Here is a 104257-nt window from a genome sequence, read left to right on the forward strand (position 1 = left end):
GGGACTGATCCTTAAATGTATATTCCCATCCTACCTAGCACGAGGCCTTTTGGGAGCTCACTGGCTTCGGGTTCCGTAGGAACTCCGAAGTTAAGCGAGAAGAGGGCTAGAGCACTCCCAGGATGGGTGACCTTCTGGGAAGTCTATACTCTTCTTAAAGATCGAGATTTGATCTACAATTGCTGATACATATTTTGTCAGAATTTCTCTGTCCCACATCAGTCAGAAGGTTTGAGAACAAGCCCCTTTAAATAGAATTATCCTACTTTAACTAACATCGAGGCCTTTTGTATTAAAACACCACACCTGACAGATTGAGCAAGTGGCCAAGTGGGGACAGTATCGGTGTTGTTGGAGTGAGCCCATGGCCCGTCTACCTGAAATTTAAGATATTTCTCGTATTTAAGAAGAAAGCATATTAAAAGTTAACGTTGATATGCATATTTGTCGGAAAAAAACATCTAGATCGTTGCTAGATTAGGATTCTCCATGTATCAAGATAACCATTAAAATCGAGACATTGAGAAAAGAATTTTAGGAAAGGATAAATATGAGTGAGCGTGACATGGGTGTGACTGTCCGAATGGAACTTTTTATGTTACAACAATGGTGCATGAGTTTGATATATGAGAGAGAAGAAGAAAACCCTATTTCACTGCTAATTGAATCCAGCTCTGCACCAAATGAAAAAGAAAAAAAAAGACGATAATAAAAAAGGAAAAAATCCATTGAACGACAACATGCAAGGTCACCCACTAAAACGTGGTACAGAGTTTGAAGACGTGCCTCAATGACAAGGTGATGAGCTTTGGAACCCCTAAACAAAAGTAAACCCACTTATTACGAACTACTTTTTAGTTTTAAGGCTCAACCAATGAATACGAAGACATCTCACATCACAGTTCGAAAGAGAGACTCACATAAAACAAGAATGTTGAAGACCTTGAAATAGTGGTGTCTGAAAGTATCACGTGTCGTCGTGAGTTTCATGAGACAGGCGATTGCTAGGACTCGAAGAGAAGAGAGTGAAGTTTGGTTGGGCAGATCAATTACTTTGTTAGGAAACAATCCCACATGAAAGAGTCCATCATGTGGAGCACTATAAGTTTTAGATTAGGACTTCCTCTCAACTCTCAACTGATAAGGTTCTTCATGCACGCTTGTTCTAAATTGGACCCCCCCTCACATGCAGCTCACCTTAATTGTTACTTTCGGGTTATGGACTCCTATGTTTTTGTGTCAAACTTCATTACAAAAATACTTAAGGGAGCAAAACCCTAATCTTTTGTTATTAAATTTAAACAGTCTGGAACTCGTATAATTACCTTATCAGATAACTAGTTAAAGAACATGCAGGCATGCAGCTTAGGCACCGGCTCGATCGGCCAAATATATCGGGGTGGGCTGAGCCTTCTAGGTGATAGGTTTAGTTATCAGATTAAGCTACGTGCTTAGCTATTAATGGATGATATTTCATAATTTCACGTGCGTTTTTGCATGCTCGAGCTAGATCGAGGAGAGATTTTTTTATGTAGAATACTACATATCATTATATATTAGAAAGACACTTAAAAAAAAAAAAATTTTCCTCCGATTACATAATGACATGTATAGGGTTCTGACTGGTGTTTCGGACTTATTTTCGTCCTTACCCCTTGTCAAGTTAAACCAACATGCATGCAACCTAATACCTAATTAAAGTTTTTACTTTTGTCATAGAAAAATATCTTCTTCTTAACCTTATTCCATTCAGTTTGAGCGCCAACTGAATTTGACTTGCAAGAAAACAAGCACTTGTAATTTATAAAGTCGCTCAAAAGAAAGAAAAAAAAAAGTGACACATCTGTCATGATGAAGCTTTGTTATATTTTCACGAATTAAGCTAATCAAATAAGTTGAATAGAGACTTCGCATTACTATTGCCGGCTGCGAAAAGATAAGTTTATGGATAACTAGAACACTAGATTCAGACATGACAAGATGCTCCCACAAATTGAGAGAGATGGTGGAAACTAACCAAATTGTATATTCTTTGACAAGTTCAAAATCTTAGCCATACTTTATCACTCCCATTTGGAAAACGAAATTCAAAAGCATACGAGTTACGTCTGCTAGTCAAGGCAAGGGCAAAGCTAGAAATAACGTTCATGTGGGCACAACTAAACAATGACGTAGCACTAAATATATTTTTCAATTTTAAGTGAGATATTTTGCTGAACATTTGGTCAACTCATCCCCATTGTGTTCTTTGCTTAGCATACATCCTCACATTTTGTGCCATTTTAACTGTATCTTTAGGTTTAGTATTGTTATGGTGAACAAGTGGATAAATTATATATCTACAGGATTGGAAGGTCAAATTTATTAGATGTAAAGGAGGAGATAATTCTTCTTCGTGAGTTGCCAGAATCAACTCTACAACTAAATATTTTTATGTTATATTTGCCTCCTAGTGGTTTTGGACGAGAAGTGAGTGATAGAGTTGGTAGTGATGGTTAGTTGATTATTATTCACTATACTTTGATTCGATGTCGTATTGAGCGACGGAAGGTGGTTACGATTTAAGAGGGGCCATGATTATTCCTCAGACCACCTTTTTTAGGCCCAAACTTGAGGGGGGCACGTGCGCCCCTTCAGCCCTTAATAAGATTCACACCTAGGTCAAGGTAGTATTTTATCCCCTTCACTAAAATTTAAATCACTGACATTGTAAATTAGAGTAACTTAAAATATCGTATTGTAAAATAAAAATATTAAGTGGTTAGGTCAGCTTGTTAATGCGCTCAAGTTCGAATTATCCATCTTATAAATTAGAGTAATTTAGAACAACATATTATAAACCTAAATACTTAGCCTATGGGCCTATAATCTAGTCACAATCGCAATACTATCTAAAATCTTTGTAGGAGTAAATAGGGCTTGTTATCTGATTGAGGTAAATTGATAAACAAGTTAAAGATAAACAACTGACCAAAAAAGATGAACAAGGAAAAGGACCATAACATGGCTACAATAGGCTGGTGGGTGAAAGTTCCATTTGTGATGATCCAAACATGGCCCAGTTGCGGAAATAGTGACAGCTGATATGGTTCCAAGAGAAGGAAGAAGGAAAAAGAACAAAACATCTGGGCATGGTGGCATATTCTGCATGCATTTGTCTGGGGCAAACCCGACTCAGCACATGATTGTGGGGAAGAAGAAGAAGAAGAAGATCATGGTCCCCCCATCGTGGTCCTCCAATAATGAAAACCCTCGGGCCGCGCAGAAAATATTCCACTACCCCAATGGTAAAAAAATCAATGGCTAGGGAAAATTGTTCCCGCTTGGGTAAAATTATAATTTACTATCTTTACAAAATAATTTATGTGGTGGAGGTGGCCAAGAAATCTGACCCCTGAACAGAAGCCTGGTCCAGAAAATGGTTATTTTCAATAAGGATATGATAAAGTTTTTGCAGCAGCATGTTAGATCCTTTCGATATATGCATGCAAATTTCAAGATATGTAGAGGACCATATTTGACAGTGAAACTGTATGTTTTAATATGTGCATGTTAATATGTTACGTTGCAGACTTGCAGTCCCCGCACAACTTAAATCCAATTTCTTTTTCTTTTTCCCATTATCTTTGTTCTTGTTTCTACTCTGCTAAAAAAAGGCAAACTCAAGTCAAAAAGGCTCTTTGTTTTGTGAGAGTTGGAAGAGAAACGTTTATGGAACGAAGCTTTACTTACTTTGCCAAAAAGTTGTTTCTGCAACTCGAATTCGAGATTTTTCGGTCAGAAAGAAACAACATTTCCGTTTGTACTCTATTAAATTACATAATTCGAATATTACCAAGAAAATAAAAAAAAGATGGATTTGTATATAGGATAGCACCATGTGATGTGAGTGAGTGACAGCAGCTAATATGTCTACTCCATGCCAAGTGAATAAAAATCTTGTCAAATATGAACCAAGTACTTTCAACTTTTTTGTGTAGAAGATGTTGTGCATAATAAGAGAATATTGGTTCATGTTGCTTGACCATGTAGTTTGTTTATTTAAAATCGACACATCGTCTATATATTGATGTTATCGACACTTTCAGAAATGAATGTCAAAATTGTGTCCATATGAGTGTCAGTGGAAGTATAGACAATGTAACAATGCTTGTTTACATGATCGACAAGACTCTTAATCAGGCCGACTAACAATATTTTCTACAATTAAAGTAAAAGTCTTTGAAAACCAGTACTCGTAAAAGGATGCTTGTGATTTCAATTTTCAAATTTCAACCAGTACATGAAGATATTTTCTTCAAATTTATTTTTTCCTTGTGTGGTTACTGCTTACTGCCCATTATTTATCAGATGGACCTCTTGAGAAGAATGAGAAATCAAGTGTAAAGCAAAGCAGGTCCATGTACTACGATCAAGTGATATTTCTCTTCACTTGTAAGAGAGAGATCTTAGGTTCGATTCTGATCAAAGACGAATTTGAATCACATTACTGTTAGCCCATTATAAGACTTAACCCATCCCCTCCCCCTTAGTGAGATAATATCGTTTGTTCAAAGAAAAAAAAAAGAAAAAGAGGTCCATGTAGATTTCGTTGAGTGAGCTACCTGGGCAATATTATTGTGAAGGACATGTCGAAAGAGAATGTGCGACACAGGACTCAAGTCTTTAGACAAAACAAGATATTCATTTCCATAAGGGGAAGAAGAATCATTCACAACCAAAATACAGAGGAACGATAACAATGTTAAACATTGCAGTTGTCTACTAAAATGGGTTTCAACCCACAATCTGCGCAAGATCGAACCTATACAATGAAGGTGATAAGTTTTCCAATCATGGCTGATAAATAATGATCTACTGAGACTTCCAACCAATTAGCAGACTTCAGCGATCGCCAATTGGGAAAAAATTCGGATTCCAGTTAGCTATGTGATGTATTTTCTTCAGGTTTTAAAACTCGGGCCTGCTGTCATCTTCGATTTTGAGCTTCCAACCATTCCCTGATCAACTGACATTCCACTCAAATGCTGTAAAGAGTGAGATCCACTTTTTCTTAGCTTACCTGGAAACTCTTTGCCCAAATTACCTTTCAAAGAAAGATTTTTTTTTATGCGACTCCTGTTAAGCATCAGCATACTATTGCGCGGGGGAGCATGCAAAGCCCCTTCAACGCAATCTCCCACCTGTGCACATCCCCAAGGCCTGGATGGTCCATCATCACTAATTGGTCTATGCCTTGGAAAACCAGCCCACAATCTTGAGAAGCCTTGCTGCTCTTGGAGATTTTCTTCGTCAAGTCTAGCACATAGGGGACAGGGAGGGTCGCTTTTTCGTGTCTTGGGTGTTGTTTGCTCCAAGCACTCTGCATGGAAAACATGAGAGCAAGAAAGAACCCCGGTAACTGGCATATCTCCACTTCTCACTATCCGACGAGAACTCCAAGGCGATCTCTGTGAAAGAAACCTTTCACACAAGCCACATCTAAAACCATCAGACGCATTGACATTATTACAAGGTCGACCAGATATCTCTGCCTCAAATGACTCAGAAACATCTGCAAAATCAATGCTGCTACTGGCACTACTCCAGCGGTGGCCATCTCTTTGAGGAGTGGCAGAATCATACTCCAGAAACCCAGTAACTGTGAGATCAGAAGCCTCTCTGGGGGCTGTTTGGGCAGGAAAGGACAAGGGATGAATAGGTTTGGACATGAACGAACGCCGACTTGGATATGTATGATGGGAAGATAGGTACGGCTTCACCGTGGGTTCAGACTCGCTACTGTCTGAACGGGACGAGATGGAACCCCCCATTTCTTGAATTTCTGAGGTTCCCTGCAAAGATACCATGAAAGGAAACGCTAAAACAAATTTCCTTAATTCAATGAACTAGCAAAGTTAAAATTTTATACAATACCTCCATGGTAGGTCTAATGGATGTATGCCCCAAAGCTGGACCTAGCAAGTAAACAGGAGTGAGGTGAAGTTAACACAAATGAATCACAACATGAATGGTGGCCAATGATGACAATCTTGAGAATGAATGTCCTTAATAAGTACAAATTTTGAGTTCTCTATTTTTACAAAGCTGAAAGGATCTGATTAATGATCAATCATGGTAACTGTTTAAGCATGGTTTGTTAGAATCAACGGAAACGGTAAGAACTCAATCAGGGAAACACTTCAAATGATGCAACCAAACCAAATCCTTCAAAATGGAAACTTTGAGAATCCCCGACAATATTCTATCGAGAATCTCAAAAGTATGAAATGTCAATTGAACTTGTGATCATCTGCAATGTGGAACTTGGGAATCTAAAGGGCACAACAAAGGTCCACATCCAAGTTTACTAATGATCTTGAAACCAATGGATTCCAGATCAGATACAGTAAGCTCCAAAAATTCTATGACAGAGAAGAAAGAGATCCATCTTAAGTTGTTAAGTATAGGTAGTCAAGCATGACACTAGTTATCATTATTGAAGTGTTCAGCGCATGCTCTATAATAACCAAATGGGACATGTACATAGGATAGTTAGTAAGAACCATATATCAGATCACCTAATTCAGATGGCTTAGCTTTTTGTGACACCATCACAGTACACACAAACACGAGTGCACACACGCACACAGATGTTAACGGGAACTATATGTGTAATAATCTTTTTCCGAGACTGTTACATACACTCAAATTGTGCAGTAGCATATGCAGATGTGTGTGTGTGTGTATGTAGCTCAATAACATAAACAACAATCATGCAAGATCGTTTGCAAAAATTCATTGGTACACTGTAAGATCATTAAAAGACATAAAATGGTACTATGGCTCAGTCAATCCAACTAAATGAACCAGAAAAATATATGGAATCCGAAAAATATCTTAATCATTGAGGTTACCAGACATAATTTCATCTGCACTTTCTGTCACCTGATTTAAAGCCAAGAAGTAGTAATTCATCGCAGACATCATCATGTGGGTGTTTGCACTTTGCACAGATAAAACAGAATAAAGATTCATTGTCAATTGTTACCTCTCTTTTTTGCAGTTTCATAATCATCTACACTGATTTCCTGTATTGCTGGAGGTGTCCGTTGAGGACCTTGAGAAAGGTCTGATGGACTACTTAAAAACAGCCCAGCACCATCAGACACCGAGTAGTGATGATTATAGAGATTGTTGCCTCTCACCCAGCCCCTACTTCCTTTACTGTTTGATGAAGTAGAAGACCCATATTGCTGATTACCATCATGAAAACCGTACTGTAATTCTTCAGGTTGGAAACGGAAATCCCATCTTGATGGGGGTGGTGAGAAGCTCGTATTAGTTCTCCAGCATGGCTCTTCTGGACCCATTGACCAGTCCCTACTGGGCGTATGTGATTCATGTGGCCTTGCGGCCACACAACACAGCGACCCCGTTTTAGCTATTTTTTAGAAGACACAGGGAGATTGATTCTGTCTGCTATTAACCTTCCTGAAGTTCATCTCACTAATTTACATTAATTACATGAATTCACCATCGCAGAAACAAGTTATGCTCATCTATGCAAAGTGTCACTTATCAAAGGCTCATGGTACAACACATCATACTACGATGTACTAGCAACATCTGACATTAATAATGCTGTACTCAAGGGTTTTGTATACCCTTACGAACTTGGGTAAAACGGGCAAACTCACATATAAATAGGATCAGAGTTTCTTCCACATTAACCAGACATAACATAAGTACACTGCTTACACCCCTAAACTTCTTCAACAAAGTAGAAAATTTTCAAATTTCTTCAACAGTCACGGTGGCAAACCTACGAACAAAGTTAAGATAACAAATTCAGACAAGGCTGTGTTCATACACCAAGTACGCAATTTGCTTAAAGCGTTCAACAAAGTACAACACCAGAATAGAAATACTCAACAACAAACTAATCCATCACCACTAGCAATTCTCAGCTTATATACAAAACAAAACAAAACAAAACAAAACAAAAAATGAAATGCATACCTAACTACCAACAACTACGAAGAATCAAAAAATTATATACATTCAACAAATCCAGTGACTTTCACCACCAATATCAAAAGGGTTTTTTTTATAAAGACCCAACTTAACCCAAATTTCAAGTCTTGCAGTAAGTAAATTTCTAATATTTTCATCAATAGAAGACGAGGCATCTGGTTAAACCTCATAGAACGCATTACTCAACAACCTCAGTAAGATAATTAAAAAGACCAAAAATTTACAGTGCAGACAAAAAAACACACACACAGAAATCAAATTTGGGAGCTGAAATTAGTGAAAACCCCTAGAAATTGGAAGCATAAATTGGACACAAACAATTGGGTATTTTTAAAACCCTGAAATGTAAATCGAGAAATAGAGAGAGAAAGGAGCTTACAGTCAGACGACAGTGACGAAGCGCGAGAAGAAACTCTCTGACTCAGTCTGAGCTGCGACCTAGACGACACTGGTTGTGGACTGAGAAAGAAATGGAAACCCTAAATATCAGGGAGAAAAAGAAAGAGCATGTTCAGGGGACCTTTTTGCATTAAGATCCTCCCTTTTTTGTATAATTTTCTATAACCCCCATTCAATTCCTTGTTTATTGTAACTTAATTGATTATTACCTTTGTATAATTTTTGGTAAAAAAACAGTGTTTTTAGAGTGAACCGAAATCGTTTTTTGTAAAACTGTTTTTTAAGTTATGTTTAATGAAAAATAAAGTGAGTTTTAAAAAAGTACTTTAAGTGTTTTTGATAAGAAACACGTATTTGATGTTTATTTCAAAAAAAAAAATTTAACTAATTTTACTAAAAATATTTCTAATCATTTTAAAAACATATTTAATCAAAACGAACGAAATTGATTGTTTAAAAGCAATTTCCATAATACACATATATTATGGGGCCAACCAAATATAAGTGTTGTCACATATTCTTTTTTATGGGGCCAACCTAATACACATAAAAGCGCATTAAGATATTCAAGATAATATTATTTAGAATTTGTTTTATTGGAGTAGGTTTAAAAATGATTTATCTATTTATTTATTTTGCAATCATTTCCGTATTCTCCAGTTTTTCGGTGCACTGTAAGAGTTTATTCCTATTAATTAGAATCAAACTCAATTTTCGACCGCTATAAAACGTCTTATCTAGCTAACATTTCAATCCGACTTCACACTTCCTTTTCGAATTCACACCAACTTTCTCCTTCAACATTTTTTGGATATCAAATGGATCTGTCCGCCATAAGATAATTATATGCCTTGTTTAGAAGTGATTTTAAAATGATTGAAAATGCTTTTAGAAGAAATATTTTTGAGTTCCAAAACCACTTGAAGTGCTTCCTGCAAGAAGTATGTGTTCATTGTAAGAAGCACGTCAAGTGTTTTCAAAATTCACTTACATTTTTACTAAGCATTGGTTTCAAAAACATTTTCCCCCAAAACTCTTTTAATCATTTTAAAAGCGCTTCCAAACTAGCTCATAATCGGCACCTGCAACTCTGAGCTTGGAATAATTGACCATTATTTATGGGACCCCTTTTTATGTAAGTTGATAATCACACATAATTATTGCTTATAGGTGTAACAAACAGATAACACTAATTGCTAATTCATAAGGAATTATACAATTATTAGTTCAACATCCCTTCAGCCAGAAGCAAACACCCAGAGGCCCACAAGCCGAATGATAATCGGAGGTTCATGCACGCGCCCTCTTTTTTCATCTCTCCCGTCACGTGTTGAGACCAATAATATTGCGCAACGGAGTAATGCCTTGCGTTGTCACTTACGAGCTATTCCATACACTTGAGGGTTTACGAATGAGGCAGTGGACAAGGTGGTCGTGTGTAGATTAACGGCCGCGAACCCGGAGTCGGATATATTCCTTCCTGTTTCCCGGGTGAGATGACACCCGTCGGCTAGGATTTGTTGCAGAGGATCAAGAACGCTCTGTATGAATCTGAGGATTGTACCATCTGCAGCAGCACCATAACAGTTGCAAACAAAATGATAAGCCACAATACTCTTGCATTAAATGTCATCAATTAACTGAGATTTGCAGCTCGCACTACCTTTTGCAGCCACATGCTCCACGAACAGGTAAAGTCCGCCCGGTCTTAGAACTCTCTTTATCTCTGAAGGACACAGGACAAATGAACTCGTTTAAAGTTTGGATTTTAGATTAACACGGTCTGCAGAAGTTTCTTTGGGTGAAAAATGAATGCGCATTTCACATCATCATTTGACAGCTAGAAGGAGCAGTTTTTCCGAAAACTAAAGAAATAAAACGGATGCTTCCCAAACGATCAACTTAGAATGTAAAGGCATCCACAATCACAAGTAGTAACCACTAGATAGCAATTACTTAGTGCTACAAGTTTACGAAAAGGAAATTCTGCCCCTCGTAAGCTAAATTACCTTTCAGAGTGTTGTCGACATCTTTAACAGAACACAACACAAGAGTTCCAACAACTGCATCAACAGAAGCATCCTCTAATGGAATAGCCTCCCCAACCTGGTTAAGATTAGCATTTCCCGAGTATGAATCACAAACAAAAAGCAAACATAATTGCAAACGAAAACAAAAACTTGAAAAATAAAATTCAGCCACGGGTGAACAAAGTAGCTCAAAGGAAAACTTGCATCTTACTAGGTTCGTTCAGTCGGTGATCATCTTAATAAGAAATTATGCATTGGAAAATATAAGTTTTACTGATAACCAGTTTCAGTTTTTTTCTGCACTGCCATAAGAGAAGTTTAAAGTTATCTACATACAGCATGTATGAACTCGAAATTCGAAAGGGGCAGACCGGCAGCCACAGCAGCAGCCCGAGCATATTTTTCCATCTTCATAATCGGATCCACGCCAAAAACCCGAACACCGCTATCAGCAGCATAGTATCTCAGATTAGGACCAGTCCCAATACCAATTTCCAACACTTGCTCAGCTTTTCCTTTCAATTCAGCAAAGAGCTCTGTCTTGTAACCTGCAATCTACCCACAAAACCATATCGCAGTTAAAACACCATACACTAATCTCAAACTTAGACTAGTTTGGAAGTGCTTTTGTAGAAAGCATTTTTGCTCAAAATTGCTTCCGCTAGAGGTGTTAATAAAAGCACATTGATTTTTTACTAAAAATCCAGGTGCTAACTGAAAAGTTGAAGTATTTCTCCAAGAGCATATGCTTCTCCAGAAAGCGCTTATGTGACTCAAGAACATTTTTAGTTAACCCAGGATAGAAATGCTCCCCGTCAAGAAGCAAAATCCCAAACAGGTCATTAGTCCAAATTGAAATCAAAACTAATCTACTAATTTAAATTATAATTAAGGAAATTTTAACGAAAAGCTCCGGTACTGTTTACTTTAACGAAAAACCATATTTTTACACTAAAAATTAATCCTTGTACTATTTAATTTAGCATTTATTTTGTCCTTATAGTTAAAACTCAAAGCTTCAAAGTGTTTTCATTAGTTTACGTTATAATTAAATTATAATCACTAACCTCGGCTTCATAAGATTTCATGGCGGTATTCAAAATGGATGCATAAAGCTCCTCGTACCAGCCCGGTCTTGGAGGGTGAACTTCTTCTAACATGGCCTATGCACTCATCAACGTACTCATCAGACGAAAATACCCTTCAAAATTGCAGAGCAAGAATCAGAAGACGGGGTCGTACGCACGTACCGTATAATCTTCAGAAGTCAATTTGGAAGCCGCGGAGGCGGTGGAAGGGCGAATTGGGAATAACGATGGCGTCGCCACTGCTGCTTCGATGAAGCGCCGTCTTCCGCACGAACATAATCCGCTGCTCAGGCAGAGCGAAGCCGGCGCCAGTGACCCGTCAGCTGAAGAATCCGAGTTGACTCGGATCGGAGAAGGATTGGAACGCGACGTGATTAGGCCACGTGGCGCAATGGTCGACATGGAGGAAATGGCGCAATGGATCATTTTCTTCAGCCGTCAGCTCAGTGCGATAAGAACGAAAAAAGAGACACTATTTCTCGAAATATGCACAAATGGAAGTTTGACTGACGATTTCTTGGCCAACGGCATTATAACCAGGAAAAGAATCCTCTCCGATCCTCCGGTAATTATTTTAAATTTAAAATTTAAAATTAAATATAAATAGTATTTAACGAAAATTAATTCAGAGATGATCTTTTTCCGTATAACCAATGTTGTTTGATCTTATTATTACATGTCTTGAAGATAAGTGTTTGCCCTTGTAGTTCAAATCTCGCCGATTCCCTAATTTAACATCTAACCTATAGTTTGACCAAACAAAAAAATTGCAATTTTAAACAAATGAACGTCATGTGTTCAAGAGTGTGTACATGATTCATGTTATACATGTTACAAAACCAGTACGAAAATTCGGATCGTATATCTTATTCGCTCTGGTATTTTACTAACGACCAAATCCTCGGCTTCTAATTTGCGAAGATGTGGGAGGCAGCAGCTACTCGTGGTGGCGGGTCTGATCCTCATCGCCAGTGTTGTCACCGCTGCCACCATCTAGTTGGTCCTCCGATGAAATGTTCATATTTCCGCCATCTGCGATATCGAAAAGAAAAAGGAGTTCAGGTGCTGAGCAGCTGAAGAGGTTTATAACATGACAAGTTTATTGGCGATTGATTACACATACCATCACCTTCGCCTCCAGAAGAATAAGCTGAGCGCCTTGAACGCCCTTGCTGGTGCGGTGTGGGCTGATAACAACAAGAAAGATCAAATACGAGAATCAGCATATGAGAAAACAAGTGTAGTTTTTTTAAAGTGACGGCGGATCTTTCAACCCCTAACAACTTCTAGGCCAGCTTGAGGCAAGAAAAACGTAAAGATATCATCAAGCATACCTGTAGCTTTGGGCGGAGTGCTTCAAGCGGCCCTTTCGGCTTTGCACCTTGCTGTTAAAAAACCATAGATAGTCAAAGATATCAGGCATTCAAACTTCATAGTTATAGCAACAACAAGTCTAAGAAAATCCACACAAATACCTTTCCAAGTGCCCAATCAGCAGAATCAAAATAAGCACGCTCATGGTCCTGACAGAAAATTTCCAACTTGTGACTTATCATGATAAAGAGAAAACTAGAATCGCAACAGCGGAAAGCGGTGTGATAGGGGAAAAGAGAGATGCGAGACAAACAACTACCTTGGATATTAGGGGAGTCTTCCTTGGCAGTATGCCTCCATACTTTTTCTTAATTGCTGCTTCCTGCAGAAGACACAATCACAGACAATGATCCTATTGCATAACTCCATATGACAACCGAATGTTTAAGGCTAAGGGAAAGTTTGAAGCAAAAAGAGAATTCAATGTTGGAAAAAATCTGTACTAATAGACAACAGGTCAACATGTAGGACATGTCAAAATTTTTGGAACTAAATTGTAGTGCAGAGTTGCACCTCCTGCTGGGCTGAAGGCATGGGATTTCCATGATTTTCATTTGAAGCTTTTGGGTCTACCCCGGCATTGTCACCATCACCTAGATCCATAGGAGTGCTATCAGCAACCTCTTGGTCCTTAACCTCCTCCATGTTTGTACCAGACATATTTTGCTCAGGGTGCTGGCGACAACTGCAAGAACAAAAGACTCGTTTACTCAATCAAAACCAGATGTATACAAATGTAGTCATTTCGTTGGGCGTTCCAAATAAGCAAACCGGTTCCTTCCGTTTTTTTAAATCTCGTACAACAATTGCTTATAATAAGATCAGGCTATTCGTTAGTTCAACTCTATCCATCATCAAATCATTGACATGCATATAAATGTCTGTAAAACCATCCAGCGATACACCCCTACAAAGAAATATCACTATGACTATGTTGATAAATGTTTGATGCCATGAAAGCACATTGAAGTAAATGCACTAATTCCATTAAACTACACTCCCAGAGCCCGGCGCATCACGGAAGATGCAGCCTTTCATCATGCCCTCCCAACTCCTAGTCCACAATCCAACATCGAAGATCAAACTCCAGCTACTAGGGGATTGAAGTTCAACTTCCCGATTCAACCTTAACCCGAAATAGCTCGGATAAGCAGCATCTTGAAGATGACATAGAACTATGGTAACGAAGAAAGTCAAATCTTTGCAGCAAAACAATTTAAAGCAAATCTTTCCGCACGAACAGAGGCACCAACAAAAACAGCTAAAAAAATGAAAATATTTCATTTAGGAACAACTAGAAAAACTTGTAAATACGGTTCCTTCTGGGGGTAATCATAAACAATCAGAGTAAAAACCAATTGGATCATGGACTTTTGGAAGAACCCAGATTCGAGATATCAGTGAGTTTGCTACTGGGCAGCTAAGTTGCTTGATTTGCAGAAGAAAGTTAACAGCTTTGATTGGTAAATATCGAGATTTCTGAACTGGGAAATAGCAGAAGTGAAGGGGTTGGAAGCTTACCTGATCAAAGATCGGATCCGATTGCAGAAGCAGAGGATATCTGAAGAAGAAGAAGAAGAAGAAGAAGAAGCAAGCCTAGAGATTACGCTACGCGCAGAGCGCGTAAGAGTGAGAACTTTTGGGCTGTGAGAATTGAGGCCTTTGTTTTTAATTGGACCGGGTTCAGTTTTACATCTCTTGGGCCTTTATTTTCATACAGCTCGGCCTCAAACCCATATATAATATTTTAATATTATTTTAAGGCCACAAGCAATGCAATTATGTTTAGCAAAAATTTAACTTTCTCTCTCCTCTTAGGTAAATTTAGCTAATTACTGTTTACAAAATTAAGATAATCAGTCAAATTTAGGTTGAAGTTTGGAGCTCGATTTTTTTTTGCATTTTTTTACTAATGTAGCAAAAAAATCTCATTTCGCTAGGTTGTTGAAAATGTTCTCGCACATTTATGTGGACATGTGTGACAATGTACTAGGCGATTAGCATGAGAAGATCTTAATTAATCGTGATCTCGGTATTATTTGCACGAACACCCCCAAAAGAGATGGTAAAACACAGTATATGAAAACATCTCATAGTTGTATATTCTTCCTCAATGACATGGATCATTTATAGTGCAACATATATTCTCTTATTGTAACGTCTTTCAAAATAAGAGAAAACATGTTGTGTTGTAGTCCACGTCGAAAAAAGGGGTTGAAATTGGATGATGATGTACCTGGTGGTATTAATTTCTGCTCCATCAAAGAAGTAAAGTTGAAAAAGAAAAAGGGATTATAATTGTCATGTCACGCCCATAACTATTTTCATCATTCTAGAGATACCCATCATGTGCAAAAAGATTTTTATTCCATTGCAATGATCAATTCCGGCAACAACAACAGGAATTGCTTTAACAAAAAAAGCTCGTGGCCTTAATCTATCCCTAGTTGTGGATATATTCCAAATTTACAATGCAATATCAATTAGAGCAGTTTAGAGTATTATATTGTTTAATGAGAATCGTAATTATTTCTTTGTATTATTTGACTTGACATCAACATGCATATATAGGGGTCAGATTCGCGATACTATTTGTTTTACACAACTTTTGATATGCATTTTTGTAGAGCTCATTTTGTAATGTATTTTAACGATTTGAACCGTCTATCTTTTAGAACATCATTCATATATCATATTTGCAAAAAAATTAGACAAAATCAAAACTATTAAGACATTCATTTGCAGTGAAAAAAATAGATGAATACGGTTCTACAAAAACACTCTAAACCCTTAATCTAACGATCATGTGGTTTTAGATTTGGATGAGTTTAGGTAGACATAATCTTCAAGGGAAGGATCAAATAGTTCGGATCATTAAAATGCATTATGAAGTAGGATCCACAAAAATATGTGTTAAAAGTTGTGTGAAAAAAATGATACCACAAATCTGTCCCATATAAATACGCACACGTGTATAATTAAGTGAACAAATTTCTAGTTCATGATGTGAGCTAGCAAGCACAACAGACGTTGTCATTTGCTCCTTCCCCCCCTTCTTCCAACCATCCCCACATAAGAGTGCAAGTATTGAATATTCATCTAAGTTCTTGCATGCAAAAATGAGATAATAATACGTGCTGCAGCCAAGGATGACTTGCCGGCATCAACCAACTTCTCCGGTATAACTTCTCTTCTTCTTTTTTTCTTTTTTTTTTTTTTTAAATTTTTTTACTAGGGAGGATAGGATTTGAAACTATTACAAAAATTTAAGGAATATGAGAGTTTCAAATTCAAAACGCATAGGTGGTATCCGAACACTCTAAATCATTATAACTTATTACGATGCAAGAAAATTAGTCCAAAGCATAGGTTAGGATTTGTTTTGCTACGATCGTTAGCTCTAAAAGCGTGGATTGGTGGCAATTAGGAAGAGGTAGGTGTGTTTCGAGCAGAGATAACCGGCAAGTTGTCTGTGGCTACATGTCTATTTCATGTTTGCATGTTAGATCTCTACGATGACAAACGAAACGGCGAGGGAAGAGGCCAAGATTGATCCAACATGCCATGGCTTAAGTAAGTTTTCTCGATCTGTTTCGCTAATCCTCGTGCGATCAGGGTTGTAATTATTTAATTAGTACCATACTTTGATTAAATAAGCTAACTAGCTGACGTGCTTTGTATTTGTTAGAGCATTTTCGGTTTGGTGGATTTGGACCTAGGACTAGACTTGTTTCTCACACGATAGATCCAAGTTAGGCCAGTTAATTAAGGCAATGTGACCGTTCCCTTACATCTAAGTTGGAATCACCCTCCTGACAAGTTAGAATAGTTTAAAATACCGCTTTGTCACCAAAAAGAAAAAGAAAAATACATGTTTGCATGGAACCTAAGTCTAGAAACCTAAGCACCAAACCCACTAGAACAGTGACAACATTCTCCACAGCATTTCCAGATGACTTATGATCTTAGCTCATTGGCCATTTTCCTAGTACCTGGACATGTCACCAGAATCTCTAGAAACCTATGTCCCAAGATTTCATAGTATTATCTGTTCATTGTTGGAGTTGGAGAAATGATCCTCATGGTTCAGAATAATATATACACAGCAAGTGCAGCAGGTAAAAATAAAATAACATACATTGTAGCCTATCAGAGGTTTACACATGGCATGCTTAGACAAACATAGGTTGCACTCCGACATGCACATTAGCATATATAAGCATGCCTTCCCCCGTTTCTCCAGAGCAGAACCACCCACTGTAGAGCTCAGCTTCAAAGAATATAGCTGAGAAAAAAATATGAAGGCAGGAGGAGGACCAGTTGTTAAGGTTACTGAAGCCTCGAAACCGATCCCGAAAATCAAGTCGAGCAGAGTACTCGCTGTTCTAGACTTCACTCTGCGCGTCGTTGCAGTGATCGGAACATTGGCTAGTGCCATAGCTATGGGAACCAGCAGGGAAACACTTCCCTTCGCCACACGGTTTGTTCGCTTCAGGGCTCGGTACAAGGATCTTCCCACGTTAACGTAAGGATATTTTGTTATTGCGAAAATAATTGAAGGTACTATTTTCTTTTTTTCCAAAGAGAATTGCTCAAACTTTGTGATTCATGTCACATACAGGTTCTTTGTGATGACCAATTCGATCGTATGCGTCTACCTTGTGCTTTCCCTTCCTGTATCTATTGTCCATATCATCTGGACTGCAGCAGTAAACAGTAGGATCATCTTGATCATCTCAGACACGGTAAAAGACGTCGAATTCATTGATAACTAACAGAAAGTTATTTCCGCACTCACCTTTTCTCTTTTTTTCACTGAAAATAGATGTGCGGAAATCACTTTCTCTAACTAATATTTAAGCTTACCTTGGCTTTTTATTCACTCAAACGTATAGCCTTTGTCAAATGGTAAATGCTACTTTGGTTAATAAGTAAATACAAATGTTGTGAAGGTGATGATGGGGCTTGTAACTGCCGGAGCTTCAGCAGCTACAGCCATAGTGTACCTGGCGCACTACGGGAACCCCGGCACCAACTGGTTCGCATTCTGTCAGCAGTTCAACAGCTTCTGTGGGCGCATTTCCGGGTCTCTCATTGGCTCCTTCATCGCCATAACTGTACTTCTACTGCTAATCATCATGTCATCTGTGGCAATTTCTCGACGCTGATGTGCTGCAAGCAACTGTTGGCGATGAATGCCATCTATTTGTGGGAATACAAATATGAATTTGCAAGTGTGTTACGTACCTTGTGTAAATTTAATTAAACTGTAAACCATATTTGCAATATCTAATTACAATTTTCTTTTGCACTAAATAAAACCAACACTCACTGCAATGAATCTAAGCACAAACAGATCTCCTAAAATTGCAGATTAATCAATCATACACAACCAAACATATTTGGTTAATTATGTCACCCCACGTACTACTAGGCCAATAGTGCGACCAGATCATCCTTTGATCCGAAGCAAACATAGTCCATCAAAATGTGGCACAACCAAGGCTGTTTGAGAGCTTGTGTTCAGAGAGTAATGTTGTGTGATGGTTCCGTCCTCTAAATTGTAAATAGCCATATCACATGGTTCATCTCCCACGCTTTTTACCTAAATCCGGTTCACAAGAGATCCGTCTTCACCATCAAACACGCACTTGTAAACCTCGAATCCCATAGTTTGCACTGCAACCTCATCGACATAGAGGCATCTTTTACCCACGCATAAAATCTTAGGACGTGCAATAGGTCAGTCACCCTTAACTGATTCCATAAGATATGCATAATGACAACTTTCTGGGAAGTCGTTTTCAGGTGTGAGTAGCTTCAGTTCAGGCGGCAGTGAATGGTCAATTTACTGCTATCAACATCCAGTGACCAAACACTTCTAAACCAGTTAGTAGCTTAGAGTTGGCTTTTACAAAATATAACGTCAACAAATATGTTATGTGATAGATTGAAGTAAGTCCAAAACCTCTGACCTGCTTTGAAGAAAGCCAACCTGCGAAAAGTGCTACAACCGCATAATTATCCGGATTCATTCAGGGATCAGCTGATAAGATAATCTTATGGGTGTGATGGTCATGGTAGGGTGTGTTATGTCCAGGGATACTTCTATTATGGGAGGGAGAAGAACGAGCGGCGATGTTTGTTGAAAGGGTTCCCGAGTGCTATAAGCAGACCTTTCCGTTTGATCTTCAATTGTAGCTAGCTGCCAACCGTGGCTAGAGCCACTGCCACAACACCACTTTGTCAAGGGCACTTGTAACTTAATATTGTTGTGGATTCTTCCTTCATAAGTGCTGTATAATATTAGTCTAAGTCCACAGTGGTCGTCGTGGTGGGGGTTGGGGATCAAGAGCATGGGAAGTACCTTGCGCCACCTGCTGCGTTGCAAGATTATAGAATTTGGAAACAGAACGGGATCGGCGGACAAGAAAACCTTACCGACGTTATGATCATTGCAGCCTTTCAAATCCCAATCGTCTATCCAGGCCTTCAAGAGAGGGAGATGAATGGAATCACTTGGTCTTCTGAAAGGTCCCTGTGTGCTATTAACGGACCTTCCTTTGTATGATCTACTTTGGCCAACTAAACATATCCACAGCCATAACACCTCGTAGTCCTAAAAGGCACATGGAACTGAATATCGTCGTTGATTCTTCCTTCGGAAATGCTGTATAGCGCTCTTTGGTGCTTGCTTGGGAGGTCAGTTTTCAGGATCAGGAGCATGGGAATAACTTATTCAGAATCGGAAAGAATAGGGCTTCCGGAAGACTAGCCAATGCCCAGTACTAATACTAGTACTAGTAGTCTAGTACTGATCAAGCTAACTGCAGCTCTGCGCTTCTTATTCGATTTAAAACTCGGCATGATCGTAGTGAAATTCTTAAAGTTCAATAACATGATGAAGAGAAGAATGCTTTGATGAGAATATGTATATATACAATTAAAACAGAAGACCAGTGAAATTACTTGTGGTACTCTTAGGCTCACCATTCTTAGTGAGGTTGGAGCCAGAAGAGATAGATCATGTACCAAGCCACCATTGAGTCATAACTCCGCAACTCGCCTTGAGCCGAATTAATCTCCAACGCAACACAGTGCATCAAGGTCTCATTGGTTCCTCGACGATCATCTGAAAGATACGTTTGACTAAGTTCTTTTGAGAGATTGATAGTTGGGTTAAGTCATGATGGTGGATGATGAGGAATGATGGTCGAAGTGGTGTCATGTTCTTTCCCGTTACTATGCTTCGCGCCCATATTAAAGTTGAAGTGTGTATACGAATGATTTGCAATATGTTGCATTTGCCTCATGGCAAAGTGCAACGTTTTACAAATCTAATAACAAATCTACAAAAATTGCAATAATTCTTAGTTCACAATACACTTCTAGTTCTGTATATACCCAAACATATTTGGTTGAATCCAATTTCAAACAAAAACAGTCCAACCATCTTAAAACTAGGCCAACAGCGCAACCAAATCATCCAACGATTTCAATGTCTTCTCATAGTATAAGTACGATTCATACACTTTTGGCGTTCGAACATAATAGTCAAGCTGCAAGTGCGACAAAAACATAAGTAAATTGTAATACACATCAAATTGAACGCCAATTAATGCATGATAATTTGTACTATATATGCGTAACATTACTTGAGGAGAAACATACCTCTGCCATGTTATCCACCAATTCATTGGCCGTCTTAGCATACTCGTTCCGGCGACCTTCTGGCACCAAAGTCACGGCATTTTTCAAATCTTGGGATAGATAGGCCGACTTCAGACGGATGTAAAATATGACGTACCTCCATGCCATGGCCTCCAACATGTCCCTCATGCTATGTAGCCCTTCAGCTGTTTGCCTTATCCTAGCGACGGCATCTTCGGGCGAAAGTCCGGGCTCGAAAAAACGTTCCCTTATAAACGAACGAACACCCCAATTTTCAGCTAGCCCGAGCGGGGTGGCAACCCCGTGTTGATGTCCCCCAAGTGCCAATGTAGTGGCCAAGAATGTTGTCACGATTTTTCTTCGACTCGCGGCGTTATTTTCTTGATCGTCTTCTCCTGGAAATGAGGCTCTGATTACCGGGAGTGAGATTTTGTGACGGAAGTTTTGGGGTTTGGCGACGATGTGGGATTGGAGGAAGGTTGTGGTGGTGTTAGTGAAGCTGGTCATGGCTTTGGGGAAAATATGAACAAGTTCGAATTTTTCATGAATGTGTATGGTGGTGATGGGCTGATGAGGATTGTTGTCATTGTGGATTCCTTGGGCAGATTTTTGTGGCTGACCGTGTTGCCCGTCAATCCGACATGGACCTTACCTGCTTGCCGCCACGTGGCCTTTATTATCTTGCCAAATTTATTTAATAAAAAAAGGTTTGGAGAAATCTTTGTATGGTGATTTTCACTCTCTCATTCTCTACGACCACACTCATCTCTTCTCTGTTTTATTAGTGAAAGAGGAGAAATTCTTTGGTCCGGTGGTCGGACCACGTGGTTGTTTGGTTAAAACACGCGACCAAAAATTTGGAAGGGGTCGGGCCGTAATGCAAAGGATGGTGAGATGTATTTGTGTGTTGGTTGAAGTATTGAGGTGACACGATCAGTCATATTTTAGAACTTTATAGTAATCGGCCAAAATTAGAAGAAAAGTTTAGGTAGTGACTTTTACACTCTTGTTTTTTAATTATGCATTCTCTTCTTTTTTTTATTTCTTGATTCTCTTTTGATCCATTCAATCTCTAAACTCACCGGGAGGTGTATTGATAGAAAATGAGAGCTAAAATCAAATTTCAAAACATCCAAGTGTAATAGTCACACTACTATGTTGAGTTATTTATTCACATTACTATTATACTACGAGTAGACGGCATAATCCGTAACACAAAGCAGCATCGATGTAACTGTTGGGTCAATTTAAGCTGACAATATCAAAGCCCGAACATGTTGCAAAAAGCCCAATTCTCTGTATACTTTTGGGGTACGTTTGTTGCACCGGACTATTTCGGACTAGACTAGCTTCAAGGACTAAGCTGGACTGGCTTAGACTAAACTAAGCTGTACTAACTCAGTAAAGTGTTTGATGCAGTATCGGACTAAGAAACATAATAATTACAAAAAAAACAAAAGGAAAAACAACCAGTGATATATAAAAAAATATCCATGTTATTTGCTTCAACTTCAATTTCAACAACATCAAAATTTCAACCAAAATTTCCAATTCCCAAATTCTACCAACTTCAATTTCAACTAAAATTTCCAGTTCCCACATTCTACCAAAATTTCAATCAATTTCAACCAACGTCAATTTCAACTAACCTACAATCAAATTCTAAATTGCATATTACCCAGAGGAAGAATTGGCAAATTAACTCATAATCTACCCCAAAAATTCATGTTCTCTATTAAAAACCAAAGATTTACAGCCTCAATTTCTCAAAAGCCATGCATTGGCAATATATTTCCCATGAAGGGTAAGCAAATTAGGCCTCTATCTGCATCATTGAGGCTCCATCTGCGAATTAAACCTCCAGCCGCGAGCCTCCATTTTCAATTGCGGATCTCAGTCAACCAAATTCGTCCCTGTTCCTTCGACCCCACCATCGTCTCCTCCTCCAAACCTCTCTTATTCGATGACCCACCCCCATCCCCTCCTCTAGTCGACGTGAATGGCCATGCCGTCGGCGGTGGAGAGCTCAGACTCAGCCTGGTGCCTATTGTCATTGTTCTCATCTTTTATGTAGCTCAAACTAAACCCAAAGAAGCGCAGACCCAAGAATTTGTACATCTCGTTGACGATTGTCGCCGTCGATAGGGTGGTCCGGCGAGGTTAGTCGAGCAAATCAGGACAAAGACGCAAGGAGGACAGCTGGACGAGGACGTGAGGAGGAAGGGACGCGAACGGTCTTAGCAGTCCCTTGCTGATTGGTGGGTCTCGCTAAGCCCTTCTAACGAAGGACTTAGTCGAAGCATGTCCGATGTAATCTCATTAAACCTAATCCTTGTGCAAACCAAACCTGAGACTACACTAGCAATTAGTCTAGTCTAGTCTAGTCCCTCCTAATCCGGTCAAACAAACACACCCGGTGAACAAAAAACCCCCAAAACCTTGAAATTATTTTGGCTTTTCCGTGTGTTTTGACTGGAAAATGGAGCCCTCTAGCGACCAAGTGTATGACAAATTCAAGGTTTCTTCGTGAACAAAGCACCAGAAGCCAATTTATTAAATTGGCGGTGAGCCTTCAGTTGTTGGTCGGTTGCGTACAAAAAAAGCAGCTTACTTTTTCTTCTCAGGGAGCCAAATAAATCGCCACCACCCTTCACCCATAAAAATTTTCTCGAGAAAAATCGCAACAGAGGATCCTAATTTTCTCGGAAAATTCTCAAATGGGGAAGACCGGACTGTTTGATCTCGAAAAGCACTTTGCTTTCTACGGAGCTTACCACAGCAACCCGGTCAACATAGCGATTCATATGCTCTTCGTCTGGCCTATCCTCTTCACCGCTCTGCTCATCCTTTACTTCACGCCCTCGCTGCTCAGTTTCGGGGTTTCTGTGTTTGGGAACGACGTCGCTCTGCCTTTCAACATAGGCCTGCTGTTGACTATAATCTATTCGGTGTTTTACATCTGTTTGGACGCAAAAGCAGGCTCCTTGGGTGCTCTGCTCTGCGTAATTTGCTGGGTTGGTAGCTGTTTCCTTGGAACCGTACTCGGATTTTCCATCTCTTGGAAGGTACGTCTGGAGTTGCTATTTATTTTTGTGAAAAAATTCTGGGTTTTGATTATTTTATGGAATTCGATACTTTTTTGAAGTTTTTTATTTAAAGTTGAGTAATTTCTGCAGTTATTCTTAGTTTTTAACTTTTTATTAAGAAATTTGTTCTGGGTTTCGTTTATTATGTCAAATTATAGATATATATATATATATATATTTTTTTTAAGATTTTTGTTTAAAATTCAGTAAATTGATTGCTTCTTTACGTTTTAGCTGTAAATTTGACCTCAGTAAACTTTTTTTTTCAGGTTGTTCTGGTGGCTCAGATAGTCTGTTGGACTGGACAATTTATCGGCCATGGAGTCTATGAGGTGTTAAATCTTTTTTTTTTACCTAATCATATTTGTGACTTCATATCTTTCTTGTTGTATTTATACTCTTGAAACGTGATGTAATCTGCAGAAAAGGGCACCAGCTTTGTTGGACAATCTTGCACAAGCCTTTATCATGGCTCCCTTCTTTGTTCTGTTAGAGGTAATTTTTTGATGGATTTTTATCTTATGAGGTAATTTCCTGATTTGGCAATCATAATTTGTGTGTGCAATCATAATTTGTGTGTTCTCTTGCTGCCTCAGGCTCTACAGATCTTCTTCGGGTACGAACCGTACCCCGGGTTTCAAGCAATTGTTCAAGCAAAGATTGATGCTGAAATCAGTGAATGGCAAGAGGAGAAGAAGAAACTGATCTCCTAATCTGTAACTGGATTTACTTTTACTGTAATATCTGGGTGTGCTTAAAAGTAATACCAAAGCTTTTATCTGGTGTATATTGGAAACATGTGACTTGGAAGCCTTGAAATAAATATAGCACATGAGCTTTTGAGAATATAGCACATGAACTTTTGAGAAGGACATGCAAATTTATGTGTATCCAAATAAAACTAAGTTCTCCCCTTTCGCTCTGGCCTGTTTAAAAAGGTTTGATATATATTAGAAGACACTTAATCTGCTTTTAATTATCTTTGACACAGATGATTAGCGCCTGGCTACAGTAAGCTTCAAGCCGTGCGCCATTGACAGAATTGTCATCATCCGGTACTGAACTGGATGCCCGGGGACCAAAGTGAATGTGTAAAATCTGCACAGAATGGCCAGTGCCATCTTCATTTGGAGGTAAGCAGAGTCCTTTCCTAGGCATATTCTTGGTCCTGCCTGTAAATCCGAGGTAATCGAACTTCTGTGTTAATGACCTTGAAATTTTGTGGATGTATACGGTTAAGATTGCTCAGTTATCTAACCTGAAATGCGGTGAACTTGAACGGCGATGCATTTTGGAAGAAACCCTCCTCGAGCCATCTCTCAGGCTTAAACGAGGCAGCATCAGGTCCCCAATCGTACTCCATTCTTCCCGTTGAGTAGGGAACATAAGTCACCATACCTCCTGCTTTGACTTTGGTTCCATCTGGTAGAACATCATCCTCCAAGATGCCTCTAGGATCCTGCCGCCATATAGATTACTTAGAGTTAGAGCAACAACATCGACATAAACGTTTCAATTCAGTACGATGCATACCTGAGGGACTGCAGGGTACAGACGAAGCGTCTCTGTAATAACGGCATGCAAATAATACAGTTTTCCCAGCGAGTCGTAACTCAGAAGTCCTGCAAATTGTGCAACGCTTTGATTGAATGAGTCGAGGTCCTCTGTGTCATAAGGGATCAGCGAAACCTTCTCTTCTCTTGCTTGATCTTCTTCAAAAGTTTTCATCTCGGAATAGAGCTTATCAGCTACATGGGGATGAGTCATTACCATGTATATGGCCCATGAGAGAGTAGTTGCTCAGAATCGAATGGAGCTTGAGGCTATAATCTCTGAAGACCACAGTGCTGAACTCCCTCAAATTCTTCGATGCAAACTCAAAGCTCGCAGTCTTTCTCTGTTTCCTCCAAAGCTTCCGTCCGCATTGAAGATCCCATCTCCGAGCAGGACCTCCATGTACGAACGGTACACTTCACCCTTCAATTAACAAAACACGCCAAAGATCAACGCAAAATTAAACAAAAACAAGCACCAAATTAACGCGCTTAGTAACACCGCCGGAGAAAAAAAATCACCTTTGGGTAGTTTGCAAAGTTGGTCTTGAGGACATGTCCGACATTTGCAGGATCTGCAATGTAAGTGTAAGTTGTGAATGGCATTGGGACGACGACGGAGTTTGACTCCGAGAGGTACTTGACGAGCCAATCATGCATCCTGTCGTAGTTCGTGCACTGTTCGATCGCCGCTCTCAACGATAGGCCATGTTTTGGGGCCCTTTTTGTGCCTCTGGCTCCATCTGTGGATGATTATCCATGACAAAACCATGCAGACCACCATGAAAACACCATCTTGGGAAGAAAAAGCTAACAAAATGTTACTTTCTTGATCTTCCATTTGATCAGAGGATGAAAAATAAAGGGAACAAGGAGGAAGTTATTAATTAACTGCCTCACATAGGAGGCAATGTTGATTTTGTAATGGCAAAGATGAAGTAGTTAAAAGGTTAATTAATTAGCTAATTAGCTAGTTAAGTGGTTGGGACTTGGGGATTAGTGAGAAATTAGCTATGGCTTTGTTAACAAACAATCTTTACATGCTTTCATGTTGATGAAGATAAACGAAAGAGTTTCACCTCTTTTGCGTTCTTACCCTAATTCTTTCCAACATAATTTTTAATTTGATTATTATTAAAACTTGATAAAATTCATGACTTGAGGTTGAGATGAGATAGGAGAAATTTACTATTAACTTATACATTATTGTGACGGTTTTTCAAACCGATCAAGTAGTGTTTCATGTAAAATCTACACCCCATGGTACATGTACCTCGTGATACCATGCTTGATTGGGTTGGTGTATTGCTATAGTGGCGTTCAGTTATGATTCTTATGAATAAATTTTTCTTATAACAAAGAGTCAAGACTCTAGGATCACAGACTTAAAAATTTGGAGCACTAAATTTTTAAACATCCTAAATATCTCTCTCTTGAACGTTTCAAATATCTCAAATATCTCTCTCTTAACGTTTTAAATATCTCAAATTTTTGAACATCCCAAATATCTTTCTCTTGAACGTTTCAAATATCTTAAATATCTCTCTCTTGAACGTTTTAAATATCCCAAATTTTTAAACATCCCAAATATCTTTCTCTTGAACGTTTTAAATATCTCAAATATCTCTCTCTTTAACGTTTTAAATATCTCAAATATCTGTCTCTTAAATGTTTCAAATATCCGAATCATCGATTCCTCCACAAAAAGGCGGCGAGCATCGCAAACACAAAGACAATATCCAAAATAGGGACCTGAAACGTCATCAGCAGCCCCATCAACATTTCATTTTCAACCCATGCACGCGCGACAAACGTAGTTCATAATATGCGCCACCTCTAGTTACAATTCTACCCGGTTTATTTGACAAATCTTATCCACTGTCATGTGAGATTTTTTAGTGTACGGGACATGAACTTATACGTTATGTGTCATTATATAAATAAAAAAATACTTCAAAAAAAGAAACATTCCTCTAGTTTTAAACAAATACGGCAATCAAAATTAAACATCAGTCATTGAATATAAAATTGGATTATGGACCGATTGGTAATAGGAGGTGATATTCACACATCATATTTTACTTTTCACACACCTTTTTAATTTTTAGCCGTCGGATCAAATGAATTGAAGAATATTAATGGATATAAATTATCAAGGGGATAGCACACCCCTTGGTAATATTGACAACATGATATAACTGGATTTTGTACCTAAAATAATTGGATGTTTTCATTGTCTTTTAGTCATGAAGATAATTTTAGACAAAATGTGGATAATATCGATGACACACTTTGTAATTGAGATGCGTCGTACAAATGTATGACAAGAATCATGTATAACGATTACTAACGACAATGTAATTAGTTTTATCTCAAATATAAATAAAAAAATACTTGAAAAAAAAAAAAAACATTCCTCTAGTTTTAAACAAATACCGCAATCAAAATTAAACATCAGCCCTTGAATATAAAATTGGATTATGGATCGATTGGTAATAGGGGGTGATATCCACACACCATATTTTACTTCTCACACGCCTTTTTAATTTTCGGCTGTCGGATCAGATGAATTGAAGAATATCAACGGATAGAAATTATCAAGGGGATAGCACACCCCTTGGTAATATTGACAACATGATATAACTGGATTTTGTACCTAAAATAATTGGATGTTTTCATTGTCTTTTAGTCATGAAGATAATTTTATACAAAATGTGGATAATATCGATGACACACTTTGTAATCGAGATGCGTCGTACAAATGTATGACAAGAATCATGTATAACGATTACAATGTAATTAGTTTTATGTGACTAAATATCATTTCTAAAAACAATCGTCTTTAACAGCTTTGAATTTATATCTTATTTATACTTATTACTTAAGATGTAAATAAATGGTGCTACTTTTAGAATACGGGTAAATATAAAAATTACCCAAATCATCTTCTTTGTAAAATTTCAAATTAAACAACTCAAATCCACTTCATAATTTGTTTCAAATATTCAACCCCTCCCACAACCCACCAATTTACAACATCCTTTTTACCACCTTAATTTCCTATCTAAAACACCCCAAATTCAATTGTTAATTACGGTCCAAACCACGGTTGGTGGTTCAAAACGCTAGTCTGAGCCATCGCCTGGAATTTCCCGGAGTCCGTCGTGGTTTGGTAATTAGGCATTTCACCGAACTGAAACATTTGCGCGTGGCCAGCTCCTGCGCCGGCCAAGCTGCTCTGGAAATCGTATCCAGAATTATTGTCACTCAAAAGTTGAGACATCGGGCCCATGTAGTCCATGTCCAGTAAACTAGTTATCGAACAAGTCCGTGGAAATTTCAACATCGTTTGTTCCTCATTGACTTTCGCTGTTTCTGGTGTTGTCATCTCAGTTTTTTCATCTTCTTCCACTTTTTGATCCAAATAAGCTTTGCCCAGTTGCCGCTTTTTGTAGATCCTGCAGAGGACCCAATCATCCAGCTAAAATCCAACAAATACATAGCAATTGTCAGATTGCAGCCAACTGTTTGATAAAATGCCTGAAAGAAATGTAATGTCACGAATGGGCAAAGTGGCTTACCCTCATGGACCCGAGTTGCTTGTTGGCCCGTTGGTTTCGAGTGTCGCCTAAGCGATATTCGTGCATAATCCAATCGGATTTGACCCCCTTCGGCGGTCTGCCCTGGTAAAACACAAGGGCTTTCTTCACCCCCACGTACTTGGACTCGCTGTAAATCGCCTTGTCTGTTCCCGTGGCTTTCCAGTAACCCGACACGGTTGCCCGATTCGGGCGTATCCCGTTCGGGTACTTCCTGTCCCTAGGGGTAAAGAAGTACCATTCGTTTTCTCCAAACTCTGCCTTCTCTGCACATCATAAACAATCCCAATTTGTAACCAATACAAAATTACGGTAGGCAACACTTCTTTGAAAGCCTACTTTTGCCGAGAGGACCTTGCTTAGCGCACGGGTTGCCACTATAGCAGTATCTCAAGCCAATCACGACTTTCTCGCATGGTGGGGAGCGTGATTGGGATCGGATACTATCATTGTGACATCCCGAGCGTGCATGTATGTCCTTCTTGGCTTTGGACGTCTTAATTACGAATTTACGATACTAACCAGGCAATTCCCACGGATCAAACTTGTAAATATCAACTTCTGGGATGATGGACGCAGGGCAGGGCCGTGAGGTGGCTTGGTATTTGAGGTAAAACATGATGAGTTCCTCATCAGTTGGGTGGAACCTAAAACCAGGAGGAAGCTGAGAGCTTTGTTTGGCCTCCATTTTCAGAGCTCCCTCAGAAAAAAAATAAAATTAAATAAATAAATAAACAGGACAAATATTAGGTTCTAGGGTTGCAGAAGTAGAAGGGAAGTGAGGGCATTTGAAATGTTTGAACGGGAGGGCTGCTCCTTTTATGGTTGATTTGTTTTGTCGTTTTGTGTGCGTCACGCGTTTTTGATTGGTTAATCGCTTGACTTTGATTCCTATGATGGGAAGTGGAAAGCGTACTCGCGCAAGTAACCAAACTCGCTTTTGATATTTTCCAATAATTCGGCTTTTGTCCAAGGTTCCTTGCACTTGTCACAAACTTTATCCGGATACCATCATTCATTGGGAATATCCTTTGTAATTGTCCACTTTTTCACACTATATACAACAAACCCAAAAAGGGGTGTTCTTACACCACAGTGGGTTCGAACTCTGTCAGATTCCTACTCTAACATCTAATCCAACAAATCGATCGTTTGACCAATAAAAAAAAAAAAAAAAAAACCCAAATCAAACAAATTGCTTACTCTTAATAAATGGTGTGAAATTTTACAAGAGAAAATTTTTAGTATTTTGACTAGTCTACTTTCAACTTAAATCTAATAAAACAATATACAGGTAGGAAATGTTAGAAAATACCACATTTTTGTATCATATGTTGTGGCAAGTGATGTGTATATGTTATGTCAATTAATAATCTATTTGATTGAATGTCGGTTGTATGCACCACTTGATAAATGAGATGATACACTAATATGACTTTGAAAATGAGATATTCCGAGCATTACTCTTTTCATAAAGAATCCAATGTACATGTGTTCATAATGTATTATTCATATGTAAAATCAAATTTGAATTGGTCTTTCCATATTAATTTGAAGACTATTTTAATAAATAATTAAACAAATACGTAATTAGAGCCTATATAAAATGAAATTAAAATCTTTGAATTATACAAATTTGTACACATGAAATCATCGAATATTTCTTAAATAATAAGTCAAGAAAAATAAAACTCTTGTAACTATACGTTAACGTACGTGGATAGTAACTTAATATTTGATATAATTTAGTAACTATTTAAAGGGTACTATTTGAATTGACATGCAATAACATATGTCTATAATACCAAGTCAAATTTACATAATAAAATAAAAAAAATAAATAATACATTATTGACATGTATAGCAATTAACATATTTTATACAATTATTCATCAATGTTTAAACAAATATTATAACAGTAACTTTTTGGTGTATACGAACTACCAGTCAAAATTACTAACAATAAACACGTGTTTAAAACAATATTTTTCTCTTAATACATACGTAATTGACTGCACTTCGAATACAAAACAATCAAATTTAATTTTTATTCTATTCAACATATTCAGCTTCAAGTAAATCCCAAAAATGTGGAAAATTAGGTGTAGAGCGAGTAGGGAGGTTATTCCTACTCGAGGGACTACGGGAGCGTAGAATAATGACTAGTCTATAAGGTAGGCTGAGGTAGATAGCCTTTCCATTTACTGGAGCTGACGCGTGTCCTTTCCAAGATGGGTCCGGATGGATAAGCACAACGATAAAAATTGTGGGCGGGTTTACTTGTGGTGCTTATCTTGCCATGTCATCGGTGGGGCCCATATTGAAGACTGCAGTGGATGGACGTTAGCCGTTTGATTGGATTATTATTTTTTAAATGTCACGTGTGCAGCGTTTTTTTTTTTTTTATAATATTATCTAAGCTATATATTAATAGAATCTGATTGCCAACTAAAGTAATCTAAACATACATAAAAAAATATGAACAGTAGTATACTTTTCTACAAACCAAAATTTTATTATTTTTTCGAAATTTCACTTACAAGCCTCTAATATTAAAAAGAAAAAGAATTTATCTCCCCTCACTCTGTTTCTCTCTCCTTCAATTTAAAAAACAAAATAAAAAATGTTAATGAGCATTTCAACGGAAAATGATCCGTCCGTGATCTCTCTGTTCATCATATATTATGCAGTCAATTTTTGTTAGGTATTAAAAATTAAATATAAATAATACCTAACAAAAATTGATCACATAATATATAATGAACGGTCATAATAACGAAATACCCCGAATCCCAAAAAAAGAATCATCCTTTTCCCATTTCAACGAGATAAACTGACACTATATTTCGGCTGCCTACTTAGTACTCTGCTCGGGCCCGTTCCCATTAGCATGAACGGGAGTGGTAGGTGGCTTCTCTTCATTGACGTTTGATATATATAATATATTAGTGTTTTTATAATTAGGATCAATAGTTATTATGAGAACTTGTTAATCCTAATCATGATTAGTTGGCATCATAATCCTCTTTGTATATTTTTTTGTTTTGATAATATTAGAGCCAAATCCTGTTTTGTTAAAACCCAAACAGGGGTTTCATAAATCGAGAAAACAAAGGATGGGTGTAAATACTCGATGGAAGATCAACACATAGGGTTGGGTGCATGTTTAAACTTTAGCAATTAAGATATTATTGTGAAAATGACGGGTTAAGGATCCAAAATCGATATTGTCCTTAACTTAAGAGCACTTCCAGTGTAGTAAAGTACCCTGACAATAGGTAACTCAATATCTTTAAATGAACAGTAAATGTCTGCACTGAATGGTAATTACCCAAGCAAATCTCCACTCCTTAACTGAATATCCAGGCAATTCGTATTAAAATATTAGTATTATTATGTTTTAAATAATAAAAGATAACTTTATTTTTAATTTTGAATAATAATAAAATATTAGTTGAAAGTATTTGAAAATATTGAAATATAGTGTAAAGTGGAAGAACATGGTTAGGTGTTTATGGAAAGGAATTATAGTTTTTTATATTTTAATTAGTTTTTTTTTAATTTTTTAATAATTTAAATTGTAGCTGACATCCTGATGACGTCAGCTTTGCGTCATATAGGCAGGGTGCTGAGCTAGGTGATTTTTGCCTGACTTCTTTATCAGGCTCACCTTAAACCCAATTGCCCGAGTGGATTGGAGTGTTTTGAGGAGGGAGAGGAGTGGATTGAGTTACCTATCTCCAAGACAATAATCAACGGTGAAGTTGCTCTAATACATAACGTCGTATATATTGAGTTTTTGGCAATCTAATAATTATTAGTGAAGAGGAGATGAAGAATTTAATCTCGAAACATCTTTACATTGAAAATATAAATACCAATAAAATAAGGGAATTGTTATTAGCACTCCAAAAATCTCATTCTACACTCCTCACAAGTGTATTTTTCTTTCTAATTATAGAAAGTTTGAAGTGCCAAATAAAATTTGTAGAGTGCTAATAACAATTCCCTAAAATAAAAGCTACTTTGTAAATAACTTTAAATAAATTAAATTATGGCAGGTTGCATATAATATAACATATATTAAACGCTTGTGGTGTGGGTCTTAGAATCTTGGGGTTGATGAGGTAAGTATGGCATGCGCATTGCATATACAAATGAAACTGGAATAAAATATGTATTCATTTGTATAGTTGGTCTTTTGATTAGTTTTCTTAGAGAATGGCTATCCAATAATTAAGATTATGTTAAGCTCCAGAAGTTATGGGAGATAGGTTATCCAAAAATCAAGATTATGTTAAGCATTTTGTAACACTTCCAAGAGTAGTCATTCGACTTAGATAACAGTTAAGGTTGGCTCGCGTTTGCTCTAAATTAAAAAGGTTATTTTGAAGTATTCGAACCAGTAGTATTAATCACATTGATACTGTCAATTAGGTAATAAATGACTATATACAAAAAAAACAATATTGAAAAAAGAAGAGTTCGACTATAGAACTTCAAGTGCATGCATGTAGTAAATGTTTTTTCGAGGTTTTCTAATTAAAAAAAAAAATATATATATATATATAGTGAATGCATTTTAACTACTTGAGTGAGTTAAAATGGTTACTAAGATTGATTATTGACATTGAAAATCGATAGAGTGGTTTATGAAATTGTCCATCTTATGTGAAAATTTTCCGTTAAATGAAAAATCAAGTGGAGGGTTTATAAGACAAAAATACTCTTAATTTAACAGAGATTTTTTACAAACGGATCAAAATGATTTACGGCATACAAACTTGAGGACCACTTCCATCGATTTTCAATCTCAAGACTAAAATGAGGAGTTATGCCAATCTTATAAACTATTTTAGCTACAAGCCTAAAGAAAACTTATTTTTGCACATTTTTATTCTTCTTATTATGGACATGTCTATGTATATCTATTATATGATTTTTTTTATTTATTTACATAAATTTTTTTGGAAGTAGTTATTAGCGTTCCAAAAATTTCATTATACATTCTTTATAAATACATTTTTCTTTCTAAATATAAAAAATTTAGAATGTCAATAACAATTTTTTTTTTTTTATGTGTAAAGATAGAAAAATGAAACATGGAAATGTTGCAACGAGAGAAATGCAGTAGTTGCCTAGAAAGTGTCAACTGACATTCTAGTCCTTGAAATTTTCCAATTTTTCACTTTAGTCCAACTATAAAATAAACATTTGAACCCGGTCGAGAACTGAGATGGTACAAATGGGACCCAGAAATGAATGGCCCGCCTTCTCTTTCACCCGCCAGTAAGATGCCGAGTGCACGAAAAGTTCCATGGACCAAAGACACCGGAGTCCATCTCACACACATAGGTAGCATCGTGAAAAGATGAAAAAAGTTAAAAACTTTGTTGCGGAATGGCAAATTCCCAGCTCAAAAAATTGCACGCAGAAAAGCAAAAATACAGAAACTAAAACAACAGAATAAACAGGAAAAGCAAGCCCTTCGCTTTTCCTTTTTCCGAATAATTATTTGGATTCATCGCATTTTTGTTGTTAGATTTGGAGGAAGAAGAAGGAGAAGAAGAAAATAAACAGATTGTCTCTGTAAGTTATCGCTTTTAACAATCAAAGCTTTCACATTTTGTCGAAAGTACATCTGGGTTTTTAGTTCTACGTTTTTTTCTTGTATTTTTTGAATTGATTGATTGAATTCTTTTTTTTTTTTCTTTCCTTTACTGGGTTGTTTTTATCTTGGTTTTTCTTACTGATGTTTCGATTTTTCACCTTTTTTAGGCTGTGATTGCGTGATTAATGTCGATAATTAGGGTGATATAGAGTGTTCTTGTAACATATTAAGAAAAAGTTTCCATTTTTATTGATTTTGTTGTTGTTGTTCTCATGTGGATTTAGCCCCCCTTTTTAGAATGCCGAAATCCCCCTGTTTTGCTGATTATTTTTCTGATTTAGTAATTGGGTAACTTAATTAGGGTTAACTTAGGTTGTAGCTTTGCTTGTGTTTTTTGTTCATCTTAATTTTCTACTTAATTTTATTCTCATCGTGTGTAATTTGATTTCGAAGTGTTTCGTTTTGTTTTGTCTTATGCTTTTTTTTTTTTTTCTTCAGAGTAATGGAGTCAAAAGCGAGGAGAAGAATTCCTACAGAGAATGGGGATACTGGTGAGGACTTGGTTCTTGCTACATTGATTGGGAATGGGGATGACCTCGGTCCTATTGTCCGGCACGCATTTGAGATGGGGAGGCCGGAATCACTCCTTCACCAGCTCAAGCATGTTGTGAAAAAGAAGGAAGTCGAAATTGAGGAGCTCTGCAAGACTCATTACGAGGAGTTCATTCTTGCAGTTGACGAACTTCGTGGTGTGTTGGTGGACGCCGAGGAGCTGAAAAGCGAGCTCTCTAGTGATAATTTCAAGTTGCAAGAGGTTGGGAGTGCTTTGTTGATTAAACTCGAGGAGCTTCTTGAATCCTATTCAATAAAAAAGAATGTGACTGAAGCTATCAAAATGTCTAAGAACTGCGTACAGGTGTTGGAGCTCTGTGTCAAGTTTAATAAACACATATCTGAAGGTCAGTTTTACCCAGCGTTGAAAACGTTGGATTTAATTGAGAAAAATTACTTGCAGAAAGTTCCGGTCAGGACACTGAGAATGGTTATAGAGAAGAGAATTCCGATCATTAAATTGCACATTGAGAAGAAAGTAACCAGTCAATTTAATGAATGGCTGGTTCACATAAGGAGTTCTGCAAAGGATATTGGACAAACAGCAATAGGCCATGCTGCATCAGTCCGTCAGAGGGATGAGGAAACGCTCGAACGCCAAAGGAAAGCTGAGGAGCAGAATATTTCGGGTTTGGGAGATTTCACATATACTTTAGATGTCGAAGAGATTGATGAAGAATCTGTTTTGAAGGTTGACTTGACTCCTCTATACAGGGCATATCACATCCAAAGTTGCCTAGGAATCCAAGAGCAGTTTTGGGAATATTACTATAGAAATCGATTGTTGCAGCTCAATTCAGACTTGCAGATCTCCTCAGCACAGCCTTTTGTTGAATCCTACCAAACATTTTTGGCTCAAATTGCTGGATACTTCATAGTGGAGGATCGGGTATTGAGGACTGCTGGGGGCCTACTGTTAGCTGAGCGAGTTGAAACAATGTGGGACACAGCTATAGCGAAAATGAAATCTCTGTTAGAGGAGCAATTCTCCCATATGAATTCTGCAACCCACCTTCTCCTGGTGAAGGATTATGTGACTCTTCTTGGCTCTACTCTCAGACAATATGGGTATGAAGTGGGACCACTTCTTGAAACGCTTGACAAGAGCCGAGAGAAATACCACGAGCTTCTTTTAGAAGAGTGTCGTCAACAAATTGCAAATGTTATTGCCAATGATACATATGAACAGATGTCCTTGAAAAAGGACACCGACTATGAAAGTAATGTCCTGTCATTCAATCTCCAGACATCAGATATAATACCGGCTTTTCCGTACATTGCACCATTCTCCTCTGCAGTACCTGATACCTGCCGAATTGTCAGATCATTCATTAAAGGGTCTGTTGATTACTTGTCTCATGGGGCACATACTAGTTATTATGATGTTGTGAGGAAGTATTTGGACAAACTCTTGATAGACGTGTTAAATGAGGTGATACTTAATACAATTCATAGCGGTAACATTGGTGTCTCTCAAGCCATGCAGATTGCTGCAAACATTTCTGTAGTTGAAAGAGCTTGTGACTATTTTCTTCGTCATGCAGCCCAACTTTGTGGGATCCCAATCCGTTCAGTTGAGAGGCCTCAAGCTAGTTTAACTGCTAAGGTGGTTCTAAAGAGTTCAAGGGATGAAGCTTATCTTGCTTTGCTGAATTTGGTAAACACTAAGTTGGATGAGTTCATGTCACTTACAGAGAATATCACTTGGACTATGGAGGAAATGCCGCAGAATGGAAATGAGTATATGAATGAAGTTGTTCTTTACCTCGATACTCTTATGTCGACAGCACAACAAATTTTACCTTTGGATGCTTTGTACAAGGTTGGGAGTGGGGCTTTCGATCACATTTCTAACACTATAGTGTCGACTCTTCTAAGTGATAGCGTCAAGAGGTTCACTGCTAATGCAGTTATGGGTATCAACAATGATTTGAAGACGTTGGAGAATTTTGCAGACGAGAGGTTTCAGAGTACCGGCTTGAGCGAAATTTACAAAGAAGGTAGTTTTAAAGGTTGCTTGATAGAAGCACGGCAACTGATAAACCTTTTGTCGAGCAGTCAGCCAGAGAACTTCATGAATCCTGTGATAAGGGAGAAGAACTACAATGCTTTGGATTACAAAAAGGTGGCTAGTATCTGTGAGAAATTGAAGGATTCTGCTGATGGTATTTTCGGGAGCCTTTCAAACAGGAATAATAGGCAAAGTGCTCGTAAGAAATCAATGGATGTGCTTAAGAAAAGATTGAAGGACTTCAACTGATGCTTTATAAATCTTCCTCCATTCTGCGTTAGAGCTCGGAGATATGTTTTTCCCTTTGATTAATAATATAATTTTTCCCAGTGGTGTCTTTTGTTTCTCCTTAAAATGAATGGGATTTTTCTAATCTTTCTTGCTAGGTTATGTTCGTATAAGAACGTTCGCTTGTCCTAGTTAATTGGAAGTTAGTTTCGTTTTACATTAGAACGATGTTTATACTTTCCCTCCAATGTTGTTTGGGAAGAGAAATAGTGGCCTTGTTGTAGGTGCATTATGCAGTAGAGTTCTTTGTCGTACAAAAAAATGTTACTGACTGCGAAAGCTGCTGCATTTCGGGTTTTCAGTGTTTGGGAACCATGTTGCTATGAACTTCAACATTGGCGTCTTGTTGGCTTTTAATCTATTCGGCGTTTCACGCCGGTTTGGATGCAAAAGCTGGCTCCATGGCTGCTCTGCTTTGTGTGGTTTGCTGGGTTGCTAGCTGTTTACTTGCAACCCGCCTCGGGTTTTCCCTCTCTTGGAAGGCAACTTCTGGATTTCTTGCTGCTGTTGGAGGTTATTTTGATGGATTTTAAACTTTGAAGTCATGTGAGCATTAGTTTTCTTTTGTTGCTTCTGACTCTGCAAAGCTTTCTTCGGCAATGCGCTGCATCCCGGGTTTCATGCAATTGTTCAAGCAACGATTGATGCTCAAAGACGAGAAGAAGAAAAAAACTTATCTCTTGCACTATGTTTGGACAAAGAAATCTAAAATTATTAAATAATTTTAAAATGATGGAAATTGAAATGACGGAATCTTATTTTTTAGAATTTGTGAATTTTTTTGTTTGGTTAACCTAAAAGAATAATAGAATTGAATACAGAATTTGCTTTTTTTTAATATCACGATCACAGAAATTGGAAAATTACACTTATCTACGTGGAATTTAAACTAGGGAATTGGGGGTTCCAAATTCCAAGTTTTTTTCCATGCGGAAATTCCAAATTTCTATATTTATGAATTCAAACATGGAAATTGGTGCATGTCAATATATAAATTCTGGTTTTTACCCAAATTCTAAGTTTATTCTACTCATCCAAACATAGTTTGTAATTGAATTTGGTTATCGCTGACATTTATTTAATGTAATTTCTGTGGATGGGAAAGCAATTCCAAAGCTTTTATCGAGGAATGAGATCCACTCCGAATCTCTATGTCAAAACCCACATATTGAGAGATTCGGACTTTTCAAAAGAGAGAGATTCGAGTTGTTCGAAGTTTTTGAATTTTTTTGAAGTAGGCCAATGAGATTGACTAATAAGGGGCATATGATTGAAATTGAGACTACTATAAGCTTCAAGTTGTGCTCCATATACGGAGTTGTCATCACCTGCTACTGAACTGGATGCCTTAGGAACCAAAGCGATTGTGTAAGTATGCATTGAAAAAGTTAAGTTCACTGTACAACCAATTGACAATACAAAGAGCGTCCAATTACTTATAAACACATGAATAATCTCTTCTTTCATCAGTGTCGGATTCATTTTCAAAATACGTAGATTAGCCAGGCGGGCATTCAAATTTGGGTGTTTGGCCAAACGCCCAAACTTTATGCTTAGGAAAGGACCTACTTGTAACGCTGCATAAAGTTTCGGTATTTAGAAGTAGGATTTTTTTTTTTTTTTTTTTTTTTGGTTCAGTTGATAATTTGAAAACCTGAACAAATTCAACTAGGGGTGTGATATCCATACATCCCATTTACTTCTCATACACCTTTTTAATTTTCAGCCGTCGGATTAGATGAATTGAAGAAGATCAACAGACTGAAATTATTAAGAAGTGTATGTGAAGTAAAATGTAATGTGGATAGCACATCCCATTCAACTACCACGGAAAGCGATATTATGCACTTTTTAGTTTTTCACACTTTCATCTTTATTTATGGTCATCGAATTAAATAATCGATATATAATCAATAGTCGGGATTAATAAGAATGTGTAAAAATTACTTTCCGTAGGTGCAATTTTTTCCAAATTAAAATAAATTTCAAACTATGATTAAAGAAATACCGGGCCCATTTAGGCCTCTAAGGCAAGTTTATCCGGGTCCGTCCATTATTACAATCCGACCCACCAAGGCCCAATCCAAGTATGGTCAAATGTCAAAACCGCGAACCCTAACCCCGGATAAACGAAATAACAAAGTCTCGTCTTCCAGTCTTCAGAATAATCAGAGATTTAGCGGTTTCGTTTGCTCCATCACAGAAAGCTTCAATCGTTCGTCAGCCCCTCAATAATCGTCGCCCCAAGGGTTTGTTTCATCTGTTTATACTTTTAATTTTGAAAATTCAACACTCTTATTCGCCAGAATTTTCTGTACAGAATTCGAATTGGCGTATTTTTCTTGCAATTGATTAATTTGTTCAATTATTTTGAATTAGGGTTGCACTCGAGACGTCATGTATTCCAGAGGGAATAATGCGTACGGTCAACAGTCATATGGTGGTCAGTCTGCGTATGGCCAAAATGTAAGCCTACGCACTTCAATTGTTATATAATTTTCATTTATTTCATGGGATAGAATTTTTTTTCCAGAAGTTTTGTATTTATTCTTAGTGGGTGTGTTTTAAATTGTGATATTTTGTTTTCCCTTATAGGAAATTTTCGTTTCGCTTTGTTGTTTTAAGAATTTCCGTTAAGTTGTTTTGTTCGTCGTCCAATTGACTACATTCGGGTGTTTTTAAATTTTATGGAGTGAAAAGGGATATTTTTTGTAAGAGTGCGGAAAGCGGGGGCTTTTTTGTTCTTATTCTTATTTATTGTGATATTTGTAGCTGGGAGCTGCTTATTCTGGAAATCCAGTTGGAGCGACTGACGGGAGTTCGCAAATTCCATTGGTTTCGCGGCATACATCAATGTTAGGTGGTTCGGAGGAAGTTGATGCCTATAGACCTCTCCCTTCAGCTGCAGCTCATTATGGGGGACAGTATAGCTCCCTCTATGGTTCAACTGCTTTGAGCACCGCAACTCAGGTTAGTGGATTTCTTCTATAACTCGTGTTTGTGTATTTGGAAATGTGAGCTGTATTTTTACGCTGATACATGTTGCAAAGAAGCATAGGCTACCTAGGAGTTCGTAACATTATGACCTGTCATATAACCTTTGTACTCCACGATAGTTTTCCTTTCTGTTCCCGTTCTTCGTATAACCTTTGTACTCCACAGTTATCTCCACGATAGTTTTCCTTTCTGTTCCCTTTCTTCTTTCCTTTTATTCTGATTCAACTTTAGGAAAGCATAAAACAAAATTTGTTTTATTATTTTCATAAATTTGAAATTTAATACTTACAACACATCCAGTTTTTGAACCTGGTTTTTTTAATAAAACGATATTTTTACACTAAGGGGTAGGGGATTTGGGTTAAGCCACACAATAGGCCTGCTGTAATAATTAGGTATCGAACTTGCCATCGACGGGAGTCGAACCTAAGACTTCCCACTTACAAGTGGAGTGGAATAACAGTAGACCATAGGAAAGTGACTTGGGTACTGTAATTTGCATGCCTACTGCTTTCCTAGTTTTTGTAAGCCTTAAATGCGTTAAATGTCCGTTCCAGTTTTTGGGTAGGCCTTATATGTCTTAAATGTGTACCCCGGTCCCTCAAAATCTTAAATTTTCTGCCTTTTTTTTTTTTCACTTAAATGTATTTTGGTGGTATTCGAACGGCTGGTTTCATGGAAATTACTGTTTGAGTCATGTGGTAGTTCTCCCAACCAAGCTTAGAAATCTTAAATTTTCTGCCCTTTTTTTTTTTTTCATTTAAATGTATTTTGGTGGTATTTGAACGGCTGGTTTCATGGAAATTACTGTTTGAGTCATGTGGTAGTTCTCCCAACCAAGCTTAGATTTGATTTGTGGCGAAGTGTTTGTTGAACCATCTGGTGCCTGATTTGGAGTTTTGTGCATAGGTTCCTTCAATGAGTACTAAAGCTTCTGGACCATCGGTTTTGGAAGGTCGTGGTGGCTATGCCTCTTCTAAAACAGATTCGCCAAAGTTCTCATCTGGTGACTATATCACTTCTTCAAGTCATAGGTATGGTCATAAAGGTGATCAATTGTATGGTGAAAAGGCCCCTGAGTATCCAGCGATAGACAGAAGGCAATATGGTGAACGTCATAGTACTTATATGGGGATGGAGTTGCAAGGTGAACCAACTAGTCGATATGCCGATTCTATTGGTTTTGGTCCTCAACATCAGGTTTTTCATTTTCATCTTTTAATTTAGAAAATTTGTTATTTTCTTTGTACCTCTTTGAATAAGTCATGATTTTTAGTTTTATTGTTTCCACATCAAATTTTCAACAGTCCGAGATTTATGATCGCATTGATAAGGCGGTGCTGCTTCGGCAAGAACAATTGCTCAAATCTCAATCACTGCAGTCTGCTTCTCTCGATGGGAGTGCAAGGTACTTTTATCTGCTGATTTTGTGCTACATTTGTGAGTGGAACCTGATTTTCATTTCATGATCAGTTATTATCACTAGTAGTTTGTTTTCCTTCCCCATTAACTAATAGCAGAGGACGTCATTCTTCCTTTCTCAGTAACAAAATCATCTGAATCTTAATAATGAGTCTGTCCACAGCAATGCTAGATGGTGATATATTTCTAATTAGACTGAGTGGCAACACATTTCTGGCAGACAACCTGATTATCTTGCAGCAAGGGGTGCCGCTAGTCGTCATCCCACTCAAGATCTTACTCCTTTTGGAGGAAGAATGGATGCTGACCCACGGAGTTTATCGATGCTTAGTGGTTCTTCATATGGCGGACAACCCACTCCATCAATATTAGGGGCAGCTCCACGGAGAAATGCAGATGATCTCATGTTTTCACAAAGTTCCTCAAATCCTGGTTATGGAGTCAGCTTACCTCCTGGTAGGGACTATGCCACAGGAAAAGGGCTCCGTGGCCCATCACTTGAGTCAGATTATCCGAGCAGCTTGTCTCATGGTGGTCATCCACGAATTGATGAACGCAAGGATGACAGGGCTAGTTATCTTCAAGAATTTGAGCTAATGGAGGAGGCGCGCCGTCGGGAGCGTTTGCGTGAGAGAGAGAGAGACAGAGAAAGGGACAAGGACTGGGAACGCGAACGCGATCGCGAACGTGAACGAGAAAGAGAGCGTGAACGAGAACGTCTTTTGGAGCGGCGGGTGAAGGAGAGAGAGAGCGAGAGCGCAAGCGTGCACTTGAAACCAGGCGGGAACGAACTCCACCAAGAGTTTCTATTTCTAAGGATCGCCGCGGTTCCTCTTTGGCAAAAGAGAGGAAACCTTTACGAAGGGATTCCCCGCATCACGAAGCTATGCATAGGTGGATCTTGATGTTTTATTTTGCGTCCTGCTCTAGTTCTTGAAAATAGCTTCTTTGTCTCACAGCCTTTCTAACTAACCTGGTGTTCTGTTATGCTGAAGGCGTCATTCACCTGTTAAAGATAAAAGGAGAGATTATGCCTGCAAGGTAAAAGGACCACTGCAAGAGCTTAGCCATTCAATGATGTTGAAAATATATTCCCTTCAAATCTGCCTTTAGTCTTGTGTTTGGAATTGAGTTATTCACTGGTTTCAATCGTGATGCTTCCTGTTATTTCTGTTCTGGATTCAGTCTTAATTCCTGGGATATCCTTAACCCTTTTCTATTCTCTTCGATTTTGCTTCCTCTTTGTCTTTTGGCTCTATGTGCAAATGTTGTATTTCTGCCTTCCTAGGCTTATTGTTTATAGTTGGCTCCACCATGTTCTTTGGCACCTCTATCTTCTCACTATACCTTCTTTCTCCTGTCTGTGGGCTTGTTCTTGTACATTCCTCCTCATCAAGGAGACCATTGCTGATTCTGGAGTTTCTGGATTAATTTAATCCAGAGCTTGCACCAAATCATCTTATATAAGTGTTTGTGGATCTTAGATAAAGGTGAATAGTTTTCAGTTGCCGTAATAGCTGTTGCAAATGAAGAAAGTTACCTTCTACAACAAAAATTGATCGAACTCTGCAAACGAAATATACAGTTGTCGAATAATTTTTAACATGTGGGCTGATCATTCTGTGTAAACTACAGGGTTTGTCTACAACCTGAAATGTCTTTACGGTTTCGATCATTTTGGTAACAATATTATTTATTTGCAGGTTTACTCAATCAGTCTGATGGATGTAGAAAGGGATTATCTTTCCATAGATAAGCGATATCCCAGACTCTTTATACCCTCAGAGTTTTGCAAGGTATGTTTACATTTTTCATTTCTCACTCATTGGTTATGGACACATAGTTAAGTACATACTTTAAGTGTGGTTTGTATTGTTTTAGGCTGTTGTCAACTGGCCAAGGGAGAACCTTCAACTGTCTATCCATACACCTGTCAGGTAATTTGCTTGTTGAAGCTGTGTCAGTTAATTAATTTTCTGGAGTTCTTATTCTGCTTTAGGATATATAATCCTGAAGATTCTTAAAGAGAGGAACATTAATTTTTTATTTAAAGAAACTAGAAGGAATGAAAGTGTAATTGTACTGCCTTGTTGAGTGGCACAGTTTTGAGCATGATTTTGTTGAAGAAGATGGTGCAGCTAAGCTGTCAGAGCCAGTCACTGAAATGTTGGTTGAAGTACCTGAAAAGTCAGGACGTGGAGATATAGTGTGGAATGCGAAGGTAAGCCACTAAAATGTTGGTTGAGTGAAATTGTAATTGTACTACCTTATTATTTTGTTTCTGCCATAGCAGTGATTGTTTTGCTTGAGCAGTATTTTCTGTTGTTTATTTTCTCCTTTCAGATTATCTTGATGAGCGGACTTAGCAAGAATGCTTTGGAAGAGCTGTCATCTGAAAGAGGTTCCGATGATCGCATATCGCACATCTGCAATATCCTTAGGTTTGCCGTTCTCAAAAAGGACCGTTCATGCATGGCAATTGGTGGTCCATGGAATCCTGCTGATGGTGGAGATCCATCAGTTGATGATAGTGCTTTGATTCAAACTGCCTGTAAGGTGTGTGCTGTCTGTTATCTGTTATAAAGATACAGATTACGGAGAGTAGTAGTATTTTTTTTCTAGTTGTTTGAATGAGTTTTTCTTTGTAGATATGGAAGGGATGTTGCTAAACTTGATCTGCAGAACTGCAAGCACTGGAATCGTTTTCTTGAGGTAATTTTTGCATGTAATGGTTGTGATAGTTACCTAGTTTCCACTTGCAAGGCCTTTTAACTTTGCAGGTTTTTAGTTCACAACTAATTCGTCAGTTCCATCTGAAATTTGCAGATACACTATGACAGAATTGGTAATGATGGACTCTTTAGCCATAAAGAAGTGACTGTAATATTTGTCCCAGATTTGTCTGAATGTCTCCCTTCATTGGATTTATGGAGAGACTGCTGGCTTGCTCACAAGAAAGCTGTTGCAGAAAGAGAGCGTCAACTTTCTTTGAAAAGAGAGGTTTGTTGCTTCTATTGTTTGAAATTGCAGTTTCCCTGGATTTTGTATAGTTTTATTTTCGGTAAAATGGTTTGGGATGGGTTTTCTTTGTTTCAGTATTTACTTATTTTAGCATGCATGTACAAGCATGGTGTAATCATGCTACCCTACAGTGGAACTATTTAAACATGGGTCCTACTGCTGATTAAGAAGATTTAGTAAAATTGTTTTGGGATTAACTACACGGAATCCAATATTTACCTTTAAACCCTGCTGCTGATCATTGGTACACACACAAAATAGTTTGAGAACTTGATGTCGAAGTACTTTTAAGAGCAAACATGCCATGTTGTTAACCATTGGATGGAAAATAAGAAGTAAAATGATAGGATCAGAGGATGCAAGCCTATAGTAATGCTTTTATTAACTTTTGGGCTTTCATCCAACAGCATAGTCTTCTTGAACACTCTTTTTGACTGAAGCTCTTGAACACTCCATAAATGCTTTTTTAGTATCACAGTCTCTTTTTATTTATTTTCCCAAAACATTTAACAGCAGGATTTAGGTTGACCAGCTTATTGTTTACTTGCTTTTTAACACTAGTATGTTTGTTCTTTCAGAGGTCACGGGACAAAGAAGGGCTGCAAGGTAAATGGAGTTTGTATTCTTGTTGTGTATGATGTTGCATTTTTTGATTTGATGTTCATCAATAATCTAGTTTATCATTACACCTATGTTGGTTTTTGATTCAGACAAGGAAACGGAACCGTCAAAACACAAAAAAGTTGAGAAAGACGATAAAAAGAAAGAGTCTGCATCCACTGGAGATGCAAAAGAAGTTAAGAAAATGGAGCAAGATGGTAATAATTTGAAAGGGAATGCATCTGAAGGAAAGAGTGATGTGAATGACAAGAAGCTTGAGAAAAAAGATGAGACTGGAGGAGACAAAGCCAAGATTGAGGATAAAAAGGAACAGGTAGAAATTGCCGAAGTTCAGACAACGGGAACTGTGAAGACTGGGAAGAAGAAGATTATAAAGAAGGTTGTCCGACAGAAGGTTGTTGGTAAGTCAACCAATGATAGTACAACCAAGCAGCCTGAAAGTCTTGGTGAAGGAGGAACGAAAGGTAATTCGGAGACTCCTGGTCAAGAGGAGGAACCTTCTGCTGATCCTGCAGCAGTGAAAACCTTTGTGAGGAAAAAAGTTATTAAAAAGGTTCCAGTGGCGAAGGCTGCTCAGAATGAGGATAATACTGGCCCAAAGGTCAAAGTTGAGAAGGATACCGGCTGCTCTGAGGAGAAAGCTGATCCACCAAGCGGTGGTACAAATACAAGTGGGAAAACAATTGTAAAGAAGAAAGTAATTAAGAGGGTACCTAAAAGAAAGGTCACTGGTGTTGAACTGAATGAAGGGGTTGCTAAGAGTAAGAAAGATGGTGACGGGGATGAGAAAAATGTTTCTGGAGATGATAGTATGGGGAAGCAAACAGCAGATGTAGAAAAGCCAGCAAGCGATGCTGTAGAAACAGAAAAAAAGGTTGCTTCTAAACCGAAGGCTTCAAAAACACAAGTCAGTGACAAGCAAATTGATGCGGCCAATTCAGCTAAAGCTGATGCCCAGGATGTTAAGGAGGAAAAGAAAGATGAGAAGGCAGCTGGTGAGAGAAGTGGCTCTGTGACTAAAGTGGAGACTGAGACAGACGCACAAAAAGCTCCTAAGAAAAAGTTGAAAGATGCGGAAAAATCAAAAGAGGAGAAGGAGAAAAAAGACCGAGATGGAAAAGATGATTCTAAAAGCAAATCAAATAAAGAGCTGAAAGAGAGAAAGCCTGAAGAAACTCCTCGACACCCTGGATTTATCCTACAAACAAAGTGGAGCAAGGATTCTAAAGTAGGTTTACTATAGCCTGAATAGTACAGTTTGTTTATTGTATGCATTACCTATATTTGCATGTTAACCCTCTCTAGTATTCGTTGCTCACTCTTTCTAATCGTGAGTTAATCTGGCAACAGCTGCGTTCGTCATCACTTTCACTTGATTTTCTATTGGACTATACCGACAAGGACATTGAAGAATCAAGTTTTGAGGTATATTTTCTCATGGCATCTATTGGTCTTAATGTCTGCCTTTAATTCTATGACCGACCTTTTGGATCTGTGTTCTCTTTGCTAATTTCTCATTATGCCTGTAGCAAAATAGAGCTAATTGTTCCTTCCTTTTCCCTCCTCCTTTTCAGCTTTCACTTTTTGGTGAAACGCTCTATGAAATGCTTCAGTATCAGATGGGGTGTCGTCTTTTGACATTTCTACAGGTTGGTTTGACACAGTTAATCTGAGTACGGATGTGATTTAATATTTTTTCTTGGTGACATTAGCATCCTCATTTATGTAGTTTGTTTTTTCAGAAGTTGCGCATAAAATTTGTGACCAAGAGAAACCAACGTAAGAGGCAAAGAGAAGTAGAAAAACTTGAGAAAGAAAATGATGAAAAATCAGCAGCTAAGCGCCCTAAAGTGAACGAGCAAGAAAATGATGAAAAATCACCTGCTCAGCACCCTAAAGTGAATGAGCTCCCTGTGAAGAACCAGGCTATTAAATCATCGGAAACATTGAGTCCATCTGAGCCAGGTGGCGAGAAACAAGATGAAGAAAAAGCAGTTCCCCAAGATAATAGCTCTGTTGATCACATCGGTGAGGTGAAGATGGAGCCTACAGCAGATGAAGAAGAAGAAGAAGACCCAGAGGAAGATCCAGAAGAAGATGAAGAAATGGAGGATGCTAGTCCTCAACATCACTCCTCTAATGAGAACAGTGAAGAGGGGAAGAGCAGTGTTGATCCATTGACTGGAAATGAGAAGGATGAACTCAATGTTAAGGAACCAGATAACAAGAAGGCTGCAGAAACAAAGGCCAAGAACGAAGCAGATGCAGGTGACAGAATAGAGGGGAAGGTGGATTCAGGTAAGAAAGAAACTCCCAAGGCAAAAGAGGTTGTTGACAAGGAACTATTGCAGGTATCTTCCGGAAGCTTTCTACCTTTATTATTATAGTTCGATTGTGAACAGTTGCGCTCCCTCGATCAATGCATTAATCCCATCCTTTTGCTTTTTATTCTTTTTCCATCTGAAACAGGCATTTAGGTTCTTTGACAGGAATCAAGTTGGCTACGTCAGGGTAAGATGCAATCTTCAGTGCATATATTTGTTTTGTGGTCTTATTAGAGAAAACTGATATGTTTACCGAAAAATAAAAGCGAGAGAGCTGAATTGTTTTAGTTACTTTTTCAGGTTGAAGATATGAGATTGATAATCCACAACTTGGGAAAATTCCTGTCCCACAGGGATGTCAAGGTGAGAATCATGAGAATTTCTTTACTTTGTTGCCCTTAGTTCTCTCTTCGTATTATTTCCGTCGACAGTCTAGTCATGCTTGGTTTCTCTGCATCAGGAACTTGTGCAGAGTGCATTATTAGAGAGCAACACCGGGAGGGACGACCACATTCTTTACAAAAAGCTCGTTCGGATGACCGACATTTGAGATTTTAAGCTATTTGGATTCCAAATTTCTTGTATTTTCCTTTGACGACCACATTTTTTTACAGAGAGCTCGTTCAGATGACTGACATATGAGGTTTTAAGCCATTTGGATTCCGAATTTTTTGTATATTTTCCTTTGACGATTCTCACAAGGATAGGAGGGAATGAACGATGGGGCTTTCAATGTTACAATTAATTTGTTTCCCTTGTATTTTCTGAAGTTTTTGCATCCGAATTCAAATTCCCCTATTCCTTGTTTAGAGTAGTTCAAAGTATCGACGTGTTGAGAAAAAAAAAAAAATCTGCGTAATATATTCCGTTGGTTGAACAAAAAATCAGCTCATCCGTGGATTATTGGCTAATACAAGAAAATATAAATCTAAGCTATTGGTTAATAGCATTGATTAAGGAATGCCTAAACCAACAAGGCTCTTCATTGCTTGCTTTTTCACTAGTTTCCCGTACACCCCTCTTCCCAACTTCAAAGCTCTCTCCATTTCCAACATTCCTCCACCACCTCTCTTTCAACTTCTCCGCCACCATCTTCAACACCCTCTCGTCGCTTCCCACCGCTTCCCACCGCTTCCACGACGCTATCAACCACCGTCTCCAGCTGTGGTATGCGTCTTCCCCACCCTTTTGCCGATTTCTCTGTGCCATAAACCTGAGAGCATGCATCCCAAAACGATGCTCTCAAGTACCCCTTCTCCCTTTCCTTCACCATCCACCTCCTCATGCCTTCCTCCAGCTTATAAACCGCAGCGCCGGCCTCCATTCTAGAAGCATGGAGCATTACATAATCTCCTATATGCATACGTCTTGCATTCGGAACACATGAATGGTTGATGAATGAAGGCAGCACCCACAGCCCAACACCGTAGTAATCGCTGTTCTTCCCCAAAATCTTGGAAGAAATTGCACCCTCAACAAGTGAATTGACAACCAAGATGTTCAAAATCCTGCTCGCATCAAGCTCATTCTCATTATGGCAGCCGCCATTGTGCTCCGCCTCGGGCTTAAAGCAATTGATCTCAGGGACCTCAAGCTCATCCTCATCTTCCCCACTCGACAATGTACTAATCAAATCGCGGATTCTTGAACATTTAGCCACGGAATCCATAACTTTTTCGGTGAAGTTCTTCCACATGACCAATTGGGCATTCTCATCCAATTCTTGACCGGGCAAAATCCCCCTCTCTGTGGCAACAGCTTTCACAACCAACACCAAAGTTCCGGCATCAATGTTCTTCGTCGCAACCAATGTACTCAGCTGGTTCCAGAGGCTTCCCGCAAAACCCGTTAACAACCCATTCAGAGAGATCAAAAGCTCCAGTTCTCGTCATCAGCTCGAGCTTCTTGGACTTCTGCAAGTACCCATCGAGGTCCACGGAGCTCCCATTAGCCTGTGGGTCGAGCTGAGCTGTTCGAAAGCAGTCCAGCGCCATCGAATACCTGTTCAGATTCAGCAAGATCTTACCTTTGCAGACAAGAGTCTTGAAATGGGCCCTCTCGATTTCCAATGCCCGTTCGCAATCCCTCAAAGCTTCTGCAAAATCTCGGAGTCTGGATCGCGCTTCTGCACGGTTCGAGAGGGCTAGGCAGAGAGATTTTCGGAGCTTGGGGAGATGATCTGGGTCGGGGTTTTGAAGGGTGTTTGAGATGTGAGATCGGCAGAGGGTGATGAAGTGAGAGTATGCTTGTACGGACTCCTGCCATTCTTCACGGAGGAGGAGCTCCGTGGCTTTGGATCGGAGCTGCTGCAATTGCTCTTCTGCCGCCACCATTGCGAGCTGATCTTGCTGCTTGGTTTCTTCTCTCATCTCTGAATTTTCGATTCTGTTGGGGTTAATGAGGGTTTCGGTTCCCTGTAGATTTTGAATTTGGGATTATATGTAACGGTCACATTGCCTTTTCTTTTTTTTTTGATCCAACACATTGCCTATTCTTTTTCTGCATTTTTTGTAACGTTAAACGGATATGTCGATCTTGACGAGGTCGTAAGATATATGGCCAGTAAATAAAGCAGAACGACGTCGTGGAGATTGTCACAGATATAGAATGTACAGATTCAATACAATAAATCTCTGAATGCACACCGACAAATCTCTCACACAATAAACCTAATGTAGAGGATTCAATGAACCTAATTTAAAAGATTACGAAAAGATTTTAGAGAGACCAAAACGGAAAACAACGCATTGTGTACGAAATGAAGCCGATGCATTTTGCCAAGCTCTATAAATTTACCAAATGATTAGGGTGCTAAAGAATACATTGCAAATCTGTTTAGTAATTACTTTTTCAAAACGTACATTCCATCTCTTACTTCTAACTTCTCTTCGGAGACCAGACCCGATAAGAAACTCTGTAGCTGCTGGAGAGTTTTGTCGTAAGGTGGATCCGCTATACAGAACATCTGTAGGAAAGTGTACGGAGATACATTAAAAACAGCTTTGCAGAAACTAAATATCACGGGGAATGTTGAAATCATCCTTACCTTGAGAGTATTATGAATTCGATCTAATGCCATGCTTCCGAAGTTTGTGAGCATCCCCAAGATAAATTTCTGCAACAAACCAAACACCGTTTCAAAAGCTGGGAACAGAAAGGCATCATGCGTTTAACGGTTTACATGAGCGAGATCAATACTTGACACAATTATCCAGCACTATCTGGCAAATAGTGTCACGAGCGGCAATTTTGCCCCCTTACCCTCGTACCTACAGATGAAAGTACATTACTGAAAGCAAGATTGGAAAATCTCGAAGACATCACATACCTCATACACAGTCATTTCCTTGCGCAGTTGATCCTCTACCGAAGCCACAGAGCTCTCTCCCTCCTCATCACCAACTACAAGATCCTCAATGCTCCCATTGTTACCACCATTTTTACCCGTGTCAACCATGCCTTCCATTAGTGTAAACATGTGGTCTTCAGAGTCTGCCCTGGGTGATTCTGCAAGAATTCCCTTTATAGGAAAATAGAGAAGAGTGCATGAGCCTTCTTCTGACTTCGAAATCTCAAAACTTCAATTAAAACAGGTAAGGATCCATTTAAACTAACCGCTGGTGCTGATTCCAAAGTTTCGAATACTCTTTATCTATTTATGTACTGAATGACGAGAGGCACATCGTGAAACATGAAAGTATGAGTTTATCAAGCATACCTTGCTGATCCAGAAATTTATCCTGCGATTAAGTACGTCTACTGGAACCCCAATTGCAGCTGCAAGATCCTTAGAGGTCCAGCTGAAAGTAGAAAATATAAATATAGCAAAAAATAGGTAACGAATAACAAAGTGTATTAAGATATTTCTGATGATACCTTGTCTGATCTTGAAATTGCATTATAATTGCTGCTTGTATGGGAGCAACCATGAATTGCACTGTCCTATCATCAAATTGCAACTCCAACTAAAACAGCACCAACCACCATACACGTTGTTAACGTAGATTAAGTGGTTCAAGGGAATAAAGAAAAAGTAAGCAGGTCAAAAAACTCCTAATAGAAAGGGCTTGAGATGACATTGTGCAAGCACCGTACCTTGACAGTACCAAGACTTTTCTTCCATAATAGTTTACGGGGTGTCTTGATTTCATTAAACCTCTTTGCATAATCAGATAGTAGTTGGTCAACAGGCCCAGGTACATTGAGGGACTCATCCTGAAATTTATATAAAGATACTTCAAATTAAGAGCATGCAAATCCATGATCCAAGATCTTTTCCCTCTATCAAAAACTTCAACATAAATGATATTACCAGAGGAAACAATTCATTACCTGGATTTGAGGCCAGAAATTTGAAGAGATGATTGTAGCATCAAAATTATCCATGGACACCCCTTTATCTCCCAGATCAGTACCTAAGACATCCACCCCAAGTTAGCTGAATGAAATAAAATAACTGGTCTTCTAGTAATGCAGGAGAGAGAAGTCCCAAAGCCATCACTCATGGGTGAAACATAAAATTTGAAAGATACCCGTTTGAGACGGCTGACTTATGGTTGCTTTAATATTGCTGTTAGTCCTCTTAGAATCAATCAGATCATTCAGCATAATCTCGCATTTCTGCATGCTGCTCTCTCCAAAATGTATCTGAAGAATGATTACACATTAAAATAGAAAGTATAAACACAACATAAATAAATCCTAACTTCATCCGGTAGATAAAAGAAGCACTAGCCTTGAGGAGCTCAAGAGTACGTATCTCTGTATCGATGTCATAATCAGATTTATTGAGAAGCTTTTCAGCCAGCATAACACGGTACTCATTAACGAGTTGATCTTTTGAACCAATTATGCCAACAATCATCCCAAGTATATCAACCTTCCTTCGGTTCCTGCTACCCTTCAAGGGATCAGCTTCTACAGGGTCAGGCTCCCAGCTGAAATGGCAGAATCACTCAGAAATTACATCATCTATATACAGTAAGTGCCAAAATTCAAAAGCAACTAAATTACACTTCAATCTTCAACTATAGCCTTCCATGCACATACCGCAACGCATTTATCCATGCTTGCTTGTCATCAGTGTGGAAATCATCATCAAGACCAGTGTTCTCTTGATTTTCTTCGTCTCTGTTTAATTCTTCAAGAAGGCTATCCCCAGTGTTTCCAGACACATTTGAATTCCCACCAGTGCCATCTGTAAGCATGGTCACAATGCACTTTATGGTGTCTTTCCTTCCCCTCAAATAGTCCCTTATTGGTTCGCCAACTGATTCGAGGAAAACACCTGCTGGATCTATTGTCCGGAGTGCTTTAATCGTGGAAACATATTGATGCAAAATGTCATTGGTTGAGGCACCTGCAGTAAGTAAACGATAACGCAGTGCAGTGATAAATGACTCAACCAGCTTAGAATGCTGTCCAGTGTATTCAAGACATTGTTTCAAATCTTCAATCGCAGGAGCGCTGCAAAACCCCAAAAAGACAAAAAGTGGTCATGGTAAGCCACAATACAGCTCGTAAAAGCTACCGAATTCCCCCTCCTTAACCAGTTAAATATCATGGTGGACTTCAACAACTGGAAAGCAAGGGAACCCCAAGTTAAGAAAAGCACATACCTGTCAGGATAATCCACAATAATCTCAAATAACTTGGCTATTCTTAAATCTTGCAAAGTTTCATAAGCAAAATACTCAAGTCGCAACTGCCATCTAACAAGTCCTTCTGATGGAATGTCGATTCCAGGATAAAATGTAGAAGGGCATGAAGCCAAAGGTGACTTGAGACCAGATGAAGCACTATCATAACTAACAGTGTCACCAAGATAAGCAAGAAGAGCATGCAAGAACTGAAGAGGCACCGCCTGCAAAATACACATTGGAATGATAAAAGAAAACTTTGCACTTTGAAAACATAAAGTAAAGCCTTAACGTATGACTAAACCATTAATGCGCGACATAATTGTGGCACAAGCAAAATGGAAAGAAAGCACAAGCACGCGAAAGCAACCTGTATCCACCGCTTAATGGACTCCAAAAAAGAAACCCGGTAATCATCACCAGCAAGATCATGAACTTTGGCCTGTCACTCAAACAAGACAATTAGAAGTTAGAAAGACAAATGAAATAAAAAGTAAAATGTAATAGACGAAAAAAACAGCAGAGACTGATCACCTTTAGAAACAAAAATATAGCAGAGGCATAGGCATCTTCAGCCATAGATGTAAACCCGAGACTTCTAAGATCGCGAACAACCTTCCCAATGTTGTTCACCAATTTATTGTTGTCCAAGAACCTGCCTTGGGGATAGCACTCATCAATCTCCATCTGTCCACTCCTGTATGAGACTTTGCATTTGTCATCCACATCCATATCATCTGCACCATCATCCTCATCGTGGTCACGCGGGAATTCACCGCCCATCATAGTACTCAGTTCCTCCAACCTTCCCTTAAAATACCAGTGGAGTACCTCTAGAATTCAGAAAATTTGAGGCATAAAAAAAATTGCAGTAATTGCAGAACCAAATTAGAAAAAGGGAAATGTAAATCGATCAAAGTCGAGATTTTTATGAACTTTTCGGTACCTGGAAAATGTCGAGGGAGAGTTGCCATAAGAACCGAAGACACTGATAACTGGTACTTAGCAAAAAGCTCCGCTCTATAATCATCAGAATCATGGCTCCCTTGGTTGTAAGACTGCAAAGCGTGAACCAGAATCAATAAGCACTTCTCCTGGTACTGCTTTTCCATTGCTATTTCTTCCAGAGCGTTGTAGAACACTTCCTCCTCGATCGAACCGTCGCCGTCGTACTCCTCGAAATGCCGCCAAAATTTCAAGGCGCCATTTTTCTCGAAGGTTCGCTCGAGAGCGCCGAGGAAGTAGTCGCGGAGGAGGGACTCGAGCCCGTGCTTGCAGAGGCCGTGCACGTGAGATACGATCTGCTGACCGGCGGAGAGGTCGCCGGCGCCGGTCAGAAGGGTGTCTGTTGCGGCGCAGAAGCCGCTGTAGCTTTCGAGGATTTCGTTGATGGAGTCGTCGCTGAGCCTGTCGAGAACCGCTAGGTTACAGACTGATGAAATCGAATCCGCCATTGCAGAAGCCGCGGAAGCTCGAAACAGGAAACCCTCCAATTTACACGCTGCAGAGAGTTCAGATGGTAAATAAACGACATACAGAACACGCTGTCGTTTATGGAAAGGGATGTCGTTTACAGCGACTGGATTATAGCAACTTTACTGATTCAATTTCCAAGCTTTTGCTCGTCGACGATGAAACAGAGCGAAGACCCCGGAGCGTACAGGAAGATATTACTGGCGTCGGTCTCGGCCATGGTGGCGGAGACGACAACATTTCCGGTCGACCTGACGAAGACGAGGCTTCAGCTGCACGGCGAGTCGGTGTCGGTTGGGTCAACCCGGCGTACCAACGCGTTCCGGGTCGCCTCGGAAATCGTGCGGGAGCAAGGTCTGGTGGGATTGTACAAGGGCTTGTCACCGGCGATTCTCAGACACCTCTTCTACACGCCGATTCGGATCGTCGGGTACGAGCAGCTCAGAAACTCGCTGAAGAGCGACGGTGGGTCCCTCTCTCTCCCCGCCAAAGCTCTCTCCGGTGGAATCTCCGGCGTCGTTGCTCAGGTAACTTGCTTTCTTGTTGTGCTTAACATGTTGGGTTTTCAATTTTTTTTTTGGAATTTATAATTTTGATAAGTTATTTGGATTTGGGAATTTGGAAAATTCACAAAATTATGTAAAGGAAAAAAAAAAAAAAATTCCAAGCTTTTTGCGGTGGACCATTAAGAAAAATGAAGCTTGCGACTTTAGTTTTTGTATATACAAAAACCCTACTGAAAAGTACAAGCTTTTTCGACATGATTGTTCTAGCTGTGCAATTCCTTGCCAATCAAATGGTGCAATAATTGTTTTAAATTCTGCATTTGCTTCGGAAGTATGATATGCTTGTGTTTACTGCTAGTAGTGCAGTTGGTAGCAAGCCCTGCAGATCTTGTTAAGGTAAGGATGCAAGCAGACGGTCGGACGGTGGCCCAAGGTATACAGCCTCGGTATTCGGGGTGTTTCAATGCTTTGAACAAGATTGTACGAGCAGAAGGCGTTGGGGGACTTTGGAAAGGGGTTTTCCCTAATGTCCAAAGAGCATTCTTGGTGAACATGGGAGAATTGGCTTGTTATGATCAGGCAAAACGTTTTGTGATCGAGAATCGGATTTCTGAAGACAACATATACGCTCACACTTTGGCGTCGATCATGTCAGGCCTTTCGGCAACTGCTTTGAGTTGTCCAGCTGACGTGGTAAAGACGAGAATGATGAATCAATCGAGGAGCAAGGAAGGGAAGATTATGTACAACAATTCGTATGATTGTCTGGTGAAGACTGTCAAAGTTGAAGGTTTAAGAGCGCTGTGGAAAGGGTTCTTTCCGACATGGGCAAGGCTCGGTCCTTGGCAATTCGTGTTCTGGGTCTCGTATGAGAAGTTTCGACAAATTGCAGGATTCTCTTCCTTCTGATGAGTCTTTCCTTCCACTCGCACCTTTCAGGCTTCCATTGATAGTACTACTCCATGTCAATTGAAGCTTATAGAGAGCCAGCAAGCCCTTACGATGAGAATTATCAATTTCGTGAGTTTTCGTTCTTTCTTTCTTTCTCTTTTAAAATTGTTCTTCTTTTGTCAAACATTCAAGATTATTGCCTTCATAATATGCAAGGAAGAAAGATTCACTTTTCAGTGAAATTCTGTTGTGTTTTGGAATTTGTCCCCTCAATATGTCCCAAATTATTTGAAACACAAAACAGAAGAAGAATCAATTAGCCCTTGAACATTTCTTCTTGCAGAGCAAGTTAGTTTTGCAAAGGTAAGTTGCAGTTCACTCATTAGATTATTCCGTAGGAAGCTTCAGTGCGAAAATATCGGCTGCACTTTCATATGATCTCCTCTTTCTTACAGTTATAGATAGACTAGTTATATGTTCAAAGCTTTACACCCTGTGATTAACTTTAGCTGCCATTTTTGATAAGGCCTAGGAGATGAAATCCTGTATCAAATTGGTTGTTATGGACCGCAGGCTCAGGCTGTGTACTGTTTGAACTGGAATGAACTCTCAGCCCACCAATGCCTAACTCAACTCTTGAAGCTTTCTGTACAAGTATTATTTATTGGTTTTTAGTTAAAATCGTTCCTGAGATTTAAAATAAATAGAAGTGATTTCTGAGATTGTCCACCATCCATTATTTTGGTCATTCCATTAAAAAACTCCGTTAAGTTAAGGGTATAACACATAACTTTGGTTCTAGAGATTTGTATAACACATAATTTTGATTCCTGAGAGTTGCATAACACATAAATTGGGTCTTTAAGATTGTCCACCATTCATCATTTTGCTCCTTCCAATAAAATGCTCAGGGACCACTTAACGGAGTTTTTTAATGGAATGACCAAAATAATGGATGGTAGACAATCTCAAGAACCACTTCTATTGATTTTAAATCTCAGATACCAAATTTACGTGTTATGAAAATCTCAGGAACCATTTTAGCTAAAAAGCCTTATTTATTTGGTGAAATTCATCCGAATTCGTATGCTAGGTATACGTATTATTTCTCTACATAACAAATCTTGCCCTTACTAAGGAATCAAAATATAAGTTAGCCCTTCATTGAAATGGTTATGTATCTCGTACTTGAACACCTTGGTATCATCACTAAAGGGTATTTATCCCATATCTAAACAACCATGTATCGTTTTGGTTCGTGACCTTTATTCGTGTGTCATTTCAGTTAGGAAATGGTGCTTTATCGTATTTTTCTTTTGTCAAAGAGGGAAAGTTTATCTTATACTTGGACAAAACCCCAAGGGGTTGGTTTAGTTTGAACTCCCAAGGATGCATTTCTTGGGGCAACCGGCTCTGCTTTGGTGTACTGTTTTATTCGGGGGTCAAAAGTATGTTCCTGCCTCGTGTGATACTAGGGAGGGGGATTATTGATTACCTTTCAGATTCCAAGTTATGATCCCATAAACATAATCCCATTGATTCTTCAAACTAAATAAACTGAAAGGTTAGATAGATCATAGATGATGAAGCAAAAACAACCAACTTGTAGAACCACCACCATAAAACGTTGTGATTGCCAACTGCCAAAGTAAACATGTAATCTTTACCCAAAAAAAAAAATAGTAAACGTGTAATGAGGAACAGAACCACCATTCATTACTATGCTCACCTCACTCACCACAACAATTTTTAGATGACTCATCACTATTTTTCTTCTCACTCGAGTGTGCAGAAAAATAAAAGAATGAACGGAAATCATTTTCCATAATTTATAAAAAAAAAAACTAATGAAAATGGTTTAAAAATTTTGAGTTTTAATGATAAGGACAAAATAAAGGGTAAAGTGAATAGTACCATAATTAACTTTTTAGTGTAAAAATATAGTTTTTCGTTAAAGTAAATAGTACCGGAAACTTTTCGTTAAAATTCATTTTATAAAACCTCATCCGCTAACGAATAATAAAACCTACTTTTAGAAAGAGACATCAAACACGAGTAAAATCTTGGACCTATAAACATACATTTCATGCACTGTGAAGGCTATACAACAGTATAGGCATGTACAAATTGACCCTACATACATTAAACGATATTATGTTAATTAAAGCCGAGTACAATGGCTAGAGTGAAATACATCCGTTTTACAAAGTATATCTTTGTATTATACTAGTACACGCAGGAGGTCTGCGAGCTTCCGACAATCTATGTTTGGATAACGTTTTTCCAAATTCTAAGAGATTGAGGCAAAGTTAACAAGGAAGGATCATAAAAATTAGATAGGAGGGATTAGAAAAGCCCTTCGTATATAGAAGGGATTACAAAGACATGCAAAAGAGATTAGCAAATGACACATTCCAAGTAGGGTTTTGCTAATTTCTCTTACATGTCTTTATAATACTCAAGGAGGGCTTTTCTGATCTCTCGTATCTAATTTTTTATGATTCATTCTTTACTAACTTGACCTTAATCCTTTGGAACTTGGAAAACCCTCACCCCAAACATGTAGCCTTAATTACTTAGCATATATTCTTACTTTAGAAATTTAGAATCGTCCCAAAAATGGGAGATGAGACTGCCAAAATAGGTACATTAAGAACTTGATCACACATACGTGAAGACCTAATTAAGTTGTATGTGAAGTTGAAAACAATATCGGTGCAGGTCATCGCAATTCGGATGAACAAGGACACGAGTCATTGAGTCCCAATAAATTACACTGCCCTATATTTAAAGACATAAAAGGTGCCACAAAGACCAAGTTAGTTATTAGGTAGTATAGTAAGCAGTGTACTTATGTTTCCAGAAGATGGAGGTCGCCCTACATTCATACAAGTAGCGACAACGTTGCTCCCCCTTCATTCACACAAGTGGCGACAACGTTGCTTGGCACAGACAAAAAACTAATGTGCAATTTATGTTGGGATAGTCTCCTTCTCTTGCCCACCCCCCTTCCTCAATCCTCGCTAAGCAGTTGGTAGTTGGAAGGGATGTGATGGGGAGCTGCGAGGAGGGAGAAACAAAGGAGATTATATGAAAATGAAAGTGGTGTATTTTGGTAATCATTTTGGTGTTAGTTTTTACTCTTGTGTTCGAGATTGGGAGGAAGTATATACTAGAAATGAGGGGTTATAGAAGAGCGGAGTAAGGATGGCGGAAGATAGTGTTTAATCCAGGAATCGAATTTTTGCGGGTTCAGAGTTAAATACAATATAAAAATAGCACGAAACCCAAAAAAAACTTTAGTTTATTCACTAGGACATTTCGTCGAATACCTAGTTGGCTTATTGTTGTCAGCCAAACCATGTTGCACACATGTCAAAAGATATCAACATATGCTGATGCAATCTGATGAGTGATATAGAAAGAATTTTTCAAGTATGATCGACACAACCTGTCAAGATATACCTAGCAGGACCTACATCAAAACTTAGTAGGCATAAAAAGAACCTATACAAACATTCAGAGAATCCTCAAAAACATTCACATATATATTTTTCAGACTTCGGATGGTCTTAGAAGTTAGAACCACCTTAGTCCCAGCGTTCATCGGCCATTGATGGAAGAGATGTAAAAGAAATGTGAGGAAACATAGCATTTTATGTGAATATCTTCCACGTTCTTTCTGTCACCCTTCCTATTTTTAATTCACACCTACAAAAGTTTCTTCTTATATTTTCTATTTATTTCTAACTAAATTTTAAACATATCGTCCAAACAAAAACTAAAAGTTAAATATTAATTATTTTATAAAAACAAAATAATTACTAAATAGAACCTAAAATATTAAACTTCTCGACTCATTACCAGTTACTACTTTGGATTGCATGCTCCAATTCTAACAGCATTGTCTGTCATGCCTCAAAGTTCTGTTTGTAACGAAGTAATGGTAATTAGAAACACACCAGTTCAGTCTACAGATGATATGAAAATATACTATAGCTCGTATTTGATCCTCATCAATTCTTCTCTTCTAAATTTAACAATTTAAATCACTATTGTTTGTCAAAAAATAAAAATAAATAATTAACACCACTCTCAGACTCGCACTTTCATCGAATACACCGGTCCCAGTTCACACCGGCACTGCCGACACTGAATTATTTGTGTTTTCTTATTTATGAAAGAATTAATTAACTGTTTTAAGTATCCGCCACAATTTTTGCTTTAATTAATTAAAGGAGTCATAAATTAATTTAACTCTATGTTGATATATCCCACAACCCAGTATTTGGAAGCAATTTCTCAACTGCCAACAGGGTGTGAAATAAATTATGTATTTAATTTAACTCAGACATATAATTAATTAATAGTGATTATAGCCCTGTCTAAATTTTCAAAATCAACGTACAGTTGCACAATCTGGCGAAGGCAGTTCTTCGGTATAAAAGAGCAGAAGAGCCGTTATAGAGCCTCGTTGAAGAACACGAAGAAGACCTAATATTATTTTCCTTAAAAAGTAGAGGATGACGCCTAATATTCTTTTCCTAAGAAAGTAGAGGTGGTACATAGTACTACAATCTAGTAATATTTCCTTTTACTTGTAAGCCAGATAAAATCTTGTATCAAATTGGTAGTTATGGGCCGCAGGCTTAGGCTGTTTACTGTTTGAACTGGACTGAACTCTCAGCCCACCAATGTCTAACTCAACTCTTGAAGCTTTCTGTAGAAGTATTATTTATTGGTTTTTTAGTTAAAATGATCTCTGAGATTTGCATAACATATAACTTTGGTTTTTGAGATTTAAAATCAATAGAAGGGATTCCTGAGATTGTCCACTATCCATTATTTTGGTTATTCTGTTAAAAAACTCCGTTAAGTTAATGGTATAACACATAACTTTGGTCCTGAAGATTTGCATAACACATAATTTTGATCCCTGAGATTTGCATAACACATAACTTTGGTTCCTGAGATTGTCCACCATTCATCATTTTGGTCCTTCCATTAAAAAGTTCAGGGACCACTTAACGGAGTTTTTTAATGGAATGACCAAAATAATGGATGGTGGACAATCTCATGGACCACTTCTATTGATTTTAAATCACAGAGACAAAAGTTATGTGTTATGAAAATCTTACGGACCATTTTGGCTAAAAATCCTTATATATTTGGTGAAATTCATCCGAATTTGTATGCTAGGTATACGTATTATTTCTCTGCATAACAAATCTTGCCTTTACTAAGGAATCAAAATATAAGTTAGCCCTTCATTAATATGGTTATGTATCTCGTACTTGAACACCTAGCTATCAATATCACTAAAGGGTATGTTTATCCCATATCTAAACAACCATGTATCGTTTTGGTTCGTGACCCTTATTCGTGTGTCATTTCAGTTAGGAAATGGTGCTTTATTGTATTTTTCTTTTGTCAAAGAGGGATAGTTTATCTTATAGTTGGACAAAACCCCAAGGGGTTGGTTTGGTTCGAACTCCCAAGGATGCATTCCTTGGGACAACTGGCTTTACTTTGGTCTACCGTTTCATTCAGGGGCCAAAAGTATGTTGCTGCCTCATGTGATACTAGGGAGGGGGATTATTGATTACCTATCAGATTCCAAGTTATGATCCCATAAATATAATCCCATTGATTCTTCAAACTAAATGAACTGAAAGGTTAGATATATCATACATGATGAAGCAAAAACAACCAACTTGTAGAACCACCACCATAAAACGTTGTGATTGCCAACTGCCAAAGTAAACATGTAATCTTTACCTAAAAAAAAAAAAAGTAAACATGTAATGAGGAATAGAACCACCATTCATTACTCTGCTCACCTCACTTACCGCAATAATTTTTACATAACTCGTCACTCTTTTTCTTCTCACTTGAGTGTGCAGAAAAATAAAAGAATGAGCGGAAATCATTTCTCATAATTTATAAAACCTCAATCATCTCCAAGCTCATCCGCTAACGAATAATAAAACCTACTTCTGGAAAGAGACATCAAACACGAGTAAAATCTTGGACCTATAAACATACATTTCATGCACTGTGGAGGCTGTACAACACTATGCGCATGTACAAATTGACCCTACATACATTAAACGATATTATGTTAATCGAAGCCGAGTACAATGGCTAGAGTGAATACATCCGTTTTACAAAGTATATCTTTGTATTATACTAGTACACGCAGGAGGTCTGCGAGCTTCCGACGACCTATGTTTGGATGAGGTTTTTCCAAATTCTAAGAGATTGAGGCCGAGTTTGCAAGGAATGGATCATAAAAATTAGATAGGAGGGATTAGAAAAGCCCTTCGTATATAGAAGGGATTACAAAGACGTGCAAAAGAGATTAGCAAATGACACATTCCAAGTAGGGTTTTGCTAATTCCTCTTACATGTCTATATAATACTCGAGGAGGGCTTTTCTGATCTCTCGTATCTAATTTTTTATGATTCATTCTTTACTAACTTGATCTTAATCCCTTGGAACTTGGAAAACCTCACCCCAAACATGTAGCCTTAATTACTTAGCATATATTGTTGCTTTAGAAATTTAGAATCGTCCCAAAAATGGGAGATGAGACTGCCAAAATAGGTACATTAAGAACTTGATCACACATACGTGAAGACCTAATTAAGTTGTACGTGAAGTTGAAAACAATATCAGTGCAGTTCATCGCAATTCGGATGAACAAGAACACGAGTCATTGAGTCCCAACAAATTACACTGCCCTATATTTAAAGACATAAAAGGTGCCACAGAGACAAAGTTAGTTATTAGGTAGTATAGCAAGCAGTGTACTATGTTTCCAGAAGATGGAGGTCGCCCTACATTCATACAAGTAGCGACAACGTTGCTCTCCCTTCAGTCATACAAGTAGAGACAACGTCGCTTGGCACAGACATAAAACTAATGTGCAATTTATGTTGGGATAGTCTCCTTCTCTTGCCCACCCACCTTCCTCAATCCTCGCTAAGCAGTTGGTAGTTGGAAGGGATGTGATGGGGAGCTGCGAGGAGGGAGAAACAAAGGATATTATATGAAAATGAAAGTGGTGTATTTTGGTAATCATTTTGGTGTTAGTTTTTATTTTTGTGTTTGAGATTGGAAGGAAGTATATAGGAGAAATGAGGGGTTATAGAAGAGCGTTGGAAGGATGGTGGAAGACAGTGTTTAATCCAGGAATCGAACTTTTGCGGGTCCAGAGTTAAATACAATATAGAAACAGAGCGCGAAGTCCAAAAAAAACTTTAGTTTATTCATTGGGATATTTCGTCGAACACTTAGTTGGCTTATTGTTGTTAGCCAAACCATGTTGCACATGTGTCAATAGATATCGACATATGCTGATGCAATCTGATGAGTGATATAGAGAGGATTTTTTAAGTATGGTCGACGCAACCTGTCAAGATATACCTAGCAGGACCTACATCAAAACTTAGTAGGCATAAAAAGAACCTATACAAACATTCGGAGAATCCTCAAAAACATTCACATATATATTTTTCAGACTTCGGATGATCTTAGAAGTTAGAACCACCTTGGTCCCAGTGTTCATCCGCTATCGATGGAAGAGATTTAAAAGAAATGTGAGGAAACATAGCATTTTATGTGAATATCTTCCACGTTCTTTCTGTCACCCTTCCTATATTTTATTCACACCTACAAAAGTTTTTTCTTCTTATATTTTCTATTTATTTCTAACTAAAATTTAAACATATCGTCCAAACAAAAACTAAAAGTTAAATATTAATTATATTATAAAAACAAAATAATTACCAAATAGAACCTGAAATATTAAACTTCTCGACTCATTAGCAGTTACTACTTTGGATTGCATGCTCCAATTCGAACAGCATTGTCTGTCATGCCTCAAAGTTCTGTTTGTAACGAAGTAATGGTAATTAGAAACACACCAGTTTCAGTCTGCAGATGATATGAAAATACACTATAGCTCTTATTTGATCCTCATCAATTCTCCTCTTCTAAATTTAACAAATTAAATCATTATCGTTTGTCAAAAAAGATAAAAATAAATAAATAACACCACTCTCAGACTCGCACTTTCATCGAATACACCGGTCCCAGTTCACACCGGCACTGCCGACACCGAATTATTTGTGTTTTCTTATTTATGAAAGAATTAATTAACTGTTTTAAGGATCCACCACAATTTTTGCTATAATTAATTAAGGGGGTCATAAATTAATTTAACTCTATGTTGATATACCCCCACAACCCAGTATGTGGAAGCAATTTCTCAACTGCCAAAAGGGTGTGAAATAAATTATGTATTTAATTTAACTCAGACATATAATTACTTAATAGTGATTATAGCCCTGTCGAAATTTTCAAAATCAACGTACAGTTGAGGCCTTAGCCCTGGCACAATCTGGCGAAGGCAGTTCTGCCGTACAAAAGAGCAGAAGATCCGTTATAGAGCCTCGTTGAAGAACACGAAGAAGACCTAATATTCTTTTCCTAAAAAAGTAGAGAACAACACGTAATATTCTTTTTCTAAAAAAGTAGAGGTGGTATATAGTACTACAATTTAGAAATATTTCTTTTTATTTGTAAGCGAGAGATTTTAGATTCGATTTTCTCCAAAGGCGAATTTGAACCATATGTTTGCTAGCTCATTGTGAGACTTAACTCAGTCCACACTTCGTTTGTTAAAGAAAAGAAAGTAGAGGTGAGTTTTAATTCAGAGTCTAATAGTACGTAGTCATCACATGTGATATTGAAATTACTTGAGAAGGGGATTAGTCTATGAAAATCTGTGAATTTATAACACTTTAAAATCTTTTAAAATCTTAATTGAATACAAGCCCCTAAAACTTGAAGGTTCAAACAAAAAAAAAAACTATGATTTTATTGTTCCGTTGATGTCAAATGTTGGAAAACTCACGCAAATACATCTATAAGAAGACAATGATGTATTGTAATTCGCTCAAAGTTAAGTTAGGCTCACGCTGCTATAGTTTTTGTTACACTATGATAATGTTGGTTACATTGTACAAGAGTTTGATAAAGGAGAGTCTAGGGTTACTATATGAGAATTCCTTAATATGATACCGACAATATACCAGTGATAGTGAAGAATGGGATTCAAACTTCGAGTACAAGTGAAAATATTCTTAATCAATTGAGCCACAAGTTTTTGATCAGCCAGATTATAAAATTGAACAACCCAAAGTCATAAAAATTACCATGCACGTGAAAGTCGATCATTATGAAATTCATCACTAGCAGTAATACTACAGTGATGATCAATGAATACGTCTCATATGATCTCACCAGCCATCTCATATTGCATGTCAAGAAATTAGATCAACCATGAATTCACTGTAAAGAAAGTTAATTTGATAACCAAATGGGAGGGTCGTCTTTACATCTTGGGGTGGTAATTTTATTACCCTGAACCGAAACTTTTTAACTACTTTACCACCATCTTCAATACCATTAATTGCATTAAGTACTATTTCTGAATTTCTATAGGTTCTTATAATTTGTAAGAGAATGATAATGAAACTCTCTTAAAAGTGAGACTCTCTGTGGACTCTATGTCACCTCATATTTTTGGTACAATATTTTATAATGTTGACACGAAAATTGGCAATAAAGTGTGAGGTGACGGAGAATTTATGGAAAGTCTCACTTTAAAAAATCACCTTGGCATTTCAAATTGTAATTAGAGTTGATTTTCTCTCTGCATGCATGCAACGTGCTTATTATGATACTTAATCTTTACGTAGTGCATACCGCTGCGGACGCATTCATATTTTGGTGAGATAGAAATAAGTGCATTCAAGGATTTTTGTTCGTTTGTAAGTAAATGAATCACAGTTTGGTAAGTTTAAACATATATACGTAAGCGCTCAAGTGCTAATCAGTTTAGTAAATATGGTGCTAATAATTCGTTTAGACATGTATGCTTTATAAAGTAATCTCATAATCATGATTGTGTATTTTCTAAGTCATTATTCATTGATTATCCTTGATTAACAATACAACATAATGTATATACTATAATATTATGTTTAGCATCCCCAATCCCCAATGCTTGGAATGGTACATGAACGTAGATATGGTGTTGAGAGTATCAATCACATCGGGAAAATAATAAATCTTGCATGTGCTTATACTGTCCATATTAGGCAATTAGTTTTATGGTGGAACTTCAATTTTCTTCATGGTATCATGCAGGTTGTCCTTCGTGTGAAGCCCAACAGCCACGAGTGCTCCACGTCACACAATTTGTGTTGCCCACATGCTATAGACTTGAAAATCTGCCACATGTGAGGGGACATGTTGAGAGTATTAATCCGACATCGGAAAAAGAAGGGATCTTACATGTATTTATAAGTAATTTGACTACTTCTCATATTGCCAACTGGTTTTATGATGGAACTCCAACTTTTGAAAATAGCAATTTAGCTAATTTTGCACATTATTGGGGTGTTAACCTAATGGCCCATAGATCAACATCTTCACAGCGTTCACACGGTTTTTTACATTGATTTAGAAATGGTGGCATTCACACGGTGTTCTACATTGATTTAGAAATTGTGTGAACTGGACTGGCCGTAGCATAGAGTTATGCATTTATCAGAATGCTAACAATATTTTACCTAAAATAATCTGAAGAACGTAGTACTCTTTTACAAATCCTAATTATTTTACATAAAATTGTCGAAATATGAAGTATTCTGTAGTGATACGTACAGTACGTAGATATGTGTTGATTATATATAGCTGGACGCATTTACAGAACATACTTACAATTGGTCGGGTAATAAAGTCCGACTTTCCACCCCTGTTAAAATCTTAAATTTGAAGCAAAGGGTAAAAGCTCCCTCAACTATCAGCTCTAGCTCTATAACCTCCAGTTCACAAATTCACACTGGCCAGTAAGTCTGGCAATTAATTGGCAGACATGCATTCACAAAATAGCAACAATATACAAGCAAACAGCCACAACATTGCAATCATCGTGGTTTGTATGTGCCTGTCGATTATATTCGCTGCTACAATGTACAATAATTTTAGTTGGATTTGAAAAAGTATGCGTCATGAATTGGAGGAGCAATATTGCTTTAGCTAGCTCTGATACCCTTTGAAAATTAAATGCCCTCACAGTTTAAAAAACGTTCGTTTGTGCAAGTTTTTCAATTGAAAAAAAAAATCAACAGTTTGGGGGTTTAAGTACCAACGAGCGTAGGATTATAGCACGATTAAAACCCAACAAATTTGTAATAGGCTTGTAGCTCAGTTAATTAAAAGCATTATCTCTTACGCCTGAACAGGGACGGAGAGCTAGAAATTTCTTGTAATGGGGCCTGAAAAACAACTAATTCACAAAACCTTATTATGGTATGCCTTATATCCAATATAATAATGGAGATGATTCCAAATGATGATATATCACAATTTCAATGTTATAGAAATTTTCATGCTGTAACCCAAAGTGGATAGAAAAATATTAATACATGAGAGGCGGGAGAGGGGTTTATCTGTTTGATGATGGAACAATAACACTTTTGCTCATATAATATTTGACATTAGATACATATACTTTCTTCAAATATAACAGGTGTATGTATATAACTGTAGTCTGCAACTTAATAATGAATTACTTGAGTGGAGCATCTGCCCCCAATGGACCTTCATTGGCTCCAGTCATGCATCGAGGTCCCGAGTTCTTATGCCCTCTCCCAAAATTGCTTGTATAAAAAAAAAAAAAAAAATTCTTGCAATAAAAAAAGCCCTAAGAGTAACGCTATTCATACCATGTTTTTATACCACATTTTCATATCACCTTAGGTGACATTTGACGTGGGCAGCCACATCATTTGAATTAATCAGATTTTTAAATTTAGTTCATTATTTAATAAACTAATAATTAAGAGAAACTAGTTAATTAAATGATGATTGTGGTATACGAGGAGTCTTTATCCTTCATTTCCTTGGGTTTTGCAAATTTTTCAAATGATGTGGTTGTCCATATCACATGCCACCTAAGGTGGTATATAAATATGATATAAAAACATGATATGAATAACATTACTCAAGCCGTAAATATTATGTAGAGTAATGCTATTCATATCATGTTTTTGTACAACATTTTCATACTATCTTAGGTGGCATTTGATGTGGACAACCACATCATTTGAATTAATCAAAATTTTAGATTTAGTTCATTATTTAATAAACTAATAATTAAGAAAAACTAATTAATTAAATGATGATTGTAGTATACGAAGAGTCTTTCTCATTTATTTCCTTGGGTTTTGCAAATTTTTCGAATGATGTGGTTGTCCACATCAGATGCCACCTAAGGTGATATAGAAATGTGGTACAAAAATATGGTATCAATAGCATTACTCTACTATGTAAGGACATTCCTAAACTCAAATGCTAATACATACAAGTATATATTACGTACTGAATGATAAAGTCAAATTTCACAACTGCATCCTTTATATTATAAGACAAAATATAAGTCGTCATCGCCATGACAGATGTCTAAGAAATTTAATTAGTCAGGTTTATGATAAGTTTACAAATAATTGTGATTCAATTCTCCGACAACTACTCCCACCATATCATTAAGATCGAAAAAGGTGTCGAGCGGGGGAGCCTGCAAGTATACAAATCGTATGGGCAATTGTACAATGCACAATCATATACAGGTTACTAATGCTGGTGAGAGTTAAATTGAAACCCCACCTACTATTTCAATTGCAAAATCAAACCACTGGATGGACGCTACATGTCCCCACATACTATTTAGTTCCTTATGTATCGTTTATATATATATTGGCATCACCCTTTCTGGTTTTCCAACATTTTTCTAGGCCAAATTAAGCTTTGAGAGATCATATATCCTTGCTTTACAGGCTTAGAGCTACCTAGCTAGCTAGGGTTTCAAATTAAATGGGGAGGTCTCCATGCTGCGAAAAGGTGGGTTTGAAAAAGGGACCGTGGACTCCAGAAGAAGACCAAAAGCTCTTGACTTACATCGAAGAGCATGGCCATGGAAGCTGGCGAGCTTTGCCAGCAAAAGCAGGTGATGTACAATAATCCTCCACGCTAAACTTAATTAACTTGTCTTAAGAGTAAATAATAAAAGAAAAGGTTATAAGTGAGACATGCATGCAGGAGATAATTCCTTTTTAATTTCATGCGCGTCCGTGTTAATTTTGGGTGGTTTTGTGATGTAAAATAGGGCTCCAAAGATGTGGGAAGAGCTGTCGACTGAGGTGGACGAATTACCTGAGGCCCGATATCAAAAGAGGAAAGTTCAGTTTGCAAGAAGAGCAGACCATCATTCAGCTCCATGCTCTTCTCGGAAATAGGTCAATTTAACCTTAATATCTAAATATAATTTTTAGTTTGTACAGTGATCATGACTAGATGTTATCATTCACTCTCCAACGGTACTGAAGTACTGAATTACATATATGATATATACATTAGAGTTTAAGTGCAATTACAATTAGTCCCTGCAGTGAGCTCATTAGTGTACGTTCTTTCCAAATGCTCACCTCTCTCTCTCTCTCTCCCTCGAGTTTTTTTTAGGGGTTTTTTGAAATGGGTCCAAAGTAACTAAAAATTAGACCTATTTCAAAAGTCAAAAGTCACTAAAAATTGGACCTATTTCAAAAGGTAGTCTATAAAATTGGACCTATTTCAAATTTTCCCTTTTTTTTTATACATCGTCCAACCCATACAACCCTAGCAACTTCATGTGTATAGATACATGTGCTTGTGTATATATAGTCCTAATCTTCTCCTTTATCATCTTCTTTATTAATTAATAATTTAGTTAATTATTTATATGTTAAGCCATGAAAAGATAATTAGTATGTAAATTGTTAGATATGTACTCAATGATTACTTCACTGATCTCAGGTGGTCAGCTATAGCAACCCATCTGCCGAAGAGGACAGACAACGAGATCAAAAACTACTGGAACACACATCTCAAGAAGAGACTAACCAAGATGGGCATCGACCCGATGACTCACAAGCCGAAGCACCACGAGGGTCTCAGCTCTGGCAGCGGCCTTGCGAGGGACACTGCCAACATAAGCCACATGGCTCAGTGGGAGAGCGCCAGGCTCGAAGCCGAGGCCAGACTGGGCAAGGAATCCAAGCTTGGCATCACCAACGCTAACCCTCTCCAACACCACCTCATGATCAGCAGCTCCCCCAACCCTGCTCACCATGTAGTACACGTCAGCAAGGCCCCGCTGGCGCTTCCGTGTCTGGATGTGCTGAAAGCATGGCAAGGGGCATGGTCGTTGACTACAAAGTCAACAATAAGAGACAACGTTAACAGTATGGTGTTTTCAGGTGGTTCTCTGACGGCCGTGGACGACCTTGAATCTCCGACGTCCACGTTGAACTTCCCGCACGTTAATAACGCGTTTAATCCTCCTCCCATGCAAAACATAAACAATATTGTTCCATGCGAGTCCGGGTTGTTGCAGGACAATGATAATGTTACCTATGGCTGTACGGATGTTAGTGCTGCATGGTTTGCGGACAATTATAGGTCAGGTAGTATTGATGAGGAGGAGAATGTGATTGTGCCAACTGGGCTTTCAAGTATGATCATAGAGGATTTCACGGATGTTTTGGTTTACAACTCAGAGGATCATCAGCAGAACGCGTCTCTGGGAGGACATATCTCCGAAAATGGCGTCGGCGGCAATGGAAGCTGCGGCGGTGACGCGTTTGAAGAGAACAGGAGTTACTGGAACAGTTTACTCAATTTGGTTGATACTTCATCGTCTGGATCGCCTGTGTTTTGACTTTTTAGAGTCTAGGTAAGGTAACTGTTAGGGATCGGAGGGTTGATGATTAGCGACTAATTTAATTAAGTGTAATAAGGAGTTGTTGCCTTTAGTTTTAAGTAACAAGTTGTTTGATCAACCAGAAGATAACAATGTTCTATTAGTTTGTTTGATTATGCAAGAAACAAAATCATTTACAACTTTATCATGTCATACTACAAAAATTATTTTGCAACTAAATGATGTGTCACCAATAAAAATGAACATGTTTATTAATACTTAAGTAATAATTCAATTATCAACTTTCATGTCATTTAATTTATTAAATCTTATCTACAATTTTAGTCTTTCTAGCATTACCCTTTTTTTTAATGCCAAAAATTTTATAAAAATGTTTGAGAAGTTGGGAAACATTTGGACTTCAGCCTTCCCAAATCATTGTGTTCCTTTCTCTAAATCCCTCATCAAACATCAGGTAAGAGTTAGGCCCAACTTTAATTCACTACTTGGGGCATGAACCTTTCTATCTATATTCGGGCTTGGACTGAAGACAACTTAAAAGATAGGCCTTGACCTTGGTGTGTGTGAGTGTGTGTTTTTTATTTTTTATTTTTTATGAAACGATTTGTTAAATTAGATGTTAAATTAAAGAGTTAATAGGGTTCAAACTCAATCTGTAGTGCAAAGAGCAACACTCCTCTCCACCACCATGACAGGGCTTGACCTTGGCATTTGAATATGTTGTGTTTGGATTTCAAATTTAGGAACTCCTTTGCTGAATCATAATGTCACTTATTTGGAACTGGATTCCATTAGATTACAACTCACTACATTCAAAAGTATTTGAAAGAAAAAAATGGAGATAAACTTTCAATTGAGAAGGATTAGTCATGCAATTGAATAGGATAAGTTTCATTCTTGACTAGTCCATCTAATTCAACTTGAATATAAACGAGTTACCCAATTCATCTAATTCTAAACGTTTGAACCATAAAGTGTTTTTCAGAAGTAGAATAAAAGTTTGATTAAAAATTAAAGTATTCTCTAGAAAACCACTTTTAAGTATTTTTAGCAATTGATTTTTAATTATCTGAAAGCGTATTAGCCCTTCTAAAAACAGGTCTAGAAAAACTTAAAATTTAGTATAAACTTCATAGCTTATGCTCAATAAACCTATCCCTTATGTACCTATGATTTGGTTTGATTTAGTGCAAATAGCAGTCATATTCAAGGTGTGTGAACTTTGCAATTACAAACTCACCAACAATGATAAAAATCCACACCCAAATGAGAAGCAACAGATTCAAATTTCAATGAACACATACAAATCTCACAAATGGAAACCTGCCCATCTTCTAAACCTTCTAACATCACTCCCTTCTGAAACTGCCATCCCAATCCCACTCCCCCCATCCCCAACACCTCTATAATACAACCTCCACTCATCTTCTTCCCCATCCATCTGAACCAAACATGGAGATCCAACCCCTTTGTTATCCCACCCACATTCCTCAGATGCCTCTAGTACCACCCCATCTCCAATCCTTGTCCAGTCCTTCAAACCATCTTTGGACACAGCCAATCCAATCCCCCTCCCTCCATCTGCACAAACACCTTCATATGCCATCAAATAATCCCCATCTTTCTTGTTCCTTACCACACATGGATTCGTTGCTCCCATCTCATCAAACCCTCCACTTCTTCCTCCCCCAATTATTTTCCCCAACTTTACCCACTTTATCCCATCCCTTGATCTTGCAATCCCAATTGAATAAACCCCATTTTCCAAATCAAATGAATGGTAATACATTCTAAGATCACCACTCGCATGATAAACAACATGAGGAGTTGCAACAAATGAAGAATCCCACTCTTCCTGCAGTCCCACATCGAAAAGCGCCCCGCTGTGATGCTCCCCTTCAATCCTTGCCCAATGCCTCCCATCCTGACTAATTGCCAGTCCAGGCAAAGACTTCAAAATCTTCCCGGCATTCCCACCATTCTTCATCCTTTCCGGGTTCTCCAACTCCAGTTCCAAATTGCGACGATCGGAAGAAATCTCTGCCTCCTCAGCGCTGTAGCCAGTGTAATAGAGCCAGTAAACAGCGCTGGAAGCTCTGACCTTTGAGCTGGACATGACCACCACCTCAGAAGGCCTAATGCTCTGGGTGTCAAACGCCCACCAATCTTTCCCGCAATTGATCACCGCTCCCACGTCCTGGCTCGACTGAACTGGTCCTCCGCCTCTTTCCCAATGAACCCCATTGCTCGAAACTGCTAATCCAATCGAATCCGAACCCTCCGAATTCGAACTGCCATAGTACCACATGTACCATCTCTCTTCCTCATCACCCAGAAACCTCTTCACAACTGGTGACCCGACTTCTGCGCTGTCCCACGAACCTTCCAAACCCAAATCGAATACCAATCCTTTGGTGACAGAAGAAGAAATTGATGGTGGTATAGGAGAAAAGATTGCATCTTTCGAAGAGAGTGTTGATGGGTTGGTGGGGTTTGAATTTAAATTGGGTTCGACAGTCGAATTTTTTGATTTTTCGTTGTCGGTGGTGTCGGTGTCTGGCTTTGTGGAGCAGCGAGGGAGCAGAGGAATAGCTTTATTTCTGGGGTTGGAGTTCGGGAGATAAAGAGTGTGAATTTTCGTGTTACAGTCAGGAATCGAAGAGGTTAAGGTAGTCGGGGTAGTTATTCTTTGGGTGAGTGGAGTTCCTAGGAAGTTAACGGCTTTCATTGTTGTAGCAGAAGCTGCTGCGGCATCCATAGCTGCTCGCAGAAGAAGGCGCTCTGAGATATTTTGTTGGGTGATGTATGAGGTGTGACCAATCAACTGATGACACGTTGCCAAAATTGAGAGGCTCTCAGTTCACAACAGAGAAGGGAGAGGCTTGGGTCAGAGAGACGGTGAGGCAGAGAATTTAGGTTTTAAGTTTGGAATTATAAGTAGTCACAGTGAAAGTGTAATGTGAAGAATCATCTTTATCTTTCATCCATCTTCCCCGCAGAAACAGTGAAAGTGATCAAAAAAGATGAAATGTACGGTTAATTCATCTTTAGATTTGATATCAATGGTAATCAATAAAAATAACGTGTTTTTAATGCTTTAATCTCAGTATTTGATATTAAATTTAACACTATATAACAAAACTCATATATATGCACAAATCAAATATTTGTATAAAAAGAAGTGACAAAAGCAAGATGTTCTTCCACATGGTTAAGGAAGGTATATCATGGAGCAATCTTTTTGACTCCTTTTTCCGCAAGCATATCTCAAGGATCACTTTCTGTTTACATGGTTTAGGGTTTACATGACCACAACGATTGGTTTGAAACAACGAGCAAAGTGTCCTCCCAAAGTACTTTTAACCGATAAATGTCACATCACAAATTATATGTAACTTAATTTTTTGACTGAAAAACATTAATATAATTTTTTGATTGAAAGACATTAGTATTATATAAGTATCTATGATACCAAATTGAACCGATATCTAAAAAAAAAAGTAAATTTTCAATCGATATTGAATGATTTGATTAGTCAGCTGATATGGAAAGATGAAAACTTTCCTCCCTTGTTAAATTGCTCTCTTCTAACAAAGGCATCTGTCTATTCCAAATACTCTGAGGCCCACTACAACAAAACGAACAAAATAAAGGCCCATTATATTTTGAACCAATAGGTCCAAACTAATAGGGGCAAATCGTTAATATAAATTCTAATTAATCACTTCTCATTCTTTAGCCTCCAATAATCTCCAAAGTCCAGGCCGTCGCTTTGGCACCAAGGGAGAGCGTATATCCTCAGTCACAGTTGAACTGAAACCCAAAACCCAGAATAACACTCCGACCTCCAATCGGTGAGAATTAAGATTTAATTCGGTAAATATATTTATGGGTTTTGTTAATTTGTATGTTAATTTTGGTTAAACAGTAATTTTCAGGGTAAATTAGTCAAAGAGATGGGGAAGGACGCGAAGGGAGGAGGAAAGGGGAAGGGAAAGGCGGCGGGCGGCAGCGAAGACGGTGGCGCCAAAGGAAAAGGTAAATCCGGGAAGGCCGCGGACGGGCTCGGCACCTGCACTTATGTGAAGGCAAGGCACATACTTTGTGAGAAGCAAGGCAAAATCAACGAAGCCTACAAGAAGCTGCAGGACGGCTGGCTCGAAAACGGCGACAAAGTCCCTCCGCCGGAGTTCGCGAAGCTAGCGGCGGAGTACTCCGAGTGCCCGTCGGGGAAGAAAGGCGGGGATCTTGGGTGGTTCCCTCGCGGGAAGATGGCAGGCCCTTTTCAGGATGTTGCTTTCGCTACTCCAATTGGGGCAACCAGTGCGCCTTTCAAATCAACGTATGTGTTTTCAAAGTTTCAATCTTTCTGTTTTTTAAGTGCTACCCCTTTTGGCCGATTGGTTAGATTAGTCCTGGATTAGGCTGGATTGGATTGGAATACATTGATTATAGCCGATAAACCCATGTTTTAGGTCACATCAGATTGCTTGTTGATTGAGGTTGGCTGCACTTCTTATCACTCATTTCATATTTATCAAAATATCTAGGATGTCATAGTATTGGAAAATATGCACAAATAGAACTGTTCGCAGTTCTTAAAACAAAAATGAAACCTTTTCACTCATCGGCACTAAACATGCAACGAAACACGTTTTAGTGTCCCTTTATTGCCGTTGGACTGTCGATCTAGTGTTCCATTGTCGGTATGAACCTTGCCCAATCCTTCATTTTGCTTTTGGATTAGATGCTTTAAGATGCCATAGTGTTTGAACTGTGATATTATACATGTGCCGAGTTCAGCGACACGGTTGGCTCATATTTTGTTCTTGTTTGGATACTTGTACAGGCATGGTTACCACATTATCTTGTGCGAAGGCAGAAAGAATTAAGTAAAGACCTTTGATTTTCTGATGGAGCAGATCTGGAGCTTTGGCCATATGTATGAGTTTTCTAGTTATTGCTGCTTTGATGTTGTGGGCGTTATGTTTAACGAGTGATGAATGCTTACTCTCTCTCTCTCTCTCTCTCTGTGAGCATCTTTGTTTAATAATATTGATATATTTTTCAGTCAAGGCGAATGAAGAATTCCAGTTTAGTTATATGATTGAGAAACATGTTTATGGTAACTTTCCTTTAGTTAGAAGTGCTAGTAAAAGAACTCTGTTGTGATGCCGAACGGAAAAATACTGAGCAGCCTTTTAGCTTGGAATGCAATGACATTGATCGATTTTCAATACGCGGAAGTTTAATACAGTTGGGGACCATTGAAAACCATGTCCAAATAGGAGCTATGAATTTGCCAATTTATGACGTTAGTATGATCATGCTTGCGATTGGGTTAGTAATTTTCTTCAAGTTGTACTATCTAGACTATAGTTTGATACGCACTCACAGATTCCCCGAGGATTTTCTTTGATATTTTTTTCAAAAGAAAAGGACTTGAAGGGAAAAAATTGACCATATCAACAATCGTGCATAAATAAATTACTACCTCGCATTACATTTAAGAAAAAAACTACAACTGATCATGAGATTCGTGACTATCAACTAGCTTGAGTCCCCAGCTCATATCCTCACAATGCCTCACATGAGGCACAAGTGCGCCCGTATCTACTCCTTTCTTCGCCTTGCAGTCATAAAATGGTGGAGCATGGAAGCACGGCTCCATCGACATAACTTGACCGCAAGGTGGATCCGGCGTCTTCCGATTCTCCGGCTTGTACAGAATCCACGGTTTAAGACCTCCAAGACCTTGAGCCACGTACCCAAAAGTCGACCATGCACTTGTGACCAGCACATCACACAAACTCAGCAGGTACATTTCAGCCCAAGCTTTCTGGTCGTGCAGATTCTTATCCGTCTGCTGATGCCCTTCGTGACTTGGCTGGAAAACCCCGATTGTGTCCCCATTCACAGTCGGATGTTCCCAGTACATGTTCCTCACATCCTCAGAATACCCTGAGGTCAAAGAAGTAATTAAAACCGACTTCAGTTTCGGCATCCCTGCTGAAGATGTGACGATTGGTTTCTTCCTTTCCACCCGAGGCAGCAACTTCTCCCTGAAAGCACATGCATAGATTTGGTTCATCACATGCCTAAGCGGGCTAGGCCCTGCCTCGAAAGTTCGAACTTGAATCCCAATCCTCTCATCTGCCTTTGCCAAGTAAGCTTGGTAGTACCTTGTGATCAGCCCCCATACATGATTTGAAGGGTGGAAAAGATACCTACCCAAGTGGTGGAAAACAGTTTCCTTTTCCGGGAAAAGCTTTTCGAGTTCTTGCTCAAAAGAGGGCATCAAGAAAAGCGATGGAACGAAGTAGTTATCTGTTCTCATAATCAGCCAAGGAACTTTCTCGATCAGACTTTGTTCATCATCGCAGAAAAAGAGCTTATCTTGTTCATCATAATCATGGGCCAGATGAAGATACAAAAATGATGGCGAAGTGGTTGCGATCTTGTTATTCTCCGATTTCAAAATATTCCCGTAGCAATGAGGAGATTTCTGATCAAATGCATCAAATCGGTCTTTAACAGGGAAGTCATCAGGCAACAGCCATGAGTTTTCAGGGAAGGGCTCGCAGAAGAGGTCGGCCATGTCCTTTCCGGGGTCGACAAGAAGGACTCTGTTTGTGAGCAGGGCATAGAGGAAAGCAGAAGATATGGTCAGTATCTTGTTCCCCAAGCCACTGTACGATATCCAAACCACATACTTGCACTCTTCTGAACTGTCAACGCCAGTGCTAGGGCTACTGGACTTTAGCTGTTCTAGGGTTTTGTTGTAGGATTTGGTGTGGGGTCCACACTTCTTGTGAAGATCTTCATAGCTTCTCAGTCTGGAGAGAAGATGAGAAGATGGTTTTTGGGGTGAAATTTTTCTGTATAAATTGGATTGATATCTGCTCAAGCAAGAGGCTTCATCAAATCCGGGAGCAATTAGTCCATCTTGTAGCTTGTCTTTGGGCATGTGGGTATGATCTGAGAAACCATCTTCTGTAAAATCAGACCCAAATAATTAGAAAGATCAAATTTTGATCCTAGTCCAATTCCACACCAGAACCAAATTACCAATCATGCATGCAGAAAAGCTAAAATTGCAAATTCAACGTATGAATTTCATTGTTGTACTTCCCTGCGTTTTTCTCGGTAACCAAACAAAAAGCAAGGCTGTTTGAACAGTATCGAATCTTGAATATGTTACCTGAGCTGGACGACGATGATGTGTCATTTGTTACGAGTCTTTCGATAATTCTGGCGTCAGCAAAGCCTTTGATGCGATCGGGAGACGGGTTTCGAAGAACGAGAGAGAGGGTGACGAGAACTGGGAGAGAGACCAAAAGAGCAGCCAATATCTTGGTCAAATTCATCGGACTAATCAGCCTGGATTTCGACGGGGCGAACCAAGCGGCGGAGACAAGTTTGTTACGACCTGCGGGGTTCGGTTGCGGTGAAAGTCGCCTCCTGCTGTTGGATTCTCTCAGATCCATTCATAAATTATGATATCCCGATTGGATTCGAGCATGCCAGGGTCGTGCGAGCATGCCATGGTTATCTCTCAAGGTTTATTTTTCATTAAATGAGTGCAGATACGCACAGAGAGAGAGAGAGAGAGAGAGAGAGAGAGAGGGAGAGAGAGAGAGAGAGAGGGAGGTGGACTGGGATTCTGGGAAGTGGGAAGAGTCTCTGTAATTGTTTCGGGTTGGTGGTTAAGGTCGTAGAAATGAGCGGGTTTCGTTTTCGTTTCGTCTTCAACAGTCCAAACGTGGCAGCCGGATACGGGGGTTGTTTTGGTGAAATTTATTATTATTATTTATTTAATATAATTAATAAAACACTAGTTATCAACCAAAATCCTATGAAATTATCAATTTAATTCTTTAATTAAATTGGTACATGAATAGGAAATATGGGGTAGAAATGTAATTTCACACAACCAAATTTTGCTGTTTTTTTTTCAAAGTCTCACATAAATGTAATTCTAACATATCTCTAATTAAAAAAACAAAAAAAAAAACTTTCCACCCCCACATTTTCTATCACTCTCTTCCTCTCTCCTTCTATTTCATAAACAAAAATAAAAAATTTTCTCAAACACTTTGTGTGTGCCCATATACTAGTTATTATTTAATACAAGTTGAACTTTCTTATGTGACCAAGAAAAGTAAGTTTACGCCAAATATTTAACAAAAACTAAAGTCTACCGATAATGGAAATAATTACGTGAGGCCCCAATCGAAATATGAACAATGGGTTAGGGACAATAACAGGTTAGTCATTGTCTTTGATAAATTGGAATTTAGAGAATAAGAAATTTCGAATTCGAGACAAAACAGAAGATAGAAACACAACAATTTATCCAATAAGTTATTGGACTGCATACAATAATATATAACTGGCTCAACTAGTTATAAGCATATGCAAAAAAAACTTTATTTTCCAAATACTTGTTTCATACTCTCAGCAATATTTTTAACAATTGAATTTAAATTCTTCGAAACCACAAAGTCTCTCATCCCTAAAAGACTTGTACTTCAAGTGTTCAATTGATAATAACATTCAACTATGCAGAGCGTCAAGTCTTCTAGAATATGATCTGGGCTTCTCTAAGACCTTCGTATGGTCAAAGAGCTCGACGAAGCTCCGTGCGCAGCCGGACGAAACACGTGTTCTTGGTATCTTGAGGTAACTTTAATTGACTGTTTCGCATCAGACAGCTACGAGCCGATCATGAGATTCATGATCATCAACTAGCTTAAGTCCCCACACCACATCCTCACAGTGTCGCACATGAGGCACAATTGCGCCCGTATCAACTTCTTTCTTTGCCTTGCAGTCATAAAATGGGGGATCGTGAAAGCAAGGCTCCATCGACCTGAACCGACCGCAGGGTGGATCCCGCGTTGTCCGATTCTCTGGCTTGTACAGGTAACAGAATCCATGGTTTCAGACCTCCAAGACCTTGAGCCGCGTACCCGAAAGTTGACCGTGCACTTGTTACCAACACGTAGACACACAGACTGAGCAGATACATCTCTGCCCAAGCTTTCCGGTCGTATAAAGTCTCATCCGTATGCTGTTGCTCTTCATGGCTAGGTTGGAAAACCCCTATTATGTCCCCGTTCACAGTTGGATTTTCCCAGTACATGTTCCTCACATTCTCAGAGTACCCTGAGGTCAAAGAAGTAAATAAAACCGACTTCTGTTTCGGCATCCCTGATGGAGCTGCGTCGATTATTGGTTTCTTCCTTTCTACCCGAGGCAGCAGTTTCTCCTTGAAAACACACGCATAAATTTGGTTCATCACATGCGGAAAGGGACTAGGCCCCGGCTCGAAAGTTCGAACTTGAATCCCAATCCTCTCATCTGCCCTTGCTAAGTAAGCTTGGTAGTACCCTGTGATCATCCCCCACACACGATTTGAAGGGTGGAAAAGATACCTACCCAAGTGGTGGAAAACAGTTTCCTTTTTGGGGAAGAGCTTTTCGAGTTCTTGCTCAAAAGAGGGCATCAAGAAAAGCGAGGGAACAAAGTAGTTATCTGTTCTCATAATCAGCCAAGGAACTTTCTCGATCAGAATTTGTTCTTCATCGCACAAAAAGAGCTTATCTTGATCATCATAATCATGAGCCAGATGAAGATACAAAAATGATGGTGAAGCGTTCGCGATCTTGTTATTCTCCGATTTCAAAATGTTCCCGTAGCAATGAGGAGATTTCTGATCAAATGCATCAAATCGATCTTTGACAGGGAAGTCATTAGGCAACAGCCATGAGTTTTCAGGGAAGGGCTCACAGAACAGGACCGCCATGTCCGTTCCAGGGTCGACAAGGACTCTGTTAGTGAGCAGGGCATAGAGGAAGGCGGAGGACTTGGTCAGTATCTTGTTCCCCAAGCAGTGGCGGAGCCAGAAATTTACAATGATGGGGTCAGAAATTTACCCTCGGCCGGTGACGTCATCATCGGAGTACTGGACACCGACGTCTGGCCTGAGAGCAAGAGCTTCGATGACACCGGTTTTAGACCCGTGCCCACCTCTTGGAATGGCACGTGCGAATCTGGAACCAACTTCAACCCATCGAGGAGTCCAAAGAATCCAAATCCCCACGCGACGACGACGGAGTGCCAACCAATTCGACGCCCTAGACAGGGGGCAGGCCAAAAACGCAGGTCTGACGATCGGAGGCCGTCAAGCAGTAGATTTACGGTGGTGGGAAGATTTAGCAAGGGGAGAAGAGACGCTGATGGAGTGATGGCTAAAAAATGGAGCAGCAGCTCTGTTGATTTTGAATGATATCTTCTTTGTATTACCGAGAAATGTCATGCGGATTACAAGGGAGGAAGAGCTATTTATGGAGATGACCGCACCCATGCTTTTGTTATCAGCATGCAGCACGCATGCTTACAAAGACCCAAGGAATAAGCAATAACATTACAAAATGATGGACCCTAGGAGTAAACAATGACACCACTGACTCAACTCAAGGAATAAAAAATGACATATAAAGCAACACACCCATACTCTCTAGTTAGCAACAGCATCTGACAAGCAGCATAATGCATTCTGGCAGTACTAACAGCACTGACAGCAACCATACTGTCAATATCAACAAGCTCCTTCTTCTTGTTTGAGGCTGTCGGCACATAGTTATTGGGGTCAAGGAATCCCATTGCCCCCACCTTGGCTCTGCTCCTGTCCCCAAGCCATTGTAAGATATCCAAACCACATACTTGCACTCTGCTGACCTATCAGCGCTAGTGCTGCTAGGGTTACTGCTGGACTTGAGTTGTTCTAAGGTTTTGTTGTAGGGTTTCGTGTGGGGCCCACATTTCTTGTGGAGATGTTCATAACTTCTCAGTCTGGAGAGAAGATGAGAAGATGGATTTGGGGTGAAATTTTTCTGTATAAATTGGATTGGTATCTGCTCAAGCAAGAGGCTTCATCAAATCCAGGAGCAATTAGTCCATCTTGTAGCTTATCTTCGGGCATGTGGGTATGGTTAAAAAAATCATACTCTGCACACAGCAATTGAAAACAAGAAAGAAAGTAAGAAAGTGAGAGGTATATATATATGTATATATGGGGGCTTAATTAAGGTTTAGAGTTTGGTCAAGGCTTAATAGTAAAAATTCCCCCTGAATTATCAAGAAAGTATCACTTTACCCCCTTCATTTGCAACCTAATAACCTTCGAGCAGCCTTAATCAAAAGTTAACGAGAAATATATGCATTCAGTAAAAGTCCAGTAAAAGCAAAGTGATACAATCAGCATGCCGGAAAATTTAGGTGAAGTGTGGAACGATTTGAAACGAACGATGTTATATACACTAAGGGAGTGGAGGAGTGAGCTAAGCCTCACACTAGGTTATTCATAATAATGTGATTCAAATCCGCCTTTAACGAGAATCGAACCTAAGACCTCTCACTTACACATAAAGAGGAATACCACTAGATCGTAGTACTAAATGGTGAAAACAATTTTAAACGAACTTAAAATTTAGTTTAAACTTCATAGCTTGTGCTCATTGAATCTATCCTTTATGTGCCTATGATTTGGTTTGATTTCGTGCAAATAGCAGTCATATTCAAAGTGTGTGAACTTTGCAATTACAAACTCACAAACAATAACAACAGAATTTTTTTTTTTTTTTTTTGAAATTACTATTATTAGGGGAAAGGGGAGAGTTCAAAATTAGAGGAGAATAGTGAGTTTTGAAATCAGGATGCATAAGTAGAAACCAACATCATATCCACAAGGATATTGGATCACGTGCTGAGAAACAATAGATTCAAATGAGATTGATTGATGCATTAGATGTAGTCCCCCATTGATAGTAACAAAATTAAAACAATGAACACATACCAATCTCAAATGGAAACCTGCCCATCTTCTAAACTTTCTAACATCCTTCTGAAACTGCCAATCCAATCCCAGTCCTCTCCCCATTCCCCACACCTCTATAAACTTGTAGTCTTGTAGATAGGAACAAACGGGAAACTTCGCGATAAAGCTGGTCAGTTTCGAATGGTTTTGAAACATATCCATCCATTCCGCACTTTGTGCATTCTTCATGGGTAGACTGAATTACATCAGCAGTCATGGCCAGAATGGGTACATGCCACGCTTGAATACCTTCATAATCCTCCACATTAAGTTCGCCATGTTGAATACTGTTGCTGATATTGCGTTCCGTGTCACGTATTCTCCTTGTAGCTTCAAACCTGTGGGAAGAAATGAAACTTATAAATGTAGTGACCAAATTTATCCAGGATAGCTAAAACGGATCAAAATTACCAAAAAGGGCCAAGTATACAACCGAAAGAGAGATTTTATGAATTAACTACACACGGCTACCTTCTATATAAGATGACTTGCAAAAACTGAACTTGCTAAGAAACCTCGCGCATTAAATATTATTTTTAGATCTTTTCTGACATTTCAGCAAGGTTTTCAAAACCGAAAGCTTTCCAAAGTTCAAAACTAAAAGCATCTCTCACCCATCCATCTCTGGCATCTGGATATGCATGAAGCAGGCATCAAAATGGTGGGGCGGCTTAAGCAGTAAGATTGCCCTTTTACCATTGTCTGCACATTCCACCAATGCCCCATGCTTTTCCAAAGCATCGGCAGCTACTCTGAGATTCACATTATCATCATCAATAATAAGAATTCTTCTGCATAACAGAAGGTCGCAGAGAGACAAACTTGGGAGCTCCCTGTTCCGGAGATTTGCCTTACCAGCTCCCATGGCTCTTTGCAGTGAGGCAGCGAGCATGCTTGCCATGAGAGGCTTCATGATGACTGTTGGGGTAGGGACACCTGAAGTTGCAGAGCTTATTCTGCATGAGGTAATAGAGTTGGTAAGAATGAACAGGTTCGGAGGAACCTGTCCAACAATTTTCCTTAAATTACGGACAAAGAGAGCTGAAGTTCCTGAATCTTTATCCCAGACTTCCTGTTCGACAAGGACCATATTGATAGTTGGAATACCACAGCTTATGCTAGATAAACCCTCATACAAATCAGAAACTACTACAACACGAATTCCAAGCCGTTGGATATGGTATCTTGACATCTTGGCCCTAACAGGTCTTTGGTCCACTACTAATGCTGTCATGCCATTAAATTCTGAGGATGCAGCATTTGACTGGCTGCTGATTTGCTGGATCGTTAACTCATTTGAACTGGAGCTGGCATTGGTGAAAACAGCAGTAAATGTAAATGTGGAACCAATCTTTGGAATGCTAACAAACCCGATTTCCCCTTTCATGAGGCTAACCAAACACTGGCTTATCCATATCCTCATTCTAATTCCTCTATCTATATGTCCCAAATTCATAAAATGTTGGGCTTCTAGAGGGATTCCAAGTCCTGTGTCCTCGACAGATACAATAATATGGATGAGGTCAGGTGACGGTGAAAAACGGCTTGCAGTTCCATCTTGACCGAAACACCTAAATCCTTCCCAACTGTGGCGTCTATCTGCAACGGGGAAACGACTCAAGGTGTTATTCGGTGATGATGCAGTCTCAACATCTATTAAGCCGATCAGCTCCTCGACAAGATGAACCGTGACAAAGATGTGTCCTTCTTCTGTGAACTGTAAATAAAATAAACAGTCTCATTGCCATTTGCCATTTATACAGAACGCAGTGGCTTAAATGGATTTAAATTCCCGTATTTAACAAAGCCTCATATACATATACGAATACATACAGATATCCAGGGGTACATTTATCCACTCTCATCATTTTACTCTCTTTAACAAATAGTTGAGAACCCACTAGACACTTACTTTGATTGAATTCCACATGAGATTGGTGATAATTTTCCGAAACCTTCTGGGATCACCAATAAGCATATCAGGAACCTGATCTGAGACGTATACTGCCCACTGCTCTTCCCAAAAATTTGGTCATGCAAATTTCAAAAGTTCAGTTATTGGACAATGAAAACTTAGAGCAGAGAACGACACATAAAACAGTGCAAGATGTGTTTTGTTTTGGGGAAGTGGCGGGGGTGGAAACGTTATTTACCTCTACTTTTTCTTGATACTCCATCCTAAAGAAGGACAGAACATCATCTAGAATAGGTCGCAGATAAAAACGCACTGCCTCAAGCTTCGGGTCCAGGAGTCCATTTGTAAGTGAGACTGCATGTCTTACACTTCTCTGGGCAGTTCGGATATAATCTAGTTGAGTATCATCCAGGTTTGAGTCCATTAGCATTTGTAACATTCCTGAAAAGGAACAGAATTGTCAAAGTTCAGCAAGCTTTCTTTTGGCTGTAGTTTTGCTCTAAAATATTCAGCAATGCAGGTACATGATTTTAACCAAATAACAGCAGCAGTCTTGCGAACTCACCTAGGACACCATTCATTGGGGTTCTGATCTCGTATGAAACAGTTGCAAGAAACTACAGAGGATTAAGATCTGATTAGGCACAAGCATAGTTCAATTCCCAACAAAATTCCCCTGCATTAACTAAAGTCACAAAGTACCTCACATCTGGCAACAACAGCTGCCTCGGCCCGTATCTTGAGCTCCATCATATCCTCCAGTTTGGTAATCCTATCTACAATTGCATGGAAATCGGAGCTAACAGACAATGCAATTACGAGGATGTAAAGAGAAATCTCAATGGCCAACCACGGCAATGGTGGCTTATTTTTGAACCTGCATAACGAAGAAACTCAGCTTCTGAATACAGTTCTACAAGAATTTCTAGATGCCTAGGTCCCTCAGAAACAGTGTGATCACAATAAGTAAGACAAACTTAACATTTCCTAGTCTAGTCCCATTACCAAAGACCATGGAGAGGCCTATGTAACATAGAAGCTCAACCCTAAAAGTATAAGGCACAAGACTTAGTAGTTACCTGCACCGCATCTCATGGTTCCTTAAGGGATCTCCAAAACTTAAGGAGCTAATGTGCTGCAATCCATCATCCGACACATTTGAACCATACATCCTGATTGGATGCGACTGATTGGTTGTGTCATACACGTTCACAAGGATGGTTTGCTTGCTAGCAAGTTGTTGAAGTAACTTCTCCATTAGTGAGTCAATATGAAAGACTCCACCAAGATACCTGGTTGGCAGAAACAACAGGATTAAAAAAACTTCTCTAAAGTATTATGAGTCCAGCAAAGCAAAGCAATTCTGTCTGCTGACATCCCTTCCAGGCCTTGACGATACCAAAAAGGAATGTGGACATGCTTTTTAAAGGCGGAAAACTTGTATTATGCTTTTATTAATAACATGTTCTCATTCAAAGAAAGCATACCCAACAGTTGCTTGAATTCTTTCATTTGGGGTTGCATTTGAGGGCAGATAGCTTTTGTAGATGGCGAACGTCAGTATTACTCCAAGTCTGTTTGTTTTAAGCAGCCGAAAAGGTGCAGTTAGAACCCCCCTTCCCGATTCTCTTGCACGCAACATGTTTTGTCGACCTTCCTGTTGAAACGCAAATGAACAAAACTTCACGATTGAGGTTACAAATCAGGAAACCAAAATTTCTAGATGGCATGAGACAATGTTGAAGAGCTTTCTAAATTTCTAAGATAAAGGTACTATCATTTAAATTTTGGAAAAATCAGGACTGCAAAATATAAGTAAAAGATCCTAGACAACTAATAACTAACATGCTGCTTAATTTAGATTATAGAATTCGATTGGAACAACCCGTATAGTTGATAAATGAATTGTGACAAGTTGACGACAGAAACTAGATAGGGAAATACCTTCCCGGACAGCATATCGAAAGGGATGACGTGTCTAATGGCATCCTGTGCAAAGATAACAGGAGCAGATTCTTCCTGAACTGGGGATGGTTCCAAGGCTTCTGGGGCATAGTCATTCTTATGAACCTGGTTTTGTTCGAGGGTATCCATTCTCTTGATAGTCCAGCCCTGCTGCTTCTCAAATTCTTCTTTTCCCCAGTGGAGCACCCTTCCAGCATATGCCACGCCACACGTGAGGGGTCTCTCGAAAGCAGTTCTCTCAATGTACCGCGCAAAAGCTTTCTGCAGGTTCCGAAAGTTAGGATGTTCTATCAACTAGATAACTAGCATCATAGCTACAGAAAGCTCAGATCTGAATATCTGAAACTAAATTAAGTTAAACATATCAAATTAACACCGGTTGAGAAACAGCTACAAAATTATTCGAATTTAACTTTTTCAAGCAAATCACCACGTGAACAAAATGCATCAACTAGCAAAACAGTTAATTAACAGACAGACAGATAGGTGGGTACTCATCAAGTACCCTCAATAAATATCAATCTGAGTGACGTAAAACACGCTAAGGAGATCCTTTCAAAAATGGAACTATCCGTAAACTCTCTATCACCTTATATTTTTTCCACAATATTCTTTGGAATGAGAATAGACGTTAACTGTAAAGTGACAGAAAATCCCACTTTGAGAGAGTCTACTTACATTTCTCTGCATCAGAGGCACCACTGACAAACACCAATTCCAACATATTTAACATCCTAAAATTGCTCAAATTTGATAGATGATATCTTTACCAGATCACTGGCCGAAGGGTACTTTCCGCCATGGAATGACGAGAGTATCATCGACATGGCCTGAATATGGTTCATGCTGACATTAAATTGATCCTGCAACATCCTCGCCCTCTCATTACACATCCTTGCAAGAGTTTCCTTCCTCTCCTCACTGGCCTGTGAGCTCATGAACGAGAAGATCCAGATGCTCAGTATCGTCCACCCAACCACCCACGAAAACACAAGCCTTCTCCACCACGTTTTTCGGACTCTCTTCGGCCCGACATACTGGTAGTAATGGTGGAGGATCTTGCTGATGTTCAGTGGGATTTTCTCCCACCATTTGAGGCACATATTGGCATCTTCACCAAGCAAACCTAGCTTGGTGTCTGTCACAATCCCACCATTGAGGTGCCAGTTCATGGAAATTACAGATACAATCGAGCAACATAGCATCCAAAGCAGATGCCCCACCTTCAAATCGACCTCAAATACAGGAAAGAAACTCATCCCAATCAGCATTAAACGAAGCAAGTCAACCACGAACATTGCCAAGAGGTGAAACTATAATACACTAAAGCGGAATGAGAAATTAGTGTTCATACGCAACAGTGTTTTGATGTTTTTGCCCTCATTTTTAATGTTTCTGTGTTCCTACTTTCTGTGTTTCTACGCGTGGCATGCAGGGAAATTTCTCTGCACTGTGTTTCTATGCGTTTTCTACGCGCGGCATGCTAGGGAAATTTCTCTGCAGCACGGCTCAACCACATTTTCTCGGAGAAGGATTGTCTGCCCTCCACTTTCGGTGCCTTTTTCATGTTTTTCTGTGTGGTTACGGTTAAGTCACATCAATATTTTATATTACTATTTATTTTTGTCTTATTATCTTTATAAAAAAATAATATAAAATGTTGACGTAGCTTAACCATGATCACACAAAACAGAAAAACATGAGGAAAGCACCGGAAGTGGAGGGCAGACAATCCTTGTCCCATTTTCTCACCATTCATTTCGTACTTCTCCACCTCTTCGATCCTGTTGCACCGTGAATCGAAACAAAAAAATGTCCATCCAAATCAATTTCAGATAACTCAAATCCCTAAAACCCAAATTTCTTCAGACCGTTGGAATCAGTTTGCCTTTGTTGTTGCTAATCTACCGGTAAAACTAAAGGGAATGTATTCAATTGGGATTTTGAGAGATTTTAATTCTTTTAATGAATCTATGGGTATTCAATCAGAATTTTAAGTGATTTTCTAAAATTCAAGGTGTATTCAATTAGAATTTTAAGATAGTTTATTAAAATCTTTAAAAATTCGGATGTATTCAATTAAGATTTTAGAGGGAATTGAAGAGATTTCGTTGTGTATTTTAAGCATACAAATCTCACATCTCCCCATGAGATTTCGAGGGAATTGAATCAAAACTTTTTTATGAAATCTCTACAAATCAATTAAATTACATAAAGATTAATGAATTTATAAATCCATTAAAATCTGTCAAATTTTTAATTGAGATTCGGAAAGAATTAGTTGTTCTTGAAAAGAATTACAGAAACTTGGCGATGCAGCGCTCTCACTCTGCAGCTGAATCAGACTCCTCCTGGGTGTCCACCGAGTCGGACGCGTGGTGGAGACTCGGGTGCTCGCTTCCCTGACATCACTACGCATCGATAAATGCACAGAATTTCCGATTACGTCACTTCTTTCTCTCGCCTTCTTTTCATGGTAGCTCCTCCTCCGTATTTACTCAACGCCTAATTTTGGCCTTTTTTTTCTTCCTTCACTGATTTGTTCTAGAGATCGCAGATTGTTGAGTCAGAGAAGAGGTACTTTTCCATTTGGGGTTTTTCCCAATTGATTGATGCTGCATTAATTTGGAATTTGCCTGATTGGGGTTTGAGATTTTTGGTTTATATGGCTGTTTTGAACTTTTGAGAGAACCCACATTGTTATTGAGGTGTGTTATCTACACATCATTTTTTACTTTTTACACTCTTCTTGTTGATTTATGTTCCTTGATATTCTTCAATTTATCTGATTTGACTGCCGAAAATTAAACGGATGTGTGAGAAGTAAAAAAGGGTGTGTGATTATCACACCTCTTGTTAGGTTTATTTATTTTTTTTTATCAATTTGATGTGATAGTTTTGGTGGGTGTTGGTGTTTTGTGATTCTTTTGCCAGTCTTCCTGTATTTTGTGGCTGGAGATTCTTTGATTGATGAAATGACCAGATTCGTAAAAAAAAAAAAATTGGGATAGACAGGGCTCGAAATTTGAGCTTTCATCAGATAAAATAACTTTTTCTTTAATTCATGTTAATTTGCGGTAATTTATTTTATTTAATTTGGTTTTTAATTCTTTTATTGTTGTTTTATGATTATGGGGTTTTGTTTTCAGACTCAAACGCCGTTGTCTTTTGAAGTATAATCAATCTTCTAAATAAGGTTCAATTGTGCCTCTAATACTCAATTCTCAAAGAGTTATTTTATATATTGTCTTGTACCATTTTCTTTTCTACTTATGGTAAAAGAGATCAGGATTCAATTTTGAATCTTTGTGCTGGTATATTTTTTGTCACATCACCAACTACTACTACTACACCTAAGGGACAATTAAACGATCATATTCTCAAATCAATACAAAAAAAAAAAAAATCATGTAAATTATAATAGTTAGGACTTAGAAATTTCGATTTGTATGGTGCATAGACTTTTAATGTAAATCTAATAGAATATATGTCACATCCCCACTTGGGGTCCACCATATCCCGAGCCCGCTCTATCACCGTAGCACCATATTGTCCGCTTTAGGCCCCAACTACACCCTCACGGTTTCATGGGAGTGCTTTCGCGCGCTACTCGCTTAACTTCGGAGTTCCTATGGAACCTGAAGCCAGTGAGCTCCCAAAAGGCCACGTGCTAGGTAGAGATGAGAATATACATATAAGGCTTAAAAAATCCACTCTCCTAGGCATTGTGAGATGTTACAATCCACCCCCCTTAGGGGCCCGACGTCCTCGTCAGCACACTTCCGCCCAGGAATTGGCTTTGATACCAAATTGTCACATCCCCGCCCAGGGTCCACCACATCCCATGCCTGCTCCACCACCGTAGCACAATATTTGTCCGTTTTGGGCCTCGACCACGCCTTCACGGTTTTGTTTCTAGGAACTCACACGAGAACTTCTCAGTGGGTCACCCATCATGGGAGTGCTCTCATGCACTACTCGCTTAACTTCGGAGTTCTCATGGAACCCGAAGCCAGTGAGCTCCCAAAAGGCCTTGTGCTAGGTAGAGATGAAAATATATTATAAGGCTTACAGGATCCACTCCCCTGGACGATGTGGGATGTTACAATATAGATGAAACTGAAAAACTTATTTCACCATGTGAATTCAATTACTTTGATTGATTTATAAATAATTTAGAAACGGGTGTGTTAAATTGTGGGTTACGATTTGAAAACCTGCAGCAGAGCGGAAGCATATTTGCCAATGAATTCTAGAGAGAGTGGAGAGCTTTAATACTGAATTTTAGGGCTGGTTCGAGTATGGAATCTCAAACTGAAAATGGAATCCCAAATTCCAAACTGAACATTTTTGGGACGAGAATCTGAAGACCAATCCCAAATCGAAATTTTAGTATTCTTGAATTTCGGGATTTCAATTCAATATGAATTGAATGGAAGACCCTGATTAATTCAATTCAAACCTGCATAAATGGAACATACAAATCCAGAAATCAAATAGGAAAATTTGACCATGCAAAATCCAATCAACCAAATCCATATAAAATTAATAAAAAAAATCCATAGAAAATTAATCTAGAAATTCAAATATAGAAATAATCAAAAGTCCTAAATTGTAAATAATAAGTGCTTTCAAAGGAAAGAACTTTACTAAAAATTTGATGTGCTTCTAATGAAAGTGCTCTGGTAAACTGCTTATATACAAAAATGGCTTCTAGAGAACAGAAGTGACAATCAGATGTGGTTTGTAAAGCGTTTATCCATTTTGTAAAGTGCTTTCCTCTTCCCCATTACCGCCAAGTCAGTCATTGCATTAGTTAATTAGCTACAATAATATTTGAGGTCGTTACTTACATGTATATAAGAATACTTTAATAAAAGGGATCTTAATTTTACAAAAAAAAAAAATAAGGAGCTCTTCTTGATCGTTAGATTTGACTTTAATAAAATTCTGTGATTAAGATTCTGTGGCCTATAATTTAATCTCAATCATAAAATTTTATTAAAATTAAATTTAACAGTCAAGATGGTGTTCTTATTATTTTTTTTTAAATAAGAATTCCTTTTGTTAAAGGGCATGATATATGAATCATATCATAGTTTATTTTCTCTTCCCCCACCGCGAAGTCAGTCATTGCATGCAATTTGCAGGCAGTACTCTAAGTCCAAGTCACATGAAAAGACACTGTTAGCTCCCCTGTCCTTTCAACTATCAATAATGCCCTAGGATGAAATTTAAAAGGATTTGAGTCATTTAGATCTGATTTAGTACTGAAGTGATTTAAAAAAAAAGTTAGTATCTATTTTTGTGTTTGGTAAATATTCAGCTTCAACTTTTTTTCATAATTTTGGATTAAAAAAAACCAAAAACAAGAAACTGCAAAATCCAACTTTGAAAAATAGGTTTTTTTTTCATATCTGTTACATAAAAGTTTACCAAACACTATAATACTGTTTTTTTTTTTTCCTAAAACACTTTTATAAAAATGTTTACCAAATATTTTGTTGTTTTATTTTAATGCTGCTTATTCCAAAAGTATAGCAGAATCAATTTTTTTTTTCTTCAAATTACAGTAATATGAAACCAGCTTTTAATATCCCTTGTCATTATTGATAATTGAATAATCTGGCCAATTAATACTCTTTTGGATAGCCGGTCTCTCCCCTAGTGGCTTTGTGTTCACATAATGTCCATCGGGTCAACAGTTCGACTGGCACCAGAAGAATCTTTTGGATAGCCTATATCTTTTCGTGTTCCTTTCTTTGCTTTGTTCCTCTCTTTCGGCGGTGTGTCGCTTCCACACGCGAACATTATTATATTATGAACTTTTGACTGAAGGATCTTGATCTGAACACAAACATACACAACAACCACTGCCTTTTTTTTTTTCTTTCAATCGTGATCTGAGCCACTGCAGTACCATAAACGGTGGAGACCGCCATGACCGCCCACGAAGCCTCCTCTTCATCCTCTTTCAAGTCAAAACTTTGGAATTACGACGTATTCTTGAGCTTTAGCGGTGTAGACACGCGCAATGGCTTCACGGACCACCTCCACGCGGCATTAACAGACAGGGGATATCAGGCTTATATCGATCAGGACGATCTAAAAAGAGGGGAAGTAATAAAAGCGGAACTGTTCCGGGCAATTGAAGAGTCGAGAATCTCTATCATTATCTTCTCAAAGAGGTACGCAGATTCAACTTGGTGTCTTGATGAGCTGGTGAAGATCATGGAGTGCAGATCCAAACTGGGGCGACATGTTTTGCCAATATTCTATCACGTTGATCCTTCGCATGTTAGGAAGCAGTACGGAGATTTAGCCGAAGCATTCCAGAAGCACGAAGAGGGCATCGGTGAAGAAAAAGATGACAAGAAACGTGAATTTAAACAAGAAAGGATAAAGCAATGGAGAAAGGCTCTTACAGAAACTGCAAATTTGGCTGGCCACCATCTTCAAATCACTGACAATAGGTAAGTCATTCAGCTGCTTTTCAAGATTTGAAACCTGTTAGTGAATGACTTAATCTCTCATATAATTAACATGCCTTAATTAACATTTTACAGAAGCTAAACATTAATTAGCATGATTACGTGAATATCTTATAAAGCGCAATTGGAGTTTAATTAATGAATGATTTTCTTTCTTTTATTCAAGTTGGTCACAAAATCACATATTAGCCGGGTAGGAGCGAGTAGTTTGGTGAACCTACGGTTTGAATCTGAGCTATGGCTGCGAAATGGAGGCGGGGCTAATTTTTTTTTTTGGGCTTGTGAGGAAGAAAGAAATGAAAAGGTCTGAATTTCAGAGGTTATAGGCCATTGATGGACATAAAAAAAAGGATATTTAAAGAGATTTTTTTTGGGGGGAAATCGGTGAGGTTTATAGGGAGAAAGTGGAGAGATGCAGTTAATCTGAAACTCCCTAGGATTAAGTCGTACAAATTGAAAATATCTGGAACGGATTTTAATGGAAATGAGATTTTAAAGGGGTTGGTAAGCCTGGAAGGGGTTGAGTTCATCTGGAACTCTCTTGAAATGGGATTTCAATGGGTTGGTGGGAGCTGTGTTGAATGAAGTGAAAATATCTTGGTTAAAAAGAATAAAATATTTAAGAAGTGATGAAAAAGTAACAAAAAAAAGTATATAAGGTCTAAAAATAAATTAGTCTTTGACGTAGTCCGACACTTTATCAAACGCTTCATTATTCTTATACTACTTAGTTCATGCCAAACCAATCTAATTTAGTTCGTGAAGTTAGTCTAGTGCAACAAACGCACTTCACGTCTGCTAGGGTTGGAGGAAAAGAAACAACGGCACAAATGTAATTACATTGAAATTGAGGGTCCATTCCATAAAGTTCACCGACCTCACGAGTGTGATTTAGCTCTCTATTGTCCACCAAGAAAACTTCAAACAATGCATAGAATAGATTTATTGCATCGGTTACTATTCTTGAATAGTACAAAAGAGATAAAAACAACTAGGAAAAAAAAAAGTGTTTATTTACTGATAGATGCTATTAAACTTTCATTGAATCCCACCACTGCTTACCGATTCATTTTTTAGGCGCGAAGCAAAGCTGATTAGAGAAATTATTAAAAAGATTACAGAATGGCTTCCAAGCGCAAACAAATTACATGTGGCCAAGCACCAAGTTGGAATTAGTTCTCGCATTCAAGATATTATCAGACATCTTTCAAGTGGTGGATCAAATGACGTTGTCATGGTTGGAATTTGGGGGATGGGTGGATTGGGTAAAACAACAGTTGCCAAAGCCATTTATAACCATGTTTATCATAAATTTGAATTCAAAAGTTTCCTCACCGACGTTAGTGACACTGTAAATAAACATGGTATGGTTCACTTGCAAGAAAAACTTATTTTTGACATCTTGAAAAGGAAGTCTCAAATAAGTAGTGTTGATGGAGGTATCAGTCTGATAAAACAACATTTTCAACATAGAAGGGTACTTGTCATCATCGACAACATAGATGAAGTGGAACAACTAAATGCAATAGCTGGAAATCATGATTGGTTTGGTCCAGGAAGTAGAATTATCATAACGACACGAGATGAACATTTGCTAAAGCAAGTGGATAAGACATATCCGGCTCAGAAATTGAATAAAGGAGAAGCTCTGGAGCTCCTTAGTTGGCATGCATTTGGAAATAGTTATCCGAATGAAGGATATCTTGAACTCTCACAAAAGGTTGTTTCTTACTGTGGAGGTTTGCCACTAGCCCTTGAAGTTTTAGGTTCCTTTTTAAATAAAAGAACCATACCAGAGTGGAAAGATCAATTGGAGAAATTGGAAAAAACTCCTTATGAAAAAATAGTAAAACCATTAAGAATAAGTTTTGACGGGCTAGATGATACACAAAAAACTATCTTCCTTGACATATCTTGTTTTTTTATTGGATGGAACAAAGACTATGTTGCAAAAGTATTCGATGGATGTGATTTTTTCCCTACAATAGGAATCAATGTCCTTCGTGAACGATGCCTTGTAACTATTGAAGACAACGAGTTGAATATGCATGAGTTGCTTCAAGAAATGGCCAAAGTAATTATTTCTGAAAAGTCCCTTGGTCATCCTGAAAAATGGAGTAGGTTGTGGAATCCTCAAGAGGTCACCGAAGTATTGGAAAATGAATTTGTAAGTACATTCCCAATAAAATTTTGTATTAATGCATCGTACAAGAAAAGTATATATGTAACATCACGTATGTCTATTATACATTAAGCAACATTCATGTGTAAATATATGCGGTTGCACAAGGAAAGCTCAATTAGCCAACAATACTTGTATATATATATATATATATATTCAACATACGTGATTTTGCCTAATGAATAATAATACATGTAAATATATTGCAAATAATCCGTTTCTTACCGGTATAAACTTTTGTTTACAGGGAACTGAAGAAGTTGAAGGACTTGCTCTAGATAATTCTTTTTCGTATGACATGTCGAGCTTCAGTACAGAAGCATTTGCCAATATGAAGAAACTGAGATTGCTTCAGCTCAACAACGTAAAGCTCAATGGAGAATACAAACATCTTCCCAAAGAGTTAGTATGGTTGTGCTGGCATAGATTCCCTTTAGAGTCCATACCAGATGACTTTTTTAATCAACCAAGACTAGTTGTTTTAGAGATGCAGTATAGCCAATTGGTACAAGTTTGGAAGGGTTCCAAGGTACGTACAATCAATTACACATTATGATGTTCAGTTTTTATTTGTTTTTGGATTTCCTTCATTTTTTTCCCTTTTTTTTTTTTTTTTTTTTTTTTGGTTTGAGATCTTCCTTTTGAATATTTATTTCAATTTTTCTTTGGTTTTCTATAACAGTTGCTTCAGAAGTTAAAAATTATTCATCTCAAGTGTTCCCATTTCTTAACTCAATCACCAGACTTTTCACAAGTCCCAAATCTTGAAGAGTTGATATTGGAACATTGTGTCAGTCTGTCCGAGATTCACCCCTCCATTGGTCATCTTAAAAGACTTTCTTTGGTGAACCTTCAAGGATGCAAAGTGCTTATCTCGCTTCCAAGGGATTTCTATAAGTCGACATCTGTTGAAACTCTTTATCTTAATAACTGTTCAAATTTCAGAGAACTGCATGAGGATTTAGGGGGGATGACATCGTTGAGAATACTTGAAGCAAATTTAACATCAATAAGACGAGTACCACCTTCCATAGTAAGATTGAAGAATCTCACTCGTTTATCCCTACATGGTGTGAAAAGTATTCATTTGCCGTCTTCGTTACACGGCTTAAACTCTTTAAGAGAATTAGATCTCTCATTTTGCGAATTAGCTGATGATCCAATCCTAAGGGATCTTGGGAGTCTAATTTCTTTACGACATTTGGATCTTGAATGGAATAATTTTCACACCCTACCCAGCCTGAGTGGTCTTTCAAAGCTTGAAACATTGAGGTTAAGTGGATGCAAATATCTTCATACAATCCTTGATTTACCAACAAATTTGACATTTCTGTATGCGTTTAATTGCCCTGCATTGGAAACAATGCCCAATTTTTCAGAAATGTCAAATATGAGAGAACTGAAAGTAAGTAATTCAACCAAACTTACTGAGGTACCAGGCTTGGATAAATCATTAAACTTCATGACATGGATTAGCATGCAAATGTGTCCCAATCTCACAGCTGATTTTCGGAAGAACATTCTACAGGTATCTCTCTCTCTCCTAAGTTTTAAATGCCTTCCTATCGTGCGCATGCACACGCAAACACACATGTACGTGTATATATATTTACATGACACTTGCATTTTTGTATATATAGGGATGGACTTCTTGCGGACTTGGTGGTATATCTCTCCATGGGAATTATATTCCTGATTGGTTAGAGTTTGTCAATGATGGCAATAAAGTCAGTTTTAATATTCCTCCGAGTGATGATCGTAATTTTAAAGGGCTGACTGTGTTGTGCATTTACCGCTCAGGCAATAGAATTGATCGTCATCTTCCTCTTGACGTTACTGTTATAAATAATACCAAGCGTACTATGTTACGGGCCTACATAGGCATAACAGATTGGGAGGAGCTAATATATGAAGACGATTATCTTTGGCAGGGACAATTATCTAACGATAAGCTCAATTTGCAAGGCGGGGATAAAGTTGATATAATTTTTGAAGACTCTTTTGCGAGTTTGCATCCTGATTATTATGTGACAATGAAGAAAACAGGGGTTAATCTAGTATGGGACAAAACTATGATGGAAAATATGCATGATTTGGACGAAGCCAGTTATGTTTTTGACCCACATCCAGCTCGGTTCTATGATGCATCTGATAATAATCATCCCATAATCTAGAATCACTACAGATGACAGAAGTGGAAGAAAAAAAAATATTTTGAAGTGAAAGCATCATCTCTGGAATAAATCACACCCAGATCGGTTCTATGGTCAGGCACGATCAAGGCAGTGATGCGTCGTCAACATCAGGCTCATCCTCATCATCACATATATGAGTTCCTGGACTACAGATCACCACCAACTTCATCATCAGCAACAGCAAGTCGATATTTCATACTTCTTTCAGATTCTTATGATTTTTCAAGTAAGTAATTGTTTTGAATTTCGAAGAAATATTGCATCCATAAACATTTCAACATTACAAAAATCGATATAAGACATGCATCCAATAATTCAAGAAATACCACTCGAATTCGCAAAAATACTTGCCCTACAAATGCACTCAACATTTTTTTGTCAAATGCAGGGTCTAATTTTACCGGCTTAACCATACTTAGTAGTCAACACTAGACATTACATAATCGAGTTACTTGTAAACATACTTAAACAGATAAGATACCGCATCGATGATAAATACAACTTCATGGAGATAAAAACAACTCTTTTCCTTCTCTAGTTTAATCTTTCATTTTCAGGTTTGGGACGTGGTAGATAAATTCAATTATTCAAGCTAAGGGCTCAAGTCTATTCATCCCTGCCGTTCTATTTCTAGTTGAAGTAAAATACATAAGCTTACTCACCAATACGACCCGTACCAATAAATTTGGTCTGACAACATCCTTGGTGTTGACCAGGAACACATCACCAATGTAAAGATGGTTCGGGGGAACATAAACACAGCATAACTCTTCGTCTCTGGAATAGCTCTGCAAAATAATTCTTTCAGTCCAACCAAGGGTACTGAAATTTTCTATAAAGTTCACCTGGGGATATGGCAGAACTAATCTGCTTGGAGGCATTGTATATATGACGAACAAACGGCATTCTTTTGATGAACCACTCTCCAAGGCCAGGACAGATGCACTGATATAAAAGTCAAGAATCCAGAGCCATACGGCTCTAATTCAAAGAGACATAACAATTCTGCGGTACACCTGACAAGTAATAAGTCAAGTACAGCTGACAATTTAGGTAAGTGCAGATATGTGATCATTTTGTGTTATATGTGCATATATATTTGTATAATACATGGAAGCATCTCAATTAGGTGGTTTTCTTTGGGACTAACACTTCATTAAGAGTGGTAGTTGTGAAGCCTTGATTGATGATCTCCATAATTATCTCATTAATTCCTACAAATTAAAATTTCCTGCCAAATGTGCAGGAAACGAGCCTGTTGGCAGCTTGACATCTGGATTGCAAGTAAATGAGGAGCATCAGCGAGAACCAAGCACCGGGAGGGTAGTTGTCCTTGCAATTGGAGAGTGGAGTATCAGGTCACTGCTGCACAAAAGACTCTGCAATAAGAAAATCTTCCTAGCATTTGGAGTTTGTATTTTACCACTATATCGTGTGTACCGTAGTACCCAAATCAACGTAGACCAGGTGCCCCCACTCGTATCATACATTCTCATATGGTAGCCTAACTGAATATGAATACTTCTGCCATTGCATAACCTGAAATACATAAAATCGTCTGAATTCATTTGAAACAGTTTTGAGCATGAACTCTAATTTCCATCTTGTTGTCAGAGTTAAGAACCAGAAATGTCACTTGAATAAACGGTTGTAAACCCACTGAAATCAACTGAGATTCTGCACCTTGTCAATACATTCAAAAACTTGGTCTTTGGCATCATCTAAAACATTTCTTCTTTTGAAACAATGAAGTCAGAGAGAACCAGACTTGCAATCATAATCCGTTTGAATTTCAACGTCAGAATTGCTCGGTAAAGGTGTTTCATGTTTTTGCAGGATGACTGGACAAACTAGTTTGAATTGTTGATCCAATGTGCGTTGACATGATTCAGGGATTGAAACTGAAGACTGAACATTATGTATGGGATAACAATCAGCATCAAAATGATCCTTCTGTGAGCAATTTGATGTGTAGGAAAATCAGGTGGTGGTGAATTAAGATATGAAGATGGCGGTGAGCCAAGAACTCCTGGTGAAAATTGAGGAAAAGACTTGTAGGTATTAAATCTTTCACCATATTGTAACTGAACTGATCTTTACCACTATTAAATTCTATATTTCTTGATTGGTAAGATACAACAACGATTCACCAGTATAAAGGTGATTTGTGCGGCTAATCTCTACAACCTTATTACTTAACAGATTCTAACAATACTCACTCTTATGCTTATCAAGTGACAAGTGTATCAATCCACACCATCCACACAAGAGTGGAAGCTCGAAAACTACTGGATAGGGAGGAGGGTGCAGAGTACATGGAAAACATTTTTCCACTTTACAGGTAACCGCTAACCCTGTGGTATTCAACGACGAAAAGTTATCCTATTCATTTGACTCGTCTTTTCTCTAAATATGCAAGTGGGTTTTCTTGCAGTTTATTCGGATACATCCCTCTACATATGCTCATGTATGCTGCAGATGTATACTTCTGGAGGCGTGTGTCAACCATGCCTTTATATTTGGCTTCAAGAAAGGAACTGAGCACAGTTACTGCGAAGTTTTCCTCCTTAGCACTGGTCTTGCAGTACTTTCGTTGGGTGGTTTCCTGGCAAACTTACACTTGGACTTGAGTACTTAAAAATACAAGACTCTGACTGAATTGGCTCCTTTGGGCTTACTTCTTGTAATTTTTGTAAGTGCCAGAGTCTACGTTCAAATGCGTTTGTTACTCTTATTCACGTTGAAAATGGATATGGAGATAGATAGTTTCACTTGTTTTCTAGCTTATAATTTTCGTATAGTCTCCAGAAGATCATGTCTTCTGTGTGGAAGGATGCACTTGCAGATAGCATATCTTGTCTTGCCTCGTCGATTCTGTGATGACAAGGATGTTAAGTACATTGCAATGGTTTAAAGTACTTATCGACAATCGTTGCAGTTATTATACGAACTGTTTATGAAATGAAAAAGGGAAAGACCTCCTGGATGGTGGTAGCTTTGATTAGCTCCGCTGTTGCAACGACAATGAATACGTATCAGGACATTGTAATAGACAGGGGCCTTCTGCGAAAAACATCAAAGAACAAGCATTTGAGAGATAGGCTTCTAGTTTCACACAATACCGTATACTTTCCAGCCATGTTAAGGTGTAAGTGACGGAATCCGAGAGCGATGGGGTTTTGTGTTACAGTTTCTACTATTAATTCCCAGTATGCTTATGTGTGTTGGAATTTAAACTGCGTACCATTCATAAAATGACAATAACAACCATCATTTGCCTTCTAGAGGTCATTCGTCGTGGCATTTGGAGCTTCTTCATGGTAATTTTTCTCATGAAATTCAACATTGAGACTTTTTGCAGTTTTTGTCTTCAGTCGTTGCATCCTTTAAGTAGCTTATGCTTGAGAGGATAACGTGTTCGATTTAATCAGGTTAGAGAACGAGCACTTGAACAATGTAGGCCAGTACTGCGCTTTCAAGTCAGTCCCTCTTCCCTTGGGTTACTGCGATGTGGACGCTGACAAGGATGACTAAACATGACAGTCTCGCTCCATTCATACACCTTAGTATAATAAAGCAACAAACCAAGAACAAACGTACGATCACTGGTTAATTATATATATGGAATAGCCTTGTTCATTGTTGATCCTGAACAAAGTTCTCTGGTTCTGGTTCATGAGAAATTGTATATAGGGAAAAGCATATATTCACGAGTCCATCAATTTGTCGACCTGTTAGTTAGTCGTCAGAGTATACCATTTACAAATTTCCCAAAAAATCAGAACAAAAGAACTACTGATGCAACTCTGCATTCAGCAAAAAAATTAATGGAGAAGGGGAGAAAAAAAGAAAGAAAGTTTCAGCAGCTTGTAGACAATTTGTGATGTTTGCGATTTTCTTTGCCTACAAATGTTTGCCATGGTCTTCATCATAGTTGAAGGGCAGTGGCACTGACTTGAATGCTCTGTACTTTCCGACATTGTTCAGATGCTCATTCTCCAACCGGAAAAATTTACATATCCCTCAGACAAATTATTTCCAAGCTCGCCCCAACAGTGATCATTGTCTGTCTATGCATGAAGGAGACATTGAATCTCAAAACTGTCTGCAGCCAGGTAAATCTCAGCAGCACATTCAACACCTGCAGTGTTTTGTCAACAAATCAGTCAGAAAATTTTAAGCATTGCACAAATCGAAGTAAAACTTATACTGTCGGACTGAATCTGAGGCATTTATCAAGAGCACTGACCATCGCTATGAAGTACACGCTTTTGTAAGGAACCAAGAGTTTGTCTCTCAACCATCGGTTCTTGAAGTGGCGTTGCAGAAGTCCCCAGTCCCAATATGTTCCAAAGATGGCTGCAACGATTGAGAAAATCCCAGCAAGAACTTTCCAGTTCACATCGTCGGTAAGTGTGTAGGCTATCCTCATGCTAACTGCTACTATGATTAAGAAATATTTCAGTCCATTGTAACCTTGCATCGGATCTTTCTCGTCAACCAAACAGCGGATGCACTGAAGGAGGCCGGACCAATATGGAATGCACGCAACGAGGAAACTGAAAATTTTGAAGACGTCACTTGATCTGCAAGTTGTTTCTCTGACCTTGTAGTCTCCCCAGCCATAATAGCAAATGTAGAATTGCAGACTTCTAAAGGCTTCCACCTGGCTAGTTAACTGATCTACCAAGAAGAAATTCGGCAGTGTGACCTGTAAAGGAATCGAAACTTTATTTTTAACTCAAAAAATGAAGGTGTCTGCAGTGGAATTTTACCTTATAGAAAGGAGCGCAGATGCTGTGGAACACACAAACAAGGAAGAAGTAGCGACTCGAGCGATATATGATGTTGAAGGGTTCTCCACTTTGATCCGAAACGCAATCAAAGCGTTCATTTGCTTGTTCAGAACTGCAGCTTCCTTCATCACCTCGTCAACCTTCGACTTACAAGACTTGTCAACTTTATTAAACTCATCGTCGAGCTTCTTGAAAATGACATGTGTTTGTACCATACTTGACCAATCCGGAAACTACTAAGCACCGGTCAAAAGCATACCGTTAAGGACCCACAAGACTTTTACTCCAACCAGGAGGTCAATCACAACACGACACATGTCGGTATCAGAGGCCAGTCACAACATGACACATGTCAATGTCAGAACAAAACTAGAAACTCTCTTCTATAAAAGGGGATCATTCTCCCACAATAATCCCTAATGTCATTTGTACTAAACTATTCACTAGAACTCACTAAAAGAGAGCTTGAACCTATGTATTTGTGTAAACCCTTCACAACTAATGAGAACTCCTCTACTCTGTGGACGTAGCCAATCTGGGTAAACCACGTACATCTTGTGTTGTTTGCTTCCCTGTCTCTATTCATTTGCATACTTATCCACACTAATGACCAGAGCAACCTAGCGAAGGTCACAAACTTGACACTTTCTGTTGTACCAAAGTCCTCGCCGATTTTGTGCATCAACAACATGTTTGGAGATATAAATGCGTTGAGTAAGAGGATCCAAGCACCAGTACCCTTTATGTTGAACATTGTAACCCAAGGAAACACAATGTTACTTTTACTATCCAATTTGGAAGAGATGTAAGGTTTGAGCCATGGGAAGTAGCTACAACCAAATATTTTCAACCGTGAATAATCTGGAGAAATATGAAACAAAAGTTCCGAAGGAGATTGAGGAATACCATATATAAGAAGTCTGTTAATCAAATAGGCAACAGCTGAGAATGCTTCAACCCAAAACTAATGAAGAACCTGAGATTGAACTAACAAAGTCTTTGCAGTTTCAACTAAATGTCTGTGTTTATGTTCAACACAACCGTTTTGTTCAGGGGTATGGGGACAACTAAATTGTCGTAAAATACCATGAGACTTAAGATAAGATTGAAACTGATTTCCAGTAAATTCACCCCCTGAGTTAGATTTGACAATGATTTTATTTCCAAGAACATTTTCTACATAGCATTGAAAGTTTACAAAAGTGGAGTACGCATCTACCTTAGATTTCAAGGGAAAAAAACCAACAGTACCTAGTGAAATCATCAACAATGAGCGTGTAGTACTTATAACCACTCACAGACAACACAGGTGAGGGTCCCCACAAGTCACAATGCAACAAATCCAAACATTTTAACGAAAATGAACTAGTACTACTAAAGGGCAGTTTATGATTCTTCGCTAAAGCACAGTCCTTGTAGAAGAAATCCAATGTAGATTTTCCTTGAAGTGCAAGTTGAGTAGTAGAGAGTACCCTTCTGAAAATGGCAGAAGAAGGGTGGTCAAGTCTGCCATGCCACACCTTTGTAGAGGCTTTATTACTTACTAATGCAGTAAGAGAAGATACTGGAGAGTGATAAGATGTAGAGGAGCTTTGAAGAAGGAAGAAACCATCCTTAACCAGTCCCCACAAAAGCATCATCCCCGTAGTAGGATCCTTGACATATGATCCATCAATATCAAGAGTCAATGAACATTTGTTGTCTTTAATAAACTGTTAAGCAGAAAGAAGATTGTGTTGCATTTGAGGCACATGTAAGACATTGTG

At 38.4% G+C, this 104257-nt stretch overlaps 17 protein-coding genes and 3 pseudogenes across 34 annotated transcripts; 8 read left to right on the forward strand and 12 right to left on the reverse strand.

Moving 5' to 3' along the window:
- Positions 1-4664: 4664 nt before the first annotated feature.
- Positions 4665-8551, reverse strand: LOC125477642. The gene is made up of 4 exons (XM_048585003.1): positions 8396-8551; positions 7031-7804; positions 5917-5957; positions 4665-5834 (listed from the first exon to the last, which is right to left on the reverse strand). The coding sequence occupies exons 2-4, from the start codon at positions 7350-7352 to the stop codon at positions 4944-4946; spliced, it is 1254 nt and encodes a 417-aa protein (XP_048440960.1). The 5' UTR covers positions 7353-7804; positions 8396-8551; the 3' UTR covers positions 4665-4943.
- Positions 8552-9511: 960 nt separating this feature from the next.
- Positions 9512-12054, reverse strand: LOC103950947 (putative methyltransferase-like protein 7A). The gene is made up of 6 exons (XM_048585133.1): positions 11696-12054; positions 11513-11608; positions 10782-11000; positions 10425-10521; positions 10079-10141; positions 9512-9982 (listed from the first exon to the last, which is right to left on the reverse strand). Exons 1-6 carry the CDS (start codon positions 11957-11959, stop codon positions 9789-9791), a joined length of 933 nt encoding a protein of 310 aa, XP_048441090.1. The 5' UTR covers positions 11960-12054; the 3' UTR covers positions 9512-9788.
- A 228-nt stretch (positions 12055-12282) lies between these two features.
- Positions 12283-14600, reverse strand: LOC125477723. Its single transcript, XM_048585134.1, has 7 exons — positions 14429-14600; positions 13421-13592; positions 13167-13229; positions 13009-13056; positions 12868-12918; positions 12657-12720; positions 12283-12565 (listed from the first exon to the last, which is right to left on the reverse strand). Exons 2-7 carry the CDS (start codon positions 13565-13567, stop codon positions 12471-12473), a joined length of 468 nt encoding a protein of 155 aa, XP_048441091.1. The 5' UTR covers positions 13568-13592; positions 14429-14600; the 3' UTR covers positions 12283-12470.
- A 1329-nt stretch (positions 14601-15929) lies between these two features.
- LOC125477541 (casparian strip membrane protein 1-like) lies at positions 15930-20023 on the forward strand. The gene is made up of 3 exons (XM_048584719.1): positions 15930-17432; positions 17529-17652; positions 17860-20023. The coding sequence occupies exons 1-3, from the start codon at positions 17206-17208 to the stop codon at positions 18073-18075; spliced, it is 567 nt and encodes a 188-aa protein (XP_048440676.1). The 5' UTR covers positions 15930-17205; the 3' UTR covers positions 18076-20023.
- A 225-nt stretch (positions 20024-20248) lies between these two features.
- Positions 20249-21141, reverse strand: LOC125477540 (photosynthetic NDH subunit of lumenal location 2, chloroplastic-like). The gene is made up of 2 exons (XM_048584718.1): positions 20579-21141; positions 20249-20466 (listed from the first exon to the last, which is right to left on the reverse strand). Exons 1-2 carry the CDS (start codon positions 21083-21085, stop codon positions 20368-20370), a joined length of 606 nt encoding a protein of 201 aa, XP_048440675.1. The 5' UTR covers positions 21086-21141; the 3' UTR covers positions 20249-20367.
- A 1887-nt stretch (positions 21142-23028) lies between these two features.
- Positions 23029-24581, forward strand: LOC125477836 (2-hydroxy-palmitic acid dioxygenase mpo1-like). Its single transcript, XM_048585333.1, has 4 exons — positions 23029-23643; positions 23934-23996; positions 24088-24159; positions 24261-24581. The coding sequence occupies exons 1-4, from the start codon at positions 23296-23298 to the stop codon at positions 24375-24377; spliced, it is 600 nt and encodes a 199-aa protein (XP_048441290.1). The 5' UTR covers positions 23029-23295; the 3' UTR covers positions 24378-24581.
- A 10-nt stretch (positions 24582-24591) lies between these two features.
- Positions 24592-26412, reverse strand: LOC125477837 (annotated as a pseudogene).
- Positions 26413-28123: 1711 nt separating this feature from the next.
- LOC125477511 (NAC domain-containing protein 1-like) lies at positions 28124-29614 on the reverse strand. The gene is made up of 3 exons (XM_048584659.1): positions 29339-29614; positions 28799-29082; positions 28124-28698 (listed from the first exon to the last, which is right to left on the reverse strand). Exons 1-3 carry the CDS (start codon positions 29502-29504, stop codon positions 28309-28311), a joined length of 840 nt encoding a protein of 279 aa, XP_048440616.1. The 5' UTR covers positions 29505-29614; the 3' UTR covers positions 28124-28308.
- Positions 29615-34199: 4585 nt separating this feature from the next.
- Positions 34200-37495, forward strand: LOC125477633 (exocyst complex component SEC15A-like). The gene is made up of 2 exons (XM_048584981.1): positions 34200-34405; positions 34926-37495. The coding sequence occupies exon 2, from the start codon at positions 34930-34932 to the stop codon at positions 37297-37299; it is 2370 nt and encodes a 789-aa protein (XP_048440938.1). The 5' UTR covers positions 34200-34405; positions 34926-34929; the 3' UTR covers positions 37300-37495.
- Positions 37496-39443: 1948 nt separating this feature from the next.
- Positions 39444-48483, forward strand: LOC125477522 (protein SHORT ROOT IN SALT MEDIUM 1). Its single transcript, XM_048584674.1, is given in 22 exon segments — positions 39444-39587; positions 39718-39804; positions 40111-40308; positions 41245-41535; positions 41643-41743; positions 41978-42497; positions 42500-42651; positions 42753-42798; positions 43461-43553; positions 43639-43694; positions 43861-43978; positions 44101-44308; positions 44393-44469; positions 44584-44757; positions 45357-45384; positions 45489-46627; positions 46750-46824; positions 46974-47048; positions 47142-47750; positions 47869-47910; positions 48024-48086; positions 48184-48483. Coding segments are annotated over 21 exon segments (4224 nt in total). The 5' UTR covers positions 39444-39587; positions 39718-39735; the 3' UTR covers positions 48274-48483.
- A 72-nt stretch (positions 48484-48555) lies between these two features.
- On the reverse strand, positions 48556-50190 carry LOC125477521 (annotated as a pseudogene).
- A 283-nt stretch (positions 50191-50473) lies between these two features.
- LOC125477610 (anaphase-promoting complex subunit 2) lies at positions 50474-54816 on the reverse strand. 2 transcript variants are annotated; one of them, XM_048584935.1, is made up of 14 exons: positions 54309-54816; positions 53897-54195; positions 53733-53804; positions 53342-53586; positions 52773-53189; positions 52459-52660; positions 52256-52370; positions 52056-52138; positions 51819-51938; positions 51600-51688; positions 51442-51523; positions 51052-51243; positions 50770-50838; positions 50474-50688 (listed from the first exon to the last, which is right to left on the reverse strand). In XM_048584935.1, the coding sequence occupies exons 1-14, from the start codon at positions 54814-54816 to the stop codon at positions 50566-50568; spliced, it is 2616 nt and encodes an 871-aa protein (XP_048440892.1). In that variant the 3' UTR covers positions 50474-50565. The 2 variants fall into 2 exon arrangements, with proteins under 2 accessions (XP_048440892.1, XP_048440893.1); XM_048584936.1 differs by having other exon boundaries at positions 53897-54172; positions 54309-54547.
- LOC125477611 (mitochondrial uncoupling protein 3) lies at positions 54798-56474 on the forward strand. 3 transcript variants are annotated; one of them, XM_048584938.1, is made up of 2 exons: positions 54798-55362; positions 55700-56474. In XM_048584938.1, exons 1-2 carry the CDS (start codon positions 54798-54800, stop codon positions 56248-56250), a joined length of 1116 nt encoding a protein of 371 aa, XP_048440895.1. In that variant the 3' UTR covers positions 56251-56474. The 3 variants fall into 3 exon arrangements, with proteins under 3 accessions (XP_048440895.1, XP_048440896.1, XP_048440897.1); XM_048584939.1 differs by having other exon boundaries at positions 55703-56474; XM_048584940.1 differs by having other exon boundaries at positions 54916-55362; positions 55708-56474.
- Positions 56475-69084: 12610 nt separating this feature from the next.
- LOC125477798 (transcription factor MYB16-like) lies at positions 69085-71246 on the forward strand. The gene is made up of 3 exons (XM_048585268.1): positions 69085-69314; positions 69474-69603; positions 70160-71246. The coding sequence occupies exons 1-3, from the start codon at positions 69182-69184 to the stop codon at positions 71061-71063; spliced, it is 1167 nt and encodes a 388-aa protein (XP_048441225.1). The 5' UTR covers positions 69085-69181; the 3' UTR covers positions 71064-71246.
- A 1003-nt stretch (positions 71247-72249) lies between these two features.
- On the reverse strand, positions 72250-73802 carry LOC125477797. The gene has a single exon (XM_048585267.1). The coding sequence runs from the start codon at positions 73792-73794 to the stop codon at positions 72376-72378; it is 1419 nt and encodes a 472-aa protein (XP_048441224.1). The 5' UTR covers positions 73795-73802; the 3' UTR covers positions 72250-72375.
- Positions 73803-74760: 958 nt separating this feature from the next.
- Positions 74761-76168, forward strand: LOC125477664 (peptidyl-prolyl cis-trans isomerase NIMA-interacting 4-like). Of its 2 annotated transcripts, none has more exons than XM_048585050.1 (3): positions 74761-74920; positions 74995-75408; positions 75916-76168. In XM_048585050.1, the coding sequence occupies exons 2-3, from the start codon at positions 75023-75025 to the stop codon at positions 75956-75958; spliced, it is 429 nt and encodes a 142-aa protein (XP_048441007.1). In that variant the 5' UTR covers positions 74761-74920; positions 74995-75022; the 3' UTR covers positions 75959-76168. The 2 variants fall into 2 exon arrangements, with proteins under 2 accessions (XP_048441007.1, XP_048441008.1); XM_048585051.1 differs by having other exon boundaries at positions 74765-74920; positions 75005-75408.
- A 337-nt stretch (positions 76169-76505) lies between these two features.
- Positions 76506-79105, reverse strand: LOC125477662 (galactoside 2-alpha-L-fucosyltransferase-like). Of its 2 annotated transcripts, none has more exons than XM_048585049.1 (2): positions 78268-79105; positions 76506-78056 (listed from the first exon to the last, which is right to left on the reverse strand). In XM_048585049.1, the coding sequence occupies exons 1-2, from the start codon at positions 78551-78553 to the stop codon at positions 76585-76587; spliced, it is 1758 nt and encodes a 585-aa protein (XP_048441006.1). In that variant the 5' UTR covers positions 78554-79105; the 3' UTR covers positions 76506-76584. The 2 variants fall into 2 exon arrangements, with proteins under 2 accessions (XP_048441006.1, XP_048441005.1); XM_048585048.1 differs by having other exon boundaries at positions 76506-78059; positions 78268-78821.
- A 377-nt stretch (positions 79106-79482) lies between these two features.
- LOC125477730 lies at positions 79483-80973 on the reverse strand (annotated as a pseudogene).
- A 370-nt stretch (positions 80974-81343) lies between these two features.
- On the reverse strand, positions 81344-88192 carry LOC125468161 (histidine kinase 3-like). 3 transcript variants are annotated; one of them, XM_048585045.1, is made up of 11 exons: positions 87598-88189; positions 86807-87088; positions 86350-86519; positions 85942-86154; positions 85565-85739; positions 85428-85479; positions 85101-85303; positions 84860-84958; positions 83562-84664; positions 82927-83285; positions 81344-82079 (listed from the first exon to the last, which is right to left on the reverse strand). In XM_048585045.1, the coding sequence occupies exons 1-10, from the start codon at positions 88123-88125 to the stop codon at positions 82964-82966; spliced, it is 3147 nt and encodes a 1048-aa protein (XP_048441002.1). In that variant the 5' UTR covers positions 88126-88189; the 3' UTR covers positions 81344-82079; positions 82927-82963. The 3 variants fall into 3 exon arrangements, with proteins under 3 accessions (XP_048441002.1, XP_048441003.1, XP_048441004.1); XM_048585046.1 differs by having other exon boundaries at positions 87506-87644; XM_048585047.1 differs by lacking the exons at positions 81344-82079; positions 82927-83285 and having other exon boundaries at positions 83560-83699; positions 83803-84664; positions 87598-88192.
- Positions 88193-92476: 4284 nt separating this feature from the next.
- LOC103960653 (disease resistance protein RPV1) lies at positions 92477-100466 on the forward strand. Of its 11 annotated transcripts, none has more exons than XM_048584907.1 (11): positions 92477-93300; positions 94396-95485; positions 95748-96029; positions 96183-97028; positions 97141-97921; positions 98253-98334; positions 98412-98748; positions 98942-99162; positions 99532-99753; positions 99931-100036; positions 100130-100466. In XM_048584907.1, the coding sequence occupies exons 1-5, from the start codon at positions 92768-92770 to the stop codon at positions 97672-97674; spliced, it is 3285 nt and encodes a 1094-aa protein (XP_048440864.1). In that variant the 5' UTR covers positions 92477-92767; the 3' UTR covers positions 97675-97921; positions 98253-98334; positions 98412-98748; positions 98942-99162; positions 99532-99753; positions 99931-100036; positions 100130-100466. The 11 variants fall into 11 exon arrangements, with proteins under 11 accessions (XP_048440864.1, XP_048440867.1, XP_048440862.1 ...); XM_048584910.1 differs by lacking the exon at positions 98253-98334 and adding an exon at positions 99273-99506 and having other exon boundaries at positions 99588-99753; XM_048584905.1 differs by having other exon boundaries at positions 98253-98748.
- The last annotated feature ends 3791 nt before the right edge of the window (positions 100467-104257 follow it).

Source organism: the organism of the source record quoted next, unplaced genomic scaffold (assembly GCF_019419815.1).
Source record: "Pyrus x bretschneideri cultivar Hongxiangsu unplaced genomic scaffold, Pyrus_bretschneideri_v1 Contig22, whole genome shotgun sequence".
Classification (NCBI taxonomy): Eukaryota; Viridiplantae; Streptophyta; class Magnoliopsida; order Rosales; family Rosaceae; genus Pyrus; species Pyrus x bretschneideri.

Excerpts from the sequence above, each read along its gene's own strand:
- LOC125477642 (XM_048585003.1), bottom strand. The coding sequence starts at position 7,352 with ATGGGTCCAGAAGAGCCATGCTGGAGAACTAATACGAGCTTCTCACCA. Across the intron at positions 5,958-7,030 it reads TGAAACTGCAAAAAAGAGAG|GTCCAGCTTTGGGGCATACA; the intron begins GTAACAATTGAC and ends TTTACTTGCTAG. Across the intron at positions 5,835-5,916 it reads CCATTAGACCTACCATGGAG|GGAACCTCAGAAATTCAAGA; the intron begins GTATTGTATAAA and ends GTATCTTTGCAG.
- LOC103950947 (XM_048585133.1), bottom strand. The coding sequence starts at position 11,959 with ATGATCCATTGCGCCATTTCCTCCATGTCGACCATTGCGCCACGTGGC. Across the intron at positions 10,142-10,424 it reads TGTCGACAACACTCTGAAAG|AGATAAAGAGAGTTCTAAGA; the intron begins GTAATTTAGCTT and ends TGTGTCCTTCAG. Across the intron at positions 9,983-10,078 it reads GGAGCATGTGGCTGCAAAAG|ATGGTACAATCCTCAGATTC; the intron begins GTAGTGCGAGCT and ends GTGCTGCTGCAG.
- LOC125477723 (XM_048585134.1), bottom strand. The coding sequence starts at position 13,567 with ATGTCTGGTACAAACATGGAGGAGGTTAAGGACCAAGAGGTTGCTGAT. Across the intron at positions 12,721-12,867 it reads CACTCCGCCCAAAGCTACAG|CCCACACCGCACCAGCAAGG; the intron begins GTATGCTTGATG and ends TGTTGTTATCAG. Across the intron at positions 12,566-12,656 it reads TTCTGGAGGCGAAGGTGATG|ATGGCGGAAATATGAACATT; the intron begins GTATGTGTAATC and ends TCGATATCGCAG.
- LOC125477541 (XM_048584719.1), top strand. The coding sequence starts at position 17,206 with ATGAAGGCAGGAGGAGGACCAGTTGTTAAGGTTACTGAAGCCTCGAAA. Across the intron at positions 17,433-17,528 it reads AAGGATCTTCCCACGTTAAC|GTTCTTTGTGATGACCAATT; the intron begins GTAAGGATATTT and ends TGTCACATACAG. Across the intron at positions 17,653-17,859 it reads TCTTGATCATCTCAGACACG|GTGATGATGGGGCTTGTAAC; the intron begins GTAAAAGACGTC and ends AATGTTGTGAAG.
- LOC125477540 (XM_048584718.1), bottom strand. The coding sequence starts at position 21,085 with ATGACCAGCTTCACTAACACCACCACAACCTTCCTCCAATCCCACATC. Across the intron at positions 20,467-20,578 it reads TGGTGGATAACATGGCAGAG|CTTGACTATTATGTTCGAAC; the intron begins GTATGTTTCTCC and ends TCGCACTTGCAG.
- LOC125477836 (XM_048585333.1), top strand. The coding sequence starts at position 23,296 with ATGGGGAAGACCGGACTGTTTGATCTCGAAAAGCACTTTGCTTTCTAC. Across the intron at positions 23,997-24,087 it reads TCGGCCATGGAGTCTATGAG|AAAAGGGCACCAGCTTTGTT; the intron begins GTGTTAAATCTT and ends TGTAATCTGCAG. Across the intron at positions 24,160-24,260 it reads CCTTCTTTGTTCTGTTAGAG|GCTCTACAGATCTTCTTCGG; the intron begins GTAATTTTTTGA and ends TTGCTGCCTCAG.
- LOC125477511 (XM_048584659.1), bottom strand. The coding sequence starts at position 29,504 with ATGGAGGCCAAACAAAGCTCTCAGCTTCCTCCTGGTTTTAGGTTCCAC. Across the intron at positions 29,083-29,338 it reads TGATCCGTGGGAATTGCCTG|AGAAGGCAGAGTTTGGAGAA; the intron begins GTTAGTATCGTA and ends TATGATGTGCAG. Across the intron at positions 28,699-28,798 it reads AGCAACTCGGGTCCATGAGG|CTGGATGATTGGGTCCTCTG; the intron begins GTAAGCCACTTT and ends GTTGGATTTTAG.
- LOC125477633 (XM_048584981.1), top strand. The coding sequence starts at position 34,930 with ATGGAGTCAAAAGCGAGGAGAAGAATTCCTACAGAGAATGGGGATACT.
- LOC125477611 (XM_048584938.1), top strand. The coding sequence starts at position 54,798 with ATGAAATCGAATCCGCCATTGCAGAAGCCGCGGAAGCTCGAAACAGGA. Across the intron at positions 55,363-55,699 it reads TCTCCGGCGTCGTTGCTCAG|TAGTGCAGTTGGTAGCAAGC; the intron begins GTAACTTGCTTT and ends GTTTACTGCTAG.
- LOC125477610 (XM_048584935.1), bottom strand. The coding sequence starts at position 54,816 with ATGGCGGATTCGATTTCATCAGTCTGTAACCTAGCGGTTCTCGACAGG. Across the intron at positions 53,587-53,732 it reads CCATTAAGCGGTGGATACAG|GCGGTGCCTCTTCAGTTCTT; the intron begins GTTGCTTTCGCG and ends TGTATTTTGCAG. Across the intron at positions 50,689-50,769 it reads GAATTCATAATACTCTCAAG|ATGTTCTGTATAGCGGATCC; the intron begins GTAAGGATGATT and ends ACTTTCCTACAG.
- LOC125477798 (XM_048585268.1), top strand. The coding sequence starts at position 69,182 with ATGGGGAGGTCTCCATGCTGCGAAAAGGTGGGTTTGAAAAAGGGACCG. Across the intron at positions 69,315-69,473 it reads AGCTTTGCCAGCAAAAGCAG|GGCTCCAAAGATGTGGGAAG; the intron begins GTGATGTACAAT and ends GATGTAAAATAG. Across the intron at positions 69,604-70,159 it reads CATGCTCTTCTCGGAAATAG|GTGGTCAGCTATAGCAACCC; the intron begins GTCAATTTAACC and ends CACTGATCTCAG.
- LOC125477797 (XM_048585267.1), bottom strand. The coding sequence starts at position 73,794 with ATGAAAGCCGTTAACTTCCTAGGAACTCCACTCACCCAAAGAATAACT.
- LOC125477664 (XM_048585050.1), top strand. The coding sequence starts at position 75,023 with ATGGGGAAGGACGCGAAGGGAGGAGGAAAGGGGAAGGGAAAGGCGGCG. Across the intron at positions 75,409-75,915 it reads AGTGCGCCTTTCAAATCAAC|GCATGGTTACCACATTATCT; the intron begins GTATGTGTTTTC and ends ATACTTGTACAG.
- LOC125477662 (XM_048585048.1), bottom strand. The coding sequence starts at position 78,553 with ATGGATCTGAGAGAATCCAACAGCAGGAGGCGACTTTCACCGCAACCG. Across the intron at positions 78,060-78,267 it reads ATCATCGTCGTCCAGCTCAG|AAGATGGTTTCTCAGATCAT; the intron begins GTAACATATTCA and ends CTGATTTTACAG.
- LOC125468161 (XM_048585045.1), bottom strand. The coding sequence starts at position 88,125 with ATGTTCGTGGTTGACTTGCTTCGTTTAATGCTGATTGGGATGAGTTTC. Across the intron at positions 86,520-86,806 it reads TCGATATGCTGTCCGGGAAG|GAAGGTCGACAAAACATGTT; the intron begins GTATTTCCCTAT and ends GCGTTTCAACAG. Across the intron at positions 84,665-84,859 it reads TCATGTGGAATTCAATCAAA|TTCACAGAAGAAGGACACAT; the intron begins GTAAGTGTCTAG and ends TTTTATTTACAG.
- LOC103960653 (XM_048584905.1), top strand. The coding sequence starts at position 92,768 with ATGACCGCCCACGAAGCCTCCTCTTCATCCTCTTTCAAGTCAAAACTT. Across the intron at positions 95,486-95,747 it reads AAGTATTGGAAAATGAATTT|GGAACTGAAGAAGTTGAAGG; the intron begins GTAAGTACATTC and ends TTTTGTTTACAG. Across the intron at positions 97,029-97,140 it reads TTCGGAAGAACATTCTACAG|GGATGGACTTCTTGCGGACT; the intron begins GTATCTCTCTCT and ends TTGTATATATAG.